Source organism: Cibotium barometz, chromosome 39 (genome assembly GCF_041138505.1).
Source record: "Cibotium barometz isolate CiBa-2024 chromosome 39, ASM4113850v1, whole genome shotgun sequence".
Classification (NCBI taxonomy): Eukaryota; Viridiplantae; Streptophyta; class Polypodiopsida; order Cyatheales; family Cibotiaceae; genus Cibotium; species Cibotium barometz.
The window spans coordinates 35,271,355-35,415,533 of NC_141084.1; the positions used below are offsets into that span (position 1 = coordinate 35,271,355).

At 46.7% G+C, this 144,179-nt stretch overlaps 1 protein-coding gene across 1 annotated transcript; it reads right to left on the bottom strand.

Moving 5' to 3' along the window:
* Positions 1 to 21,235: 21,235 nt before the first annotated feature.
* On the bottom strand, positions 21,236 to 113,849 carry LOC147616027 (histone-lysine N-methyltransferase ATX5-like). The gene is made up of 23 exons (XM_086778669.1): positions 110,443 to 113,849; positions 110,299 to 110,354; positions 82,562 to 82,793; positions 82,289 to 82,417; positions 82,046 to 82,114; positions 81,824 to 81,892; positions 63,919 to 64,007; positions 63,634 to 63,726; positions 63,333 to 63,471; positions 63,143 to 63,248; positions 62,699 to 62,798; positions 62,411 to 62,535; positions 62,147 to 62,292; positions 48,120 to 48,224; positions 28,586 to 28,653; positions 28,266 to 28,482; positions 23,152 to 23,229; positions 22,967 to 23,023; positions 22,714 to 22,803; positions 22,540 to 22,626; positions 22,219 to 22,293; positions 21,937 to 22,040; positions 21,236 to 21,843 (listed from the first exon to the last, which is right to left on the bottom strand). Exons 1-23 carry the CDS (start codon positions 112,963 to 112,965, stop codon positions 21,762 to 21,764), a joined length of 4,839 nt encoding a protein of 1,612 aa, XP_086634795.1. The 5' UTR covers positions 112,966 to 113,849; the 3' UTR covers positions 21,236 to 21,761.
* Positions 113,850 to 144,179: the final 30,330 nt, after the last annotated feature.

The following is a 144,179-nucleotide window of genomic DNA, read 5'->3' on the forward strand; positions in this document are numbered from 1 at the left end:
GGGTTAAGGAGGATGGGCTATCCACATCATACGATGGCCCAATGGAAGTAAAGGAAGTTGATATTACGGGACCAGGAGAGGAAGCCAGACCCGTATACATTGCTAAGGACTTCGACTAAAGAAGATGAGCTCGTTGCCCTCCTTAAGGAATTCAAGGACTGTTTCACCTGGAACTACAAGGAGATGAAGGGGGTACCACCTAAGGTAGTGTAGCATACGATTCCAATCATGGAAGGGTCAAGGCCAACTAGGCAGAAACCATACCAAATGAATCCTAAGTATGCGACAATTGTAAAGGAGGAAATAGACAAGCTCATTGCTACAGATTTCATATATGAGATAGAACATACGGATTGGTTGTCACCACTCGTAATAGTGCCAAAAAAGAATGGAAAAATTAGGGTATGTGTCGATCTTAAAAAGGTCAACGCAGCCACTAGGAAAGACCATTATCCACTACCCTATACGGAACATGTTTTGGAAAGAGTGGCCAGTGAAGAAGCTTACAGCTTCTTGGATGGATTCTCCGGCTACAATCAGGTGTCCATAGCACTAGAAGACCAACATAAGATAGCTTTCAATACAATGTGGGGGACATTTGCATACAAGGTTATGCCCTTCGGTCTCACTAATGCCCCAAAACAACATTCCAATGATTGATGTGCACAGCCTTCAAAGACTACTTATTATAGAAGTGGTTGGAGGTATTCATTAATGATCTGTGTGCACACTCTCAATGGGCGGACCATCTGGCTTGCTTAAGGGAGTGATGTTGATTATATCATATATCCATGAAGGGAGTGATGTTGATTATATCGTATATCCATCTAGCTTGCTTAAGGGAGTGATGTTGATTATATCGTATATCCATGAACCCTTTAAAGTGTCAATTTTGGGTCAAACATGGTGTGATATTGGGACACATTGTCTCAAAGAACGGTATATCCACGAATGATTGGCAAGGTCAAGCTGATATTGCAGCTGCCACCGCCCACTAATTACAAAGGTGTGCAAAGATTTATGGGCCACGTGGGGTATTACCGCTCTGCTTCATAATTTTCTATGCTGAAATCGCCAGGCCATTATACAAGCTACTCATTGTCTTTGAATGGACTGAGGAATGCTAGGAAGCATATGATCTACTAAAGCAGGCATTGGCTAGCGTGCCAATTCTACAACTCCCCAATTGGGACCTCATATTTCATGTGCATATTGATGCATCAAACTTTGCTATTGGATGCGTACTAGCCCAGCCTGGTGAGTTTAAATTGGACTATCCAGTCTGCTTCGCTAGTCATTAGTTAAATGATGCAGAGGTGAACTACACCACCACAGAGAGACAAGGATTTGCCATGGTTTACGCTGCCAAGAAGTATCGACATTAGCCAACAAATTCGTATTCTTTGTGGACCATCAAGCCTTATTGTACTTAGTGAATAAGCCTTACACCACGGGAAGAATCACATGATGGTTGCTATTATTGTTGGAATTGGACTTCACAGTCATGGTGGTAAGAAAAGGAACACAACATGTGTTAGCCGATCATATGTCAAGGATTCCAAATGGAGAACCAGCAAACTGGTGTCGAAGACGATCTCCCTGATGCTTGTTTATTCAAATTGGAATGGTACCCAAATGGAGCAAGGAAATATCGGATTATCTAGCTCATGGTTTTTCGTAGGAAATACCTTTGAACAAAGATAAAATGACGATCTCCCTGATGCTTGTTTGTTCAAATTGGAGGTACCCGAATGGAGCGAGGAAATATCGGATTATCTAGCTCATGGTTTTCCATAGGAAATACCTTTGAACAAAGATAAAATGCGGTGGCTTATCAAGCTTGCTGCACCTTATCAACTTATTGCAGGAGAACTATATAATCTAGGAAAAGATAATGTGCTAAGAAGATGTGTGAGAGAAGATGAGTTTGTCAACTCACGATATTGGATGAAGCTCATTCAGGGATAGCAGGCGGGCATTTTTCTGGAGAGGTCACGGCTGGCAAGGTACTTCAAGCAGGATTATGGTGGCCTACGTTATTCGGAGATGCCATAGAATTTGTCAAAAGGTGCAAAGAATGTCAGCGCTTCGCTATCCCACAACAAAAAGGACAAGATGCCGCTCACCCCTATTATTGTAAGACAACCCTTCGAAAAATGGAGAGTAGATTTTGTTGGACCTATTAGTCCCACGGCACATCTATCACAAGCCCAATATGTGATTGTGGGGCCACAGACTATTTCACAAAATGGGTAGAAGCCAGAGCATCAAAGCAAGCTGATGCATAAACAATAGCAAAATTCTTATACGAGCAAATTATCTCAAGGTTCGGTTGCCCATTAGAATTAGTTAGTGATCGCGGCTCACATTTTATTAATGAGGTAATTGATCATTTACTTGCGGGATTCTTAGTGGTCCATCGAAAATCATCAACTTATTATCCACAGGCTAATGGTAAAGCAGAGAGTACAAACAAAATTTTGTGTAATATCTTGACAAAAACCTTGGAACCAAGTCAAATGGACTTGGAACATAAGTTGACAGCAGCCTTAGGCATATCGAACATCATATAAGGTAGCGATGGGATACACTCCCTTCCAAGCTTATCATGTTGAGGCAATAATGCCTATGGGATACCTAGTTTTGAGCTTAAGGATTGCAGTGCAAGAATGCCTGACAGAGAATGCATTAGTTGAAAGGCTAATTGACTTATAAGCTTGATGAGACCAGGCTAATAGCATCACATGGACTCATGGTTGAGAAACTACGCACAGGAAGCATTGGTTCGACAAAAAATTTGAAACAAAAAGAACTGGAAATGGGTGACCTTGTCCTCATGTATGGTGTAGGAAGCACCAGGAAAAAGAAACTCAAATGGAGAGGCCTAGGATCCTTCCGAGTGTTTGAGATCACACCTCAGGGGATCGGTTAGAATTGAGATGATTGATGGCATACAAATGGAGGGTTACGTCAATGGAAGAAAACTCAAAAAATATTTTAGACCACTGACCCAAGAGATGCTCTTGCAAGAACATCTCTTAAAACAACAAAAACAGCTTGCAAAGGAAAAAATCTAGAAAGCTTAAGAAGAGGCTAAGACAAGGGAGGTCAAAGCTAAACAATTACTCCAGAAGAGACTGTTACATGTTAACATGGCCTCCTTGACTCTCTTGGATAAAGAGGAACTGAACATTGAGCCAACATGACTCAAGGTGGGACTTGAAAAGATGCACGGGAGAAGAGAGCTTGAGCTCTTGCAAGCACACAGACACTCACAAAACCCTAAAAGAGAACACACAAGGTGAGAGGAGGCTGAAAATCTTTTCTTCTTCACACAACACTCAACACACCATATACAAAGATAAGAGTACACACCATATAAAAAGGTACTCATCAACCAAATACATACTAGGGTTCTCTATAGTGTGAACCCAACTAAATGAGCTGGCGCTATAACTATGCCAGTCTCTAGAATGGTTGTCACACAGCCTATCATCCCACTGGCCACATATCACCCATGACCTCACCAACCATGCCAGTGGTGTAAGTGTGGGGCCTATCCCCCAGGCGGGTCATCAGTGTCCACCGCCTCACCAGATGAGCTCGATATCTCAACACTCCCCGTCGAGCTCAACTCCATCTCATGTACACCAAGCGAAGCCCTGAATCTGCGGAGCTTCTCTGTACCCAATGCTTTGGTGAAGATGTCAGCGACCTGATCCTGTGTGCTGACATAAACAAGGTCAACGTCTCCTGCCAAAACCTTCTCTCTGGCAAAATGGTAGTGGACCTCTATATGCTTCGTGCGAGCATGAAAAACTAGGTTCCTGGCCAACTGTATACTGTTAATGTTGTCACAGAAAATGACAACTTGTCTATCCACCACTGATAGACCCAAATCTGCAAGTAGCTTTCTCAACCAAGCTACCTCACATGTTGCCATAGCAGCACCTCTGTACTCGACCTCCGTACTGGATAGAGCAACCGTAAGCTGCTTCTTGCTGCTCCAAGTCACAGCAGCACTCCCCAAAGAAAACATGAAGCCACTAGTAGATCTTCTATCTGAGGTACTACCAGCCCAATCAGCATCTGTGTACCCATGTACACATATCTCTGTCCCAGTTTCATAAAATAGTCCACAATGCAAAGTAGACCTCACATACCTCAGTATGCGTCTCAATGCATCCAAATGCAGCTTCCAAGGAACCTACATAAACTGACTCACCAACCTAACAGCATAGCTCAAATCTGGCCTGGTGATTGCCATGTAGATCAAGCTTCCTACTATGTGCCTATACATAGTAGGATCCTCCAAAATCTCTCCTGAATCTGCACTCAACTTGCCATTTTGATCCAATGGCAGGCAGTGAGATAGGCTTACAGCCTGTCATACCATACTTGGACAACATGTCCAAGCCATACTGTCTCTGTAGTAATCCAATACCATGTGGTGACCTAATCACCTCAATGCCCAAGAAATATCTGAGCTCCCCTAGATCCTTCATCTCAAAATTCTATCTAAGCAAGATCTTTACATCAAAGATCTCTGCATCATGGTCCCCCGTAATGATCAGGTCATCTACATAGATGACAACAAGCACAACCCCTCTATCACTGTGTCTCACATACAGCGAGAAATCTGCATTGGCTACATGAAAGCCAATAGTGACAAGATATTCATAAATCTTGTCAGACCATGCTCTTGGTGCTTGTTTTAAGCCATACAAGGCTTTTTTCAACCTGCAAACATGCTCGGGGTGACTCACATCCCTAGTAGGGTTATAACACCTGTATCTCTTTTTCTCAAGGGAATAACTAATAAACACACATTTTTGAGCTTTTGGATCCAGCTTAGTTCTCAGCTCATTTGGCACATGTACATATGCAATGCATCCAAAGACTTTCAGATGAGACAAATCAGGTTTTCTACTAGTAAACCTCTCCTCTGGAGTTACATCATGTATGGCTATAGTTGGAGTCTTGTTCATGATGTAAACTGCTATAAAAACAGCCTCAGCCCAATAGCTATGCGGCATATTCTTCTCTCCCATCAATGCTCATGCAATTTCAGCAAACAATGTGCCTGTTTTTCCGCTCAGCAACTCCATTTTGCTGCGGAGTGTATCTGCATGTAAACTGTCTCTGAATACCATTCTTCTTCAAAAATTCAGAGAACTCATTGGGGAAGTACTCTCCCCCTCCATCTAATCTTAGACACTTTACATGTTTCCCTGTTTGCTTTTCAACCATAACTCATTGGAGAAGTACTCTCCCCCTCCATATGATCTTAGGCACTTTACATGTTTCCCTGTTTGCTTTTCAACCATAACTCTGAAATTCTGAAAATGAGTGAACACCTCACTCTTCTCCTTCACCCACACTTTCCTTGTGTGATCATCAATAAATGTCACATAATACCTGCAGCGCCTCCCATAGACATGGTCTTCATAGGACCCCATACATCTGAATGCACAACATCTGGTGCATTTTTACTCACATTTCTGTCACGTGGAAATACATGCTTTGTTTGCTTTCCAAATTGGCATTCAGATATTTTCTGCATACCTTTAACTTTAAACTTTGGCAGCCCTGTCATAATTCCTTTAGTCTGCATAGACTTCATTCTCTGCACATTCACATGTCCAATTCTTTTATGCCAAATTTCTGTGTCTACAACAATTCTTGAACCATTTGCAAACATTGCAGTACTCACTTCAGGCATGTTTACATTTAATGTGAACATTCTGCCGCCACTCTATTTCCTTTTGCAACCAACCTGCACTTGTCTTTAAAGTCTTCATTCCACATAACAACCATCAGGGTTAAACCGAACCTGCTAACCCTGCTCAATCATTAGGCCAACTGAAACCAGATTCTCTTTGTTATGTTTGGAACATGAAGTACATCTGCAAGGTACTTCACTTTGCCATTCCTGCATAGACAATGGCACATCTCCAACATGGGCGATTGGATGAGCAGTGTCATCCCCTGTTTCCACAAAACCTGGTCTTTCAAGGTTTTTCATCTCCTTGAACCACTCCCCATGACTTGTCATGTGGTTCGAAGCACTTGAATCAACGTACCATACATCATCTTTATGTGTTGCTTCAACATTTTCAAACATGGCATTAACGACATGCTGCATAACAAACAACCTTTCATTATCCTCATTGTTTCTGCTCGAGGATGCATAGTTGTTTTGCTGCAATTTTCCATTTTGCATGTCAGCCTGCTTCTTATAACAATATGCCTGCACATGTCCATGCTTACCACAATAAAAACATCCACGTGTATCATTATACTACCTTTGCCGATTTTCACGACCTCTTTGACTCCCCCTGCCTCTGAATTGGCCTCTTCCACCTGCGTGTTGCTGTTGTTATGAATTCTGGGACTGTTGTTGTTGTTGCTCTTAGCTATAATTTTGATTACCTGTTCGGCCACCTCCTTGGATGCATCCATGGCCTCCTCTACCTCGTCCTCTTCCTGAACTTGTGTAGAAGGCATGTTGCTCTGAATTGTTTTTGTTTTGTGAAGACTGTTGGTCTTCACCCAAGCTCTTCTCTTCTATAATCAACATAGACACCAAATCTGTGAAATTGGGAATGTTTTCCCGAGTCTGAATAGACGTCTTGAACGCCTTGTATTGTGGCCCGAGACCACGTAGACAGACTTCCACCTTATCATCATCATTTACTGAAACACCAATAGATGCAAGGGATTCCACAATACCCTTGATCTTCAATGCATAGTCATTCATCATAGACATACTCTTTTTCTCCACAGTATGAAGTTCATTCTTCAACTGTATCTTTCGTGCCTTGGTATTCATTTCATAGAGTTTTACCAAGGTGTCCCACGCCTCCTTGGGGGACTTGGCATCCTGTATCACACCCAATCATGGTGTCCTGTATACTGAGATGATAGAGAGCCAATACATAACTTTTCTGGCTCCTTAGTTCCAATCCTTGAAGTCTTTCACATCTGCAGCAGTCGAATTGATCTCCGGTATCTCCGATGCCTCTTCATGATGCTGCTCACCTTCTATGTAGTCCTAGTAACCCTTTCCCATTAAGAAATTTATCAACCTCAACCTCCAAGCATGGAAGTTATTCTTATCAAGCTTCTTAGCAACAATCTAGTTTATGCCATGATTTGACATCTTGCCAGACACACAAATTTACCAGAAACAACACTCTGGTTTTGTCCTGCAAACTGTTGTATTTTCTACAAAACAGTAGTGTACTACACTCAAATGTCACAACCAGTGACCTCAATGTGCATACATACACCCAATGGCAATTGTTGACCTTCTTTCAGCACACACAATGTCTGCACAACCAATCTATCTTCCTACAGTTCTTAAAATAGAGTTATGCATAGAATCGATGGCTTACCCCCGCAGTGCTCAAAATCGCCTGCTTATACCCGCAGTGCTCGAAATCGCCTGCTTTCTGAAAAACGAAGGTCCTAACGCACCCAAAATGCATTTTCGATACCAAAAATTCTGTCTAATAGGACTATTATGTCCGATAGGACATAATAGTTATCCTATAGCTTTACTCCCGCGAAGAAAGCTCCTCAATTAGAGATCATTTGCCGGTGCCTCTCGTAGAGCTCCCGCGACAACAAGGGTGTAGTCGCCAACACAAATAGGGAAGAGTAGTTGAAGCTCTTACCCTCGTACCACTTCCTGTGCTTCTTTTGCTTGCAGCTCAGCCCTTAGCATGAACCAGGCTCGGATACCATGAAAAGATGCAGGGGATCATCACTTGCATGCAGCACAATCTTTAATAACGAAAAAAATGAAAAACCGATATAATAACATGTACCTTCACGCTTCACTGAAGTTTTAGAGGACTACCACACCTGTAGTTTCATAGAACCTCACTTCACGGAACCTGAGTTCACAAAACCTTATTTCACGTAACTGTAGTTTCAGTTAGAACGCTAGCTGGCAATCCAAGACAAAAGTCAACGGCAGCCAGAGCCTACAGATGACCTACGCCTACTCCTTAAGGGTGCTTCCGAGTTGGGTCAATTGCCAGTAACTCCTCGGGCCCCAACTCTCACTCTATTTTTGTTTACACTAACCCTCTCTTTACTTCAATACGATATAAATCTATCTAAAGATCCACAAGATATCTTCTTTTACCCATTACATCCTATTGTGTTAAACCTTCGTAGTTGGTATCGGGTACTCCAAAATTATGAAATTTTGGACAACAGTGTCGAAAAATTAGACCTGTGTTTGTTCCAGATGACATTCTTGAGATGCCGACCAACTATGAGGTGGTAGGACATAGCTATCAATGGATTATAAGTCATGGGTGGCTCGAAGTATATAATACTCACCAACATCTCAAATTATGTGAGTCTACTTTGTATCATCCTTTTGGAATTCTAAAGCTATACTCTAATATCTACAAACACTTAGAATCCATGTTAACCCATGTACAATACAATTTTGATGCCACCCATATTGAATATCCTACTATAAATCCCAAGGAAATCCCTGACTTACAAGAGTTTATAAAATGTCACAAGCCTAGCCATCCACCCCCTAGCACAGGTCATGGTCAGGAAGAAACCTCATCTTCATCTTCAAAGTCTACTTACCATGTCTATTCTAATGTCGCTAGTAAACTTCTTAACCCCTATCCTAATACACCACCTACTAAACAGATCATCTCAGGTTGACTGCATATTCTCTACTTTTGCTGCATATTCACCACTTACCATGTCTATTCAAATGTCGCTAGTAAGCTTCTTAACCCCTATCCTAATACACCACCTACTAACAGATCATCTCAGGTCGACTGCATATTCTCTACTTTCACTCCTCAGTAGATAGACTTTCCCACTAACCCTCTCATCCCCAAGGAGATACTGGCACCTCACCCGTCTCCCCACCAACGGCACCCTCAAGAGGTACGCTATCCGATTCCCCAGGACAATATTGAAGCTTTCACTGATCACACAATTTTGGAATCATTGTCTGGTGCAGAATACGAGGGCTTCATTCATGCTGGCAATCCTCTCTTAAAGCCCAAGTTGATGTTCAAGCTTCTCATACAAGTCACTCCATTTGAGCCAACTTGATGGATTATGCTAGAAGCCTACTCCAAGGTCACACCGACAAAGCAGCACTATGTGCCATGCCCTTTAGATTTGAGTTTTATGGTGAATGGCACCGTGAAGAGCAGTAATTCTGGGGAAAAGACCGGATACATCGAGGATTGGGATAATGGTTCAACTTTGTATCAGCCTGGGAAACCTTGGGATTCTGCAGAGAATTCTTACGATGTCCTGGGGCGATGACAGTTTCGTGGATTGTCTCGATGAGACCGGTAACAAAATTGTACATAAATTTCTTAATGAACACATTAGGGAATCTGGAGAGGGGTGGGGGTTTCCCAAACAGCTCTGTGACTTAGATGCAAATAATTGGAATAAGTGGGTAGATTGTTTCTACATATGCAACTTACCGCTGTAGGTGTGGCTGATTTAGAAGAATCACTTCCCTTGGTTGGAGAGGGCACATTATGGGCAAATGTGGCAAAGCACACGAAATTGGCCAATCCCCAATTATTTGACCTGCTAGAAATTAGGATCGTCACCTTCATGATCAGCTATACTGCTTTTGCAGGAGGTGGAGGAAGGCTCACCCCGTACACACAAGAGGCGGCTTTGCCGCCATTGTCATCACAGATGAGGTGTAGCCCAAATTAGAGGATTTTGGAATATAACCAGACTGGCAAAAAGAGTACTTAACAATTCCAGAGTACAGCCAACTCTATATGTGTGCACCACCAACACAGCGGGTTGAACCATTATACATGCTAATTAAGAGAAGATGGACGCCGCTGGAGTTCCAGAAGACCAAACGGCGTGACTCCAATGTCTGCTATAACTTTTCGATCTTCATGCCAACAAAATTTCCAGACATATGGGAGAAAAGGAAACACATGCTTACATGGATACAAGCATGGTGATGATGAATTTCACACCCAGCAATCGTGGCAAGTGTTAGATTTTTGAAATTGCTCGTGGTCTTGATTGATCAACCTAAAGAGCCCTATGATGGCTATGAAGCTGAGCAACTGAAGCTCGACATGAATCAAGGGCCATCTGACCAGGGCATGATGCTCTATTACCATCGTCTAAGATGTCTTCCGGCTTACATGCATGTCACGTTCGATGACATGGTGAACATAGGATTTTGGCGCTCCCACTCAACGTTCAGACGCACACTCAGGAAGCTTCAATCATGAAGAAATTTCTACTGACATGAGTTTGGTGAATGACAAGGTCTTTAGACCTCGATAAACAGGTTCCGAGAGGACAAAACCTACATTAGGAAGGGGGGATGTTAATCCCATTTTGGATTAACAAAGATGCTCCTCCAATTGAGGACATTAATAAGTGTCATGAAACGGCACTATAAAAGTTGTACATTATGAGATATTGGCCACCCAAGGCCTAGTTAAGTAAGTTTTAGGCACCTAAGCGTGAACAAGGGCCAAATGTATATAAGGCATTTTCTCATAATGAAAAGACACAATCCCCTTTTGTGCTATAGAGAGCTCTTCTTTATATCTTGAGAGAGAGAGCATTCTAGCATTGTGCCTCTTCTATGCTTGTATGATTCATGCTTGTGTAGAGAGAGTGATTGCCTTATGTGATGGTGCGAGCGACTCTACGATGACAGCATGGAGGTGGAGCTTGGAGGTTTGGAGCTTAACAAGTGAGCTTGGAGGCCTCAAGGGACTTAAGTTCGAAGAATTGGTAAGTGCCCTACGATGGTTGTGATCTATTGCTCATCCTGTAGGGATTGCATTGAGTTCCCTCCTGGAGGTGTGGTAGCCCATAACACCCACTTAGTACCAATGGCCTTCTTGCCCCATGAGGTAGATTTGTCAAATACTAGGTGTCATTCTTGAGTATAGAGTTATACTCATCCTGCATAGCATGTATCCTACCAAAATCTACTTTGAGGCCGGATGGTAGAGTCTATATCCCTTACTTTTTGAATTGTATCTTACAAATATACATTTAGCTGCCTTATCATCAAGCTTACTGCATTGTTGCTTAGGCACAAGAGCATAAGCAAGACAACAAAAAACATGCAAATGAGCAATATAAGGCTTTTAACAGTGAGTTATGAAAAACGACGAGTCATGAGTTGTCGTTTGCAACAAGCTATCTTGATTTTTCACTAGTCCCAAATGTTGATCAATTTTACACTCTCTTAGAGACATTGAAGAGAAATGGTTTTAGAAATTTTACAAAATAAGCATAGTTTTAAACTTCTTTTTAAAAATGTACATATTGCTAATTTAAAGGTGAAAAATTTTCACTTTTCATGTCAAATAACAAAATGAAAAAAACAAGGTCAATACAAGATCTAATATTCTTTAAAACTACTAACAATTCACGCATGTCTATGTAATGTATAAAACATTCTTTACTTAAAATTATAAAACTGTACTTTTTCTTCTCCAAAAATTTAACTAACTTCATCCCAATCATTGTACCTCATCTAATCATTAAATTAGAGCATATATTTGATGTTAAGATAAGTAGGTATATGGAGTCCATGGCCATAGAAGAGTCCTATTGAAAGAAACGATTTCTCTGGATTCAAATAGAAAACCAACGATCCAAACAATCAAATTTTAGATGGTAGTGCATGCTACAATTTATCAATTCACTTTATTTTGATCTAACAGTTCGATTTAGAGTTATCATCTTTGCAAAAACACAGTTTTTAGTTTATAATAGTTAGATTTTGAGCCATGAAAATGACATCTGTCGTTTTGAAAAATGGATGAAAATTTGGATTCCAAAATCCTTTTTGTTGACAAAATGGATTCTAGAATCCAAAATTTCAGACACACTGACGTTTCTATTGTGAGAGTGAAAATTTCGTCCAAAAAAAGAGAAATTTGATGCATAATGAATGAAAATTTCACTTTTATTGGACAAAAAATTTAGTCCGTTGACTAAAAAATTTCCGTCGAACAGGAAAAAATTCCATCAATGTGGGAAAAATTTTCGTTTTGTAAAAATTTGGATACTAGAATCCACTTGGATTCTAGAATCCAAATTTCCATCGACGAATTGAAATTTTCATCATCAATGGAAATTTGGATTCCGTTAATGGAATTTTTCTGTCTCGACGGAAATTTTTCACCAATGGAATTTTTTTACAAAATTTTTTCCCGTTGATGGAATTTTTTGACGGACTTAATTTTTTATCTAATAAAAGTGAAATTCTCCTCATTGATCAAACTCACCAAAGTTGAACGTTGCATGCTCAAAAGCCTCAACATCAGCACAGCCACCATTCCACATGAACCAAAATTTATTTATTTTTGGATGAAAATTTTGATGTCATAATAGAAACATAAGTCTCAATGGAAATTTGGATTCCAGAATCCACTTTGTCAACAAAGTGAATTATGAAATCCAAATTTTCATCAATTTTTCAAACGACAACTATTGTCATTTTCTTGGCTCAAAATCTAATTGTTATAAACTGAAAACTATGTTTTTAGTTTTGATCTTAGTTCTAACTCCTTTTGAAAATATCCCTGAGCTCATGAAGTTCCAATTCTTTTACAGGGTTAGAGTATGTACCAAGTTTCTCTTTGTTTGGTTTCTTAACGGCTTGCATCCTTTCCTTTTTGGTCTCCTTCGTTTTTTTTTAAGTGTCTCTAGTTTTCTTAGAACCAACATGTGTGTCCAATGAATCAAAATCCTCATCAATATCATTCCTATAGACTGGTTCGTCAAGTGTTCCAAGTTCGCCTACTCCATTTTCTTAGTTTTACCCCCTTTTATGGATTTCTTCCTTCTATGGCCCCTCTTCTTTCTGGATCATGCTTCTAAAGTAGCTTGGTTTTTTATTTTCTTTTCCATAATAGGTGTGTTTTAAGTCATGAGTCTTGTCGTTGCATTCACAAGTGGGTTAGGTTTTCTCAAAATTGATCTCTGAGTTTGACCACCCACTCCAATCATGTTAAGAGGTGGGATGGTATGACCATTTTGCTGATTTGCAACTACAACTTTCATTGGGCAATCTTTGATCCAATGATCTATGCCACAACAGTTACAGGCTATAGGTGGCAGCTAGAAGATGCAGCTTGGGTACTTGGTTGGTTTCTGATGGGACACTGAGACTCGGTGTGGTCCTTGATAATGATAGCATTGAAGAAGAATTCTCTTGACAATACAGTTGTTAATGTCTCAACCTCTTCCTACCATGCCTAGCTGGTATATTGGTTTAACTTTGCGTTTTGCATCGACTAAATAGTAGTCCGAATAAAAGCTCTGTGTGGAGTCCTCAGTGACATGTGATGCATTATCCAAATTAACCTCGTATTCTAGACACTCAAAAGATTCTTGGAAACCTATTTGGTTCAATGGTGTAATCCTGGGAGGTGGAATGTTGAGGTCCCAAAACTGGTGAAGGTAACATTGGTGGTGCTGTTTGCACAATAGGTTGTTGGTGGTGAATTATTAGGTTGTTGGTGCTGTTTGCTCAGCATTGGGTTGTTGAGGTGTTTTAGTAGGCATTATAGCTTATGGCTATGATGTAACTGGTAAAGCCAATTGCTGAGGTTTGGAAGCATTAGCAAGGGTTTGTAAATGCGTGTAGCACGCGTGTAGCACTGTGAAGCCTCATGACCATAACGTCCGCAAAAAGTACAATTCCTATTATAGCATGCCCTTAAGACTGGACACTCATTGATCGAATGCCCTTGTTGGAAGATTGTGCACCATTGTAGCTCTCTCCTTAGATACATACGTACATTTTTAGGAGCTTTATTTACCTTCATCCCCTCCTAGCGTGCTTTCATGAAGTATGTGAAATTCATCTCCGCTAAAGTGTTACCTTTAATAAGTGCTATGTCTCGTGACGTCGGGAGCAACAGATTTAGAATCCGATGCTTTGGCTCCCTTTATCATCATATTATCTTCTAATTGGATGGCATTTGTTGTGACTTCATCCCATGTAGTAATCCCTCTAATGATTAAGCCATTATATATCGCTTCATGTTTAAGCACATGGATGAATCTATCAAGCAGTTGATTATTCGAATAGCGTTCATGCAAAAGGCAGCGAGAGTTCAGGCTAATGAAATCTTATATCAACTCCTCTTCTCTCTCTACTTTTTATGTGGCTGTGAAGCTGCACCCTATAAGAATCCTTCACGCACAAATTACTTTAAGAATAATCTCCTAAGAGAGGTGAAGTTTATGTGTTCCTCAACCCTAAGAGTTATGTATCAATCCCTAACCTTACCGTCTAATGTTGGACTAAAGGAATTGGTCTTGGTGACCTCATTTCATTCTCCTAGGGCCTCACACACTTGATCAAATGCCTCCAAATGTCTCCTAGGATAACCACCTCCAGTGAATCTCTGAGTTAGCTTGGCTATTTGGGCAGCCTTTCCATAGCTATGTTGACTCCCATCTCTCATAATAAACACTATGCTCTCACCTACTGCTCTTCCTAAAGCTTGTGAAAAGCAACTGGTTCTGTGGTGGGCGAAGCTGGTGCTGCCACGAGAGGTGCAACATGCATAGGTGTAGCACGCGGCATTGCATGAGGGTACATTGGTCTAAATCCAGGTAGAGCTAGCGGATGTGAAAAATAAGGCATGTGTCCTACTGGTGCCCCAATAGGTTCCACAGTCATGTGGGCATTAAGTGCAATCGGTATCACAACAGGAGTTAGTAGCACACTCACTCTATGAAATTTCATGTCATGGGTGCACTAGAATGAGATTTGACAAATGGTGGAGGTGAAGTTGAAGATCCTCTTAGAATGGCCATAGTAGATGTACAAGGAAACAAGGAGGAATATCTGGAAAGTGGGGGTGGCTTCTACCATGGTGGTGGGCCTATGGCTCCGAGGTAATAATGATGTGTCAGTTTACTACTTGATCAGGTAGTGCATTGGCAGTGTCTTGGGTAGGGGCAGCTCTAGGATGTTAGAATGTAAAGCTCATGCTATCGTGCTCTTGAGTCCCTACATGGCCTTGTGACAGAAGATGTGAGTGGGTCCATGGTATAGCTGGGTGATACTACAAATTAGGATCCGTCAGGCTCACAAGGGGTGTAACCATTTTGCTCATTGTGGGCGCTCTTGCTTTGGATGTCCCGACTCGCATCATAGGTCTTTGGATCCACAATGAAATTATGTAATACATTACCCAAACCCATCTTCTTTAAGTCTGTGTGGGAAAGATAAAACATGTCCCTCAGGGGATATGAAATCTTGTACAACGTCCCTCAGGGGATATGAAATCTTGTACAGTACATATTCCTTTAATAGACAAAAAATAAGATAGTCAAGGTGTTGTAATTGCTAACCGAGCAGTAAAAGCTCTACTCCAATGTATAGTTTGGTGCCTCAATGAATTCCCTATTTGTGGAGGACTTCAGACCAATGTACATATTGGAGCACTTCTTCCAGTCAATAATCAATCTTCTTGTGTATGAACAGCCAAGAATCTTGCCGTGCACATATCCAAATAGTATATACCAATGTTGTAGCTGCCATTTGCCAAATGAGCATGTTTGAAACTTTGTACATATTGCTGCTACCATAAGTGCCCAAGGTTGTTCCTATGCAAGAAAAGTATGTAGCAATGTTTCTTTTCATGCCAATACACAATAATGAATATTTAGAACATCCAGCAGGCCACCATGCATTTTGGGTGAACATACCCTCTCATATCTTAAAAGTCTTAGTGATTTTGTACAATGCTTTGACTTCCATAGTACTTCCATTGTTTGTGACATAAAACTAGCAATCTATGTTTTTTGCCATGCCAAAAGCAGCAAGAAAAATTGAATGTATGCCATAACAATGGATTGCACAATTAGAAGTTGCACATGAAGAGGCCAAGTAGATAATATGCCATAAGAATCACACAATTTGAAGTTGCATGTGAAGAGGCCAAGTAGATAATTGCTAGTAGTAATGTAGTTTTGCTCATACTTTTTGAATGACCCATTCAGTGGCATCTCGGTGAGACACATTCCATCTAATGGATATCCTAAGTGTGCCGAACAATGTCAACGGGTCGAAGGATCTATCCCAACCATAAATGATGTGTCAATCTGCTACTTTAAGGGAAATAATTTGGATTTCTTGAAGTTTATGAATAGCCCTTCTGCTCCAGCCAAACCAAAAAGCTCAAGAGCTTGCATAAGTAAACTTAGATCATGCAATGTATTTTTAGGGAATAAGAAAGAGTCATCAGCATAAGCTTGAGCTACCAAAGCACAACCCTATGGCAACTACAACCCATGTAGTTGCTCATTGTGAATGAGTTTATCCATATAAAGTAACAAAGGATGATTTGGAATTGCATATAATGAAGCACTCAAAGGGCACCCCTGCCTGATTGAATTCTCCAATACCCAGGGAGAGGACAAATCTTTGTGTAGTATGTGCATCGTGCTATAATGTCTTGATATAGCTAGTAAATGATATTACACATTTTTTCTCCAAACTCAAGTTTTGTCATTACTATAGTAATGTAATCCCACTGAACTGTGTCAAAAGCCTTTACCACATCTATTTGCAATAATACAACATCTTACTCTATATGTTTGGCCATCTTCTATTCCCACACATGCATTACATATATTGTTTGTGATTTGTCTTCTAAGGATAAAGCCATACTGTATCATTTTGATCCAAGCAATGATCATTTTAGTGATTAATTTATAGCTCACATGTATCAATGTAATAGGCCACCAATCAGAGATCCTTGGACACATTTGTTTTCATTAGTTTGATTAACCCCCTTTTGCGCCAAGAGGATGGCATAATACCTGTAACCATGATTGATTGATTATCCAATATTTCTCGGAACTTAAGAAAGAATTCCATAATTAAACCATGCTAACCTAGGGATTTCCATTGACCCAATGATTAAACTGCAACGTTGAATTCTAATTCCAAAAAATGACCTTCAAGATCTTGCGTTTCTTGTGCATTCATGATTCCTTCCACATGAGAAAGTAGCTCAACATGAGCACAAGAAGTAATATCTATCAACCGAGAAGGTGTTGCAAAAGAATGCTAAAAATGGATGACACATTCTTTCTCCAACTGCATAAGATTTTGTGTCCATTCACCATTGGAAATTGAAGTCTTGAAATGCATTGCTTTTGCCTTATTGTATGCAAACTTTTGAAGACGGCTTTCGAAGAACAACTCTTGTCCAAAAGAGGTTTCTGTCGTGATTGAGCTTGCCATTTTTGTAGCTTTCTTTGATCATTTCTATCTCGTTCATGCCTAGCATAATGCATATGCAATTCTTCTTAAGGGGATAAGACACGAGTATGGCTGAGCTCTTTAAGGGCTTGTAATTGATTTTTTTGCATAGTTATTCTTTGTCTTCCTTCCCCTTAATACTATTTTCCATAGTCAATTATTACTCCTTGCATGCGAATTGCAAAATGATACCAAGCAACTTCTATGTCCTCATACATTTTTGCTTGAAGTACATTGACAATATCATGCACCATATCCTAAAACAAGGGGTGAGTGAGATAGCTATTATTTACCAAGCAAAGCCTCTTTTCTAACAGTTGTACATCATCAATGGGAGCATGTAAATAGAGACTCATCCATAAAGGAGCACGATCCGAGAGTCCCAAAGAATAATCAACCCACATACATCATGTTACTGGATCAATGTGATCAGCATTTAAATTGTACCAACGGTCCAATTTGGCATGGTATTCAATAAAGACATTATGACGAAATGTGAAACCTTGTATGTTTGGACAAGTTTGTTTTGAGATATCCATAGCATTCAAATGACACATTACATTTGTCCATGATACCCTTTCAGTTGCAATCATATGTGAAAGACCACGTAGTGACGAATTATTAAAGTCCCCACAAAAATGCATTTGTCAACTCCATGGATACTGCAAAAGTTTGTGCCAAAGCCGAGCTCTTTGGACTAAAACTAGGGAGCATAAACCGATGCAAATTCATAAACTTGACCATTCAACATACACAACACAATGATCAGAGATAGCCATCTCGATCGTTATAGACCACTGTTGGCTACAATACATGTATGACCAGTACACAAACTCACGAAAAAGTATTCAAACCGGCATAGTATATATCATAGTCATGGAAAAAACCAATTTGCCTAACTAGAGCACGATGGTTATGTTCTTGCAATCATAATATATCCAGTTTCATTCTATACATGTAATCCCAAACCAGTCTGTAGGTTTCTCGGGTTATTCAATCCATGTACATTATATATCATGCATTTTATTGGGGCATTCATTGTCAGAAGAAATGGAGAAATTTCAAGTAAAGGCCATATTAATATCAACCTGCATGCTTTGTAATTTCATCATTCCACCCTTAAGCACATCAGTCCACAACATTCCATTTGTAGGGGTGGATACTTTATTATGAGATGTAGATGTAGATGACTCTGTCCAAGTGCGTGACTATAATGGTCGCAGTTTGACATTGATTCCTTTTCTTAGATTCAGGGTCTGCCATCCCTCCACATCCAACACATTTTTGTCTCTTGTAGCAGTGTTTTTTTGAGGTGCCTGAGAGCATACTTGTTGCTAAGATTATTGCAGAATTTTGCTTCTTGTCTGCACACCTATGTTGGCAATAGAGGCTGAATAAGGTGTCTTAACTAAAGAGAGTTTTGCTTGAATTACTACTTTACTCACCATCGAAGCAAGAGGAACAAAATCAATCGCCCCGCAAGCCACAATGTTAGAGTGGGACATTTCGAAGCTAGATGCCCAAACCTATGGCATGTAATGCATACAGTTGCAAACACACCCCATTTCAAGTCAAAGCAATTTTCCCTCATGTATACATCATCTATCTCCACAAAAATAGACAAAGGGGTATGTTTATTAGTATCCCACTATATACAAAAACGATTACAATTGCCCATCACACATGGGTCGCAAATTACAGTTCCCAACTGTTGAGCCAAGGCAGCTTGGCAAGCTTCATTAAAATTCATGGGAAAGCTAACCACCTCAACCCATACCGGGTATTGATGTTTGATGAGGGCTTGATAATCCTTAGTAGAATTCCACAGAAGCACATGGACCATTTGCTTGCTATAGTACAACGGCAATTTTTCCAATAGTTTGTTGTTTGTATGTTGCCACTTCCCGATGCTTTATGCAACAGCGTGCATGCGCACACATTTTTTTTTTGTAAAACCACACTTTATATTACTTTATTGTATAAAGAGGAGCCCCCAAGATGAGAGCACTTCCCATATAATGTACAACTAAAAGCAATGGAAAAACAAGTCCAGATGCAACTAGTCTAGCTCTTGTAGCTGAAAATAGTCATATAAAGCTTAATGCAATGATTGATGGAAGTAGTAATACTTATCAATCTGAGGAGGCGACTAGAAAACTAATCGATTGCTATCAATCCAGACTGTCCAAAGTTCTGAAATCTTGTCCATGAAAGAAAACCAATGATCTATAAGTTTCTAGAAAAACAAACGCATGGAAATCTGGAAGTTAAAAACACTACTAAGTGATGTAAGAACTCTTTGGTATCTATGCAATTCCATAACAAGTGTGGAATAGTCAGTCTCATTTAAGCACGAGCACCGTACGCACTTAGTAGTAGCAATTTTTCTTTTTGCCAAATACATGCCAATAGAAAGTACTCCTGCTATACTTCTCCATAGAAACAGTCTTTGCTTGAGGGACAGTTTACTATTCCATATCGTTTGCAAATTTTGCTTCCACCATTTTTTTTTGTTTTGCTCAATTGCCACATCCCATTCGCATGCTCTAAAAAGCATAGCCAAGAGATGATAAATCTCTAAATTTTTTATGCTATAATTTGAGCAAAACAGATTGTAGTAGAAGTATGAAGCCCTTCTCTATGTAATGTCCAATCTTGCAATCTATTCTCTTGAGGGTCATGCAATACATCTTGAAAGGGTTGCATTTGATTGTTTGTTTGCTACCATGTAGTCCTATAATGCATACCCAATCCCCATCTTATTTGAGCTTGTGGAAATGACGAGACCCTTCCATCACGAGATACCACATCATGCATAATGTTTATACCTCTAGCAAATAGAAAATAAGCTCTTCTGTCCAAGGTCGTTCCTAAGGCAAGAAAGTATCACACACACACACACACACACACACACACACACACACACACACACACAAATGAAGTGGGTGACAACATTATCTCTGTAGATGGTTTGGTACCATTTCTGATTTTTGGACAGCCCCATGCAGTACCCAGGCAAGAGTCATTAGAAAAGGCATTTGGCAGAAATGCATCCGGAAGACATGGATAACAGCCAGAGACCAGGTTCCCGAAAGGTTCCTAGGTTACATGCATTAGGGGTCTCCATCATCCATGGGCCAGCCGTGGGTGTCATGACATAGGAGATTGAGTTAGGAAAGATGTGCCATCCACACGTCAAAACCTAGAGCTGCAGATATGAACAAACACTAAGTGAGAGAGAAGCACGCCGTCCTTTAATGCCCAACATACTCCTCTTTGTCAAGTCATAGAGTTTGAATTTGTAACAGAATTTCTTGTTCATGTCTTATCCAATCTATGTCTTCTCCTTGGTGCTTTATACCCAGGGCAATCTCCAGACAAGCTAATTAAGATGAACTATTTGAAATCTGGGAACCACGCGAGACATTTAGAACAAAACAAACAGATCAGCCTCCATGCGACGCCGCACCCAAACATACTCTTCCAGGATGGAGGACCAATTTCTCATATCCATGAGTTTGGATTCCCTTTATATCCATCATTGGAGATCTTGAAATGGGTCCGTAAGCTTGTGTGCCTGTTTGGCTGCTGTGCTCTCGTTGTCCATTTCTCTCTTTTTGGCACAAATCAGTTTCCAACCATTTTTCATTTACATAATGCATTCCTTAGGTTATAGCCCTATCCATCTCCCATCATTTGTATCATCATTGGTCAGCCCCCCCAAAGATGGTAATAACCCTTTCTTTCTTTCTCATCCGTGTACTTGTGATGATGTATCCTTAGACTTTAAGGTTGAACAATGCTTGAAGCCAGTCAAATTTTAATCTCACTTGGCAATAGTTATCCTCTCAAATTTTGAGATAGCTTCTCCATCTACAGTGCTGCATAGCCTCACACAATACAGAAGCAAAAACTACATTAAGTACCACATCATTATTGAAGCCTTGTACAAATATATAGAAATTGTACATTTAAACTGCTACATGATGGGAGCACAATTTTAAGCTGAATAAATATCCACAACCAGGTGAGAGTTTCCAGACCTCTCCATCAGATATCCACAGGAATCTGAACTGTATGCTTGTCTGTACACTTCCCGAAAACACTCCCGCCAAAGGCAAGCCATGTATATCTCTTGTGTTGATGTGTAAGAGCCCTGAGTCCTTTTCCTTCATGTCAAGATAACATCAACCAGGCTTCCATTTCAGGGGGTTCAAGGGTGTGGCCCTGCTAAGCCAATGCAGCCAGCAGTGGCCATTTTGTAATCATTGTACCTTGACAAGGATGAGCATGTATACAGGGGTTGTTATGTGACAATTGCAACCAAAAGTTTGTCTGAAAGCTCTGAAAGCTTAGTCCAATACACGCGCCACTGGGACTGGCTAAAGCCACATTGAGAGAGAGAGAGAGAAAGAGAGAGCGAGGATCAAAATTTTTGTCAAGGAGCTTGACAACAGCCTCAGCACATGAACTTCCTGCACGTGGTTGCACCACAAAGGCAGGGAACCTCCCTGTTTTCTGTATCGAAAGAATAATCATACCTGCAAAAAAATGCATAAACAAAAGAGAAAGATCAATCAATTACCCTTTGCTGTTCAAGAGGCCCTCAAGTAAGTGTAGTGGGAAGAGCTCACGTTAATTCCTCTCCAGCCATTAAAGATTTTCGAGCCATAAGCACGATGCATGCCTCTCCAGCTCCGTGTACCGAAATAATGCGAGCATAACAATTGGGAGCACACTGTTTCAAGCATTCCAAATCACAAAATATATAATATATTAGACACATTTTAGCAGAAAAGACCACCTCTATAAGGGCAGGCAGCCCACCCATCCCTGCTGTCAGAAAATCTGACAATGGTGGGCGCCAGTTTGCTGCTCATTCACAAAGTTACATAGGAAGTGTAGAATGAGCATACTGAGTGGTTGATAAGCCGTGCAATGTTTCCCTTTTCAGTCGCATCAATAACGACTTCTTCACTTATTTTGAAGAGCTGCACAGCCATAGAACCCACAGCCAGCATGAGTTTCCCGAGGACTGCAGCATCACTAAAAACTGTTCACAAGCAATCAACTAGCTGCACGCACGCGCACGCGCGCGCCATGCACTCTGCAAGCCTGGGACAAGAAGCTTTCCAATGCAAACTGAATTTCCAAAAAGTTCATAGTGTGCAGGGTAAGCAGGAAGGCAAGAAGTAGCGCATTAGCCTAAAGCTGTGGAAGTGTCATTTCATACGCACATAGCAATCTTTTCCTTGCAACTGATATCTCTTCTCACGCAGGTCTGCAATGCTTCTCCTGACTATCTCCCCTCGGTACTCCAAAACCTGAGAAGCACCATGTGCACTATAAGGGAAAACGAATCTTAAAATGGGTTTCTCTTGCTGAAGGCATCATGTAAGGAGACCACTTACCATCTCTCCTTCTTGAATAGAGCACCTAGTGAACAGACCCCAACCATGTATTGCTGATCTCCCGAAGCAAATCCGTGACTTCTCTGTAACCTGTGTTTAAGATTTTGATTACCTTAACCCCCTCTTAAAATGTTTCATCAAATCTAAACCAAACCGTTACAGTGTAACCATCACACAAGGTATTCTTTAAAGACAGTTAAAATAACAAGGCTTTCTTGCTGATTCACAAGGATGAGAAATCATGCACACATACCCGAAGATACCCTAGCTTTTCTTCAAGAGATGACATCTCCTTGAAATTGAAATCTTCCTGGAGAAGTACTATGTATATAAAAACCAAGGCATAGTTTGCTTTGAAAACAAGACTTCCTTTTGCTGATTGGCAGTTTTTTAAAATGAAAATAAAAATAAAAATAAAAGCATTGGATTCCAACTTACTCTCAAACTGTCAATTACAGCCAGAGAATGCCATGAATAGCCAGCCGCTCGGTGAGCAATGGACTCCTTTGGCAGGTCCTAGTAATTTATGTACCATTGAAAACTTCAGGTTATTTCCCAAACTTCACAAAAAACAAAGTGCAAGCTTAACTCCATGTGAGTCTACCCACAATGCTTAACTTCACAAAAAACACAGCTTAACTCCATGATGAAAGTCTACCCACAATGCTCCAAACTTCACAAAAAAAAAAGTGCAAGCTTAACTCCATGAGAGTCTACCCACAATGCTTCAAACCATCAATTCCATCATATATAGCACACAAAGTGATCTATGGCAACCCCTCTCATGTCATCAGCGCCCAAGAGCGGGTGCAAGTTCATGCATAGAGGCATGTTCAACATATTGGAGAAAACGTCATAGTCAAACCACCATACTGAGTTTTTATCACTTCTCCGGAAGTGAAGCACAGACTCAGTTGTGAGACGAAGGCTAGCGCAACATGGAGAAACACGCTTTTGTTTGGTATAAAACCACTGTTTTATTACTTTATTGTACAAAGCAAAGCACCCTCAACCCTCAATGTGGGATTGTTTCTCATTAATTCACAAAACTTAAAACAATGGGAAAAAAAAATCTAGATGTATCTGATCAAGCTGTTGGAGTTGATATAAGGATTGGCATAGTGACTAACAGAAGTAGTAATACTTGTCAATCGGGGGTGACTGGAAAGCTAGTCCATTGCATGCAATCCAAAAGTGACCAGAGAGCCCAAAATCTTGTCCATTCAAAAAATGGAGCCATTCTTGCTAGCCTCCTCTCACATCTGCCAAAGATCTAGAAGTTCTTGGAGAAATGTGTACCAGGAAATCTGGCAGTCAAATGCACAGATAAACTATGCAAGAAATCCTAGGTGATAAAGAAACACACACACACACACACACACACTGTCACCAGCCTGGACATTTCCCAGTCTGAAAGGGGTCTGGTGGACTCCAGGATGTTTAAATATTTGGAAAGTACAAGCTTTGGGAATGGGGGATTATCCTAGAATACAAAAGGACCACACTCCTAAAATTTAGGAGAGTTGCTATTTTTGGCCCGACTCCCATGGAAATTCTGTTCGCGTCATTACATCTGGAATTGAGCAGATACCAAGAGTTGGCAAAGTGCCTATGACAGAATGTCTACCGGTTGGGATATTTTTAGAGAGAGAGTTTATGGAAGAACCCATCTCTTAGATTGGGACATGTGGCAAGGAGGTGGACCAAAGTGAGACATGTGGCAAGGAGGTGGACCAAAGTGAGACAAGTGGCCTGACATTTGTTAGAAAGTGGATCAAAGTGAGACAAGTGACCTCACACTTGTCACTTCAGCTATTGTGTGGCTCTCCACTTGTCATCGTAGCCTTCTCTTGCCATTTTAGCTCATGGGAGGCCCAAATCTATAAATTGGAGCCCTCTCTCTTCATTAATGGAGGCTCTCTTGCTGCACACTAGCCTCTACCACCGTTACAAGTTGCCCTAATGATGGCTACTCTCGTTCTCTCTCTCTTGAAGGCTGCCCATGAAGAATACCGGCTGTTGGGGACTGTTTTGGAGGCTTCCATCGCGAAGAAATACTGAAGGTGTTTTAATATGCATTGATGGTATCAACAAGTGTGTCAAAGGCCCTAGTCCCCTGGGCACCCGCCGCGAGTTTCATTGGTATCAGAGCATAGGCTTTCTTGGAAGCGGAGGCTTCCTTCTATCAATAAGGAAGAGAAAAGATCTCAAGTGGGGACCACACTTACCATCATTGCTGTTAAGCATGGCCAGCCGCTTCATAGCTTATGAAGCAAGAGCATGAGCAGTAGACAGCTTGTTGATCTAAGGATTTATGAATTCACAGAATTTTATCGTGGAAGTATGGAGTTGGCTTTATGTGCACACGTTTAGCACTCTTTCCATATGGATATTGTGGATTATATTATCAAGCTTACATGCAAGCTATATGGAGATATATCTCAGGATATCTTAAGGATATGGTGATGAGATATTTCTTTTGGCTTCATGACCAACCTGGCAAAGAAAAGCTAAGTATACTTTGAGTTTGCAAAGTTAGTGCTTTTGCTATGAAGTGTTTTTGATGTTCACTAACCCTTGTATAGCTATGCAAGGAGAAAGGCGTTATTATTTGCCTTGAGATGGTTTCAGGGAAACATTGTTTATGGCTCCCTTTATTGGGATGGATTATATCTATGGAGATTTCTTTCTTGGACGAGATTTATATAGATATTGGGCTTCACAAGCAATTTCTATGGACGAATCAGTCCGAGTTTATAGAGGAGAAATCTTTTGGATATCTCATGGATATGATGCTTTTATGGATAAAGTCCACCTCTACTCCAAGGTGTGTGGTTAGCACGGAGTATGTGGTAAGAGGTATGGTATACAGGTCTATGGATTCCTGGACTTCTTTTCTAGGGATTTGAATTCATCCTCAGATTTATGGATTATGTTTATGACTCCCTTTTACTGGGATGGATTATTCCTTTTGGCTCCCTTTATTTGGGATGCATTGGACTTATGGAACTCATGGTTCACATACCTTGTGTAGTGTTCTCTTGTCCTACGTGCTCTCTTGAAGATTGTTTCTACCATGTGTGGGTGGAACAATAGAGAGCAGATGGAAGGGAACATGGGCACTTCAAAGGGTAGTGACAAGCACAACATACCCTGTGTAGTGTTCTCTTATCCTACGTGCTCTCTTGAAGATTGTATCTACCATGTGTGGGTGGAACAATAGAGAGCAGATGGAAGGGAACATGGGCACTTGAGAGGGTAGTGTGAGTTGGTGGCCGAAATGCCTACAAACTATTGGTGGCCGAAATGCCTATAAACTATGTGTAGCAGAAATGCTTATGGAACACCAAGTGATTGTTTTATCTTGTTACTTGAGCCCACCTCTCATCCAAGGTGTGTGGTTAGAGTACCAACACGGAGTGCAAGTGGTAAAGTGGACATGACGGGACTTATGTCTATGCCAACGATCATGTGGACCGATATCTTGTTGGCAGGAGACTTATTTTGTCTCGCCCATTTACTTGGGACATGGATTATGATATCTGGACTTATGGGATTGTTTTGTCTCGCCCATTTACTTGGGACATGGATTATGATATCTGGACTTATGGGACTGTTTTGTCTCACCCATTTACTTGGGACATGGATTATGATATCTCGACTTATGGGACTGATTTGTCTCACCCATTTATCTTGGGACATGGATTATGATATCTCGACTTATGGGACTGATTTGTCTCGCCCATTTACTTGGGACATGATTATGATATCTAGACTTATGGGACTGTTTTTTGTCTCACCCATTTATCTTGGGACATGATTTTGATATTAGTATTATGGAGACTTATTTAGTCTCGCCCATTTCTTTTTTGGGACATGGATTCTTCAGTTATATTGGATTTTTGAGACTGTCTCGTCTCGCCCAATCGATGGGACATGATTATATCTTGAATATATGGCTTGAAGCTGAAAGTTGCGGACAACTTTTAAGAAGTTGGGGAGGATGTCACCAGCCTGGACATTTCCCAGTCTGAAAGGGGTCTGGTGGACTCCAGGATGTTTAAATATTTGGAGAGTACAAGCTTTGGGAATGGGGGATTATCCTAGAATACAAAGGACCACACTCCTAAAATTTAGGAGAGTTGCTATTTTTGGCCCGACTCCCATGGAAATTCTGTTCGCGTCATTACATCTGGAATTGAGCAGATACCAAGAGTTGGCAAAGTGCCTATGACAGAATGTCTACCGGTTGGGATATTTTTAGAGAGAGAGTTTATGGAAGAACCCATCTCTTAGATTGGGACATGTGGCAAGGAGGTGGACCAAAGTGAGACAAGTGGCCTGACATTTGTTAGAAAGTGGATCAAAGTGAGACAAGTGGCCTCACACTTGTCACTTCAGCTATTGTGTGGCTCTATGGGAGACCCAAATCTATAAATTGGAGCCCTCTCTCTTCATTAATGGAGGCTCTCTTGCTGCACACTAGCCTCTACCACCGTTACAAGCTGCCCTAATGATGGCTACTCTCTTTCTCTCTCTCTTGAAGGCTGCCCATGAAGAGTACCGGCTGTTGGGGACTGTTTTGGAGGCTTCCATCGCGAAGAAATACTGAAGGTGTTTTAATATGCATTGATGGTATCAACAAGTGTGTCAAAGGCCCTAGTCCCCTGGGCACCCGCCGCGAGTTTCACACACACACTTTTTTTATTATAGTGAAACCCCTGCTTCATTAATAAAAGTAACATACAATCATAGCTGTCCTAGAATGGGACAGCCAAGACTCAGATCAGAAACAGTGCGGAAAAGCAAGCTCTCCAAGATCATAAGAATCTCTGAGAGACTGGTAAAGTGATCTACGGAAGAAGGAAAAGGGGTCGACATGAACAACATAAAAAAGCAGCTAATTCCAGACATGGTAGATAGTCCATAAAGCCCAGAATATCGTCCAATCCAAGAAGACTACATAAGCTGGCAATGGAGGAAAGAGTCGACCAAAAAGCCAAAACTGTCTCCCAAAAAGTCTGCATGTAGGCCCCTCAACAATCTGTCTAGGAGGGCTCGACAGTGGAAGCAGTACCACAGACGATGGCGCATCGTCTCATATGGGTGAGAGCATCGCCTACATGAGGCTGAAGCAATGTGTCTATGTGCCAAAAGAATCCCCACTAGAAAAACACCCATAATACATCTCCATAGAAACAATTGTTACTTCAATGGCAATTTTCTCATCCATATCCTTCCCCTCCACCAAGGCAAGGATTTAGAGAAACACACGCACGCATGCACCTGCACACACACACACACACACACACCCCAAAAAAAAGAGGGTGGCTGATCGGGCAAAATATCCTAGTGATTTGATGATATAAATGGTAATCAGAAAATGGTCTACACATACATCTGAGTGACCTAAAGTACAGTTAAGACCTCTCAATAGCATACTTTCTGATCAGATCAAGAAGGATATCAAGCAACATGCCCGACATGCTCACAGTGCAAATGCATCTATTGCTTATCTATGTTATGACATGACATAATATAACGTATTCTACCTGTCCAATTAGTTTGCACTCTGCATTGTTCTCACGGCATCTCGAAGCAGATGATGTCAAACATGGCCTGAGAGATAAGGTCTCTGCATTTCGCCTCACAGTACTTGCCTCCAACAAATCAACTACACTATCAGGCTCTTTTTCCTCAAGGTTGTCCCCGTTTTCTGCATCTTTATCTGGACTTGTAAGAGCCAACCTTGCATCTGGATTTGGATCCCTGCATACATATTTTTACACAGCTTTACGTTTAAAAAGAGGGAAAAAAAAACAATTGCAATTTCTGTACTCAGCAAGCTTCCCACAACAAAGCCAAGAGGTACCTGTGTTCAGCACAGTATGAAATTTTCTTGATGGTCTGCATGCCATTCTTGTGCTTAAGAGTCTGAATCTGTTCAAGTTAAGGTATAACAAGTACCCCATTATGAAAAAAACTAATTGCTCCAAGCTTGCCACTTGGCATGCATGCATACATCTCTCTCTCTCTCTCTCTCTCTCTCTCTCTCTCGGATCACATATTGACACTTCGGGCACTTAGTGAAGAGGGCAGGGCACAGAAGAGAAGGATATACTGTTGCTTTGTGGACCTCCGCAAAGCCTTCGATACCGTACCACGTGCCAGGCTTATGCACAGATTGCATGACATTGAGGTACCTGAGGATATGCAGTGGGGGATATATGCTTTGTATGAGTCTGTTGACAGGCAGAGTCCGAGCTCCAGGCGGACTATCCGATATGGTGGCTAGCACGATAGGGGTGAAGCAGGGATGCCCGCTATCACCCACCCTCTTTGGACTGTACATTGATGTGGTCTCCGATTATGTCGACAGATTGGGAGGCCCAGGGGCATGCCTGGCAAGGGTGCTGATACCCATCTTGTCATATGCTGATGATATTGTTCTAATCTCAGACTCTTTGGAGGGATTACAGAGACATCTGGATGCATTACAGGCATTCTGTGCGGATAGAGATCTGACAATGACCCTTGGGAAAACCAAGGTTATGGTGTTTAACACCACACACGTATGGGTGACGAGATCAGAGCCTCAGCTCACTTTCTGAGGGGGCTGGTTGAGTGCGTCAGGTCATATGTCTACTTGGGAGCTCGCGCTCAGAGCAGAACTGCGTGATTAGGATGGATATCGTCAGAGTGGACACAAAGAGGACATGGACTAGTCCCCTTGAGCCCTTAGGCACGAAAATGGCTCATTACAAGAGCCATTTTCTACACCTCACCAGATGATTTTATCACCTGCTCGACGTACATGGATATACACCTATCACATGGGATACGTTGTGCCATTGGACAGATCCGGACCTCATCACACGAGCTGTGGATTGAGACAGGGCGATATGTGCATCAGATCTCGGATGACCGCATTTGTTAGCTATGCTACCAGGAGGCAGAGATAGAGGAGCACTACATTTGCCGATGTACAGTATATTATGAGATCTGAGGGAGATATCACTGCCTCTTTCGAGAGGGTTTTGGGTCGTTACGCAGGGTCATGGAGTTTGAGGATCAGAGATGCCTGGGATTGTTCCTACTTGAGCTCAGGAGATACAGAGAGACTCTCTTGGCAGATAGGAGACCAAGGATCTTGCCAGATTTCTTCGGCACCAACAGCAGCGGTAGTAGCCTAGCCCACACCCCTCCTAATACCTCCATCGGGCCATCAGGGCACTAGCCACGCTCCCAGGGAGTACTCCCACCACTGATAGAGCAGTCGTCTTATGTCGTGCTCGTCGGCCACGCCCACCAGGATCCCGACCACGGCATCCTCACCATCGCCAGATCAGAGCCATTATTGCTCGGCATTGGAGGCGCCTACCTCGCTTCTAGGACCTCTCCATTCTAGACAGCCCCATGGCGGAGATATTTGATCTGAGGAGAGTGCAGCACTTCAACTGATTAGCAGACATGGATCTACTTGATATACATTTTCCAGTATTTTCTACTCAATATCATCTAGGAGTCTTACTAACAGTTCTTATAAAACTGTAAGATAGTCAGTTTTATTGTACTTTTCAGTTTCATTTGGTTGTTCTCTTTGATGAGACATCAACTTCAGATGTACTCTCAGTTTTTGTCTCATAGGCGATTATGTCCTCTTAGAGACGTTAATATTTCATTTCATTTCTCTCTCTCTCTCTCTCTCTCTCTCTCTCTCTCTCTCTCTCTCTCGGAGCTGATGTTGCTCCCATGTTTTTATGTTCTTTTTTTTCCATGACGAGTTTCCATGGACAGTTTTGTATCACCCCAGTGAGATAGCTATATTTATGTTTTCATTCTGTTTTATTTTCCATTCCATGATGAGATATGCCATGGACATTATTGTGCCACTTTGGTCTCATAGGCCCATTGGGTCTTTAGTAGACGCTTAATATATCTTTCTTTCTTTCTTTCTCTCTATGCTACGGATGAGCCCATGTACCGCGAGCTAGCAGCGGATGAGATAGGGATGCAGAGATCTGCCCAGGACACAGGAGAGGTGACAGAATATGGGAGACACTTCCTAGCTTTGGGGAGTGCACATGGGCTAGTTATCTATAATGGCCTATCCCGTTGGCCAGGTTCAGATGCTCTCACATGCTGGAACAAAAAGGGAGGAGCTAGTACAGTGGATTACCTGATGGGCTCACCTACCTTGATACATGATATACAAGATCTCTCCATTTCCCGCAGACCATGCATATTTGACATTTTCTGTGACTTGTGGATATGTTAGGAGGCACACCACCCTCTACTCATACCAAATACCCAAGATATCACTTTACTCGGGAGACCTCTGGGGTATATGGCAGTGCAGTATATGATGGTCTATTCGCTCTTGACCCGAGCAGTCCACTTGATGAGCTCACGAAAGAGTTGGCAGCTGTATTACACGGTTCAGCAGCATATGTTTTCCCGTGTACCCCCCCTCTTTCTACCCCTCCTCACCATACCGCCCCACATAATGGTTGGCACAATGATGAATGCCGCGAGACTCGTGACCGCTTGCAGTGGGAGATCACCCTTGGCATCCACACACACAGACAGGCTAGAACGCTCTTCAAACGCCTTGTGCGGAAGAAGAAGCGGGATTACCTGGCCAAGCTTGAGAGGGAGATATACCAACTGTTTTTAGGGCAGGACAGCAAGAGGGCGTGGAAGATGTTCCATGAGCGACAGCCACCCACACCTATCACATCACCTGAGAGGCATGGCATGAATATGCAAGAACTTTATATGAAGTACCAAGGCAGGCCCCCATCCCTCATCTGTCAGTGACTCACCCGGATCATAGTACTTTTGTCACCATTCGGATGGTTTTGGATGCTATTGACAGACTACGTAATGGAAGAGCCCAGGACCAGGATGGTCTGGTGGCAGAACATTTTTCACATGCCAGAGATGTATTGGCACCACTGCTAGTACACATGTTTAACAGGGCCATTTGCGAAGGTTTCCCAGACAGTTGGTCGGCACATACTATTGTACCTCTATTTAAGAGTGGTGACCCCATGATAACAGGGAACTACAGGACCATCATGATTGGCCATTGCTTGGCCAAGATATTCGGATCTATTTTGGATCAAGAGCTGAGTAGATGGGCTGAGACACATGGACTCAAAGCACCTCGGCAGGCAAGTGTCAGACGAGGTTTCACGACTTTGGATCACATATTTACCCTCAGGGCTCTCATTGAGGAAGAGAATATATTGCTGCTTTGTGGGCTTCCGCAAAGCCTTTGACACGGTGCCACATGCCAGACTCATGAGGAGATTGCATGACATTGGTGTTCTTGAGGAGATGCAGTGGGGCATTTATGCATTATATGAGGCGGTGATAGGTAGAGTACGGACTCCCGGAGGCATGTCGGATACAGTGTGACTAGCACCATTGGGGTGACCCAGGGATGCCCATTGTCACCCACCCTTTTTGGACTTTACATTGATGAGATATCCGACTACATTGACAGGATGGGGGGTAGGGGGCCAATCTGGCAGGGGTTTGGATACCCATACTGCTATATGCCGATGACATTGTACTTATTGCAGACTCCCTTGAGGGTTTGCAATAGCATTTAGATGCTTTGCAGTCGTTTTGTGCAGATAAAGACCTCACAGTGAACCTTGGGAAGACAAGATTATGGTCTTCAATACCGCACAGGCCTGGGTGTCTAGATCCGACCATCAGTTCACTTTTAGAGGTGAATCAGTGGAGTACACCAGATCATATGTGTACCTAGGAGTCACATTCAATGGACCACAGTTCTCTCTATGAGGCAGGCAGCAGAGGCTAGATTGGCACGTGGATATGCAGCCCTAGGGGCACTAGAGAGACAATGTGCCTACATTCAGTTTTCCCCACACCAAACTCTAGTTGTTTGACACATTGGTCACACCTACACTCTTATATGGCTCACCCATATGGGGACCCAGCCTCTACCACACGAGGAGGGAGCCGCTGGTTGACCAGGTCGGACCAGAGAGAGATTTCTATGATGGATGGCAGGTACTAGAGAAACCACTGGTAACTATGATCGCACACATGATTCGGAGCAAACCATTGGTAACTCAAGAGATTGTTAGAGCAGAGACACGAGCCGCACCAGCGGTTACTGAAGCCCTGTTCTAGTCAGTGACATTTTTGCAGAGGATATGGGAGCTCCCCAGACAGAGATACCCACACCTAGCACTTATCTCTTCCAGGCAGTTAGCAACAGACGGCGATACACGATGTTGGTACACCCAGATGTGTACTTGGCTAAGATTACATCTAGATGTAGAAAGGACATGGTCCAGCCCCCCCCTACCACTAGGCACGAAGATGGCCCACTATCGGCACCATTTTCTACATCTCTCCCCAAATGGCTTTGTGACACGGTCTACATACATGGACACCCATCTCTCACATGGCATTCGCAGTGCCATTGGATAGATCCGCACTTCATCACATCAGCTGAGGATAGAGACTGGCAGATACGAGGGGATGAAGCCAGAAGACTGCATTTGTCAACTATGTCACCAGGAAGTGGAGTCAGAGGAGCACTACATATGCCGATGTACTGTGTACTATGAGATACGAGGGAGATACTGGTGTCTCTTTCGAGAGGGTTTTGGACCATTACAACATGTGATGGAGTTTGAGGATCAGAGGTGTTTGGGGATTTTCTTATTGGAGCTCAGACGCCATCGACAGACTCTCCTACGAGCTAGGACAACACACCAGGATCCACCTCGCCAGCGAGCCATGACAGATTAGTAGTATAGCGAGTTGGATGAAGATGAGACGGAAGAAAAGTATGATTATGAGTCAAGGTCATCAGGGGAGAGTGAGTGGTATTCTAAAAGTGAGGACTCAGTTAGTGGCCTCCCTCACTTATAAATAGACCCTCATTCTTTTGTATTCTCATCTGTGAACTAGACCATGCCAGTATTACATTAAAATAAGCATATTTTCTATTATCCCTTAAAAATCCTCTACTTTTGGAGAAAGTGGAGCTTCTCTCTCTCTTCTACAATCCTTGGGGCTTTCTTCTCAACATACTAAACCAATTGATTGGTTGGGGGCTTCCTTCTATGATAAAGAAGCAAGAAAAATTTAGGGCCAGGACCACCCCGGCAGATACGACCAGGACCTCCACTACCCCCTCGGCGAGCTAGACGTCCCATAGACGTCCTTCAGGACGAGTCACCCTTGACAGAGCCATAGCACTTTGTCAAGCGAGACGCCCACGCTTACCACGACCTCGTCCACGGACGCTTCATCACCGGTGGATTAGAGCCATCACCGGTGGATTAGAGCCATCATCACCCGCCACAGGAGATAACTGCCCCACCACTTTCGTTTCTCTATCTTACAGCACCCCATGAGAGAGATACTGAGATGAGCAGATTACACCAGTCTTATGCTAGTTGTAGATATTATACACTTTTGTTGTACCTCACTAGGAGTTTTTTCCTTTCATAGCTGTTTAGGACTGTTTTAGGACTTTTTAGTCCTTTTTGACTTACTTTTGATGAGACACCATCAGCTATGTACTATGTTTTGGTCTCATAGGCCACTTTGGCATTTCGCAGACGTTAATATATCTTTCTTTCTTTCTTTCTTTCTCTGTGCGTGCACAAGCTCATGGCTAGCCCAGCTGCATCGGGGCACTGGCGGCTACAGGGACTCTCTCAGGAGTTCTTGGAGGATTTTTGGACCACGATCTGGGCTAGTCGACAGGCACGCAGGATCTCGACTTTCCAGTGGTGGCTGGTCGCCCACAGGGGCTTTGCAGTTGGCACCTGGCTTGTTTACAGCGGTCTTCCGGCGGCCTGCGTCCGATGCGGCCACCCTAGGGAGACACAGAGACATTGCCTATGGGACTGTCGTTAGGCGCAGTAGATTTGGCTGCGGATGCTGCACATTCTGGCCCCCCTTTCTCCAGAGGGTATGTACACGTGGGGTGCCGCTGCTTGGTCGACTTCGTCAGGGCCTGCTATGGGCTATGAGACAGAGCAGGACAGCCAGGCCATCAGATTCATTAGGGGCCAGCCTCGCCTTGTTCCTTCATCGGACTTCTCGTCCGCCAGCTGGACACAGGAGAGGGATCTACGATGGGAGCTCCTCAGCAGCCTCACCATATGGTTCACCTGGAGGGCCCGGTGCTTCAGGGCCTTTGAGGGGAGACTGGACCCACCAGCAGAGACTGTTTGGGGGATCTGGCAGGAGTTGATCCACACCCTGCGAGGACAGTATGACCGCATCCGGGGCGACTCGGGATGAGGCGATCTTGCGGCGCCAGGCCTTTCACACCACTTGGCGCAGCGGCCCCTTCTATACCCTACACGCGGGGTCCCCCCGTTGGCACTACAGGCCACCTGTTTGGCTTTTCCCCCCTCCTATTGTATGATATAGCCTCTCAGTTGTTTGTACTGATACTTGTATTTTTTCAGCACCTAGGGAGAGTCTCCGAGGCTGCCTTGCTTTGTTCTCTGCTCTGTTTTCTAATGAGCAGAGAGGATCTTTTGTAGCCCTACGGGCGTTTTTATATAACTAATGAAAGGATCTTTTCTCGGGAAAAAAAAGTATGAAAAAGACATACAATAATCACAACTATAAGATGGAAAAGAATAGAATCACCCCAATATGTTAGGTGATTTCAACCACTGAGGAGCATCATGATGCCATGAAAGACCTGTGGGACTAGAGGAAAAGAAAATGCCATGGTCCCACTCTCGCATAAATATAACATGCTTTGCCTGCGCAGAACGAGAGGACCCCTAAATACGAGCCCAGGTAGCCATCAGAGTATGGATGATATCACCCCATATAGTACTAATGCACTGAGACCCAAAAATCTGGACACCCTCAATAGCCTCCATGCATCTAGCTCTCCAGATCTGGCATGCTATAATACTGGCAAAATCTCCCAACTGGTGTCAATCCTTTGTCTGGGGGGTGTATAATCAGAGTGAGGGACATCCTGCAATAAACCATGCTGGGCAATACCTCTACGAATAAAAATAGCAGAGTCTATACCACTGCCCTCATAAAAGAGCTACGGACCGGACTGGGAGAGCCAAGCAATTGCCCCCCAAGTCACATGCATGGCTTGGCCATTCAATTTGCCAATAAGTTGGGCTACATAATCCCAAATCTGCTGTGCAGTGCTGCATCCCCATAAACATGTTGTATAGTCTCAGAATCTGCTGCACACCTAAAACCGATCTCCACTGATTGGTGGGGAGACCACTTGTACCCCACCTGTTCCAGCCCACAACCAATTCCTATGCGGCCTTCCCGGCTGCTGTAAGGCTGTCGTGCTGCTATCTACCCTATGTGGTGTGCCTACATTTAGCCCGCCTCTGCCTAGTATGGTGCTCATGCTGCCTCAAATCTGCGTATGGGCTGAGAATTGTACCCTATGTGGTGTGCCTACATTTAGCCCGCCTCTGCCTAGTATGATGCCTATGCTGCCTCAAATCTGCATATGGGCTGAGAATTGTCTTGTGCGTTCAGATACTCACATCCTTGTGTCAGGTGCCTAGGTCTCGACCTAATAAGCTACATGAACTATCATGTGCACACTCTAGGGTTGGTGGCAACTTACCAACATTAGACACTTTAAATAGGTATTCATTCATTGATCAATCAGTCATCATTGAGTCATTGAGAACTCAAGAGCAGTGCTACCATTGAGTATCTCCCAGCATCATATATACTTCATGTTAGTAATACAAGGTAAATTGATGTCCAACTAAGTGTGCTCACACAAGAACCCAAAAACTATGTCCACACTTGGCTGCTCATTGGTGCTTGGACAATATTACAATGAATTGGCACAATAGTCCTTACAAACACATGAATCCGGCCATAATCGACCTCTTAGGTGGCCAATGGGTAGAAACATGTCCACGTCACACTTGGGAGGCCATTTGTCTCTACTATGTATTGAACATGAAGAAGAAGAAGTCTGTTGTGATGGGTTTAAGTCTTTGATTAGGCGCTAATCGCAATCAATCAATCATAAAGACGATTCCACAAGCACCCATGTTACATGGACAAACGCACAACTTACAATACAAGTCTAGCGACTGGTCCCTAGATTGGGGCTCACAGAGACTGCCGTGGCTCGCTTGCTGAAGCTCCCGCCTCCACCCTGCTCTGCGCACCTTCGCTCCCCCCCCCTCCTCCTCGCGCCTTTTTTCCTTCCGCCCCCCGCTTGCTCTCCTCTACTCGCCACTGCGCCCCCCCTCTCCTTCCTCGCTGCTGCGCCGCCCCCCCCTCCTTCCTCGCCGCTGCGCCTCCCCCCCCTCTTCGCCAGTTCGCCCCCCTCCCCTCTTCGCCTTTTCGCCCTCCCTCCCCGCTGCCACCTGTTCGCCATCCCCCCCCGCTGCCGCCTGTTCGCCATCCCCCCCGCCTCTTCGCCTCCTCACGCCCGCCTCCATTCAGCAGCGCCCCGCCCCCCTCCTTCTCGCGTTGTCGCCGCCCCCCCCCTCTGGGCCTCTCCTCCTTTTTTCGCCGCCCCCCCCCCCCTCCCTCCTCTGTCGTGCTGCTTTTCACCCCTTGGGGGTTTTTGTTTTTTTTTTTCCTCATCGTCATCCGTCCTTCCGCCTCTTGGTGTGCAGCCCGCTTCTTGCAGGTTTTCCGCTTTCGCCTTGCCTTCGCTTGAGCTTCAGACTCTGATGGAGACTCCTCCCGCCTCGCCTCAGAGGGACTCTTCCGCAGCCCCCTCGCCCGCCCCCGAGGTCATCCCCATCAGGCTTTCTCTTTCGCCGGAAGAGGAAGCGAGCCTCACCGCAGAGGTGGAACGCCTTCAGGCTCACTCCACCATCTGCCGTATAGTCGGCACTCGCCCCAGCAGAGGGGAGATCAGGGATCTACTTCAGGCTCGCCTTCTTGCAGATGTGGGCAAGATCCTGGATGTACAGCTCTTGGGCCGGGGACATTATCAGATCGAGTTCGAGGCCGCCCAGAGCGTTGCCAAGGTCCTTGCCATGAGTCCTCTGGATATCAGGGGTGCTCGGGCTTTCTTCAGGCCTTGGCAGCATGGATTTGACCCAGCTGCGGCGGAGCAGGGAGAGCGCCTCTTCCATATTACAGTTTGTTTCCCTGGTCTCCGCCGGGAGTATCTTCCGCTCCTCTCCAGGCTCGGAGCATTGGTGGGCTCGGTTCTTGAGACGGGCCCCTCAGCAGCTTCAGTGGTGGCCAGAGCAGCTGGGCTACCTTCGGTCAGAGTGTTGGTATCTGACATCTCCTCCCTTCCTAAGGTCATTCAGCTACCTAGGATAGGGGGGGGGTGGATAGATCAGAGAGTGGAGTTCTCGGGGCTCCCGAACCAGTGCTTCATTTGCAGGCAGGTCGGTCATTTGGCCAAGGCCTGCCCTCGCAGGAGACCTCGGCCCTCACCACAGCAGCAGGCCACGGATGGCCCGCCCACAGATTCGGCTCGGCAGGCTGCCTCAGGGACACCTGCTCAGGCCACAGAGACCTCGGAGTGGCAGCCTGGACAGGGGCGCCGTCGAGGGAGACAGCCACAGCAGCACGCCCAGGTACCGCTGCAGCAGCAGCCACAGTCTCAGCCTCACTGGGTTCCCGTGAGGAACAGATTTGCTCCCCTTCAGGAGGAGACCCCTGCAGCGACCGAGGACCAGGAGATGCCAGCTCCCCCTCCTTCACCTCCCCCACACCCATCCCCTCCCACCGCCTCGCTTCCACCATCGCCTCCTCCCGCCCCCGCTCCGGTCTCGGCAGCGGCTCCCTCTCCTCCTCCCTCGCCTCCCCCTCCTCCCCCTCCGCCCGCCTCGCCTTCCCGGGAGGTCCTGGCAGCTCCCTGGCGCTCACCTGCAGTCCGGAGGGCGCTGAGCACTGACCTCGCTCGTGCATCACAGAGGAGACCTATGCCGATTAGGGCCTCACGGATTTCATCTATCCGCAGTCGGCTGAGTCGCCTCGGCATTCGACAGCGCTCGGCGGCGTTTGATTATACCTTCACACGGCTTTTTGGAGCAGAGGGCCCCCATGAGCCAGCACCCATCCGAGTGCATGTAGTGATACCTCCGGCCCGCGGGGAGGAGGCACTAGACTCAGCGGTGGCCTTCTCGTTCCCTCTATGTGGACCTTGTGACCGGGAGTGGACTCTAGAGCTCGCTCTCAGCACGTTGAAGACTCAGGCAGTTGAGTTTTCTCATCACATGAGCGATTTGGAGGTTACAGATGTGCTAGGCCGACTTTGGGAGTTGGCTCATTTTGTCTTGGATCCCGGGGGTGTGGATACATCCGGGATTCGGCATTTGGTCGTGCGCATAGTTGCAGATTTGGCACGCGACCCAGGATATGTGAGTATTCACGAGGTTACTATGTCAGAGTAGGAGGCAGTCGCCATGGGTCACAGCCACTGGCGCCTGATCCGGGATTCTTGCAGTACACCGGGTGGGCAGACTCGCAGCCGTTCGGATGGGGACTACTCTCCATCCAAGCCGCTTGCGAAGGCCCGCCGCACGGCTGAGACAGCATCCACCTCAGTAGGACATCCATGAGGATCATCTCATGGAATGTACAGGGCCTTGGCGGAGCACACTTTATACGCTATCGAGGCTGCTTGAGGCAGGAGCTACAGAGATGCCTGGTTGGCGGCAGCATTGACATTCTGATGATGCAGGAGCACCACTTGGGTGAGAGCAGGATCCGGAGATATGGTTCGGTGATGCCTGGTAGATGGGACACTTTCTGGTCTGCAGGGTTTGGTCCTTTGGGTGGACAGGGAGGAGTATGCATGGTTATTGCAGATGCATGGCGGCAGGCCATTGTGGATCGAGGGATCATTGTGCCTGGTAGAGCACAGTATGTCATTCTGAGGATGCATGATGAGCTATTGGGTGTGCTCAACATCTATGCGCCCAATCATGCTAGTGCCAGAGCAGAGTTCTGGACTCAGGTTACAGATGCATTGCCAGAGGCCGCACATTGGTGTGTTGGGGGAGACTTCAACATGCTTGAGGACCCGGCAGATAGGGTGGGAGGCAGTCATGTTACAGTGCACGGCACGGAGCTTGCAGCTTGGGACCGGTTTTGTATGACACTGAGGATCACTGATGCATGGCAGCATGGGGCTTTCTCCCGGTCTCAGGACAGTCTTAGTTTCTCTCGGTCGGATCGCCGGCAGGGAGGGACTAATCTATCTCGGATTGATCGCTTTTATGTGGGCGATTGGTTGGGGGAGCGAGGGGGCTCCGTCGGCATTCTTGCTGGCACCTCATTTTCAGATCATGCGCCAGTTATACTGACTTTGGAGGAGGGGACACGGGAGCCCAGCTTGCAGTTGAGGATCCCAGAGAGGGTACTTGCAGACCCCAGTCTCGCTGAGGACATTGAGAGGATCTGGCATGATAGTCAGTGCTCTGACCAGGATGCAGCGGGCCAGTGTGCCCAGGGACTCATTGATCTTAGCTCTTTTCTACACGCTGCAGCTTTGACACGACTGGGAGAGATTCGCGAGCGGGAGCAACGGCTGAGACGCAGCCTTGCTTCGCTACAGCGCCTTCAGGAGCAGCAGCCTGCATGTGAGTGGGTGGCGTCCCAGCTGAGCCAGGCACGCCAGGAGGTTAGAGAGGCAGAGGAGCAGAGACATGAGTTTTACTATCGTCGTCAGGCCTCTCAGTGGACGCAGCTTGGTGATAGAGTGACTGGGGAGTTTTTTGAGATCACTCGACCCCGTCATGCGCGAGCAGGGGTTCGCCAGCTTGGTAGACCGGATGGATCGATAGCTACTGAGCTCGGGGAGATCAGAGCCATTGCCACTGCTTTTTATCGTGACTTGCTTTCAGCGGAGCCAGCCACCACTGAGGATCGAGATGTATGCAGACAGACTGTGTGGGCCCATGTGCAGAGGAGGGTCACAGACCATATGCGCACAGTTCTAGGTGCGCCTCTGTCAGAGATTGAGCTTGCCGAGGCCTTGAGGAACCTGCCGCGACATAGTTGCCCAGGGGAGGACGGACTGACGCCGGCCTTTTTTATGTGCTATTGGGACCTTTTGGGGCCAGGCCTCCGCAGGGGCTTTCAGCATGTTTTGGACACTGGGGTGATGCCGCAGAGCTTTTCCGAGGGCTTGATCTATCTTATCCCCAAGGGAGAGGGAGTATCAGATGATATTCGGCATTGGAGGCCTATTACGATCCTCAATACTGTCTACAAGGTCTTGGCAAAGGCCTTGAGTTTGAGGATCCAGCCCTTCCTGGGGGAGTTGATTCATGCTACTCAGACAGGATTTGTCAAGGAGCGCAGTATCCTTGACAACATCTTTACTTTCTGGGAGGCGACGGCCCGAGCTAGGTTTCTTGGCGAGGACTTGGTCGTGATGCTTCTCGATTTTGAGAAGGCATACGATAGAGTTGATTGGGGATTCTTAGAGGGCACTATGCTACGCCTGGGCTTTGAGCCAGGATGGATCAGAGGGGTGGCAGCTTTGTATTCCACAGCTCGCAGCCAGGTGCTGATTGCAGGAGGTCGGGGGCCGAGTTTTGAGCTGACCAGATCAGTCCGTCAGGGGTGTCCTCTCGCCCCTTTCCTTTTTCTCTTCTTTGCGGAGGCTATGAGTATGTATTTGACGGCAGAGGAGGTTGGTTTGAGAGGACTTCAGCTCCCAGTCCGGGGGGAGGATTTGCTTGATGCTGAGTTTGCAGACGACACGGGCTTATTTTTGCATGGCCAAGAGGCCAATCTTATTCGGGCAGAGCAGTCGCTCCAGGTTTTTAGTGCAGCTTCGGGAGCATTGATCAATTGGCGCAAGACAGTGGCCTTTTGGATCAGTAGTGCTCCCACTCCGGCATGGAGTCCGGACCCCGGTTTTAGATGGATTCCTCCCGGCACAGCAGTGCGGTATTTGGGATGCCAGATTGGCCTCGATTTGTCACCTGAGCAACAGATTGCCCCGCTTCTTCTGAGCATTCGGAAGAAGCTATTGTATTGGAGTACAGCTCGACTATCCTTGGCTGGGAGGGTGGTGGTGGCAAATCAGGTGCTGTTAGCGACTATGTGGTACATTACGTCTTGCTGGATTTTCTCGAGCTCTTGCATCAGCCAGGTACAGAGGCTGATCAGGAACTTTCTGTGGTCAGGGCGGGACGGTCAGCCAGCTCGGGCAAAGGTTGCATGGGCAGTTATTACACTTCCGCTGGCTCAGGGCGGTTTGGGCATTATAGATCCAGTCGATCAGAGTAGAGCCTTATTGGGGAAGCTTATTGTTCGGGGGTTGCTTCCAGGCGGCGCTGAGCCTTGGAAAGAGCTCCTCTTGCAGCGACTGCAGGCCCGGGCGCCTCCTGCAGGGGGTACTTGGGTACCAGAGATTCGCTGGATATTCATAGAGATGAGGAGGACAGGCCTCAGTAGAGGATGGGAGGACAGATTTGCTTTGAGTATCCTGAGAGCTTGGGAGCTGCTGAGACCGGGGCTCTCTCAGCGGCCTCCGTCTTGTGTTGAGGAGCGGGCCAGGCAGCCGCTCATCTGGAGCCCAGCGGTTCGTACAGAGCAGGGTCATATGCTGGGTTCTCGGCCTCGTCTAGCCTGGGGACCTTTAGCGGCAGGCCCAGCTCGTAGTTTTGGAGACTGGCAGGCTTTCTGCAGTCTACCAGAGGAGACCCAGGTGGAGAGGCTGAGTCACTTCAGAGGGGGGTTGATTATGAGGGATGATATTCAGGAGGCACTTACAGAGGAGTGGTTCACACCTCTCGAGCCAGTGGCCCCACGGTGGATGGGAGCCTTTACACAGTTGGAGATCCTGATTGCTGTCAGAGCTAGCACTGAGGATGGCAGATGCCTCTATTATGAGATTCAGGATGAGGGCCGACTCCAGAGAGTGGAGGTGGAGTCGCCTTTGGTTGCAGAGTGCACCTTTCAGAGGATTCGGGTAGTGGCTGCCGCTTCTCGGAAGTGGCATATTGACCCCGACCCTGCTGACGTGCTCCCGGATTGGCGTATATGGGCATATGCAGCGCGCCCCTTGGCCCGGCTACAGTGGGACCCCGGAGAGTACGAGTGGCATGATCCTTATGCATCCCTTGAGGCCACAGAGATCACATTTTTCCAGTATACTGTTCGGCTGGGACGGCACATTTTGACGGCGAGGAGGACGGTTTCTCCAGCGGCAGCGGGGCATTGGCGATTGCAGGGACTATCACAGGAGTTCCTGGAGGATTTCTGGGCTCGGCTCTGGGCTAGTCGACAGGCCCGCAGGATCTCGGCTTTTCAGTGGCTGGTCGCCCACAGGGGCTCAGCAGTTGGCACTTGGCTTGTTTACAGCGGTCTTCCGGCGGCCTGCGTCCGATGCGGCCACCCTATGGAGACACAGAGACATTGCCTTTGGGACTGCCCTCAGGCACAGCAGATTTGGCTGCGGATGCTGCGTATTCTAGCCCCCCTCTCTCCAGAGGGTATGTTTACGTGGGGTGCCGCTGCTTGGTCGACTTCGTCAGGGCCTGCTATGGGCTATGAGATGGAGCAGGGCAGTCAGGCCATCAGATTTATTAGGGGCCAGCCTCGCCTGGTTCCGGCACCGGATTTCTCGTCCGCCAGCTGGACACAGGAGAGGGATTTACGATGGGAGCTCCTCAGCAGCCTCACCATCTGGTTCACCTGGAGGGCCCGGTGCTTCACGGCCTTTGAGGGGAGATTAGAGCCACCAGCAGAGACTGTTCGGGGGATTTGGCAGGAGTTGATCCACACCCTGCGAGGACAGTACGACCGCATCCGGGGAGACTCGGATGAGGCGATTTTACGGCGCCAGGCCTTTCATACCACTTGGCGCTGCGGCCCGTTCTACACCCTACACACGGGATCCCCCCGTTGGCACTACAGGCCACCTGTTTGGCTCTTCCCCCCCCCATTGTATGATTTAGCCGCTCAGTCCTTTAGACTGATGCTTGTATTTTGCAGCACCTAGGGAGAGTCTCCCGGGCTGCCATGATGTATTCACTGCTCTTCTCTCTGTTAGGAGCAGGAGAGATCTCTTTTGTAGCCCTACGGGCGTTTTTTTTACATAACTAATGAAAGGATCTTTTCTCCAAAAAAAAAAAAAAAAGATTGGGGCTCACAAAATGCCTGGTGCTCATCAAGACTCAAAAGATTACTAGTGAAATGCACTTGACTGTACACACGTCTACTTGGCACCAAAATGTAGGGGTGCCCGTGACATTTAACCCACCCCTAGGGCTTTATGTGAGTGTTTCCCTCTCTCTTGGACCACTAGCACCATTGTTCCAATCCACAAAGCAAGAGACCCTTTGGATCCCATTAATTATCATATTGATCATACTTTGGCCAGTGTTGGATGCTTAGATGAGGTCCATGCATCAAGCCAAAATTAAACCGAATTATTGCACACTTGATTATAACTTACGCTCAGGGCTATTATTGAGGACATGAGAGCACATAGACAGCATGTCCATTATTGTACTGAGGCCTTTAATTCTATCACATGCAGAAGCTCTAGGAGTCTTCTTTTAACCCTAAACACCTTCTTGAAACATGTTGGTGCACAATGCAAGCAGAAGATGGAGAGAAGAGAGAGAGAGAGAGAGAGAGAGAGAGAGAGAGAGAGAGGGGGGGCTGAGTTTTAGTATATTCATATAGTACAAAAAGGATGTACAACTTGGCTAGCCTTTGGCTGCCCTTCAAAAGGCGGAAAACACCTAATCTAAGTCTAGTCTACTGACTCAGCCCACAAGGGAGTGAATGCCTAACCATGATCTTGGCATGGCCTTTTATGGGTTCTTCTTATGCAAGGAACCTCGCCGACCTGCTGTCCGCGCGCAGATAAATCCACCCGACCTGTAATCTATGTCGACCAACAACAGTAGTCAATGTACAGTCCAAAGAGGGTGGGCGATAGCGGGCATCCCTGCTTCACTCCTATCGTGCTGGTGACCCTATCAGATAGTCCGCCTCGAGCTCGGACTCTGCCTGTCCTCACAGACTCATACAAAGCAACTGCATATCCTCGGGTACCTCAATGTCATGCAATCTGTGCATAAGCCTGGCACGTGGTACGGTATCGAAGGCTTTGCAGAAGTCCACAAAGCAGCAGTATATCCTTCTCTTCTAGTATATCCTTCTCTTCTGTGCCCTGCCCTCTTCAATAAGTGCCCGAAGTGTCAGTATGTGATCCAAGGTAGTAAATCCTCTCCTAAAGCCAGCCTGTCCATGTGCTCGATGACCATGCCTCTCTGCCCATCGGCTCAGCTCCGACTCCAATATAGAGCCATATAGTTTGGCGGAGTAATGACCAATCATGATCGTCCTGTAGTTGCCTGGTACCATGGGGTCCCCACTCTTAAAGAGTGGTACAATGATATGCTCTGTCCAGCTTGTCGGGAAACCCTCACAAATGGCACGATTAAACACGTACGATGAGCGGAGCCAAAGTGTCTCGTGCTTATGAGAAGTGCTCTCGAACTAGCCCATCATGATCCTGTGCCTTTCCATTCTGTAACGTGTCTATCGCATCTAGCACCATCTGTATAGTTAAAAAGGTGCTGCTAGCCGATCTAGTCCCAGTGGAGGGGGGGTGGGGGGCTGTCCTGGTGCATCATATAGCTCTCTAGCATAAGTATGCCATGCCTCAGGTGCAGTAATTGGAGTACCAGGCTGTCTCTCCTGAAACATCTTCCATGCCCTCTTGTTGTCCTTCCCCAGAAGAGTTGGTAGATCTTCTCCTCTAGCTTAGCCAGATAGGCTCGTTTCTTCCTCCACACAAGGCGCCGAAAGATCATCCTGGCTTGTCTATGCGTGTGAGACCCAATGGCAATCTCACGCTATAGCTGTGCTCGTGTCTCATGAAACTCATCATCATACCAACTGTTCTGTGGGGCGGTGGGTGGAAGGGATCATAGTGCAGGGAAACGCATATGAGGCGGATGCATGTAGTACACCTACCAATCCTCTCATGATCTCATCCAGAGGGCTATGCGGGTCTAAAGCGAACAAGCCATCAGGTACTGCATCTCGGTAAACCCCAACTGTCTCATGTATAAACTGATATCTCGGGTACCTAGGTAGATGAGTGGCTGGCCCATCTCTCGGGGATCTACCTACTAGTGTGAAACTCAGGTATGCATGATCAGCTGCTATGCCAATGGGCCTACTGGAAATCGTGAAACCCCGAACATCAGGTATCAATGAAGGAGATCCCATCAAGTAGTCCACTGTGCTCGCTCCCCCTTTAGAGTTCCAGTGTGTGAGAGCATCTGATCCTTGCCATCTCGATAAGCCATTGTATATGACCAACCCATGTGCACTCCCGAGTGTGAGAAAATGCCTGCCATAATCTGTAATCTCCCCCTCATCCTATGTTGATCTCTGCAACCCTACATCCTCTACCGTGATCTCCCGGTACATAGCCTCTTGAGTATCATATAGCTCTGTCTACTCTGTGCCTGTACGTGCATTAAAGTCTCCCAATAGTAATATGTCTCCCATGCTGGCAAACCTCATGATATCATCATATAGTGGTATATAGGGCGACTCTCCTGATGGTGCAAACCTGGAGTGGGCTGGGGGAAAGTAGCATACCGCCACATATAGTTCACGGAGCCCCTCTCTGCATATTCGGACCCACATGTACCTCGCATCTGCATCTCTATGTACCACATGTATTTTGTCACGAAGCTCCTCCCTGTAAAGTATTGCCACTCCTCCAAATCCTCTGGTAGGGCGGAAAACTGATTCCCATCTATAACCCCATACGTCAGGAAGCCTCTTGTTTGTGCACTGATGGGTCTCCGTATACATAGCAATATCACTGTGTCTGAAAGTATCCTGCATCTGTTCCAAGGGCTCCGTTGCAATTCCACACCGTGAATCGCAAGGTCTCATAGGCCGCGCACGTCAAGCGGGCCTCCTCTCCGTAATGATGACTCGGCCATCTCTGTATACCGCCCATTTCCCCTCTTTCCTTGCCTCAAGCACACGCGGCATGTGTTCCTTCCGGTGTGCTATCTATGCCGGTGTAAGGTCCTCATCCAAATAAATCTTTTCCCCCTTAAGGGCCATCCTTTTGAGAGGAAGGCCTTCTTCTTCTCCAAGTCACCAAACCTGATGATCAATATCTTTGCCCTGGTTTCATCTCTGCCTACTCGCCATGTTCCGGTAATGGGTACATCAGTGGCTCCAATTTTCGTTGCAAGAGCTTTTGCATCCTCTTGGGGATTTACCTTATCTTCCCACCCAACTACACGTACATGTAAGGCACGTGCCCGTCTCTTGGCCTCCTCTTCCAATGTAGCATTCATCACCTCTACTTTATTGACTAGTGTATCCTTCTGTTTTTTTACTACTTCAATCCATGGGTTGACTTCCTCAATTTGTTTCTTTGTGGCACTGGCAATTTCAGCCCATGAATGCATTTCCTTCTCACCTGCAGCAGCCACTTTTGCCTTACATGATTCCAAAGTGTTTTGCATTTCTGTGATGTCTTTTTCGCGGTCAGCCATACATGTCTTCAAAGTGCCTTTGTACGATGCAACTGTTGTGCCAATCTCTCAAAGCATGTCATCGAAGAGAGAGAGGAGCACTACTTGTTTACATGTCCAGTTTATTAACAGATACAAGGGAGATTTCACTGCTGCTTCAAAGAGGGGTTTGGTCCTCTTTCACAAGTGATGGGCTACAGAGATCAGAGATGTTTAGTATAGAATTGCACCATCATAGAGAGACCTTGACGTGGCTGCACCCAGGGAGGCAGGATCAATAGGATATTACTCAAACCTCCATCAAAAATATCTTCAGCTCACACGCAATTGATACCCAAGTCACGGCAGCACTAGAGAAAGCATGTAGATCATGGACAATGCACCAGATCTTGACATGGGACTTCATTTTTCCCGGTGATACTGCTATTCAGTGGACCCACAAAGTCACCACAGAGAGGGCACAGTCTCTCCAGTGAACCAGACGTCCCCATCCCTAGGGTTTTAGACCCTCTTCTCGTTAGTTCCAGATATACTCTAGCAACATTTCAATGCGCCAACACTACGGGAGGTGGATATTGAGGCTATGTACTCCATTTATGATGAGGATGAAACGTTGATTCCCTCTTTTGATTGACCATACTACCCTTATTTGTACATACTACGCCAGCCTTCTGCACTTAGATTGTTTTTTTCATTTCATGTTTCAACTTTTAGTCTGTTTGTGGAACACACGTCTACTATTTGGACTCATAGACCTTACGCCTTTTGTAGACAGTGATAAAATCTATCCATCTATCTTTCACACTCTTGCTTGCACGCATGCGCGCGCACACACACACTCTCTCTGATGCATGTTAGAAAGTCCACTGTCAAGTCTCACAGATGAAATGATTTGTACAGTTAAGTATGGAAAACTACCTCCATATGGTAGCCTGCTCTTGCTGCACATGTGACATGATAGGTGGTAGTGCATCCCTCACACCTGATGCAAGCTCCATGTGTTTGTTTGCATACCACACAAACCTTCAACAACACAGTTTACAGGAGCAAAAAAACTAATTTTAGAGCCAGACAATAACAATCAGTATTTTCCAGATCCACCACAACTCAGCCTAAGACACAAATATCTCTAAAGAAAGGAGATTAAGAAATCATGACAGCCCTCCATAGGTCTAGCAATTATGATCAATGCAGTATATTATGATTAACACTAGCTTCTTAACCAGTCATTTTCATTCATCTTTATTTTTTCATTTCATTTTGTTAAATAATGATGAAATTAATTACGAGAACACACGACATGGTTATTTTTGCAGGATGATTCCTGCCATCAACAGCAAAGGTAGAGGGAACAGACTGACAGTGACACGGGTGGACTGTGCAACACAACATGGAGCAGAAGGCAGAACAGAAGCCACTGCCAGGCAGAAGAGAATCCAGCTTGTCTCTAAGGAGCTGCAAAATTAGAGGTCTAAGTTTAAGAGCAGTAGCGGGCAAATTTGTAGAACGCAAAGGACCTTGTTGTAGTGGATAGAGTTCATGCCTTGGAGCGCCAAGGGCCGGTTAGAATGGACCCTTAGAGGTGGGTGGTTCACATGGTCACTTAAAGGAAAGGGTCTCTTGGGTCTTACATCAAGAAGGGATAGACTTAAGCTCTTAAGAAGGGGCTTTTTCATAAACCACAAGAAAAGCACGACAGCAAGGTATTCTTTCAGAATTTTCTAGGAAAAGCAGGTCGAGCGGAGACTACCTGGAGGTGCCAATGCCCTCACAAGATCGATCTGCTTTATGGAATACATGAGTGGAAATCTTTTCATCAAACAACCAATCGACTCACAGTACAAAGACCTGCCAAGTCTCCCAACACTTACATTAAGAAAGAAAATTGATCTTTATCACATTCTACTCCCTCTTACCCCTCCTGCCTTCCCCTTCCTAGAAATGCTTAAATAAATTTAGCCAGAAATCTGGTATAAAAGAATTAATCCAAGCACACCTAAGGGGACCAGGATTCACACAAATACTGGGTAACTTGAAGCAACTCATGGCCTCAGAAGGACGACCTCTAGCCATGAGATTGTGGAAGGCAAGGCAAGAGAGTGAATAAAGGCTCCAAAGCTAATCCTATGCTGCTGCAGATTACATACACAGAAATTTGAAAATAAGTTCATGGACAAAGAAAGCCGATTGTGTGTCTCCCTGTCGAAGGAACTAATATTTTCGAGGAGACGGTGGATCCTACTCGGATTTGTGTGGTGTTTCATCACTCCAGGCCATCCACACTCCAGAGTGGTACGATGATTTTCTCCTTCCCCTTGAGTGCACCCCTGGGGACGGATGTTGAGATGTCAAGCTCAACATGAGCTGACACTCACGAGACGCCTGCGTGACCGTTCGACATTTACATCACTGGCGGGTTTGGTAACTGGCACCGACATATCTTTGCCAAAGATTCTACAGCTGGACTACACCGACTAGTGCACACCTACCCACTCCACTTTAGCGTGTTCATATTATGGACCGCTTGTATATACTCTAGTATGTGTGTTAGTTACTTTATCTTTTTTGTAGACCTCTTTTGTTGAAGAAGAAGAAGAACAAGTTCTCAGCCTCTCACCTTGTGTGCTCTCTTCTAGGGTTTGTGTGTGTGTGTGTGTGCTTGCAAGAGCTCAATCTCCCTTCTTCCTTGCATCTTGTTCATGCTAAGAAGCTGAGCGGCAAGCAAGAAAACCATAGGAAGCTGTACGAGGGTAAGAGCTTCACCTACTCTTCTCCCTTTGTGTTGGCTGCTACACCCTTGTTGGAAGCTCTTCGGAGGCACCGGCAAACGAATTCCGATTGAAGAGCTTTCTTCGCAGGAGCGGAGCTGCAGGGCAACTATAATGTTCTTTGGACAGAAAATCTCCGAGCCAAAAACGCATTTCGGACGCGTCTGGACCTCCGTTTTTTAGTTCGCGAGCGTTGTCGTGCCATGGCACATCTATGGTGTGAAACCATGCATGTGAGGCCATTAAATACAAATTCAGATGCATGGGATTAAGTGCCATGACTTGAGTCATTATATGATGCCCATGTACATATGTTCATATTGTAAATGAGGTTCAATAAGACGAGCTGAAGCTGAGCTAGGTCTCGAAGCCTCAGTACATGAGTGTGGTGTGAATCGTGGAGTTTTTATGCTTATGGTGAACCTTGGGGGCTAGCAGAAGTCCCTGTGCCTTTGTACATAGGTTTGGATTTTGCTTGAGTATTTAACAGCTTTTCTTGGCCCCACGAGATGGTAAAATGCTCAGAAATCATGCTTGAGATGATAGTGGCATTTGATTGAGGTTCAAAATGGCATGGATATGGCCATGGTCATGACTACATGGTGACGGTTGGAGACATGTGAAAGAGGATGTCAAGAATCTTTGGTCAATGCGTGGGAATTACCCCTTGTGAGTCTTGGTGTAAATAAGCCCAAAAAAAATGTTGATGCTTATCAACCTTAAGAAATGGAGAAAATGAAGGGGGCGCAGCCTGATCGAATTAGGGGGCGCAGCCTGATCGAATTAGGAAGGCAAAATTATAGCTGCAAAAGCGTCGAATCCCCGATTTGCCCGCGGGATTCTGAAATAACCAGAGTCGGCGCATTGAAATTTGGGGGAGGGGGAGTGCAGAAGGGAACCAGAATATAAAATTTGCAGAGAATATAGTTTTGGGAATAGATATTCTGTTCAAGGCTTGTAGGGATTGGTTTTACTCAGAATTGAAAACTTAATATTATAAGCACATCTTGAAAAATTTGCATGCTGGAAGTTCTGCAAAGATGAAACCACCGAGAACTGCATGTAGAGGAAGATCAGCACCTTCGAGGAGCATGCTGCAGAGGTGAAGAAGGCTTGGTGTAATTATGGTGGCTATCTCATGAAATGGAGCGGCTGTTCGTGCTAAGTAAGGGAGTACAGCTCTTCAAAATGGCTCTTCAGAATACCAAGGGGTGTGATGGTATGCACTGCCAACAAAGAGGAAGAATTTTGCATATGGGGACGTAAGCGCAGGTTTATAGAGGCTCATAGAGGCTGATTTTGTGGGTTATCATTATACAAGGATGTCTATAATGATACTTGGCTGGCCCAAGGTGGAAATTGTTACTGCAAGGATCATAGGAACACAATACCATGTGGAGTTGGGTTTTGGAACCATATGATGGTTGGCCATGAGTCTTGGATGTATATGCCATGAGTTGATTTTCTGGAGTGCAAAAACCTATGAGATGTTTTTCTGGGGTTTGATGTTTTGAGTTTTATGACAGCTTCTGCTGGTGGTGCCCCTTGAAGAGATATATATTCTGTTTCCTTGCTGGGATTTGAAACGACTCTCACAGCCAGAAGTCTCGCACTTGCCCAGCGATACCGCACACGTCACGACAGCTTTGGTGAACCCGACGTGAAACTGCTGGGGTGAGAGTTAGTGGTGAAATTCACAGTGCAAGTTATGGCTGAGAATCCTGAGGGATAGGGGGTTCATTTTGACCCCAGGGTTATGCAAATGTTTCAGATGTTTACTATGTATATGCAACAGCATCAAGCGGCCGAGAGGGGGCAAATTTCCACGACTAAAGCACTGCAGTCAATCGTGAAGAAGGTGGATCAATTTGATGGTAAAGACATTACAAAATACCTGCGCAATTACACAAAGGAAATGGAGCTAAACAGGGTGACTGAGGAGGATATGGTTCGAAGCTTTGAGCTGGTATGTGTTCCCGAAATAAGAGAGCGCATAAGAGGATTACAGGCAGCACATGGTGGCAGAAATTGGGAGGAGTTCAAGCTTGCTTTGAAGGATGATTATTTCATGGAGGATTCCGAGCGGGTGACCAAGCGAACTTTCTTGGAGTGGGTTACAAAACCCAAAATTGGAATTTCTGCCACAGAGTTGTTAAGAGAGTTTGAGAAGCGCTATGCCCAGCTGTCAAGGATAGAGCGCACAACCTTAGACAGGGAAAAAACAGAGCTCTTCTTACAAGCAGCTGGGAAAGATCTCCAAGAAAAACTGAAAATTCTCCTTGAGGATAAGGATACGGAGCAGGGGTTAAAGAATGATTGGAATGATGTCGAGGATGTGGTCACCATGCTAGCAAAGCGGCAACGAAGGAGGGATAAAATGGTGATGAGCTCGGCAACTCCTATAACTCTTACCCTTGAGAATCTACCAAAACCTGCTGCTGCAATCCCAAAGGTAGAAGGGCCGATGGATGAGCTTATTAAGGGCATACGAGACCTAAAGTTGAAGATGTCCAGGATTGAGGAAAAAGGGCTACCATTAGGACAGGCTTCTATGCAAAAGCCTCAGAGCAAGGAAGGGTTTACATTCAAATGTATATGGTGTGATGACCCAGAACATGCGAAAAAAGACTGTGCCAGCTATAAGGAAGCCCTCAGAAACCAACTTGTATTTTTCAAAGATGGAAAAATCCACCTTACAGAGACTGGTCTTCCGTTAAACACAAACTTTGGAAAAGGAGGGATGAAAAAACTGGTTGAAGATATGGCTGCCAGCCATGCCATCTCTATGGTTGAGGCAGCAACCTATGGGTTAAAGGCCAGTCAATCAAAGCAGGAATCTGAGAAGGATGAAGACTATGAGAATGAAGATTTTTGGCCATCAACAATGGAGCTAATTGCGTCAAAGAAGGTGTCTAAGCAGGCTTTGCATGAGGCAGGAGACTGTATACGTCTTGAGACTGGCTGGGAAGAACCTGTGGATTCTCTATCTGTTCATGCCTATATTGTAAAATGCCAGAATAATGAGGCACAGGTTGAGGAAAAGCGTAAGAGGGAAAATGAGGAAGGAGGGCCATCAAAAAGGGTCACCCGTGGTAGTGGAAAGAAGGACCCTGGGCCATCATATGTGCCTCCGCCGCAAAACCAGCCTCCACAGGAAGTATCAATGGAAGAAGCGCCAGCAAAGATGAAGCATGAGAAGGAGAAGGGTAAAGGGAAAAGTCCGCTCTACAAGCTCCAATCCGATATTGAAGCCGCAACGGACCTCAAAAAGATGCTAGAAGAGAGGATTCTAAACAGTAGGGTGGAATTTACACTAGGGGAAGTCTTGGGGATTGCAAAGAAAGAATTCCATGATGAGATAATTGATATTATACGAAGGAAAAGGCAGTCCATAATTGAATCTATTCCATCACAGGGGGAGACAAGTACTTCCAAGACTCATGGAGTACAGGTACAGCAAAAGGAAGAGAGAGAGAGAATGTGGTGGAATGCAGTCACTCTACTGGAGGGGCACGACAAGTGCGCTTTGTGGATGAGGGTGATGAAAAAGAAGTTCTTGCAAAAAGTCATTACTCCAGGAATCATTGGGCAAGGGCCATCACTGAAACCCTTGTCAAGATAGGAGACTTGGAAGAGCCGTATGTCGCTCTAATCGACCATGGGTCTGAAATAAATCTTATGGCTAAAAACCTCTACAACAAATGTAAGTGGCCAATAGATGTAGATCACGGGTGGATGATTAAGGCGGCTAATAACTCATCTGGAGAGCTCTATGCAGCCTGTCCAAATGTAAGGGTAACTATAGGGGATGTGAAAGATGACCATAACTTCTTCATCCAGGAGATGTCATCGTATCCCCTTATCCTTGGGCAACCCTATATTACAACTGTGAGGATGGAGACAAAAGTCTTGGACGATGGCTCGGCGTATGCAAGAATAAGGAGCAAAGATGGCAAGAAAGCTGTTCAGTTCTTGACAGTTTGCATCAACCATAAAAGGAACCGCGAGTCTCTTCGAGAACAGTCACTCCCAAAGATAAACAGAGAATTCATGAACTACAGGGAGATGAGGGATTTTGGCCAGGTGCCATTGTAAAGCGGGATTGCAATGGTACAAGGGGCAATGAGTTCTCGCAGGACTCAATCAATGTAAATAACTTTTCAGCAAATTTTCAGAGATTCTCTAGCTATGGGTCAATAGTCTTTGTAAAAAGCAAGGATTTGAAGCGTGGTATACGTCGATATGTACAAAATGTACAAAAAAGTCTTGAGGAGTGTGGTCTTTTGGAGAAAAATGAGTTTATTTCAGGTGTGCTTGACGAGGTGTCATTTGTGGATACTATGGGTGAGCTTTTTGCCATGGAAAGCGCATGCTTACAGGGTGGGAATGAGATGGTAAAAGTGTCATCTGTGGGGATGTATGATATAATCCGGGAATTTGAGGGAATGGAATGTAAAAACATGTATTGTGAGATGGATGCTCGTGTTGATACAAAGTATAAAACGGTTGCAAAGAAGGTGAAACCAGTTGCCTTGCCCCTGCCACCACCAGAAAGCAAGGAGAAGATAGATGAAGCCTCTATGCAACCGAATCTCAGAGATCCGAAGAAAATTGGGCATAAGTTTACACAGGAAACCCTAAAAGAGCTGAAGATCGGTGACAAGGATTTCCTGTTACCAGTTGAAAAGGAATGCTTTGAGGAGATGCTTGTAAAACATGGGAAGGCCTTTGCTTTTCAGCCGCATGAGATAGGCTGTGTTGATCCAAGCGTAATAGCGCCAATGGTGATCTTCACTGTTCCACATGTGCCCTGGAACCTGCGCGACCGATTCCAGTACCAAAAGCTCTCTTGCCAAAGCTGATGGAATTACTAAAAGAAAAGATCAGGATGGGAATTTTGGAGCCATCATGCGCTCCATACTCCAACAGATGGTTTACCGTGCCAAAGAAAAATGGAGCATTGCGCTTCATTCAAGACATGCAACCTGGAAACAAGGTCACAATCAGGAATATGGGAACAGGTCCGATTGTGGACGAGTTTGCATAAGCATTTGCAGGGAAAGCTATATGGGTGATCTGTATTCGGGATATGATCAGTTCCAGCTGGATATACAAAGCAGGGACATGACCACAATGAAAACTCCTTTGGGTTTGGTAAGGATGTGCACCTTACCACAGGGAGCCACCAACTCAGTGGCGCATATGATGAATGGAATGAATAAAGTCTTACGAGACTTCATACCACAAATAACTATGCCTTTTCTGGATGATGTGCCCATAAAAGGCTGTGATGAAAAAGATAAAGATGGGGATTTGGATTCGAAAGGGTGCCGCAAGTTTGTGGCAAATCATATAAAAGATTGTGATAAAATTCTATCCAGGCTTGAAGAGGTGAATCTTACTTTGTCTAGATTGAAATCAGTGTTTGGGGTTGGTGAAGTACTAATCGTGGGGCATCTTTGTAGTACTAATGGGCGCAGACCTTGTCCAGCCAAGATAGATGCGATACAAAGAATGAAAGAGATATGCATTAATGTTACAGAGGTGAGGAGATTTCTTGATGCATGTGTCTTTTATGTTATATGGATCCCACATTATGCACATGTAGCAGATCCTCTCTACCAACTTTTGAGGAAAAATCAGAGATTTTTATGGAGTGCTGCACATATTAAAGCTATGCGGAAGCTGAAATGTCTGCTCCAATCATCACCTACTCTAAGGAAGGTAGATTATGAGTGTGGCAGGCCTGTGATTGTAACAGTTGATACTACTCCTACTGGGATAGGATGGGCAGTAGGGCAAGATGATGAGGATGATCACAGGTATGTAATCAGGTTTGGAGCAAAGGTACTAAGCATTCGCCAACGAAATTATCCGCAGATCAAGAGGGAGTTATTGGGAGTAGTCACTGCTCTAAAATGTGAAAAAGAATATCTTATTGGAGCATCCGTGCTTGTGGAAACTGACTGCTTGCCACTCCTTGGAATGATTGCAAGCTGCATCACTCCAGATATCGCTATGCTCAGGTGGATTGCCTATATCAAGTCACTAAATCCTGAGTTTGAGCATATAGCAGGAAAGGACAACCCAGTCGCAGATATGCTATCAAGAGCCAGGTATGAAGATGAAGAAGGGATGATTAGTGACATTGATGATGTAGGCACAAAGTTCTATACTACTGCACATGCAAAAGGGGACCATGCTTGCTTATCAAATGCACTTGAGTCTTTTACTGAGGAAATGTATGAAGGAGATTGGTTGCTTATTGGCCAATACTTGAGTACCTTGACAAGGCAGGAAAATTGGTCTGACTTAGAATTCAAGAGGATCCGCAGAAAGGCATATGGGTATTTTCTAAAGAATGGGTACCTGTGGAAGCATCCTAAGCAGAGGAATGCTATGCCACAGAGAGTTATATGTGATAAAGAGACTCAAGGGAAGCTCATGAAAGAATTCCATGAGAGTCTCTGGGCTGGACATCGAAGTGTGTGGGCCACCTTTACCAAAATAAAGAAAAGATATTGGTGGAAAGGAATGTACAAGGATGTATCCCAATATGTGGAAACATGCATGGTATGTCAAATGTACTCGAATGTGCGACATCGTGATGGCCTGCAACCAACCTACCCACCTGCCATGCACTATAAATGGGTAGCGGATGTAGTTACAATGCCCTTGGGAATCTGGCAGATGTGATACGTAGTACTTGCAAGAGAAGACCTGACAAATCAGGTGGAAGGGCGTGCTCTTAGAACAAAGAGCACGGAAACAATATGCAAATTTCTCTTGGAAGATGTGATTTGCCGGTATGGTTGTGTTGGGAAAATAACAGCTGACAGGGGTGAGCTAGATGCTGAAGAAGCAAGGGAATTCTTTTCTAGAATTGGCATCAAATTGGCCCTAACATGTGCTTACAACCCTGAGGGCAATGGTAAAAGCGAGCGAGGACATCCTCCAATCATTAAAGCTTTGGCTAAGGCATGCAGAGGAAGAATGCGGGAGTGGCCAAGGCTGCTACCATATGCTTTATGGGCTGACCGTACAACTCATAGCTCAGTGACAGGATACATGCCTGCAGAATTAATGTATGGTCAGAAGCTGGTAATGCCAGTTGAAGAAGTAGTCCCAACTTGGAATGTATTACCCTGGGTGGAAGAATTGAATAGGGAAGACCTCCTTGCATTGCGAATGAGGCAGTTGGAGAGAAGGCCTGAAGATGTAGAGCTTGCTAACGCTCGTTTGAAAGATGCAAGGTTGAAAAATAAAGAAAGATTTGATAGAAGACACAGACTCCGGCCAAAACCCATTGAAGAAGGTGATTGGGTCCTAATGTATGATAGTAGTCTTGACAACCAGTTCACTGTGCAAAGGAAGTTTGCAAAAAGATGGTTTGGCCCTTACATTGTCAAGCATGTGCATGGAAATGCCACGTATACCCTCTGTGAGCTTGATGGAACAGAGATAAAGAATCTTGTAGCAGGCAAAAGGATCAAGATGTTTAAAAGAAGGCATAACAGTGATCCTTTTGATTCACAGGAGACTTAAGATGAGAGGCTTGATACTGATAGCATGGATATGGTTGAAGAGGAAGAGGATGATCTTCCTGGTAATGTAGAAGATGAAGACAACATCCAGATATATGTGGATCTTAATGATGACTTGGCACATACCGGAGGATGTGCAGGTTTAGAAGGGGTGGATGTCGTGCCATGGCACGTCTATGGTGTGAAACCATGCATGTGAGGCCATTAAATACAAATTCAGATGCATGGGATTAAGTGCCATGACTTGAGTCATTATATGATGCCCATGTACATATGTTCATATTGTAAATGAGGTTCAATAAGACGAGCTGAAGCTGAGCTAGGTCTCGAAGCCTCAGTACATGAGTGTGGTGTGAATCGTGGAGTTTTTATGCTTATGGTGAACCTTGGGGGCTAGTAGAAGTCCCTGTGCCTTTGTACATAGGTTTGGATTTTGCTTGAGTATTTAACAGCTTTTCTTGGCCCCACGAGATGGTAAAATGCTCAGAAATCATGCTTGAGATGATAGTGGCATTTGATTGAGGTTCAAAATGGCATGGATATGGCCATGGTCATGACTACATGGTGACGGAGACATGTGAAAGAGGATGTCAAGAATCTTTGGTCAATGCGTGGGAATTACCCCTTGTGAGTCTTGGTGTAAATAAGCCCAAAAAAAATGTTGATGCTTATCAACCTTAAGAAATGGAGAAAATGAAGGGGGCGCAGCCTGATCGAATTAGGGGGCGTAGCCTGATCGAATTAGGAAGGCAAAATTATAGCTGCAAAAGCGTCGAATCCCCGATTTGCCCGCGGGATTCTGAAATAACCAGAGTCGGCGCATTGAAATTTGGGGGGAGGGGAGTGCAGAAGGGAACCAGAATATAAAATTTGCAGAGAATATAGTTTTGGGAATAGATGTTCTGTTCAAGGCTTGTAGGGATTGGTTTTACTCAGAATTGAAAACCTAATATTATAAGCACATCTTGAAAAATTTGCATGCTGGAAGTTCTGCAGAGATGAAACCACCGAGAACTGCATGTAGAGGAAGATCAGCACCTTCGAGGAGCATGCTGTAGAGGTGAAGAAGGCTTGGTGTAATTATGGTGGCTATCTCATGAAATGGAGCGGCTGTTCGTGCTGAGTAAGGGAGTACAGCTCTTCAAAATGGCTCTTCAGAATACCAAGGGGTGTGATGGTATGCACTGCCAACAAAGAGGAAGAATTTTGCATATGGGGACGTAAGTGCAGGTTTATAGAGGCTCATAGAGGCTGATTTTGTGGGTTATCAGTATACAAGGATGTCTATAATGATACTTGGCTGGCCCAAGGTGGAAATTGTTACTGCAAGGATCATAGGAACACAATACCATGTGGAGTTGGGTTTTGGAACCATATGATGGTTGGCCATGAGTCTTGGATGTATATGCCATGAGTTGATTTTCTGGAGTGCAAAAACCTATGAGATGTTTTTCTGGGGTTTGATGTTTTGAGTTTTATGACAGCTTCTGCTGGTGGTGCCCCTTGAAGAGATATATATTCTGTTTCCTTGCTGGGATTTGAAACGACTCTCACAGCCAGAAGTCTCGCACTTGCCCAGCGATACCGCACACGTCACGACAGCGTTCACGTGCACTGCAAGTAAGTTTTGATTCTTTGCAAAACTTTATCTTTGGTACTGCAGGAAGGGCGATTGGTTGTGCTAACACTGTGTGTACTGCAAAGAGGTCTTACAAGTGCTATTGGGTATATGTATGCAAATTGAGGTCACTGGTTGCGATAGTTTGGGTGTACTATAGTACCGCTAGAGAGAATACAGCAGTTTGTGCAAGACAAACAAGAGTGCTGTTTTTGGTGAGTTTGTGTTGCAGACAAGATGTCGAATAATGGAATTAACCAGATTGTTGCAGAGAAGCTTAACAAGAACAACTTCCATGCTGGAGGTTTAGATTGACAAATTTTCTAATGGGAAAAGACTCTTGGGACCACATTAAAAGTGAACATTGAGGAGGCACCACAGATACCGGAGATTAATCCAACTGCTGTAGATGTAAAAGAATACAAGGATTGGAATCAAAGAGCAAGGAAAGTTATGCATTGGCTTTCTATTAGCATACAAGACACCATGATTGGGCAAATATAGGATGCCAAGTCACCCAAGGAGGCATGGAACACCTTAGTGAAGTTATATGAAACTTACACCAAGGCACGAAAGATTCAGTTGAAGAATGACCTTCATACTGTGGAGAAGAAAAATATGTTTGTGAATGATTATGCCTGTGCTACGTGGTCTCGGGCCACAATACAAGGCATTCAAGACGTCTATTCAAACTCGAAAGAACATTCCTAACTTTACAAATTTAATATCAATGCTAATCATTAAAGAAAAGAGTTTGGGTAAAGACCAGTCTTCACAAAACAAAGGCAATTCGGAGCAACACGCCTTCTACACAAGTGTAGGTAAAGGAAGAGGTAAAGGCCGAGGCCGTGGCCAAGGTGGTAGCCGAACAGGTAATCAAAATTATGGTCAACAACAACAACAGTCCCATGAATCACAACAACAACACACAGGTGAAAAAGGCCAGTTTAGAGGTGAAAGAGGCCAGTTTAGAGGCAGGGGAAGTCAAAGAGGTCATAGTAATTGGCAAAGGCAACATAATAATACACGAGGTTGTTTTTACTGTGTTAAGCTTGGAATGTGCAGGCAGATTACTATAAGAAGCAGAATGACATGCAAAATGAAAAAGTGCAGTAAAATAACTATGCATCCTCTAGCAGAAATAATGAGGATAATGAGAGGTTGTTTGTTGTGCAACATGTAGTTAATGTTGTGTCTGGAAATGATGTAGCAACATGTAAGGATGATGTATAGTATGTTGATTCAGGTGCTTCGAACCACATGACAAGTCATGGTGAGTGGTTCAAGGAAATGAAGAGTCTTGAAAGACTAGATTTTGTTGAAACAGGGGATGACACTGCTCATCGATTGTCCATGTTTGAGATGTGCCATTGTCTATACATGATGGTAAGGTGAAGTACCTTGCAGATATACTTCATGTTCCGAACATTACAAAGAATCTGGTTTAAGTTGGCCACATGATTGAGCGCAACGCTTGCAGGTGCGGTTTAACCCTGATGGTTGTTATGTAGAAGACTCTAAAGATAAGTGCAGGTTGGTTGTAAAAGGGAACAAAGTGAGCAGAATGTTTACACTGAATGTAAATATGTCTGAAGTGAGTACTGCAATGTTTGCAAATGGATCAAGAGTTGTTGCAGATACAGACATTTGGCATAAGAGAATCGGGCATGTAAATGTGCAAAGAATGACGTCTATGCAAACTAAAGAAATCATGACACGGCTGCCTAAGTTTAAAGTTGATGGTATGCAGAAAGTATGTGAAGTATGTCAATTTGTAAAGCAGACAAAGCATGTGTTCCCACATGATACAAATGTAAGCAAGAATGTACTAGATGTGGTGCATTCAGATGTATGGAGTCCTGCGAAAACTACATCTATGGATGGCTGCAGATACTATGTAACATTCATTGATGACCACACGAGAAAAGTGTGGATGTATTTCATGAAGGAGAAGACTGAAGTTTTCACTCATTTTAAGAATTTCAAAGTGATGGCTAAAGAGGAAAGCATGTGAAGTGCCTAAGATCAGATGGAGGGAGTGAATACTTCTCCAATGAGTTCCCTGATTTCTTGCGGAAGAATGGCATTCAAAGACAGTTTACATGTAGATACACTCCGTAGCAAAATGAAGTTGATGAGCATTGATGACAGAAAAGAATATGCTGTATAGCTATTAGGCTGAAGCTGTTTCTACAGTAGTTTATATCATGAACAAGACTCCTACTGTAGTCATACATGATGTGACGCCAGATAGAAAATTTAGTTGCAAGAAACTTGATTTGTCTCACTTGAAATTTTTTTGATATATTGCCTATGTGCATGTGCTAGATGAGTTGCGTACAAAGCTGGATCCAAAGGCAAAAAAATGTGTGTTTATTGGATATTCCCTTGAGCAAAAAGGGATATAGATGCTATAACCCTACTACACGTGAGTCGAGGGTAAGCAGAGATGATATGTTTGATGAAATGAGTAGCTGGTATGCTGTTGAAAAAGATGTCGTTGTTTGGGGTTGATGTAATTAGAAATGTGAGTGCACAAAATGCAAGTCAGCAATCACAGTCATTGAGTGGACCTGGAGAGTCCTCTGATCTTGAGCATTTGGCTTTAAGGTAGGCAGAACCATACAGGTGATTGCAACCTCAGAGCGTGATTATGTCTGATGTTCAATTCACACAGGAACCCCAGAGCCGCTTCCACCTCATCCAGATCCATAGGCAGAAAACATGTGTGATGGCCAAAGGATTCACACGATGTAGTTGCTAAGGCCACAAGGAATCGGTCTCCATGATGCAGGAACACACGAGACTGACCAGACCTCTCATAGCACTGACACTACATGGATCAATGAAGGAAGAGCCAAGGCAATGGTCGTTCACTTGAAGCAATCGGAAGTGATTGAAATTCTAGAACTGTTCAAGAATAGACTACCATGAAGCTGAGTCGGATCGCATTTGTTTGTGAGAAAGATGCATTAAAACAAAACAATCGGAAAATGTAAACCTGTGAAGTCCAACCTGGCGGAATCGAGCAAAATCAATTTCTGTCAGACCATCTGCAGGCTCCATTTTCAACACGCTCTGGAAAGACATTTCTTGGATGAACCAGGCACAGTAGACATGAACCCAAAGACCCTGGATAGTAGAAGGCTTTAATGCACCACCTGATGCATGAGAGCAAGATAGCTGTCTTTTACCTTTGAAATTCTCTTCCAAAAAAACAATGAAAGGTGAAAAAAGTAGTCTTATAGACAAAAGTGAAATAGTGAGCCCTTGTAGCACCTTTGACGGGGCAAAGGCAGCATTCACGTTCAACCTCAGGGTTCTCACAAGCTCGGCATACGAAGGAGCTGCTTATTTCAGAGGCTCGCACCCCATAGCAATCTTCATGAACAGCTATTTGGCACCTGTACAGCATCAGCAAACATAAATTCTCAAGACATGAAGAAACCACGGGAGATCATAACATCTGCACAGCATCAACATACACACATTCTCAAGACATCAAATCTTGGGAATCAATAACAATTTAATGATGTGCAAAACACAGCAGATTTTGCAGACAGATACCTGTCGCAGACAAGAATTTTGTTGTAATCGTAATCCTCCACCCAACGGCAAACTGCACACCTTTCTGGTGTCCACTTCACAAGTACCGGCTCATATGCACCTGAGCACAATATATAGATTCAATCCATCTACATGGTAGGGAAATCCTAGAAGAAAGGTGCACCCAAGCAGACTGCTTCACTTATGGGTCTGTGCAAAACTCTTGTAAAATAATACCGGGTTTTCTTTCCGGACTCCTGCTTAAAACCTATGCAAAACTATTTGTCAGGGAACAGAAGTTCCTCATTATCTACTAGATAAGAAACTAGGTTCATTGTTAACAAGGTTTTGCCTTTTCCTGCCTTTCCTGTGTGGCAGAAAAGGCATGATTTTATTGAAGAAGAAAGTAACTCTATGAAGGATAGAAAGCTCTTCAATGAAAGAGGGGGATTCTTAACACGGTACCACGTAAGCATGCACTCAGATCCCATTTGTGTTGCCGTGATGGAATGCGTATTTCAGATCCCCCGTAAGCAAGACGTCCTGCACCCTTCTTCATCATGTATTGTATCTATCAACACAATCACATGCACAGTTTTCAGTACATTGCAGGGTTTAGCATAAGACTATAATATTCAGAGATTTTTTTGCTTACCCATGACAAGAGAGTCCTCTTGGAGTTTTTCAGCTTAATGCTCTCCTTCCACTTCTTTTTCTTGCTGCCGGTATGTCTTTCCCATTTGGATGGGCCCATCATTTTCCCATCCTTACATTCAACACACTTACATAGAACTCTGCCAATGAGACATGTCATCAGTCAATACCAAACCTATACACAGGCGCTTGTACATGCATAGACCTTGCACCATGCAAAATGCACCAGAAGCAGCATAAGAAACCCAAAAATGCGTCCTAAGTCTTTACATAAAATAGGTGCTTTCTTCTCTTATACTTACTGATGCAGCTTTGGAAGATATTCTGCCTCTTTGCCATAGCAGACCACAGTGATGGAATCCGGAACGATGGGAATTCTTGCTTTAGCCTCCACACTGATACACACAGGTTGAGCGTCAACAACTGTGTGTCTAAAAGCAGCTTAGTCTGCTCTAGTGATTGAAAGCAGCGTGTACAAAGAAACCATAGCAGAAACTACCAATGAAAGCAACAGAACAAGATAATGGAGCCTATAAGTGATTAGACATGAGTCATGTGCACAATCTGCCATAGCTATGAATCCTTACTTGTCAAGTATTTTTGGCTTTACTGGAGCTTCAACGCCATGATGGTTCTTGCAATCAGGACAGTAATATTCTGCTCCATTTCCCAAATCCTGCATAAATTAACAGGCCAAGGCAGGTGATACATAAAATGATGCCACATGCAATGTGCTAGACAGAGAAAATAGGGGTGTGACTAAGAATGATTAATAGTGTTTTTTCCAAGGAAATGAACTTTTTTTTTTCTGGTAAAAAGATCCTTCTATTAGTTATATGAAAACCAGCCAGTAGGCTGAATTACAGAGACAGAACCTCTGAAAGAGTACAAAAAACCCAGGGGAGGATTGGCCCCTCCATGGCTGGCCGCTCTCAGAGGGAAACTACCTCGTACAAAAGAGGGGGGGGGGGGGGGGGGGGGGGGGGGGGGTGGTGAATAGCCAAACTGGTGGCCTGAAGTGCCAAGTGGGGTCTCCTCCACTGTCCGAGAGGAAGGGACCCTGCTGCCAAATGCATAGGAAGGCCTCTCGATGTTTCCACATGCAGTCGGAACCTCCCTATAGCTTCCCCCACTGGCTGCCAGAGGGCATGAAAAATATTTGATCTGTCCATGTCATAGATGGACACCGCTAGGGGTGAGGGTGCCCTCAATGGTCTTGCTGCAGCGTGCCCGCCAAGTGTGGGATGCTGCTATGCTGTTGATGATCTCCCATCTCTGACAAGTGCCAGAGGACCATGCCTCCCCTGGAGAGCCCGGGGTGGGAATAGACTCTATCCTGCAGTGTGAGCCTGAGGGCTTGGACATCAGCTGTCTCCTCATATGGAGGGCGGGCCCTGACTCTGTTACCCAGGCGGCTGCCCCCCAGGTGATGATGCGGGAGGCAGCCCTAGAGGTGGTGAATAGCCGAAGAATCCTCTGCCATACCAGCTGCGCTTCGGGGCAGTCCCAGATGCAATGTCGCTGCGACTCCTGCGGGTGGCTGCATCTCATGCACTATGCTGGACAACCACCAACGGCCAGCCATGTGCCCACTGCTAAACTCCTATGAGCCGCCTGCCAGAGAAACAGAGTGACCTTTCGAGGGCGGAAGCTATCCCAAAGTCGCTTCCAATAGTCTCTGAGGAAGCTAGGTGAGATGTCATGGGATGACCAGTGATCTGCCAAAGCGGGTGTACTGTCAATCCCATGCATCTGTATCTGATGTGGCCTAGCCTCGCCGTAGTGAAAAAAGGGGGTGGTAGGGCTCTTGGGGATTAAAGGGTCTGTCCACCCCACTGAATCCGCATCAAGGGTTGGCTCTCCTAAAGCCAGAGTCTCCAGGACCTGTCTAGGGCTACCTGCGATGGAGGGGGGTCGATGTTCCATTGGTGCTCCTGGAAGCCAATGATCCAGACCCTCTGAAGTGAGCCATCACTGATGTCCTCTGCTTGGGAGAGGATCAAACGCCCATGGCATCCGAATGAGAAGATGAGAGCTAGACCCTCATCTAATCCTAAAACTACCAAAAGGGATGTTGTGGCGCATGAGAGCTCCCAGCCACAAGGGAAGGGGGGGCAGCCAATCTGGGGGGATGGCTGAGTCAATGGTGAGGACTATCTGCTCTATGCCTCGGATCTCAGCAAGCTACCTATCCTAAGCCTCTTGGGGAAGCCACCTGAAGCTAGTCCACTCGCCCAGAGACTAGGCAGGGGCCCAGTCAATGGTGAGGACTATCTGCTCTACTTCTCGGATCTCAGCAAGCCGTCTATCTTAAGCCTCTTGGGGAAGCCACCTGAAGCTACTCCACTCGCCTAGAGACTAGGCAGGGCCCCAGGCTATGTGAGAACCTGTGCCCAAGGGCTGCCCACTGGGCATCCTGAAGAGGCGGTTCCAAATCAACGGATGGCGGAATCGCTCCCTCGTCTGAGGCCAGGGGGGGCTGCTGAAGGGCTTGCTTGATGTGACCCCAAGCTCTGATCAAACTGGCTGCAAATCTGTCCTCAAAAGAGGTGCACACGCCTCAGGATCGGGCCTCCGTGAAAATCCATCGTACATTGGAAGTCCATGGACCACCAAGTGAGGGGGTCAGCTGCGATCCAGTCCATCAGAAAAGCCTTCCAGGGCTCACCTCCTAGTAAAGGCCCTTAACGATCAACTTGCCCAGCAAGGCTCTGCTTTGCACAGCTGAGCCTATGATGCCCAATTCACCACCGGTCTGTGGCTGAGTAATTGCCCTCCAAGCCACCTTGGCCCAAGCCGGCAAGCCGGCCCTCAGTCCCAGCCCCTAGAAAATTTTTGATTAGACGTCGAACCTGACCTAGGCATGGAGAATGCCCAGTAAGATGTAACGTACCACATGGTGACGACGAGGAGCACATGGTTGGCCACAATCATGCGGCCGGCGAGGGGGAGGTAGGTAGTGCTCCAATACAAAAGCTTCTTTTGAATTGGCCAGGTACAGCAATTGATCCGGAACTTCTTATGGGCCGGAAGTGATGGGAGGCCAGCCAAGGCCAAGGTGGCATGGCAAGTGATCATTCAGCCAGGAAGCAGAGGGGGGCTTGGCCTCATCGATCCTGCTATTCAGAGCCATGCCCTGCTGGGCAAGTTGATTGTCAGAGGACTCCTTCCCGGTGGTGAGACCTGGAAGGATTTCTTATTGGCCCGGATTTCAGCCTACACTCCGAGCCTTGGGGGCCCGTGGCCACAGAGTACCCGATGGATCTTCACAGAGATGCGAGCCCGTGGTTTTAGCCTAGCTTTTGAGGAAAGATCTGCAGCCAGTTTACTTTGGGCTTGGAATCATCTCAGGCCAGCCCTCAGACAGATAGTACCAGTTGCCTCAGAGGGGCGGCTTCAGCAACCTTTGGTCTAGAACCCCCTGATCCGTTTACCCAGTGGCCACATGTTAGGGGCCCGCCGACTGCATGTATCTTGGGGAGCCTTAAGCATGGAACCAGCCAAGTCTCTTAGAGATTGGATTGCACACAGGCAGTTACCCCTGGAGGAGTAGAAGAGAGGCCTGACAAGGATCCAGGGTCGAGATAGGCTCAACATCGACATTGACTCAGCTATCCCTCAGGAGTGGCAGATGCCTATTCCAGACCCGAACCCCCCCCCCCCCCCAGTGTGGCTAGGAGTGTTTACCAGACACAATATCCTCGTGGCGGTCCATGGAGCAGATGAGGACAGTGGGCTGCTCATTTTTTCTATTGGTTCCCAGGGCAGATTAGAGAGATCAAGGCCTCCATTGGAGGACTTCAAAGGCTGCACCTTGCAAAGGGTGAGGATGATGCAAAGGGTGAGGGTAATTGGTTTTCGGGCACAGGAATGGCACATAGATCCAGCACCGGCCAAGGTGGCCAAGGAGAGACTATGGCGGCTATGGATTTGGGAGTGCCGACCTCTCACGCGGTTGTAGTGGGACCCGGGAGAGTGGACTTGGCATGATCTTGCGGATTGGGAGGAGACTCTGGATGCCCCCTTCTTTGCATATACAGGGCAGCTAGGCCGCAGGATCTAGATTCCTGAGATAGATGGCACACCGACAGCAGTAGCACATTGGCAGTCACAGGGCCTATCACAGCACATTGGCAGTCACAGGGCCTATCACAGCACTTCCTTTTAAATTTTTGGAAGAGGCTTTGGGACAGCTTTCGGCCGAGAAAGATCACACTCTTTCTTTGGTTGATGGCACACAGGGGTTTGGCGGTCGGTACTTGGCTAGTAGTTGGAGGTCGGTCAGCGGCTTGTCCGCGGTGCGGCCACCATCAGGAGTCTTAGCGACATTGCCTTTGGGATTTCCCGAAGGCTCAGCAGATTTGGCAACGGATTCTCCGCATCTTCGCTATGGAGAGGGCATCGACCCTGAACATCACTTGGCTGGAGCAATCAGGGCTTATGAGGAGGATGGGGGAGGACTAGCCCTTTAGGTCTCTCACCATCATATTGCAGCAGGACCAATCACAACCCTTCCTACAAGTGACTGGCGGCCAGGCTCATGCCAGAGATGGAAGATTTGCAGTAGCATCGTAGCCTGGCACATCTGGTGTGCTAGATGCAGTGAGGCATCCACACTCTGCCGGCTGAGACCATTAGGAGCATATGGCTTGATATCGTTCACACCCTCCGCGCTCAGTGGGAGAAGTTACAGGGAGGTTTTGACCGCATGCGGAAGTGGTGGGAAGCCTTCTTGAGACTTTGGAGGCCTAGCCCTTTCCTCACAGATAGAGGCGGTAACCCCATTTGGGATTACAGACCACTTGTGTGGTTGTTCCCCCCCCCTCCCCTTGTATGAGATAGCCTTCTCCTCAGAGAGGCCAGCCAGAGGAAAAGCATCTCTTCCCCTTATGATCACTTGTTTCCCACCCTTCCAGTTTGTATTTAGCCCTTTGTGCTTGTACTTAGCCCTTTGTGGCTGTTTTTCTTTAACTAATTGAAGGATCTTTTTCCCAGGAAAAAAAAAAAGCTTCCTTTGAATGCTCAAAAGAAGGGGGGCTAGCTCTGCTGCTAGGCTGAAATGTCAATCCCAACCTGGCACCCAAGGTATCTGATCGGGGTGCCCTACGGATCCACTGGAAAGACTCAAGTGGGCGCCAGGGGTGGGTGAAGGACCTACCCAAAAACCCCAAAACTTGTGCAAGTTGATCTAAGCTCCGGAGGCTAAGAAAAAAAGTCTCAATGCCAAGGGCAGATCTTTGGAGATTCCCCTCCTCTCTAGAGAGGTAGACGGCTATGTCATCTGCGAACTCCAAGTCGAGAGGTCCTCCTGGGATTTGATGGGGAGGCAGAGCCCCTAGAGTCACGTTTCCTACGCGGAGAGAAAACTGGTCATAACCTCAGCTACGAAGAGGAAGAGGAAAGGGGCAAGGGGGCATCCCTGTCAGACTGATCTAGAAATCGGAAACCTTTCCCTGTTGGCCTCCTAGATGAGGACTTGGCTATGAGCTGCCGAATAAAGGGAGGAGACACCTCTGATTCATTCTGTTGGAGAGCGCATCCTAAGCATGGTTCCCTCCAAGAAATCCCAATCGACTCTATCATAGGCCTTCTCTTAAAGTCCAGAAGTAGCATTACCATGTTCACCCTATGAGACCGGTGCCATGAATCAGGTCAGGGAGATGAGGCTGTAGGCATCGGCTGATGGCTTTGATGGAGGAATTTGTAAGCATTTCCTAAGAGGGTGATGGGGCGCCATTGACGAATCTCCAAACAGTCACCACCCTCCTCCAGAATCAAGTGAATCAGCCTGTCAGCGAGTCTCTACGGCATGTGTCCTGAGGCCATTATCTCATTGAAGGCAGCCATGAAACCACCTTCCATGACCTCTCAGTGGGGCGCAGAAAAAGAGAGACCAGCAGGCCATCCTCACCTGGACACGTGCCCCGCCGAAGAGCACGAAGTGAATCTTGCAGGCCATGAGAGAGAAGGGAGAGCGCAAGAGGGCCTGGAGGGCAGGGGGCACCACCTCCCGCATATGCTGCCAAACTCTCTCCCTTGCCGCCTCCACCTGCCGGGTGAGGGCATCTGCCTTGTGGTTATGGCCCGAACTTGGGGGAGATCTGCTGAGTCCAATAGGAGGCCCTGGCATGGTACCGATACTCCACCCTCTGCTCGATCAATCGGATCTCTGTGCGGGAGGCCTCCACCTGGCATTCTACCCACGGGCTATCTAGGGTCTCTCTTGAAGCTGCTAGAGGGATGCAAAGCCCCTGCAGAGGCTCCTCTCCTACTCTCTTAACATGGTGAGTCTATCCTATGCTACACTCTGTAAAAGAGTGCTGATCTCCTGCAATCCATAGTCAAGCGATGTGGCCGCCTCTCCCAGCCTAAAAGCAAGGGACTCCCAAATCTCCTTGACTCCTCTCATGATCTTTGGGCCCTAGGCCAAGTAATCAGGGATGCGAACACTCTGCTGACGCTCTATCTCCATCTGTCCTCCAGAAGCAAGACAACTGGCAAGTGGTCTCATGGCGTGGTGCCTACGAGAATACCAATCAAACCACCTCTGTTGCACACCCACTCATCCACATAAAATCTATCAATGTGCGAGAGGTTTGCTCCCTGAATCCTCTAGTCTAATCTGGAAAAATGAAGGCTCCCCAACATACGGCCAAACTTGGGTAAGTGTCATAGATCCTGGCCCCTCATGGAGAGGACCAGCTCCTCCCAGACTGTGTATTCTCTCCCTGTGATAGTATCTGAGCCTCCCCCCATCCTGTCCTCCAACATGTTAAAAGTCTCCACCTGAGCACCAAAAATCTGCCTGGGGAAGGGCCTGTCACATTTGGTTCTAGAACTTAGTCTGCCCCGCCACGCTGTTGGGGGCATAAATGTTGAGGAAACCCACACAGTCTTCTTCAACCCTGACTATAATCCACTGTGCTCTCCCCTGCACAACGGTACCAGAATCAAGCACCCACCGAAGTAACTGCTCACTGACCGAGATGCAAACCCCTCCTTGGTTCCCCTCAGGGCCGAGGGCAGGGGACCAGAGAGTATGGCTACAAGATCTTCCTGCACTTGCGGGTGCGCCCTGTCAGGAGGTGATGTTCCTGTAGGAACAAGAGATCGATTGGGCCTCCTACACAAGCTCTCTGAAGCTCCTTAAGGAGGACCCCTCTTCGGCAATAAAAGCGGGGGGGGGGGGGGGGGGGGGGGGGGGGAGGGGGGGGATCCAGGAGACAATCCACATAACTAAGGATGGGAGGAGTGAGACCTCAAGACACCCTTAGCACGGAGGGTCTTCGGAGTTGGTTTTGAGGGGGAGTAATCACAATCAGAACGGGGCCAGATGCAGGCCAGGTGATCCTAATCCTGCCCTCCATAACGCTCCACTCTGCTCTGGCCCTACAGTATGCCTGCTCTATGCTCCATCCGTTGCAGTAGGGGCCTCAAAGGGACAGCCACGTGGAGGAACACATACAAAATCATCTCTAAGCTCGGGGCATCAATGTCTCCATCCTTATATCTGAGGCAGGATCCTGCTAGCTCAATGCTGGCCACGGCCCAAAAATGGCTGACAATGTCAACAAGATACCTATCTCCCAGGTGCTGAGCAAGGGAGACTGCCTAACAGTGGATAGCAGCAGAGGCCAACTTCATAGTCCCATTCCCTATTTGGAGTGACAAAGGGGGAAAGAGAGGACCACCGCTCCACTACCCCAGCTGTGTGGTGAAAGACCACACAAACTCGGAGGTCTCTGAGAACTCTCCCGCCTCAACCGGCAGGCATCTGAGAAGACCATAGTCCATCATCTCCACGGGATCTGAAAACTAATTAATCCATCGCCTAGCCGGGCTCTCGAGGGGGTTGGGAGCAGCGGAGGAGAGGGAGAGGGGGGGAGGCCTCTGGCTCTGAGAACTCGAAGGACGAGTGAAAATCAGTAGGAAATCTCCTGGACAACGGGAGGAGTCACCACATCATCCATCTCCTCGTCAGGAACTCAATGCTCATAACGGTTTCCGGTGGGACCTGTTGCCTCGGGGGGGGGGGGGGGGGGGGGGGGGGGGGGGGGGGGGGGGGGGGGGGAGGGGGGGGCTGGGGAGGCACCTGCCTCTGGCATTTTGGTTTGGCAGCGCTCCAAAGGAGGCAGGCGGCGGTGCTGCCTAGGGTGACGGATTGGCTGCCAATGGCTAGCGCCCTCCTCGTGCTGAGCCTGGGAGGGAGGTTGGGCGAGGGGCTCGGCTGGTCAGGAACCTCCACCTGCGGACTCAGGTCTTACATCTCCTGCTCTTGCCAAGCGCTTTTGCTGAGAGGGGGGAGGGGTGGGTGGGGAGGCTTGGTGTCGAGGGCAGGACCAAGCAAGGTGGACCATGTGCCTGCAGATGAAGCACTAGTGGGGACGACCATCGTACTCTACCCGCTGAAGAATCGTTATCGCCCTGGAGACGGGGGAATGCGCGGGGGATCCTTCAGGGTGGCAATGCAAACTCTCATGGACGGGATACCCGCTGCCCTCACCACCACTGACGCGGCCATCTGCGGGGGCTCCAAGAACTGCCCTATCGACCGTCCAATCGATCAAATCAGTGGGTGATACTCATTTCAGAGGCCGGGGAGGCAGACCGTCGCGTGGAATCTGGATACATCTGCTGCCATGGGGCCAGATGCAGGGTTGAAGCCATGGTCCCATCTCGTGAAGAACGCCTGAGCGCTACGTATCGCGGCAGGACTCTGTTGCATCACTCTACCAGCCACTGCGGGTGAATCAAACTCCGCCTGAGAGTAGCCAAACCAAGAAAACGAATGCCGGTGGTTTCTCTGGGCTCCCCGATAAGGGCTGCCTGGTGCAGGTCCCGGATATGTATGCGTGTGGGATGGCTCCCCTACAATCTTGCAAACCAAAGAAGAGGCCGCAAGGGAGGAAAATGTCGAAGTTGAAAGCTGGAGGTCTGTCTCTAAAAAAAAGGCAAGGGGCGGCGGTCTTGGTCGGGGATAACGGAGCAGCCGTGGAGTCCTCCTAGAAGGTGAAGACCAGAGGCACCTACTCTTGCCGATGAACGGCCCGGAAGCACCAAAGCTGGGGGGCGACTGCAGAGGATGGAATGCAGCACAAGGGATGGGGAGGGCGAAAACCTGAAAGGAAAGAAGAGGCGGCAGGGGCACGAAGGACAGGACAGGAGGCGGTGCAAAGACTGGGAGCTGCGCAGGGGGGCGAATGGGGCGAACAGATGTGGGGGACTGAGGCTGAGGGGGGCCAGAGGTGAAAAACAAGCAGGAGCTGAGGCGATGGAGGGGAAGCAGAGGGCATGCCTGAGGCAAGCGCAGGCAGGCAGCAGCGCAACGGAAAGAGGGGGGACTCCAGCAAGAGGTCTACTAAGAGTTCTTCCAAGGAAATGAACTTTTATTGAGTATGGCCGAATTATGAAAATTCCAGGATAAAGTCCTGTAAAAGCCTCATACATAGTCATGTGGAAGGAAAGTTCAGAAAGTGGAAATGTCAAGGCTCTGTGACTGTATATGTGAAGAAAAGACCATGGTCCCACTCTGATGAAGGAAGCTCTCCTGGCCACTGCAGCACCAGAGGAGCCCTGAATCCTGCCCCACATGGCCGTGAGGGTGCACATAATACCCTGCCAGAATATTGAGTGTGCTGAGAGGCATAAGTATGAGTCCCATCCAGAGCCTCTGTGCATCTTGAACTCCAAATCTGCCATGCAGTAAGACTGGCAATGATCTACCAAGCGGAGTCTACAAAAGGAGAACGAGGTCTGTGAATATACACCAGTACTGCATCTAGGGTCATAGGTTGAGGGACTCTTCTGTGGATCAGAATGGCCCTGTCCAAATCTGCCCCCTCGTGTGTGCTCAACCCAAGAAACGAAACAAATTAAACATGCACACATGCATCTACTCCATGGAGCTTACCCAAGAGCGGCAGAGCAGGTCTTGGTATTCATGGGTGGTTGTGAGAGACTCTCTATTCGTGCTTGTGTCATAATGCAATTCAACATCCTTGGTGTCTGCTGAACCCAACAAACGAAACAAATTAAACATGCACACATGGAGCTTACCCGAGAGGGGCAGAGCAGGTCTTGGAATTCATGGGCAGGTAGCTGGTTTGACAGGCATGGCCTTCAGATAGACTACGTCCCCCCCCCTTGGAGTACAGCCTTGATTCACCATTTCTTGATCTCTCCCTTCTAGAGATTAACCACCTTATCGCCTCAATCCGTGAGTACCATCCAAGCTTTACAGGGTCCGTGGGATCATACAGGTCAGAAACCACCCCACCCGCGACAGGATCCTTTTGTCCCACGCACCCATGATGGCGTCACTAGTGAGCGAGTCCCTCCTGAGAGCCAAGCGCCCCCACATCCGGGGATCCAAGCCTTCGCCTATTAATTGCAGATCCAGGACATACTCCGCCGCTATGGAGAGGCCACTCCATGGGCAGGGACGCCATCGCAGCTCTACACTCGAATATGGAGGGGGATGGTACTATCATTGGATGAAGAGATCCGGGAAACATTCCCTGAGTACCTCTGGCCATCTTGCTCCAGGATTCTCAGTACCACATGTACATGGGAGCCTCACAAAGAGTACACCTCCGTGAAGAGTACACAGGTCTTCTTTTCATTTCATTTTTCAATACTTTTTGTTTCCATATTCATAGTCTACAGATGGAACTTTTGTAACTCATGTTTGTCTCATAGACCCATTGGGTCTTTTGTAGACCATAACAAAATCTTTCTTTCTCTCTCTCTCGCACAGAACTCTTTAATAGACCTCTCTTTTTTTTTAAAATGGCTGTTTATGGCTGTTTTTGAGTGTTATGGGGCTTGCTTGCTTTGGGCCTTGGCCTTGGGTGGGTGCCTTGGACTCTTTGGCCTACCTTTAAAAAGCTCTCCTCCAACCTTCTCTCCATCACAAGTTTCAAGCTCTCAAGCTCATGCTCTCAAGCTAAGCTCAACCTCTCATTGCTCTCAAGCTCTCCTCTCTTGGGCCTTGGCACTTGCAAGGTGCCCAACTCCCAAGTCTCCAAGCCATGCGGATTGCGATTGGCCAAATACGGGTTTCATCCCACTGCCTCAGAGTGGAGACAGGTAGAGCTGAGCGCATCTTCAGAGCCGGGAAGCTCATACGGACACCCAGAGAGGAGAGGATCTGCCGACTATGCCACAGAGGTTGAGACAGAGGAGCATTATATATGCCGCTGCCCAGTATACTATGAGATCCGCGGGAGGTTTCACTGTCTATTTCGTGAGGGATTCGGTCCAATCTCCAAGATCATTGACTTCCAAGACCAGCGTTGCCTAGGCCTCTTCCTGCTTGAGCTCCGCAGACACAGGGACACCTTCTTGAGAGAGCCTCGGCCCCAGCCACTCCGCCCCCTCCCTCGCCAGCCAACCATCACCAGTTTCTTCCAGACCTAGGAGGTGGAGGACACCAACATAGTGGATCTTGTGGACCCTCCACGAGCTACTCTGGACCTACCTCGCCCGAGAGGAGTTAGCTCGGACCGAGCCTCTGCACTCCATCGTGCCCGATGCCCTCGTCCCCCCCCCGTCGGCCACGATCACCTCATCAGCTCTAGATCCTGGACATGCTCCACCTTCATCGAGCTACCTTTCCACGTGACATAGCTGAGGGAGACCTCTCGGCCATACTCGTTAGCCCCATGCTTGATATTTTGGAGAGTGGTATACCATCTACTCGGAGCTCATGCTGCTCTCATGTTTCGATGTTCTTAGTATTCCATGATGAGTTTCCATGGACAATTTTGTATCACCCAAGTGAGATAGCTATGTTTATGTTTTCTTTCTGTTTTATTTTCCATTCCGTGATGAGATATGCCATGGACATTATTGTATCACTTTGGTCTTATAGGTCCATTGGGTCTTTAGTAGACGCTTAATATATCTTTCTTTCTTTCTTTCTCTCTCTCCATGGCGTGACGTTGCGCAAGCCCGGTCTCTCTCTCTTCGCACCCCCCTCCGCCCTTGCTGTGCTGCACATGTTCGTACCCACCCACCCGCGCTGTTATGCGGTGCCCGTTTGCGCCCGCGTTCCTGTGCGCACCGCCTAAGTACATTGTGTGGTCTACTGTGTGTCGGCGGCAGGCAGGCAGGCTTCAGGAGAGGGCACTCCACACTAGATCATATCTTTACACTACGGGGGATCATTGAGGAGGGGAGAGCTCACGGGCATTGGATATACTGCTGCTGTGTGGATTTCCGCAAAGCTTTTGATACCGTCCCATGGGCCAGGTTGATGAGGAGACTGCAGGATATGGGAGTGCCAGCAGAGATGCTTTGGGGGATCATTACACTCTATGAGTCAGTCCACAGGCAGAGTAGAGGCTCCAAGAGATGACTCAGAGATCATACACAGCACTATCGGGGTGAAGCAGGGCTGCCCCTTGTCTCCTACTCTATTTGGTCTATACATTGACGAGATCTCAGATTACATAGACAGACAGGGAGGACCAGGAGCACATTTGGCAGGAGTCCTCTTGTATGCAGTTAATATTGTTCTTATTTCTGATTCACCACGGGCTGCAGAGACAGTGAGGACTGGGACCTCACTGTGAACCTTGGAAAAACCAAGGTCATGATCTTTAACACCTCCTCACAGTGGATAAGTAGACCTGCAGTACAATTTACATACAGTGGAGAGCCTGTGGAGTATGTTACCTCGTATGTATACCTTGAGATCACTTTTGCTGGACCTCAGTTCTCGATGCGGAAGGCGGCCAAAGCTAGATTGATGAGGGGATATGCAGCCCTTGGCTCGCTAGATAGGCAATGCTCACAGATACAGTTTCAGGAGCCGAGGACGAAGCTTTGGCTATTTGATACTCTAGTTACACCTGCACTACTGTATGGTGCCCCCATCCGGGGCCCTAGCTTATACCACAAGAGGAGACAGAGGAGAGACTCGGCGGCCGAGATAGATACAGAGGAGGTATATGATGGGTGAAAGCCAATGGAGAGGCTCCTAGTGGCGATGATCTCACGCGTGATTAGGAGTAAGCCATCAATGCCACATGAGATTGTGCGGGCAGAGATGAGGGCTGCACCGATAGTGACAGAGGCTCTATTCCAGACAATGACATATTGGCATAGGCTATGGGAGCTTCCACTTGATAGATACCCCCAGCTAGCCCTGGAGTCCTCGAGACAGTTGACACTTGAGGGAGATACAGAGTTCACAGGTAGGCACTTAGTTTGGCATGCACGGTATGCAGATGGAGGCACTCCCCCCGTTCCAGTACAGCATAGAGGCCCCGTCATTTGTTCTCAGCCGCACAGAGCGGAATAGGGTTATCAGGAAGGACATTGTCAGACTGGATACTCATAGGACATGGAGTTCACCTAGTCATCCACTGGGGACGAAGACGGCCTTCTACAGAGATCACCTCCTATGCCTAACAAAGGATGGGTTCATCATCTGCCCATGCTACATGGACACACACCTATCCTTTGGGGTGAGATGTGCGATCGGCCAAATCCGCACATCGCCCCACCAGCTGAGAGTGGAGACTGCCAGATATGGGCCTAGGGCGGCCGCACCAGAGGACAAGATATGCCAACTCTGTCGCACGGAGCCCGAGACAGAGGATCATTACATATGCCGATGCCCTGTATACTATGAGATTTGGGGGAGGTTCCACTGCCTCTTTCGAGCTGGGTTCGGACAACTTTCCAGGATCATGGACTTCCCGGATCAGAGATTCTTGGGACTTTTTCTTCTAGATGTCCGTCGACACAGGGAGTCTTTAGTGATATCCAAATCAGCTATACTTGCTCAAGGACTAGCACAGATAGCTCTCACCGACTTCTTCCATACCCGCACTCCGAGGGCCGATCCACCCATCATACCCGGGCCACAGGCTAGTGCAGGAGCTTGGCCAAGAGGTGACTCGACAGAGCCACTAAGTTATGCAGAGCTCGACACCCCAGACCCCATGGCCCTCGCCCACGGCCACGCCACCACAAGAGGATCCGCGCAATCATCGCCCATCATCGCTGGACCTTCTGGCACCAGCTCAGTTTTACCACCTTGAGCACCATGTCACAGCGGCCCATGAGGGATTTATTAGGGTTATATGAGAGCTCTCTGCTCATGTACCTAGATCAGATTCTATAGTTCTAGACTTTTGTTATCTTTCTTTATTAGGGTTATATGAGAGCTCTCTGCTCATGTGCCTAGATCAGATTCTATAGTTCTAGACTTTTGTTATCTTTCTTTATTAGGGTTATATGAGAGCTCTCTGCACATGTACCTAGATCAGATTCTATAGTTCTAGACTTTTGTTATCTTTCTTTGTTACTATTTTGTACCCAGGATGATGAACCTCATGGATATGATGTAACCTTTTGGTCTCATAGGTCATTTTGGCCTTTTGAGGACGTTAATACAACTCGGCCCTCCATGTATGAGTATGGGGACTACAGGCGGGGGCTTCCCCAAAGGAGGATGCCATGACACTTTGCCAGATGCTAGGAGTTGACGGGATCGCCCCCCCCCTTTGCAAATACATGGAGGCCAGGAAAGGATATGACACGAGAGCGACCCCTCATCATTAGATTCCCTAATGCCACCAGCAGACAGGCCTTCTTAGACAGGCGGGCTGCCCTCAAGGGCACACAGGTGTACATGGGAGATGATCTCACTCCAGCACAGGTGGCACACCAGAGTGAGGCGATGCTGACTGTTCATGACGCCAGCAAAGCAGGCAAGTGGGCTATCTACAGAGATGGTAGAGTCATTATCACTGAGCGCCGTCCCAAATAGGGACGTGGGGTCTATGAGACCAAACACTTGGGGTTGGCAGTATGGAACTGCAATGGCATAGCAATGGCATGCTGTGGTCGAATCCAGGAGGCTTGAGGGAGATTCTCACAGGCAGGGATGTCATTTTTTATACAAAAACTCATCAGAGCCCTGAGAGGGGCGTACCATACATAGCCAGGTATGAGTGGGAGTCAGCTTTTCAAGGCGAGACCCGCACATCATGAGGAGTACGTGGCTCTGGGGGGGTAGCTGTCCTTTTTAGATCCCATCTCCGATAGATTCTCAGCATCATCCGGAAGGACGAGGATGCACAATATCTTTGGGTGCGGCTACAGCTTAGCAGTGACAGAGTCATCCACATTGCTGTGTTATTTTCCACCACGCCAACCATTATATGAGGATATCATGGAGTTCTCACAGTTGGGGGAAGTCCTCCTGCTCGGGGATTTCAACACCAGGACGGGAAGTCAGCAGGTCCCACTACTCAATCTAGACGACCCTATCAAACTACAAGAGCTGGACATCATTGACACAGGGCTGCAATGATCATCACAGGACCGTGAGGAGGTCACAGTGTACGGGAGAGATTTCTTAGAGCTGGAAGCTGCACATGGTCTCATTATCTATAAAGGGATGTCCCGATGGCCCTCCTCCGGCGCCCTCACCTCCTTCCCTCGCTCGGGAGGTACTAGCACAGTGGACTACCTTGTGGGATCTCTAGCTTTGGCACACCTTATCCCCGACTTCTCCATTCCGCCACCCCCTTCTGAAGCTGACCATGCCTACCTCTCTTTCACTCTTACCTACACACCGCCCGTCCCTCCGGCCCCCCCCCCATCATCTCACATTACACTCAGGTCCTCTTTGATCACGAGCTTGACCTTGTTTACTCCAACCACATCTACCGCCAACTCCAGGATGTGGAACCTACTGTCCCCCTATCCACCCTCACATCACAGCTCACCATCATACTCCACACATCTGCCATCGCTTCTTTCATCTGCACGCGAATCCGTACCTCATGCTTAAGACGAGAGCATGTGGCCCGACATTCGTCATCATACCAACAGTTCTGGGGCATGGAACTGCAAGGTGGCTTGGCGGTAGACCGCCACAGGAAGGTGCTACACCGAAAACTGATCTCCACTGATTGGTGGGGAGACCACCATGTAAGAATAACCAAAAGAAATGAGAGATCTGGCTCCTTCTGTATGAGTGCCAAAGTCTATGCCAATATCTGCGCTGTATCACTGGAGAAATATCATAGCTCTCCCAATGAGGCCTGAGAGTAGGGATCGTATGCATCTGTCGAGTGAGGAGAAGCCTAGCATTCCAAACTGTGAAACTGAAAAAAGGAAGGCTTTTCAAAGGATCGAAGGCATCAATCCACTCCCACTCTCCTGGATCCCACTGAAGATATCTGATAGGACTGCCACCATATAGCCACAAACACCAAGAGCCATGAGTCACTATTTGAGGAGAAGGGTCAATGAACCAGTGCTTCCCCGAGCAACCAACAATCCTCACTGGACTAAGCCTAGTATTTGGGATGATCTCCTCCATACTACATCTCCTCAATCTCCCACCAGGCATGATAGAATAAATGAGGCAATCTGTATCCTCCTGGACCGGGAGAGCAATGACCTACAGAGGTATGCCTATCCTCGAAAAAACTCCCAGCCAACTCGGATGATAGTCTCCATGAAAGGTCCCAGAAAGCCACTCATGCGGAATAGCTGCATCAATCTGATCAATACGAATGCGAGAGCCCCTAAGATGCTGAGTGGATGCAACTCTCCGATCCTCCGGAAGACTCTTAAAGGTCTTCCAAGCAAGAACTGTGTATGCGCATCTCTCCCATCCTGACCATTGCATATAACGAGATGCACCAAGTGGCCGACCAACCTCAACCCTAATGAACTCATTCCACATAATAGGTTGTCGGTCAGCCTCGTCCTCCAAAGACCTAGGAAGCCTTTGTCGCAAAAAATATCTCATGCTTCTCCCTGCTCTAACAATGGCTGCAATAAGAGAGGAAGATGGTGCCCTAATATCAGCCTCTGTGAACAAAAAACGTGTGCTGCGCATCCAGTCTCTCCCGACCCTGGGTGTACATCTGGGGTGTACATCTGAAAATCTGAGACGAGAAAAAATCCTTCCAAGGCTCAGTGCGCCTGGTAGGAAACCTCTGACCACAAGTTTGCAAAGCAACGCCCTGCACTGAACATCCGGATTGATACAAGTGTCTGAGGTGCCCGACCAGAGAAAATTGCGGATCAATCTCCGCAATTGGCCAATGCACGCACAAGAGAAGCACCAACAAGAGGCCAACAAGAGGCAATAAACCAAGCTGAGGCAAGCAAAACCTGATTAGCCACCAAAGCTCTGGAGGCTAAATCTAATCTCCTGGAGCTCCAATGGAGGAGCTTCTTCCGAATTCTTGATGTTGCAGTCGGGCAACAGAGATACCAACAGATCTGGAGATGTTGTAGTTAGGAGTAGAGGTGAAGAGGCGGCGCCAACAGACTGGCGGCGCCGAGCAGATGAAAGGCGGTGCAGGGGCCGCGAACTGCATGGTACAGGCGGCGCAGGGGCGGCGAACTACACGGTACAAGCAACGGCAGGGCGGCGAACTGCAGACAGGCGGCACCAGCAAGGCGGATGAAAGGCGGTGCAGGGATGCAGAAGGCGGCAGGGCAGTACGAAACCCTAATGCAGGCAACACACAATACCAATGTTGAAGAAACCCTAACCCTAACACTCTGATAGAGCATGTGGGTGAAACCCTAACCCTAAATGGCTCTAATACCAATGTTGTGGTTGAGGAGAGCTTGCTTGTACACCACCACCACACACACACAACTTGAACCACACACGTGAGAGAGAGCTAGTTGCTGGAAAGTACTCTTATGATAATGATAAGTACAAAAGTACAATGAGTACAAGATATAGCCTAGGGCAAAGTGCCCAACACACATAAGTGTGTTCACATGGGGAAAAAACCTGTGTCCAGCCACAGGGAAAAAGTGCCCGTGAGTAAGCTGTGTTACCTGAACTAGCCGGGAGTGGTCATGACTAACAAGACACCCCCGACCTAGAGCATCAGGACACTCCACCACATAGAGACAGATACATGGCATGCTCCCATCACAGAAACCAGACCCTCTTTCTGCCTTGATATTGGTACTGGGGGATCATAGGATCATTATTTGCTACCTGGATGTATACACACATTGCTGTTTTTTTTCCATTTTCTTTTCAGTTCTCCCATGGCTCAGTATATCCATGTTACCATTGTATTACTTATGGTGTCATAGACCCTTGGGATCTTCCGTAGACTTTCTTTCTTTCTCTGGTGTGAGGAGAGACTGCACTCGACAGCTTCAAATCTGAGAGATTCTACAAAGACACAGGAGCTCCTCTGCACAGGCAATGCACATGGAGAACCTCTATACAGCCAGAGATGCCAAGGGCGCACTTTGATTCCCTCACATTGTATCATTGTATGATTGTACCACTGGTTTTTACAGGGCTGTTTTTTCTTTCAGCTCTAGTTGGTTTTTTTTTTTCATAATTCAGTCACTTTACGGACATATTATGCTCTCATAGACCCTTTGGTCTCTTGTAGATGCTAATAGAACTTTCTTTCTCTCTCTCTCATTCCACTAGAAAAAACCATCTGAAAAAGCAGGTGTTTTTTAATTTGTTACCTTGAGGCGCTTGCTGCTGATTTTATCACATTCAGCATGTATCCAGATTTTGCATTTATCACACTGGACCTGGAACCAACTTTGCAATATCAAGAAACCATCTTAATCCTTCCACACGTGCTCCATGCATGCATGCACGTGACCATTCACACTCACACAGAAGGGTCATCTATTCTTACGAAGTGAATATGATTATATATGCTAGAAAGTGCAATAGCATACCCAATTCCCTTTATCTGTGGGGTGCCAGACTTTTTTGCATACCCCACAGTACTGTCGAGACTTATATAGCTGCTCCAAAAAAACAAAAACAAAAAAACAAAAAAACAAAAAAAAAACGGAAGATTAGATCAGAGAGATGCATACAAGTGAGTTTGACAGTTACATAGATTGAAGAATCAAAAGCAATAGGAGAATGTCTCAAAATTTTAAGAGTTCAACTCAAAATATTGACTAGAAACGAACCTTCAAGCAGTATTTGCAGAGAGGACTCTCTGATTCACCGTTTTTATGTCTTGAGGAGCTTGCTTTCAATGAGATAGGTGCTTCACAACTGCTACAGGTCTTTGTCTTCCCATTGTCAAGATGAGAAACCTGTAAAAGGCCTCATTTAGTGGTCCAAATAGCCAATAAATCTTCCAAACAACCGTGGGTGAACGTACATATGTAGCTATTCCAAACTAGAACATCCTTTTGAGCAATCAACCCCACACTATTAGTAGAATCTCTCACACACACCTCCTTAGAAAAAGATCCTGATGGAAGCTCTTTGGAATCAGAAACATCATTGCTTTCCTCGTGATGGACATCAGCAGAGACCAGAACTTTTTCAAGTGAGTGTATCAAAGGATTAGTGTTCCCTGCAATCTCTTCGAAATCCTCAAAACCATGATCTGCAAGGGTTGCTTCAGCAATTGCCAGCTTAAAATCACTTGGCTGACTCTTGTTAAGAAAAGTCTGCCCTGAAAATCTGGAAATAAAATATAGATCAAAGAAAGAAAAGCAAAAAACACCAATAGAAAAGAAAATTTGCACCTAAGAAAGACTCCTGTGCTATTCTAAAAATTCATGACATAAAAAACGCATAAGCTAGTGAGCATTCTCAAAAAACTAGAAAAACTCTGATGAAAACCAACGAAAGGTCCCATTGACCTTGGTATGGAGGGATTTAGCATAGGTATGACAACGAGCTCGTCGTGCTAAATTAGTCATCCAGGAGACAGTATTTATGCGAGATTTCATGGTTCTGCGTGTTGTAGGTGCAAACATTATCTTAGGGATCCAATGGTCTCACAAGTTTACCCTAGACGTTGACTGGGAGCAGCACATGTTCCGGATTACCCGAAATGTGACCAAGGCTCTCGTGATCATCAAATGTGAGCTAGGAACTTTCCGGTCATTAGCCATATCCAGGCTAAACGAGAGATTCCAAAAGGTGCACAATGTGCAGTGAGCTATGTTCAAACCACCCAGACGGTTACTAGTGCTTCTAAGAAGTACCAAGGCCCTACATGACTGGTTCCAGAATATCTTTCTTCAAGACAACCTTCCTCCTAAGCTCCTCCCATCTAGACCGGAGGACCACAAAATTGAGCTCCTCCCAAGTTTCGAACCCCCGAGCAAGTTTCCATAACGCCTTAGCAACGCCATGGCGATATGGAGACAGAGTTGGACCGTTCACTCCACGAGTTGTTGCAATTTGGTTTCATCACTCTAGTGTGTCTCCATTCGCAACCCCGATCCTTTTTGTCGAAAAGAAGGATGGATCCTCCCAACTTTGCATAGACTATCGTGCTCTCAACAAGCTGACGATCAAAAGCAAGTTCCCAATGCCTCGGATTGACTACATATTAGAGAGGTTGAATGGCGCTAAGGTGTTTTCGAAGATTGACCTAAAATGTGGGTACCATCAGGTACGAATTGTGGACGGGGACATCCCCAAAACCGCATTCCGAATTGAACAAGCCCACTACGAGTTCAGGCCTCAAGGTCATGCCCTTCGGTCTAACAACTGCATGATGATGCGTGTGTTCGGGAACTTGATCCGCAAGTGTGCCTTCATCTTCTTGGATGACACACTGTTTTTTTCAGCTACAGACAAGCAACACGGAGTTTTATCTATAAAGGTTCATTACCTTGGATATATAATCAGTGCCGAAGGCATCCGATTAGATCTTGCAAAGATAGTAGAAATCCTAAATTGGAAGATCCCAGAAACTGCTTGACATTTGGTAGTTTGTAGGCATTTTGCCAAGAATATTTCACCCACATCGACAAGTTTTCTAACGTCTCGACAGCTCTCACTAATCTTCTTAAGGGTATCAAGACTTGGAGGCAACGTTTTCACATAACCCCTCATGGATTACAAGCTTTCAAGGACCTTAAGGTTGCATCATTTGAGGCTCCTTGTTTAGCACTAGCCTCCTGGGATCATCACTGATGCAAGTAAAATCGGTATTGGAGTGGTCTTGCAATAGAATGGGAATCGAGTCGCTTACATGTCCCGTAAGCTTATTCCTACAAAAAAGTACTCGGTCTACAAACGAGAGCTCCTCATGGTGATACACGTCCTAAAGCATTGGAAACATTTCCTCTATGGGTGCGACTTTGAGGTTTGTATAGATCACCAGGCTTTGCTTTCGCTTCAGACGATGCCAAGTGCAAACTGGAGTGACCGTCAACACCGCTAGAGCCAGATTTTCCAGCAGTTTGGTAGAATGATTGAGTACCTTCCAAGCAAGGCCAACCTAGTGGCCAATGCCTTGAGCAAGAGGAAAGGAACCATGTCCCACATCCAATCCACACGGATGGATCTCGTTGGTACAAGACTAGACGAGATAAGGCACAAGTATGCAGATTCCATGGAATTCGGTACTCAATGGGAACAGGCATTGGACACCATAGCACCATGCGACTTCTTGATACACAATGGTTGGCTTTTCTACAAAGGTCACCTCTATGTATTAAAACAATTTCAAGAAACTCTTCTTCACAATGCCCACAATGCCATTACTCGCGGTTATAGGGGCATGAACTTGAAAGAAAGAGCAAACGCAAGTTGTAGGCCCAAACCGCAAACTGTAGAAGGCTCGAAACAGTTGATTATTGCTGAAAATGAGCACGAGGGAAGCCCGTTGGTGCTTACAAGTATAAGAGACTGTCTCTACAACCAATGACCTCCAACAGATATGCAAGAATGAGATGAAAACTAAGGGAAAGGGTGTGCACCCTTATATACCCCTCCTATTAGCTGGTCAGCCAGCTGTAGCAGGCCGTCAGTTGTCCTGTAATATAAAAATGCTATAAAATGCCTAAAAAATGGTAGAAAATTCCCAAATAATATCTGCTAAAAATATGCAAATGCATGGTCTCATAAAATGACCATTACAAGCATGAAAAGGTGTATGTAGACCCTCTGGAGATGATATATATTCCAACACCTCCTCTTCAACGGCAGAGGAGCGGTCCAATACCAACACACTGAAGTAACACCTCCAAAGTAGCTCTCGAAAGTGGTTTGTTGAAGAGATCAACCACATTGTCCTTGGTAGAACAGTAGACCAGCCGAAGAAGTCCAAGCTCAATCCAGTCTCACGAAACTTGACTTTGAAAATCCATTTCGCACCAATCACATGACAATGTAAAGGCCGCGGTACCAAAGACCAAGTGTGATTCCTCTCAATAGAGGACATCTCTACTTCCATGGCTTGCCGCCGGCCACTGCAGTTGTGAAAGAGCCCCCTCTGGGATCTCAGGCTCATCTATCTCTTGGAGGGAACTCATGAGAGTATAATTCACTGTGTGATGAGATGTGGAAGCCCAAGATGAACGGCGAGGTCCAGGGGTGGTTGTAGAGATCTAGTTATGAAGCTGTGCATCAGTGAGAACAGAATCTCTAAAGAGTTGCTAAACCCACCGAGGTAGGCCGGCCTTCCTCTCAACGCGTGAAGAAGAAGAAGATCCAGTTGCAGTAGAGGACTCATCCAATGCTGTTGGGAGAGGTGATGAAGTAAGTATTGGTGGGAGTAATCCCGGAGTCAAAGCAGGACTCGTAGAGGGACTAGGAGCTATAGAAGCTAGTGCAACAGAAACTGGTGGCTGTAAAGTAGCAGCTGGCATCGAAGTTGCAACAGCATGAGGAGGAGGATGTGGAAAAACCTCATCCCCTAACCGCTTTTGTGAGAGAGAGGTTAATGAGATAAACTAAGGTAGCCACAGCTTCACCCCAGAAAGCAGGAGGGAGACCAGCATGATGCAAAAAAGAACGAGCCATCTCTTTTACGGTCCGGTTCTTCTGTCCCACAACTCCATTCTATTGAGGAGTGTAAGGAACAAAGGTCTGTTGGTGAATGCCCTTTAACGCAAGAAAGTTATCAAATGGTATAAACTCACCACCATTATCAGTTCGGAGAAATGAAACTCTATCCCTAGACTAATTTTCCACCATTGCGATCCAAGTCTTGAAACTGGCAAAAGCATCTGACTTGCGAGCCAAAAAACATACCCAAGCTTTGCGAGTGAAATCATCTACAAGAAGAAGAAAATATCGAGCCCCTCCAAGAGACTCAACCTCCATGGGTCCAACAAGATCTGCATGTATAAGCTCTAGTCTTCTGGTTGCTCGATGAGTGTTCTCCTCTGGAAATGCATCTCGATGATGCTTGCCCATCATGCAGGATGAGCAAATATGAGAAAGAGGCCTGACCTAAGGTAGTCCGTTGACAACCTACTAAGAATGGAACTTTTGTAAGGCAGCAATGGGAACATGACCGAACCGTGAATGCCACAGAGAAGTATCTGCCTCAGAAACCAAAGCCATCAAGGGGAAGAAAAGCTTATGAATATGTGAGTCAGTGTGAGGGATCTGGGAAGAAAGTTGGTGATCTTCTAGAGACCCCCATCATGGACTCCATTGGCAACAACCGAGAGAGTCTTCCTGTTGATCACTTCAATGACCTCGTCATCAAAATACACACCTTCTGTGAAACTTTGTACACTGAAAACAGATTTTTGGAAATCCGTGGTATATATAAAACATCATGTAAGGTGGCAAAGGAACCCAAAGAAACATTACCAACACCGGTGACAGGAATCGAAGAGTTGTCGGCGGATGCAAACTGAAGAAGAGAGAGTCTGGTAGTCCTCCAAGATACGGGCTTGATTGGTCATGTGGGCAAAAGCACCACTATCACCAACCCATTCCACCGCTTCAGGTGTGTCACTGACCTCTTCTAAAGAAGTCATCGCTGTGATCGCTAGGAGTGAAGGAGCTGGAGTATCAACGGGAGAAGGAGCACCAGTAGAGAAATCTCTTAAAGCCATGTCCTCTGACAAGAAACCTTCTCTAAAGAAAGAGGGCTGTAAAAAAACAGCAAATAGCCTCCTCTCAAGCTGTGCACAGCAAGAGGAGAGAAAGAAGAAAGAGAGGGAGGGTGGGAAAAGAGAAATAGAGTAGGCAAATCTCTGAGGAACCCTGTCCTCATCACCTAGAAGAGAGCTTCAGCCTCCAACAGCAAAAACGCAGCAGTCCAACAGTACAGATGTAGAAAACGCAGTAAATTGATGAAGCCTCTACCCCAATCAGAAAAACGCAGCAATTCCTTACCTGTAGATCAGCGTTTGGCTTTGATACCATGGAAGAAAGAGCAAACACAGGTTGTAGGCCCAAACCACAAACTGTAGAAGGCTGGGAACAGTTGATTATTGCTGAAAATGAGCACAAGGGAAGCCCGTAGGTGCTTACAAGCATAAGACACTGCCTCTACAGCCAATGACCTCCAGCAGATATGCAAGAATGAAATGAAAACTGAGGGGAAGGGTGCGCACCCTTATATACCCCTCCTATGAGCTGGTCGGCCAGCTGTAGCAGGCCGCCGACAGCTGTCCTGTGTGTGAAAATGGCATTTATCCAGCCCTAAAAAGGGGATTTATCTAGGTTATTCTGGATTTATTAGTTTTTTATTCATGTTTTTGTGTCTTGCTGCTGGCTGACTGTCCTTTCACTGGACCGACCAGCAGCCCACACACTATATATAGCATAGCCTCTTCATTCAGCTTTTCGTACCACTTCATAGATCATATCTTGTACCACACCTGGTGGTTGCTACTGCCGGGGCCTTCACTACTTCGGATTCATCATCCTCGCCTGTCAGCTCCAGCACATCAGCGTTTCATAACAGTTCATGGGACAGCTGTTACGACCCTGTGTTTTTCCCTCTAGACAACAAGCAGGTGGGCACGCGCACAGGATGGACAGTGTGAACAGGCATCAAGTTGGATATGAAAAGGAAACCCATATGTGGTGGCCAGCCCAAGTGTGAAAGGGGACAAAAGGGACTTTTAAATTTATAAGGTTTAATAACCTTTGATGATTAAAATATTATTTTTGGAAGCATGCGTTTTGCTTTTAGCTCTTGGCTTTTTGGAGAAAAGCGATTTGAATCGCATCCTGCTTATAAAAGCGAAGGTGGCGGAGATTCGTGGGGTGTGGGTCATAGTCGTGTGGTGTAAGGCGCGTGGCGCATCACCTTGGAACACGAAACGTTGGCACTCGGCATCGAATCAGCCAGATGATGGTGATCGTGGAGGCAGCCAGGTGGAAGACTTTCTGACAGCATGGAGCAGGCCACATGCAGTAGGCGGCTGCATGTGTGGAAGCAGCCAGGCAAGGCGATGGTCTTAGGGGGTAGCGTGTGGCTGGCAACAGGATGTGGCGCATCACCTTGGGATCGCAAGATTGCAGGAGTACGTGGGCCGGCTGCAGGAGTATGAGGGCTGGCTGCAGGATTCGCATCTAGGCGCATCACCTTAGGATCGCAGGATTGCAGGAGTATGGCTGGCAGCAAGACTCGTATCCAGGCGCTACTTGCAGATATCGTGTGGCTGAGCACGATTCCTCAAGCGGAGAGCTTTATAGGTCTCCTTAGGCTATATTTTGGAGACATCAAGGCCTATTGTTGATGCTCCTATTGTTGTTGTACGACCGTACTGCTATTTTAAACCATGGGGTGCATGCCCTATTGAAGAGATTGGGATACATAGGATCAAGCTAAAATGCACAGGATGATGTTCTTGGAAGAGATGTGTTGTTACCCTTCGACTTGGACTTATGTGTATTCGGGGATGGCTAGACACGTCCTCTATCTTTCTCTCTCTAGGTTTTGGCAACCATGCTTGGATGGTATATCTGTCATGGAAACATGACATTGGTTTTCGAGAGGAAACAGGACTTTGGTATCGAGGAAACAGGCCTATGGTTTATGGGATACAGGTCTTTGGTTTATCGAGTACAAGTCTTTGGTTTCATGTGGAAAGCATGTCTTTGGATTCATGTGAACAGGTTGTAGTCTTCTCGAGGTTACATGCAAGCTGTGACTCTAGGGAAGGACATGACTGCGCCTGCGAGCTCCGCCTCTCCCCCTCCCGCTGCTTCTCGCCGTCGCGCCCCCCTCTCCCCCCCGCCTGTCCCCCGCCTTCTCCTCCGTCCTCTCCCCCGCCTCCTTCCTCGCACCCTTCCTCGCCTTCTCTCCCCCGCCTTCTGCCTCGCACCCTCCCCCGCCATCGCTCCCCCGCCTCCTTCCTCGCATTTTCCCCCGCCTCCTTCCTCGCATCCTCCCCCGCCTTCTTCCCCCCCCCCCCCCCCCCCCGCCTTCTCCTCCTCCGCCTCCTTCCTCGTTTCCTCCCCCGCCAATCCCCCCCCGCCCTCCTTCCTCGCTTCCTTCCCCCGCCATCTCTTCCCCCCTCGCCTTCTCTTCCTTCCCCCGCCATCTCTTCCTCCCCCCGCCATCTCTTCCCCCGCCTTCTCTACCCCCCACGGCTTCTCCTCCGCCTCGCTTCTCTCCCCCGCCATCTCTTCCCCCCCCCCCCCCCCCCCCCCGCCTTCTCCCTCTCCTCCCCTTCTGTCTCGCCCCTCCCCCCTCCGCTATCCCCCACCTCAGCTACCCCCTCCCCCCCCCCCGCCCCACCCCCGCTATCCTCTAACCTTCCGCCCCTCCGTTTCCTCGTAGGGCTATGTCCCTCCCGTTGGTGACCCCGGTTTCTGGCCTTTTCCCTCTGGAGGACTCCATGGAAGCCTCTCCGACTACCCCTGCCGATTCCGGTCCCCGTCTGGAGTTCACAGCTGCAGATCATCAGCTGTTTGTTTCCACAGTATCCGCTCTTGAGGCCTCCTCCTTGGTCTGCAAGATAGTGGGTAGCCGTCCGATGCGGAGAGAGCTTCGCGACCTTCTGCAAGGCAGCCTCGTTGGTGTGCCTGCCAAGATCGTCAGCGTCGATTTTTTTGGGACGTGGCTACTACCAGGTGGATTTCGAGTCCCCCTAGGCAGCTCAGATGGTGCTGGCTCGGAGCCCCATTGCCCTCCGCTCTTCCCGGGCGTTCCTGGCGCTATGGACTCACGGTTTCGACCCCGCTTCTGACCCGCTAGCAGGCGCGACAGGTTTTCCCATCACTATCTGCTTTCCTGGACTCCGTAGGGAGTACTTGCCCCTCTTGTCATCCATTGGCAAGGCGTTCGGGCAGGTGGTGGAGACGCCTCAGACAGCGGCTTCAGTGATAGCTCGGGCAGCAGGACTCCCGGCCATTCGTGTTGTGGTTCCGTCACCATAGTCCCTCCCGAAGACGATCCTCCTCCCCTGTCTTTCTGGAGGACATCTGATACAGCGCGTGGAGTATTCAGGCCTCCCCGGCCAGTGCTACACCTGTCGGGAGATGGGCCATCTCGCACGCGCCTGTCCCCGCAAGGGGGTTCATCCTTCACGCTCTGCCGCCTCTGGACCCCAGCAGGAGACCCGAGGGGTGGACATCCACCTCAGAGACCGGACATCCCTGGCTCGTCTCAGCAGGCGCCATCATCTGACGAGCAGGCCCCGGCGGAGGAGGCCGCGCAGACCCAGGAGGCTGGCGGATGGCAGGAGGTCCGCCGGCGGAAACGCCCGGCCCGCAGGGACCGTCGCAGACGCCAGCAGGCAGCACAGGCTGGCGGACAGGCTAGCGGCCAGGCGACTCCGGCTGGCGTCCAGGCACCTACCCGCACTTATGCTCCAGTCAGGGATAGGCGGCCAGCAGGTCCCACCCCGATGGACGAGGATTCAGACTCAGTGCCCGTTGAGGCCGCCGGTGGAGCCCCCCACGTGGAGACCCCACTCCCGCCTCCCCCCGCGGCCCCCCCCCCTCCATGGAGCAGATTCCTGAGGATCCCGGGCCGCACTCTGCGACCCCCGGCTCCTCTTCCCCTCACCCGGAGAGCACTCCTTCCACCCTCCCCTCTCCCCCCCCAGCCCCCCCCCCTCCCGCCTCCCCCGGCGGCCCCCCCTGACACCTATCCTCTGGCAGATGCCTCTCCATCCTCTCCTTGCTCTCCCCCCTCCTCTCCGCGAGCCCCCATCCCTCCCTCCGCCTCTCCAGGATACTTCGCCAGACCACCCACTGCCCCCGGGCAACGCAGCTGGGTAGGCCAGAGTTCAGTCTAGCAGCTGTTCCACCGCCACTCCGGGCCGGTGGAGATGGCGATCCTAGCTTCGCCTGCCACAGAGTTCTCTCCGGCCTCCCCTGGGGGGCCCCCGCGAGTGATGGGGCTCCTAGTGGATTACGGTTTTTTCAGGTGCCTCCAGCTGGATGCTGGCCCGTTCGAGACACTGGTCGCGCCCTTGCGAGTTTGCGTGGTGTGCCATCCCTCTCGTTCTCCTTCAGTGGTGAGCAGCATGGTGGCTTTCTCCTTTCCTCTCAGTGTTGCCCCAGACACAGCATGGGATTGCAACTCTGTAGAGGAAGTTTTGCGTGATCAGATACTGGAGTTTTCTCACCACTTCAGTGACTTGGGGCTCACGGACCTATTGCAGACCCGATTACACTCAGCCCGCATGAGCTTGTTTGGCATAGGAGATTGGCGGGCGGATCCGGTCCACACCTCAGTTGAGGCGGTGCTACTGATTCTCCTCCATGCCGCCCCGAGGGTGCAGCCTACCTTTCGATACATATATGCAGAGGACTGGTCTCACACCTATGCCCTGGACAGGGCGAAGGCGGAGTGGGGCTGGACACAGAGACAGGTCACCCTTTTTTTGGAGAGACTCCGCACCCGGACAGACAGTGACTATTCTCCCTCCAAGCCGGCGCCCAAGACTCACAGAGTGGAGGGCAGATCATCCGGGCCGGCTGAGAGGGGTGAGCCAGTGGCGGCTGCTTCACTTGCCATAGCTCATCCATGAGGATCCTCTCATGGAACATCCAGGGTCTCGGTGGACATCGCTGCTACATTGGTCGGGGCAGACTTCGCCAGGAGATCCAGAGGGCTCTCGTTGGAGGACCCATAGATATCCTTTTCATCCAGGAACACCACCTTTCTGCCGGGCGTACCCGCACCTGCGGGAAGATCTTGCCAGGCAGGAGTCACACTTTTTGGTCACCGGCATATGGCTCCCAGGGGAACCAGGGTGGAGTATGCATCTCAGTCAGCGAGCAACTTCTATCCGAGGTTGTGGATTCTGGCACTCTGGTCCAGGGTGGTCGAGCGCAATGGATCATCCTTCGGGTTGGGGAAGACCGCATTGGCTTCCTCAACTTCTACGCCCCTAATGGGGCGACCGGGAGAGCCGAGTTCTGGAGCACCATTAGGCAGTCCCTCCCCATGGCACACCATTGGTGCCTAGGGGGGGATTGCAACATGCTGGAGATGCAGAGGACAAGATGGGGGGTAGCCAGGAGACCATTCATGGGCCGGAGCTCGCTGCCTGGGAGGAACTAGTGCTGCAGGTGAGAGGCCAGGATCCGTGGACTCTCTCGGAGTTTGGCAGGTTGTAGGGGAGTTTATCTTTCTCGCGCTCGGATAGACGGGCCACAGGAGTTAACCTTTCCCGCACGGACAGGTTCTACATTGATGAGTGGGCTTGTGATAGAGGTGGCACGGTGGGCATACTTGCAGGCTCCTCGTTTTCAGACCACTTTCCAGTGCTTCTCCGGATCGAGGACCCTACGAGAGGAGAGCGAGGCCAGAGCGTCCGGATTCCAGATTGTCTCATAGAGGAGCCCGAGATTGCGACCAGAGTTGAGCAGGTCTGGCAGGAGCTGCAGTTCAGGAGAGGATCGGCAGCCAGCGCGATCTTGCCAGGGGCTTGCAGGAGATCAGTAGGATGCTCAGACAGGCTGCCCTGGACCGTCTGGAGGCCTTCAGAGAGCAGGAGAGGAGCCTGCGGAGGAGTCTAGCGTCCCTTCAGAGACTCCAGGAGAGGGATCCTACGAGCCCGTGGATCTCAGAGCAGATGGAGTCAGCTCGCACAGAGATCAAATCCATCGAGGAGAGGAGGGTGGAGTTCCGATTCCATGCTCGGGCTTCTTTTTGGACACAGGCTGGAGACAGAGTGACTCGAGATTTCTTTGAGGCGACAGGGCCCCGCTTCAGACGAGAGGGTCTCAGGCGTCTTCGGCAGGCTGATGGCCAGGTTGTGGTGGATCCCCCCAGGGTTCGGGCGATAGCCACAGATTTCTACAGGGATCTGCTCTCTGCTGAGCCAGCAGATGACAGGGTGAGAGAGGCTCGGGAGGCAGTCTGGAGCTTCACGAGACCGGTTGTGCCGGCCCATTTACAGCACTCCCTTCTCTCCCCCTTCTCGGATACGGAACTGGAGGAGGCTCTTCAGGCACTTCCTCGGGGCAAATGCCCAGGGGAGGACGGTCTCTCAGTGGCTTTCTTCCAGAGGTACTGGGGTCTCTTACATAGGGGTTTCAGATTGGCATTCCAGGAGATTATGGAGTCGGGAGACATGCCGGACAGCATGGCAGAGGGGTTGATTCACTTGATCCCCAAAGAGGGAGGAGACAGACTGGAGATTAGACAGTGGAGACCGATCACCTTGCTAGGCACGGCCTACAAGGTCCTAGCCAAGGCAATCAGCAGGCGGCTTCAGCCTCACCTTCCGGACATCATCCACTCCACGTAGACAGGCTTCATCCAGGATAGGAGCATCCTGGATAACATCTTCTCTTTCTGGGAGGCTACGGCTTTGGCTAGATTTCGGCAGGAGGATCTCGCAGTGCTCCTTCTCGACTTCGAGAAGGCTTATGATCGGGTGGACTGGGCCTTCTTGGAAGGCACTATGGAGAGGATGGGCTTCCCCCCTCATCAGTGGATCCGTGGGGTCTCTGCACTCTACACATCGGCTCATAGCCAGGTGTGCTGATACAGGGCGTGCGCGGAGAGAGGTTCCAGCTCTCGCGCTCGGTGCGGCAGGGGTGCCCCTTGGCGCCCTTTCTTTTTCTTTTTGTGGCGGAGGCCATGAGCACTTTTTTGACGGCACAGGATACAGGTTTGCGGGGCCTCCAGCTCCCCATCCGCACCTCGGAGGAGCTCCTAGACTCGGAGTTTGCGGATGACACTGCTGTCTATCTTCAGGGAGGAGAGGAGAACCTCCGCCGCTTCGCCTCAGCCATGGACAAGTTTTGCAGAGCTTCAGGTGCTTTGATCAACTGGCACAAGTCGTGTGGGTTGTGGGTCAGTTCTATGCCCCCCCCGACTTGGAGGCCAGTTGATGGTTTTCAGTGGCTGCCCCCCGGCACTACAGTGCGCTATTTGGGATGCTATGTGGGCATTGACATATCTCCGGAGCAGCAGATAGCCCCCCTTCTTCTGAGCATTCGGAAGAAGCTTCTGTATTGGAGTACCGCTCGTTTATCTCTGGCTGGCCGAGTGGTTGTGGCCAACCAGGTTCTGCTTGCTACCATGTGGTACATCACTTCTTGCTGGGCCTTCTCTCGGGCATGCATTGGCCAGGTGCAGAGGCTCATCAGGAACTTTCTTTGGTCCGGTGGGGACAAGCGGCCCGCCAGGGCCAAGGTGGCATGGGCTGTGATCACTCAGCCGAGGGAGAGAGGCGGCCTGGGCATTATTGATCCTATTTGCCAAAGCCGAGCTCTGCTTGGCAAGTTGGTGGTTCGTGGCCTCCTACCAGGCGCTGAGCCGTGGAAGGAGTTTCTTGTAGCTAGCCTTCTGAGGGCCTGGGCGCATCTGAGGCCGTCACTCTTCCAGACTCCCCCGGGCACCGATGAGGAGCGCCTGAGGCAGCCATTGATCTGGAACCCCTTGATCCGACTTCCCAGTGGTCATATGGTTGGATCGCGGTCTCACGTGTCGTGGGGCCCGTTGAGCTCCGGCCCAGCCCAGTCCCTAGACGATTGGATATGTTTTCAGCAGCTGCCTCTAGAGGCTCAGGAGAGGAGACTCAACGGGATGAGGGGCAGAGAGTTGACGAGGCAGGACATTGAGGCGGCCATCCCCCGGGAGTGGCGGACCCCCGTACAGGACCCTCCACCTCCACAGTGGATGGGCGTCTTTACTCGGCATGAGATCCTTCTAGCGTTCTGCGGCACAGCAGAGAGAGTCGCCCCACTCACTTTCGAAGTGGGAGAGGGTGGCCAGCTTCAGAGGACACGACTAGATTTGGATGAGCTCCAGGGTTGTATTTTTCAGAGGGTGCGGGTGGTCAGCTTTCATCAGAGACAGTGGCATGTAGACCCCTCACCGGCCTCGATAGGGGAGGACTGTTCTTGGAGATTATGGGCTTGGGACAGCAGGCCTCTTATTCGCCTTTAGTGGGATCCAGGTGAGTGGTTTTGGCGAGATCCCTACTCGGCCCCTACCAACCCAGGCATCCCCTTTTTTCAGTACACAGCGAGGCTTGGGCGGCGGATTCAGAGGCACAGGATAGCGGGCACCCCGGCGGCGGCCGAGCGGCGACAGGGGCTCTCCCCTGCCTTTCTTAGGGACTTCTGGCAGCGCCTTTGGGCCAGCTTCCGGCCCCGGAAGGTGACGCTTTTTCTCTGGCTTACAGCGCATAGAGGACTGGCTGTGGGGGCCTGGCTAGCTTTTGGCAGACACCCAGCATCCTGCCCTCGGTGCGGCCATGCACAGGAGTCGCAGCGGCATTGCTTATGGGATTGCCCACAGGCACAGCAGGTCTGGCAGCGCGCTCTCAGGTGATATGGCCTTGTATATTATCATGTACATGCTGATTTTTCTTTTCCTTCATTTAAGGGCACTTTGCCTTTAAGTGGGAGGTTGTTGGGGTAAAGGCACTATGCCCACCCTTATAGTGTGTACAAGCCCATAAGTTATAGTACATAGTACACTTAGTACTCCCTTATAGTGTGTACAAGCCCATAAGTTATAGTACATAGTACACTTAAAGTACTAAGTGTACTATGTACTATAACTTATGGGCTTGTACACACTATAAGGGTGGGCATAGTGCCTTTACCCCAACAACCTCCCACTTAAAGGCAAAGTGCCCTTAAATGAAGGAAAAGAAAAATCAGCATGTACAGCTTCTTGCCAGGGTTGGCCATGTATCTAGAAACCACTCCCACTGCAAATGCAATGTCCGGCCTAGTAGCAACCATGGCATACATGAGACTGCCACAAGCTGAAGCATACGAAAGTCTTCTTCCCCCCATCCATATTGAACCTCTGCAAGACTTTGCCAATGTATTCCTTCTGAGACAAATACAACACATGCTGATTTCTGTCCCGAAGTATCCGCATACCCAAGATGTGATTTGCATCACCCAAATCCTTCATATCAAAGGTTTGATGCAGCCTCTGCTTCAAGGCATCCATCTCCTTACGAGATTTCCCGGCAATCAACATATCATCAACATACAAGATGAGGATCATTAGACTGCCATCCAAAGCTTTCTTGGTGTACAAGCAGTGATCTATGTCACTTCTCCTGAATTTCTGAGATTTCATGAATGTATCAAATTTATGATACCATTCTCTTGGTGCCTGTTTGAGCCCATAAAGACTCTTTTTCAGCTTGCATACAAGCTTCTCCTTTCCACTCACTGCATAACCCTCTGGCTGCTGCATATATATCTCCTCATGGAGATCACCGTGAAGAAAAGCAGTCTTCACATCCATCTGAATCAAGTCCAGATCATCATGCGCAACCAAAGCCAACACAGCTCTAAGTGTGGTCATTTTGACCACTGGAGAGAAGATCTCCTCAAAGTCCACACCATATTCCTGCTTGAAGCCCTTAGCCACTAACCTGGCTTTGTATCTTGGCTTTGCATCTGGTGCAACTTTGAGCCTGTAAACCCACTTGCATGGCAAAACTTTCTTGCCTGCAAGCAAATGCACCAACTTCCAAGTTCCATTTTTATGCAGAGAATCCATCTCTGACTTCATGGCACGCTCCCATAGAGCCTTGTCTGCCCTCTGTAAAGCCTCTTTATAACATGAGGGCTCCCCACAGTCAGTGAGCATCAAGTAGTCAACCCCTGGAACAAACCTGTCAGGGGCTCTGGAGGGTCTTGTGGACCTCCGTACCCAATGACCATCATTTGCAGGTTGCTGTCCAGCCTGCATATCACCCATTGGTGGCTCCTGTTCCATGCCATAAGGCTGAAAAATCATGCCCGGTATCTCCTCCAACTGTGGTATATCCATAGGGATATCTTCTGCCATCTCTGGCTGTCCATTTGGACCATTTTCAGCACCATTTAAGGGCTGGTTTTCCTGCTGTAATGGCTGATTTACAGCCCTTTGTTGTTGTCCATGATGTCCATCATCATCAAAGATGACTCTGCCAGGCTCCTGTTGCCTTGCAGGCTCCTTATACATGCATGTTTCATCAAAAATGACATCATTGCTGCGTATGATCTTTCTATTCATGGGATCCCAAAGTCTATACCCCATTTCACCTCTGTCACCATATCCTAGGAATATGCATTTGTGAGACTTAGGATCAAGTTTGGTGCGCATTTCCCTGCGTATGTGCACGTACGCAACGCAACCAAACACTCTCAAGTGCTTGTATGACGGAGGCTTCCCTGTCCATACTTCTTCTGGCACTTTTCCACCAAGCCTCGTGTTAGGTGACCTGTTTATAAGGTGAACGGCTGTCATAACAGCTTCAGCCCAAAAACCATGAGGTAACGCAGCATGTGACAACATAGAACGGACCTTCTCCTGTATGGTCCTGTTCATCCTCTCTGCTGTCCCGTTTTGTGGAGGATCATGAGGAGTAGAGAGCTCCCTCTTGATGCCTTTAGCATCACAAAAGTCCTGAAACTGTTTGGACATATACTCTCCACCATTGTCGGAACGCAAAGCTTTCAGTGTTTTGCCAGTTTGATTCTCAACAAGAGCAACAAACTTCTGAAACACTGAGAATGTATCACTCTTCAAACGAAGAGGATAGACCCACACCTTGCGTGTGGCATCATCAATAAAAGACACAAAGTATTTTGCCCCTCCCAAAGAAAGCTGAGGCATCTCACATACATCTGTATGCACAAGCTCTAATTGAGCATCTTTCTGTCCAAGAGCTTTCTTGTGGGGGCACTGTAGTTGCCTACCATATATACAATGCTCACAAAACTGAAAACTTGAAAAACTTTAGAGAAGGCAAGTAACCCAAACGAGACAATTGCTCCATTCCCTTGACACTCATGTGTCCCAACCGGCTATGCCACATAGAGATTTCCGGCAGCTCGGTTGCATTTACATTAGCATGGTGACAAACACCCGCATGCATGAAATAAAGAGTGTCCACCTTAGAGCCTCTGGCAACAACCAGTGAGCCCTTACTAATTTTCCACTTTCCAATACCAAATGTGGTAACATAATCAGCATCATCAAGCTGTCCAGTAGAAAGCAGATTCTTCTTGATCTCAGGCACATGCCTGACATCATGGAGCATAAGCTGTGAGCCATCTGAAAATACAAGCCTCACATCACCTCTGCCAAGAATCTTGCATGCATGGTTATCACCCAAATAAACCACTCCTTCATTGCCAGCAGTATACCTGACAAACAAGTCTCTGCAACCTGTGACATGAAAGGAGGCACCTGAATCAATGATCCATGAGTGCATACCATGACCACCTGTAAGAAGTGAATGGGCATCAAGTGAAGACGTAAAGAGGACCTCATCCTCACTGCCACCTGCATGTGACACATTGATTTCTTCAATCTTGACTCCACTTTTGCCCTTTGGCTTTACATCTTTGGCTTCATCTTTCTCTTTGTCTTTGCCTTTTCCCTTTTCCTTTTGATCATTTTTCCATTTGTAGCATTGCTTTTTAATGTGTCCCTTCTTGCCACAATAATGGAATTCCAAATCCTTTTTGGAGCGAGACTTACTCCTTCCCCTTTCTTGGCTTTTTCCCCTTTGTTGGGATCTCCCACGTGCATTCATTGCATTGGACTTTCCAACAGAGTTGTTTTTCCTGTTCATCTCTTCTTGAAGAAGAGCACCCTCAACATCTGCATATGACAGCATAGCATGCGAATTGCTAGTGGCTGTCCTGAATGTGTCCCAACTCTCTGGCAAAGTGCATAACAGAAAAGTGGCTGAACTCATCGTCCATTGCCAACTTTTGATTAATGACCTGGCTGACAATACCATTAAACTCATTTAGATGGGCTGTCATAGATGCCCCTTCCTTCATCTGAAGACCTATGAGTTTCTTCAACCAATACACTTTGCTTGAGGCACTTTGTTGGGCATACAAGTCCTGCAATCTCTGCCACATTCCCCAAGCTGTCTTCTCTTCACGAATGCTGAAAAGTAAAGAGTCTGACACAGACAACATGATAGTAGATCTTGCCAGCTCATCCATATCTTCCCACTCTTCAGCAGTAAGAGAAGCGGGCATTACACCCCTTTCTTTGATAGGCTTGTGCTGCTTTTTCTGGAGCAACACATTGTAGCACTGGGTTTGCCAAATATCATAATTATGCGAGCCTTCAAGCTTCTTGATATGAAGCAATGAAGAGCTCTCACCTGTGGTTGCCATAGCAAAATGCAACCTGTCAATGCCTGACTCCCTGCAAAATGTGCAAACACTGCACCAAAAGCACACAAAGTGCTCACAGTTTTTCTCCCAAGCTTTATCTCCCACTGCGGAAGCACAAATGCAACTTTTCTCCCACTTTATGTGATGAAATCACCAAAATCTGGTTGCTGCAGATTTTGGACAGCACCTTAAATGTGCTCTGTTGCCCTTCCAAAGTACTGTACAGCAGTACCAAGTGCTCACCAATGATGTACCAAACCTGTACCGGCAAGTACAGCAGCTGAAATTGAACCTTTTGGTCACTCAAAACAGTGTACAGCCATGCCAAAACTTGCACAAAGCTGTGCCAAATCTGTACCAGCAGGTACAGTAGCAATAAATGCTCTTCTGGCTGTCCAAATGAGTGAAAATCAGACTTTTACAGTCCCGTACACTGCATACAACAGTCCTGAACAGAAATTGGGCAAAAGCCCCTTGACTGCAAGCTAATTTTTGAGGATTCAAGGCATAAATGTCTTGCCTGCTGCTTTGCCAAGCTCAACAAGCATACAAACTTGAAAAGCCCCTTGATTTGAGATCAATTTCTGATCATACGTGGTACATTGACGCACATGAAGGCATCCACCAAAGTGTTCACGATGCTTCCCCCTGGCCACATATACATCAAATACATGAAAGCCCCTTGATTTGAGATCAATTTCTGATCATACATGGTACATTGACGCACATGAAGGCATCCAGAGTGTTCACGATGCTTCCTCCTGGCCACATATACATCAAATACATGAAAGCCCCTTGATTTACAGGCACATTGAGTGCTTATAAGGCATCAGCACATTATCCACAGCATCAAATGCGATCGCCTGCATGCAAATCAACCAAATCGGCACAAAAGCCCCTTGATTTGCACTGCAATTTGCTGCAATTTTGCCCAAATGTGCGATTTTTCACATCATACAGCATGTATGAGTGCTTAATTGCACAATTACATCAAAAGCCCCAAATTTCGACATTCAATTTCCTGCAAATTGATCCTGATTGTGACCAATTTCCTGCAAATTGATCCTGATTGTGACCAATGTCACCCAATTTTGCCAATTTTGCTCAAAATTGAGCAATTCGACACCTTGTAATTTTCTGTTTTTTTTTCTGATTTGCAGGCGGGTTTTTGTTGTTGCAGGAAAAGAGGGGTTGATGATTGCTGCTTCTGTTCTGTGCAGGTGAGGGGGGCGAAACTTGCTGATGTTGAATGCTTTGATGTTCACTTTAATGCTGCTGAGACCTGCCTGCTTCTCTGCGTATGCTGAAAAAACAGCTACTGTGTGCTGAAAATGACTCTGCAGGGCTGCTCGTGGCTGCTGGGCAGCTGGGGCAGCCCACACTGCTGGCTGGGCAGCAGCTGAGCAGCCCACAATGGCTGGGCTGCCTATGCCCAGCTGCTGGGCAGCAGCTGAGCCAGCCCACGCCTACTGGCTGGGCAGAAAAAAAAAAGGCGACCAGAAAGGATACAGGCAGCTCCAAGAGGGATTCAGCAGGCGACCAGCATGACAGGGCTGAATACGACCAGAACAGAAGGACAGAAATCAGCAGGAGCCATCAAGGAGAAGAGGGAGGGACCAAAGCTCTGATACCAGTTGTGTGGGAGAATTAGGGTTAGGTCATGTGGGAGACATACACAGAGAAGAACAAGAGAGAGAGAGAGTTGTGGGGATAAGTCAACTCATAAGGCATGAGTGTGTGACTCCCCTATCACACATGTATATTGCACTAGTACACATAGTGCACTTAGTACATTAAAAGTACTAAGTGTACTATGTACTATAACTTATGGGCTTGTACACACTATAAGGGTGGGCATAGTGCCTTTACCCCAACATCAGGATGGTTTTTGTAGGCTCGCCCGGTGAGATGATGGTGACATGGGGTGCGGTGGCTTGGGCCACGGACAGCAGCCCGGCCCTTGGATATGAGGACGTCCCTGGCAGTGCGACCATCCAGGTCTCTGACAGGGCGATGGCGGTGGTTCCGACGCCAGACTTCTCTTCGGCAGTCTCCCAGGAGGGGGACGGGCACAGATGGGAGATGATCAGCAGCATGACGGCTTGGCACATATGGAGAGCCCGATGCAAGGAGGCCATTGACCGCCAGGCGACTCCACCGGCGGAGGTCATACAGGCCCTCTGGGTGGACATCATTCACACCTTGAGAGGACACTGGGGGGGAAACTCAGGGCGACTCGGATCGCATGAGAGGTCGCCGCAAGGCTTTCCTCCGCACTTGGCAGCCTGGCCCTTTCCTCATCGCGAGGGGCGAGGATGTCACTTGGCACTACAGGCCTCCAGTTTGGCTCCTCACCTCCCGCATGTACTACTAGGTAGCCCCCCCCCAGAGAGCGGCCAGCCACGGGGGTGGAGCTCAGGTGTTCACTGTGTGTTTTTATCCCTCCTTGTGAGGTGAGCTTTGTAGCCTTATGGCGCTTTCTCATTAACTAATAGAAGGATCGTTTTTCCCAAAAAAATAAAAAAAATAAAAAAAAATAGGGAAGGACATATGGTTTGGTATAGCCCTACTGCTGTTTTGGAAAGGGTTTGAGAGATCCATGGTAGCAATGAAGAAGACCTTTTCAAGCAGGGAGGTGTTGTACAAGTGTGCCTTCTCTATGGAATGCTTTGCTATAATAACGAGAGTTCTTATTTGGAAGTCTTGGGTGAAAGCTTCGAGGAATCCTATTGGTAGAGGATTCTACGAGTTGTACTTTGTACTCAAATTTTGATCAAGTAAAGAAATACCGCAAGGGGCGCCACTGCGTTTTGGGGCCAATCGGTGTCCTTGTACTATTTGCAGGAGCACTCTAGCTCCCCCTGTTTGTTTCCTTTTCCAGGTCCCCATGGGTGATGAAGAAGTGTTTTGTGTGCGAGTGTTTGTTTCACCGCCCGTCAGATTTCTGAAGGCCGGTTTCAACAGCAGCCCTCTTTGCTACAGTACAGCATACTATCATTTTACATCAGCTCATGGGACAGTAGCCCTCTCTACTACACTTCAGTACATCAGTGTTTTTATCTTCAGTTCATGGGATAGCAGCCCTCTCTGCTACACAGTACAGCACCTCAGCGTTTTTATCATCACTACATATCTTGGGATAGCAGCCCACTCTCTGCTACAATGTATCATCGTTTTTCTTCTACAGTTTATCTTGGGATAGCAGCCCACACTCTGCCCACCACCTCCACCACTCGAGACGACAGCCCTCTCTGCTCCTCATTACCCCTCAGGTATTGCAACACCCTCGTCACCAGAGCCTGCACCACTCGGGACAGCAGCCCTCTCTGCTCTTCATCACCATTCAGGTACCGCAATACCCTTGACACCAAAGTCTGCATCATCTTCGACATCATCATCACTTCACCTTCCGCTGCCCCACTACCACCTCGGAGTGCCTCCACATCCATTCACGTGAGCCTTCAACACTGACCACCTCTCCGAGTGCCTTTGCCTCACATAAACGCGAGCCTTCATCACCGACCGTGCTTCGGCTTCAACATCCCCTTTGCTTCTGCACTGGTCTACTACTCAGAGTCATCTCACATCAGAGGGCTCTTGTACATATGTTTACTCACCATTATATATAGACTCACTCACCTATTTCATGCTGTGTTGTTTTGCTCTAATCTCTCGTACATCTGGTCCTTTCGTCCTTTTGCCCTCACATCTTGTAGCATAAAAATGCTATAAAATGCCTAAAAAATGGTAGAAAAATCCCAAATAATATCTGCTAAAAATATGCAAATGCAGGGTCTCATAAAATGACCAATACAAGCATGAAAAGGTGTATGTAGAACCTCTGGAGATGATATATATTCCAACAGAACTCGACTTAGAGAAGTTAGAGCGGCAGTTTCATTAGCCCAGAATGAGGCGAGACGTGTTTGCACATGTAACACGCGGAAGCTCTAGGGGTCTTCTTTCAGCCCTAAACACCACTGGAAACAAGCTGATGATGGCAGACATGAAGAGAGAGTAGAGAGAGAGAGATGGCTGGAAATTCAGTATATTTCATATAGTCCAAAAAGGTACTTTTCTACAGCCCTAGGCTTCCTGATACAAAAGGTGAACATCACCCAAAATCTTGTCCTAATGCTGGACCCTAAGGACCCATTCCCTAGAGGAATGAATGAATCCAATGAACAGCACACGCGGGCTTTTATAGCCCTCTTGGAACACATGCCTAGTTTACTTTACACAGCACAGCACTCATTCCCAGGTTTTTTCTACTTTACTAGCTTGCCTACTTTACTTCCTGGTTTACTTTATATAGAGTGCTCATTCCTAGGTTTCTTTCTAGTTTAATTCCTAGTTTACTTTACATAGAGCGCTCGTTCCCAGGTTTTGTCCTAGTTTACCATGGGCTGCCCTAGTTTACCTTGACTTGTAGCCTTCACATTGGACACGTAGTTTAATTTGGGACACCATACACAAGAAAAACATTAAAGGGCCTCTCCCTAAAAATCCCATCTCATTCCAAAATTCTGCACGTTTCAAAGTTTGATTATGCCTTCTATATCCACCTAAAAGTTTGTTGGAGTGCTGGCCGACCAGCAGTCGGGTCAGAAATCCCTATAAACTGTAACGCTTGCAACCGCCTTGCTCTCCAGTTCAGTCGACCACTCCTGTAAGCAGCCGACAACTTCTTGCTTAATTCTGGTACAGCCAACAGGCCTTCCTCTTCATGCCCTCCAGCCTTGCTCCAAGTCCACACTGGCCTGCACCTTGTGCTCCAAATCCTAGCTCTAATATGTTTTTCTTGGCTGCCCCTTCTGGATTAGCTCTGGAAATGTTCATGGCAATGCTTGCACATGACATCCCCCTCTGCTAAACTTGATGATGGGATTCCAACCTGCTCTTGGATGACTGTCATCATCCCATTCTTTTCCCAAAGCCCCTCTGTCATCCATCCATCCATCCCTGGCAACCCTTTTCTCCGAAAACCTGGCCTGGTCTCAAAAACCACTCTGTCTCATAATAAGATCTATGCATCTGTTCTATCTAGTCCCCAATCCATTCTTGCCCTGACTCTGAACACTGTCTTGGTCTTCATTCCTGAGAAATGAGTCTGGCACTCTCACATCACCCCTTGGAGGATAATCCTCCCTTGGGACCGTTGCCCGAGAACCTATCTGGCTCACAGGACTGCCATCCCCTCTGGCTTTGTGGAACACCACCAACAAACCTCCTAGGAGCTCTTCCCAATTCTGTGTTCCTTGCCTTGGGCTTCGTATCTGTGTACTTTCCTGTACCTTGGACCTGTACACCATCATATGGGAATGATTCAGTGTTTAGCTTTGTTAAGCCTGATGCTCTGATACCAATGTAACACGCCGAAGCTCTGGGGGTCTTCTTTCAGCCCTAATGTCACGTGCACCAGTGCCTGGTGACAGTATGGCATCATGTAGCAACATATAGGCAGTCATTTAGCAGGCATATGGCACCGCGGGGAGCATCAGAGGACCATCCCAAGTGCCTCAGCAGCACCATCATCATGTAGTCAGTCATGAGCATGAAAGACAATCAGGAAGCAGCACGTAGACAGCATGTAGCAGTAGCATGGTGTCATAATCAGCATGTAATCAGCATGACATCAGCATGTATTCAGTGACCAGCATGTGCACAGCATAGCAAGGCGTGGAAGAGCCCATCAGCATGCAGTCGGGCTGTGGGACAGCAACCCGACCAGCTAATAAAGAATAAAACGCAGCATATCTCCTATATTCAGCAGTCATGGGATAATAACAGATCCGACCAGCAGCTCAGAGGCCGACCAGCATATGAAAATGCTATATATTCAGTGCTTGGTTACTCATTTATTCCATCTCATCAATTGGGGAGTTCACTCATCATTGGGGAGTCCTCAGCATCAAGGAGATCAGCAGCATTCAGCATCCAGCATTCAAGTCATTCAAGCATCAAGCATTCATCATCAAGTCATCCACATCAAGTTCAGCCATCCATCATTTAGCCCATCATCCTCGTCATCAGACATTACTCCTAGATCTCCGCAGATCTTTGTTGTAATCATTTCATTCATCATTAATATAGTCTGCATTGCATTTGCATTATCTCTCTCTCTCCCGTGTGATATTCTGTATTTGCTCAGTTAATAAGTAATTAAGTCTATAGCTTGGTTACCACGGTCACCCGCATGTGAGTAGGAGCAGTCAGAAGCCTGCCGCATGTCACACCTAAACAGCACTGGAAACAAGCTGATGCAAAACACAGACATGAAGAGAGAGTAGAAATGAAATGAAATGAAATGATATATTAACGTCTCTATATGTAGAGAGAGAGAGAGATGGCTGGAAATTCAGTATATTTCATATAGTACAAAAAGGTAGTTTTCTACAGCCCTAGGCTGCCTCATACAAAAGGTGAACATCACCCAAAATCTAGTCTTAATGCTGGACCCTAAGGACCCATTCCCTAGAGGAATGAATGAATCCAATGAACACCACACGTGGCCTTTTATAGCCCTCTTGGAACATTGGAGTGCTGCCGACCAGCAGTCGGCCAGCCGACTGGTCACAAATCCCTATAAACTGTAACGCTTGCAACCGCCTTGCTCTCCAGTTCAGTCGACCACTCTTGTAAGCAGCCGCCGACAGCTTCTTGCTTAATTCTGGTACAGCCGACAAGCCTTCCTCTTCATGCCCTCCAACCTTGCTCCAAGTCCACACTAGCATGCACCTTGTGCTCCAAATCCTAGCTCTAATCTGTTTTTCTTGGCTGCCCCTTCTGGATTAGCTCTGGAAATGTTCATGGCAATGCTTGCACATGACAGCACATGTGCAGCACTGACTGATTTGTCAAAAGTTGAAAACTCTCCCCACATGAAGAAAATAGGGTCGTTACAACCATTGTTAATTCCCGAAGGACCTTTCCAGGATATATCTATGAATTTTGTGATGAATCTGCTTCCCAATCCCGGTAAGCGTAATACACAATGTTTAACAATTGTTCATCATTTTAGCAAGTTTGTTATGCTTATTCTTGCAAGGCTAACGTTACTACCGAGGATGTTGCAGGATTGTTCATCACGCATTTGTACCCCATAGGTGGCATACCTAGGACCATTGTATCAAATCGTGTTGCCAAGTTTACCAATCGTTTTTGGAGGGCATTATTTGAAAACTTTGGGACTAAGTTGAATTTTTCCAGTGCATTTCACCCACAAACGAATGGCCAGACAGAGATTTACAATCAATTGGCGTTCAACGTGCTCAAGTGTTATGCCCACGTCTAGCAAGGTAAGTGGGAACAGTTTTTCCCTTTAGTTCAAGCTGTTTTGATTGACTCGTTTTCGTCAGCCATTGAAAGACTCCATATGAGGCTGCTTTTGGAAGACCGTTCCAGTCTTTTTTGACCAGGACAACATCCTCTGTGCTTGAAGCTAACAGATTGACGAAGTCTTACCAAGAGATTTTGGAGTCTATGAAAGACAGGTTGGGTAAAGCGCAGGAGCCCTATACTCAACACGTCAACAAGGACAGAAGAGATGTGATCTTCTCAGGAGGAGATTGGGTATATCTCAGGATCATGAAGAAAAGGTTGAAACAGGTGGGCAAGCGATGCTCAAAGTTATCGTTTCGGAGCTTCGGACCCTTTCCCACTCTAAAGAAGATCAATGAGGTTTCTATGAAGCTGAAGCTACCTCCCAGTTGGACCATGTCAATTGGTTGAAGCCTTATATAGGACCTCCTCTCTACATTATCCACAAAGAACACGAACCAAACATAGTGGACGAAGCTGAAGTTATGGTTCCGGAATAGATCCTCTTACATCATTTCAAGTACGGCTCTGGCGGAAGAGAAAGACAGTTCCTCATGAAGTTGCAGGACCGAGGGACACATGAAGGGCTGTGGCTTGACAAGAATTTGTTCAAAGATTATCTGGCATTATTGACAAACTACTTGGTTCCGTCAAGTTAAGCAGAAGGGGATGTCGCATGCATCCCATGGTCATGAGCTACTTCGACCCTATCGAAGAAGACCATTACCCTATCACACTCGGATTCCCACGTCTTCCTCATGCTTATTGGCCATTGTTGGAGGCCATTGGGGCAGCCTTTGGGCTGGTCCTACATGTGCCCACCATCCCAAGTTTTCCCACTTCGCTGCTGCCAAGGCAGTCACTCAGCTGATGTTGTTCCCAGGGTTATGGTGTTGACTCATGACAAGGAGCCCTTTGAGGATTTTAAGCTCCTTCCAGGACCTGATGGTCCCTTGAAGCAACCTGACCAGTGCCGGGTCTGACACCAGATGGGCCACTTTGCATAGGATTACCCTAGGGCTAGGGGTCGTAGGAGGCAACGCAAAACTTGTGGAAGATCATCCCAATGATTGGGACATGTACTTGGCAGAGCAGTATGTGCATTTAGAGTGTCTAAAAAGAATGCTACTGGTTATACCCCATATCATTTGGTGTATGGAGACGACTGTGTGTTGCCAATGAATGTGATGCTACCATAAATTTATATTCTTTACTATAACTTTTTGTTGCAACATAATATGACCCAAGAAGAGAAAGAGAAAAAGAGGTTGACCAGTTTATATTCTTTACTATTGGAAAGAGAGGAAGCTATTCAGTGGTATGAAATGATTAGTCAAAAGAGGATTGAAGCTTTTAATGATAAGCTGGGAAGCAAAGACTTGAAGAAGGGAATGTTGGTGCTGAGGTACAATAATGCTCTAGATACTACATTTCCCTCCCCAAGCGACACAGCCTATTGCTCCGCCTCAGCCATCCTTCGCCAGGAGTGGTGGGTCATCTCTCACAGTGGAATGCTGGGGCACAGGATGAGGCCCTTCCCAAAGACAATGTACACAGTGATGATGTATTGGGTCAGAGTGATGAGTTTGCAGAGTCATCCTCACAGAGTGATGCATCGGGGCAGAATGACTATGTTGAGTCCTCCTTGCTTGGGATGGAGAATGTGACACACTACGAGTATTTAGGGCATGTCTCTCAAGCAAGCAGCAGCTTGGCATTAGCCTGGCAATGTGCAGGCCTGTGGACAGCGTGCACTAGAATTGGACATGCCCAGGTGCCACGCGGCAGTTGGCAGTTGGGCAGTGGACACGTGTGAGCCGTCCTCTGATTTGGCCGACATCACATGTACTGCCAACCACTAGTTGCTATATATACACAGTGCACACGTGGGAAAATTAGCAGGTAATTTCTGCATGTAGGTATGCCCAATAATGTGACTTATGCTTATTTAATTTGTAAAACTTACAGTAGAGAATTAGATTAAGGTATGAGTGAGTTGTGGGCATTGGATAAGTGTGATCCACCTACGCTTATCTTATCCACATGTATATGGTAGTGTGTGAACCCCACAGTTCCAGGCACTACCAGCAACTACAATGGAGATTTGAAATATGGGCATAGTGAGAAAAGCATAGATAAGGGTTATGGGCAGCCATTGGGCAGCCCATTTGCATGCCCATGGGTCGGGTAGATGGCCCAAGGGGCCGGTCACCCTTATGTGAACCCACAGATGGGGTTTTGAGCACCCTTGCACCCCACGACCTAGTCGTATAGGGCTGACCAGCCCTGGCAGCACCATTTAAGAGGCATTCCGGTGCCCATGGCCCCCCCCATCTCAGAGTTCACCCAAGCGCACCCCTTTAGTCATGTCCAAGACAGTTCAATGAAGGCAAACACAAGCATCTGAAAAGGTCAACGCAAATAAGACTAAAGGCGGCTAGATCAGCAGTCTTCCAGCAGCCCATGTGCGTTAGAAACCGCGTGTTCCTACAGAGGACATCACAAGTAGCAGTCAAGTCCAGTCAAGGGCAGCATCAACCCCGATTGTACTCATTGCAGATTGCAGCAATAGAGTAAATACACCATCCATGTTGGAGGGCCTTAGTGGATATTGGGACCCATATCCATACTGTGTACTTTGCAATTCTCTCTCTCTCTCTTATCTCTTGCATCTCAATGCACAAGTGATTCTAATCTGCAAACTAGCCAGAAGGCCCCTGAAGACATGTTACAACTCTCCAAACAGCATGGATAGTTCCCACACCAGGGTCTTCCAATGCCTTCAAAGCCCTTTTAAATATCTTCACATGGCTATCCAAGAGCCCAATGACTAAGTTTCATAGCTGATTTATGTGTCCAAACAGCTGAGCTCCATGGTTAATTCATGTGCCCAATGGTTGCCCAATGGCTTATTCATGTGCTCAATGGTTGATTTTCATGCGTAATGGTTACCCAAGGGCTGAATTACAAGCCCAATAGTTGATTTCCATGCCCAATGGTTGCCCAATGGCTGATTCATGTGCCAAATGGCTGATTTCCATGCCCAATGGCTGAGTTCCAAGTCCAATGGTCTCCCACTGACTGATTCATGTGTGATCACCTTTACCACTTGAGCTATCACCTCATTGACAAGTTGAGTGTATACTGCTATCATCAGCCTGCTTAAAAAATCATGTTGACATCATCATGAAAAATTGCATGCCACATGTCATTACCATGTGTCACCATAACTGTGGCAAGAGTATAAACATTACTTCCAGCCTGATATTTTGCATATTTTGCTCACACAAATTTATCCCTACAGCAAGGGCAAGGTAGCAGAAAAAGTTTTCACACAAGGCCCAACTTGCAAAATGCTCACCTGTCAAGGTAGTCAAGAAAAGGAAAAATCATGCCTTGGCGTACCCATGCATAGTCCTGTTGCATGCACACACACAAGACCAACTATGAGTTAACTATGCACATAGGAGTTTCAAAGGAAGGTTGAGAGTTGCAGAATTGATACCCGATATCTCCCTTTTGCTGCTGAAGGTCCATAGAACATCACACACAGACGTCCAGGAACGCAAGCTTTCCGAACTGACTCAGGTGCTTCTCTCACAGGATCCACAACTTTTGCAGGCCATGCAGGGTCTTTCCTTTTGCCTGACTTGGCCCATACTATATCTCCAACATAGAAATCTTCCAGACAATGCAAGATGACTGCTGTTGCCTCATTTTTAACACTTCCAGGAATCAAACCCAATTCATCATTTGACTCAGAAATGCCAGGGGACATGTTAATTGCTGTAGTGTGCCCAGCTGAAGTCCTAAGACCAGAAGAAGAGAAACCTGCAGACATTGACATCCCTGTATGGATTTGAGTAAACAAATATGATGCCTCGCTTGACTCTCCATGAGTACACATTCTCTCATTGTGAACCTTAGTTGCCAAATCAAGTGGCTGCTCAACTTCTTTGCATAATGCCCTGCCTGGCTTTTTGGCCTTGCCTAAAACATAAGGCTTTTTAAAACCTGGCTGACCTTCCCAAGAGCGTTTTCTACCTGATACCATCGTCTCCTCAAGCTCAACTGTTGAACCGAGTGGCTCACATAATGCTGCTTGGCCTTCTTTTGTGGCCTTTCCTATTGGAGGAAAGCTCTTAGAAACTGTCTGATCTTCCAAAGAACGCTTCCTACCTTTCTTCCATGGTTCTAATACTGAGTCTCGAAACCTTGAAGGCAGGGCCTGAGCTCTTCCACGTTTTGTCCAGACAATCGGCCCTGCTACATCAGTTTCTAAAGGCTGTGGGAACCCCGCTGCACAGGAACTAATTTCCTCGTCTTTATCAATCTGTTCACCCATGGATGCCCCTGGAGAGAATCTCTTCGCTGGTAACATCTCTTCCCCACCCGCCTTCTCATCGATTACATGCTCCTTCACACTCTTTCTCAAGTTTCCAACATTCTTTTGCGAAATGCAAGCCTTTCCTAGAGATTTTCTCTTATTTGAGGAGATTCCTGAAGCTTCAGTCTGCCCTTGCCATTCCATGGCTGAGTCCATGGGCTGGGGTTCCATGCCCGAAGCCGCTTGCACAAGAAGGTCAAGAGATGAGATTTCTTTCATTTTCTGCATTGCTTTGAGCTTTCTGACCTCATCTTCTTTTCGCAAACTAATGGCTTCAGCTTTGCTAGCTGAGATTGCTTTAATTTTCTGGAATGCTTTGAGTTCTCTGATCTCATCTGATTTTTGCAAGCTCACAGGTGCTTCTGCTTTGCTAGCTGGAACTCCTTTCATTTTCTGAGCTGTTTTGGGCTCTCTGAAGACCTCACCTGCTTCCTGGAAACTCGTAGCTTCTGATTTGCTAGCTGAGGTTCCTTTGATGTGCTCTTTCAACCTCCAACATTTCTGCAGGATGAGATATTCACAGTTCTGAGAAGCCTGTCTACTACCATTGAGCGAATCCCTATAATGCATTTGAGATCTTTGCAGATCGGGGGAGAGTTGATTTACATGTAGGCCTTCTCTCCTATCCTCTTTTTCCTCATTCATACCTACAAATGCCAACGCAGCTTCTCCAGTGAATTGAGGATACTTTACCTCCACCGCACCTCGCAAATGGCCATGGAAGCTGGTTGCAGCCCCCCTATCTGAGGTGTCTTGCCCAGAAAATGGTAAGCTTACTAACTTGATAGCATGTTCTCGAGCTAACTTGATAGCATTTTCTTGAGCTATCCTCAGGCCGGAGGGCCCAGCCCCTCTCATTTCCTGTTCATATTGTGAACTTGCTTTCACAGGAACAATCTGTCCAACGACAGGTTCCAGCATAGTCTTCACTGCTAAACGTGCAGAACTATCCCAATTACTTCCACTATAAGCAGCAGTAGCAACTGTTCCTATACGTGAAGGGTGGCATGTTTGAATCCTGACTGTGGTCATAAGAGGAGCTTCTGTGAGCCGTGGCTTCTTAGCTATGGGCAGGTCTACTGTACGGGCACATAGAAATGGTGGCCCTGACTCCAATTTCTCTACCAAAATCGTCCCCAGCACTAACTTGGGGTCTATGGCTTTCAACATAATTGAGCTGATGTTTTGGTTCTGTCTTGGCATGAAGCCCACAGCCCTGATTGGCCTTTCTGAAAAGTGAGTTTCCACGCATTTTCGTCTAGCTTCAGAAGCCATGGTGCTGGACTCGATGAACCCCACATCATTTTTGTCATCTAGGTGCCGTTTCTGCATGTCCTCAATTACAATGCGGGAGCTAATGGTTCTCATGTTCTTGCTTTCAAGCAAGCTGGGGTAAGGACCTGGAGCAGAAGATGGAGCTTTCCGTGTCTCATAACATGGACCGAAGCAATCCTCTCTTCTGTCCTCCTCTTTGACAGAACGCGAGCTCAAGGTCTTCACTTTCTTGGCTTTGAGTCCCTCTGGGCTCTTCCATCTTCCTGATGGTGCTTCACTGCTGATCATCATCAAGCAATTGCCTCCGTTTGACAATGGTGTGTACCCTGCAACTCGGATATGGCTCTCAAAGGATGACTGCTTCATCGCATTCACGAAATTGAGCACTTTTCTGAAGCTAGATGCCTCTGTTGCAGCTGCGACATAGTGATGCAGATCGAGTTGGCGATGGTAATGGCGATGGCGATAGAAAGAGTAATCGAATGCAATTCACAGAAATGTGTGCCATTAGCGGGAAGATCGCCAATTTCTCACCTGCTCCATTGCCCGCAGCACCAATATCTATCCGTCGCCATAACCATACGTTCCGAAACCCTAAATTCCAGAATTCTTCGCAGTTCTACAATGTCGAAAACCCTTTCGTATGCTGCGGCGATGCCGAAGAAGAAGATGGTGATGGTAATGATGAGAGCGGCGATGGTGATGATGGCTATGGAGATAACCGAGCTGCCGAATCAATTTAATTGTGCGCTTCGCCTGCACTCCTCTGTGCAGAGGCAAGCTTCGCATCTAAAATTACAATTTACCATGCCTATGGAGCTAGAGGTGAAATTGCAGAGCCTCGCAAGTCATTGCGGGTTGGCATTACACCTCTAAGTAAGAAAATCTCGCCATCGCCGAGCTCTGCACAGACCCTCCCCTTTTGACGGGCATAAACAAAGGAAGGGAAAAGAAGAAAGCGCAGAAACTGGCTCAATAGAAATCTCGGGAGGAGGCGATCGCCATGACTGAGCACACAATTTGACGCGCAAGAAGGTGAGAGAAGAAGGAGAAGGGAAATGGAACGCAAAAAGGGCTATTTTTCTTCTTTTCTTTTCGGCTATGGCGAGCTCGGTGGCGTAGACATCATATATCGCTGTTTCGAACACGAAGGGCGGGGTTACCCCCCTTAATCAATCCCTAACCTACTTCGCTAATCTCTCCTTAGGTTTATTTTCATCATGCTTCATCCACTAATCTCATTACTAATCTTGCTTGTACACTAGGCTCCTATTCAATCTTAGTACTTATTGTACAAAGATCTACACAATAAGTGGATTGTTTATAAGGAGACTGTGTACAATTACTAAGACTTCTACTATCTTGGTTTATGTGTGCCAATATATATAGGGGGGACAAACCATGGGGGAGAAGTTTCAAGCGTTATATCGATCAATTTGGGTCTCCAAGGAGAGGTGAGGAGGTCGAGGAACAAACCATGAGGAAGGAGCTCCAAGCAAGAGTTTCAAGCATTGCATCGATCGAACATATCAATTCGCTCCTCTCTGTCTTTGACCAAGTAATTGTAAAGCATTGCCATGGTATTTGCAGTACATCCCTAACCTCCACAAAGCATGTTTTTTTGACACTACTATGCACATATTTTGGTCTTCATATTCACAAGAAGGATCTATAATGTCCCAACCCGCAAGTTGAAAGGGTTTTGATACCATGATAGGCTATAAATTAACCCACTTATGTCAAAGTTGGAATTTATTAGATCAGTAACATTGACATTGTTTGGATCTCTTAGACACTGTTCTTCTCAAGCTTAGCAATTTGTTTTCATGAAAAAAACCCTAACACATAAAGGATGTGCATGACAAAGTCAATATAATGTTTCACTAATTGTTTTGAGACACACAGTTTACTTCACCACTTTTGATCGCAAAATAAAGTAAACCACCCTATGATGAACAACATGTGGTTTACTTTGTTGGATGGTATCTTTGAGTCTCTTTCTTTCTTTTGGCTTAGCTATAAATTTGAAAGTACACTACTCACGCACACTAGATGACATCACTCGCATAGGGGGAGACTTAAACCCATCACCTCGGGACTCTCAAACTCCTTCATTACTACTGCACTAACACGCGATTGACAAGTCTTCTAATCTCATCATCTACTTGTTTGTAACTCTACAAATCTTTTTAATCCATTTTTATCATTTATGTCATGGACATTTGATATCCTTGACAAGACAATAAATACTTAAATAGCATTTATGTAAAGATAAATCCAACATAAGGCATCCTAAAGGATGTTCTCTTTTCATTAAAGTTTCAAATGGTTGATGGATTAGTTTCAATAGCCATGTGAGACCTGCGAGAAATGAAATGATTAGGATGCCATATTTTTTCTTCATCTTGTTATAATAAGACCGTTGCACTATCGTTTATTTAGATGACAATCTCGTGCATATGAAAATAACTATTTTAGACTTTACGTGAAGTACTTAGAAGGCTTATTTAAATAAAGCTCTAGCTCAAAAAGTGTGAGTGGGTCATACAAAACTTTTATTTGTTAATTTTTCATAGGCAGGGACATATTTTGACTTATTAGAAAAAAAAATTCCACAATCAATAAGCCTCAAACACTTACAAAGGATTTTAACACTTACAAAGCTTTATCAATGTGCTAGGTTTTGCTACAAGGCTCATGCCACATTTTATTCTAGAAAACTCTTGCAAAAGGACACAAAACTTATGTGGGATAGTAAGTTTGAATATCCTTTTATACACTTAAATAAATCATTCAAGATAACCTTTTAATTAAGAAATTTAATCCTTGAAATATTATGTCCTTTGAAATGTTCTTGGAGCATCTAACAAATAAAGCAGGGTCACTACAAATTCATAAAAGACCCTGGAAGTATAAAAATTTATAAAGGCCCTTAAAATTTTATTTTTAACCAATATATATTGATCATTGATTGGAACTTTACCAACACCCTAAAGCTAAGTCTAATCATGTGAATTAAACAAATTATCTTCATCAATCATTTGATCATGGTGGTTGCCCTTTTACATTATTAAGTATATTCACACCACAATATTATGTGTGGTAGAAAAAATCAAAACTTTGTGTAGAGGCCTAGCATTACATGAAATTTGACATTTTTACCAAGCTATAATTATTTTACCCTTAGGTAATGAAATGAATTGTTAGTTCTCTTAATTATTTTTAATTAATATATTGATATTTTTTAGCAAGATCAATAATGCAGCATGGAATGCAACTAGTTATGCTCATTAAATATGATCACCTTGTATTAACTATTGTGTGGGTTTAATTGTTTACTATTTGAAGCACATCACATCCATTTATAAAGGGGCATTCAACTCTTCTGATTGTCTTCTCCCAAGTGTTATTGAGTGTTGCAAGGGAAGTATTATATAGTTCCACAATTCCACCTTAAACTCAAAAAACTGAACTAAAATACATCTCCAAACTGGTGACTTACAAGCTAGAGAAACACTATGAAAGTCATATCAAATGAAGCTACACCTTTTTATGTGTTTGTCTTAGTGGGTTGTGGATTAACATCTTTAGTGGTATTTATAGGGTTAGGATTCTTGTTGGATTCATTTAAGGACCTAGAATTTTGTATAGTAAGCTTCTAAACTCTTTGGATTTGTGGTCACCCTCATTTTGGGTTTCTTGGAAGGAGGCATTTTCAACATGTACCTTTCCTCTCTCTCCCTCTCTTATTGAGGTTTGTATATACAATAATCTAGAACTTGTATTGAAGACAAGCTCTCAAAAAAAGACGTGATCTCATGTTCTAAGGATTTATAGCAAGATCCTTTATAAGAAAGCTAAAGGGCTTAACAAGATGGAGATTAAGAACCTTTAGTTGCAACCCAAAAAAAAAAGCATACTCCCCATGGATTAGCCGGTGTTAAATTCTCTTTTTTTCATCAATAATCTCCTCTTCTTAGCATGATGACGATGCTGCAAGTATTGTATCCATCTGAAGATGAACTATGAACTCCTTTCACTCATCCTTTACTACTCCTTTCACTCATCCTTTACTTCTCCATCTGAAGATGAACTATGAACTCCTTTCACTCATCCTTTACTTCTGTGCGGTTTTGCCGCACAGGTCGTAGCTGGGGACTTGCCGAACACCGTATGCGAGCCACGAAAGACTGCAAGCATACAACCAGGAAGGCAAGCTCAAACAGAATGCAAAAGGTATGTCACTCACCGCTTAACCGCCGCCTTGAAGGATTCCCGCGTCGCAGCCGTGAAGGAGGAGCCGCCGTCGTCGCTCTATTGCCTCGCCGCCGCCGCCGTGCCGCTACACAGTGCTCGATCGCTCTCTCACTCTCTCTCTCTCTCTCTCACACACACACGCAGGAGAAGGAAACCAAGGAGATAAGGCAAGAGCACTCTTGTATTCACAACACATGAGAATGAGGATTTTAGGGTTACATTTGACTCTTATAGGTGACTTGGTCGTTCACACTTGGGTGCCCATACATGGTCGGCCGACCCTAACCCTTATCCTACTGATATTCAAGGTGCGCCTCTCATCGGCGATCACCCAATTCCTTCATCCTTAACATATGGTGCCGACAAGCCCGGCCCATGACTCAGAATATTTAAATTAATGACATAAAACATAGTACGTCTCAATGTCCGTCATAGGTTAACATGCCCCCCTTCCTGATGTAGATTCCGTCCTCGGGAAGCTATGGTATGGTAAGCTCGATAGGGTTGTTGTGGTAGACCGTCTGCAAAATAGGGAAGTAGAGTGAAAGTATGCTGGAATTCAAAAGATATAAAGTGTAAAAATTCAAGCATGTTAGACCACAATGGATATTGCTATGAGAACTTAGTTTAAGGGGTCACATGGATGAGCTAATATAGCAAATTAACAGGAGTTTAAAATTATTGAAAGTAAATCAAGAGTTAGCAAGGTGTCAAAGGTTAATCAAGGTTTATAATTGGCCTAAGTCAAGGAAAATAACCAAGCTTAATAAATAAACAGATGACCACACTATGTCTACTCTAAGAACAAGTTAATACCACGAGTCTAGGGACATAAGAAACATTAGAGTTACAAGAGCCTTTTGCCTTTTTTTTTTTAATGCACGTGACAATTTTTACACACAATGGCGACCTTCCTAAGGCAAAACTAACATCGATCCTGGTACCATGTTTAACACAAGGCATTATCCCGGAATCTATTAGTTCACCTTAGGCAAGGCTACCCCCTACCAACCAAGGCATCGATCTGGAGTAGAATACTCCTCGCCTACCAAGCATCAATAAGGCGATAGGCCAACATTAAAGCACATCATAGACTTGTATTGCCATTTATTGTAGGTTTTTTTTTTTAATCTTCGCTCCTGAACTATAATTTGTCTTGCATCCTTTCGACAAAGGGTAATAGCTATGTCCTAGAGGTCAACACACACATGGCCAGGTGTCAAACATTAAGATGGTTTGACCCTAGACCTAAGACAATCGTATTCCAAGGTTAACTAAAGACGTCATGCTGCCTAGGAATATTTCCAATAAAGTTAAGCTCATTAATGATTTACACTAGCATGCAAGCAACTTCAAAAACTAAGTAGTACATTGACAATTTCCATGTGGTCATACATTATAGTTTATGCAATTAATTGAACAGTAAAAACGAAAGAGAGTGGGTATGGAAGAATTACACCTGTATTTTGGAGATCTCCTTGATTCGATGAGAGAAATGCCCGCAATTTGATTTGATATTTATGTATGAGAGTTGCGGCTATTTCAGGACTTGCAAGCGAACCCACCTCAAACTTTTCAACCTGTACAATCAACTAACAAGCACTATACCTCGAGAGGCACATCAGTGTGAAAAATTAAAGACTCGTTTAAGGAATCCAAACTAGAAAAAACTTGAAAACACTAACCTACCTTACCAGTCACCACACTACTACTGAGGATACGGTAAGAGGATGTTGTAGAGTCCTGGCTGTAGCCCTAACACAGATATAGCATCAGTAGGTTTATGACAGGTCAATCTAGTTCTTGATTGTATATGGATATTTCTCCTCTTTTTGTGCTCTTGCTCTTTTTAGTATTTTTTGTTTTTCTTTTCTTTGTTTTTTTTTAAAAAAATGTATGAAGCTATATATATACATCCCCTTGAATTTGGCAATTACATGGTCATGGGAGAAGGTTATAAGGAGGAAGCATTAGAATGTCGAGCGTGAGTACATGCTCCCCCTTTCCTTGGGTAGATCATATTATTTGCAATGATGTTGCAGCCTCTTGGAACCAATTTGTCCAGCGGGTCATAGGTTGTGATGTGGGCAGATAGCTTTTTATGACCCTTGTGGCCACATCCAATTGTTACAGAGATGGTAGTGTACGCTCCCATTGACGAATGGAGGAAATGGTTTCCGACGATACTATTATAAGGGGAGACGTAGACTCATCGGTTTTTTGTCGGGTGTTGACAAGACTAGGTGTAGAGCATGTAGAAACTTCTATATGAGTGTGTGCCTGGCATGAGGAGCTAAAAGCTTCATGTGGCTCCCCCCTTCTTGAGCTAGGTGGTAATGATCGATATTGTTTGGAAATCCAAACTAACTCTGGAAGAAGTGGTGCGGAGCACTCTGTTACCTTTCCCTTACCACGGTCTTGAATTGTCATTGGGGTGGCAACAATTGGTTTGCAAGGTTTTACAGGTGATGTAGAGGGATTCAGCTTATGTTTAGGGACCCAAATCTGGTCATTCCCCTCGTAGTACCCTTGGGCTACTAATAATTTTTTAGGGATCCATCGCGATGTTACATTGCCCTTTCTCGGGTGGGTAGCTGCTTTCCTTTTACGAGGCTTCTTGGTGGCTGAACGAGATTGAGCAGGGGAAGTAGCTATTAATGAAGCTTTTGGGACCCATTTGTATGTGTTTTTTGGCATAGTAAGTGGAGCTTTAGAGACCACCCTGCATGTTTCCACTCTTGGTGTTGAAGCGTTAGAGGGGTGGCAAACAATCAAAGATGGTTTTGCCACTGGGACTTTGTGATTTTTCATTATCTAGCATTTGAGTGGATGACTTAGGTGCGGGATTTTGAGCGGTCAGACCTAGTGTTGGTTCTTGCGTTGTGACTCGTCTAGTTGCCCAATCGATATTGCACTTGGTGGCCATCATCCATTTGCGCCCTAAGTTTACAGTCCCTTCCATGGTACCCGCAGGCATAACCAAAAAACTTTGAATTACGGTCCCCTTGTCATAGGCAACCGGAGTGTGCAGAATTCCTGAGACAGGGGTTTTCTTCTTGTTGATACCTTGAACTTGGATAGCACTCTTGGATAAAGGTGGTTTTACAAGTTGACACCACACGCCATATGATAGCAAATTGTGTTGAGCTCCTGTATCCAATAATGCATTATACAACACCTCCCCGTAAGGACTCTGTAACTCAATTGGGTATCTTAGAGGTGGGTCAGATTCCAGTGAATCCTCCTCTGCCTCCTCGAAAAATACTTGCGTAATTCCCAAGTTGGCTTCTCGTTGGCGCCTAGCACGCTGTTGACATTCTTTGGCTTCAACCCTCGCTTGTATCTTCTTAAGCTCAGCTTGTTCCTTAGCTGCCTTCTTTTGATGGATTGCATGTAACTCCTCTTGGCTCAGGGGATCATAGTACCTTTTGAATTTACTCCCATTAAGGAATCCAATGGTTTCAACTCCATCGAGAGTCTCCACTCTGATGGTACCTTGCGGGGTAATTTCACATACTCTATACGGTCCCTTACCAGCATATTTGAGCTTCTTCTTTTCGTTTCGCACTCCATACATCAGGACTTTATCCCCAACCTTGATGTCCTTGTCCTTTAGGTGGCAATCAAACTATTTTTTCCTTCTATCCTTCTCCACAAGGGCATTGTACACAGCCAATTGTCTTTCTTCTTTTAGTCGCTCAAGGATATACAGTCGCTCTACTAAGGGATTACCATCCCAACCCTCTTGAGTAGCAACACGAAGACTAGGAATGACAAATTCCCACGGCATGACTGCTTCTTGGCCATATACCATTTTGAATAGTGTGCAATTAATAGCCACTTTGTACGCAGTACGATAGGCCCATAAAGCTGTTGTAAGCTTTAGGTCCCAATCCGTGCGATGAGCTTCAACTGTCTTTGTCAAAACAGAGATTAAGGTCTTGTTGGTACTCTCGGCTTGGCCATTCGCTTGCGGATAGTAAGGAGTAGATTTATGATGGGATATCATGAAATTTGTTGTGAGCTCCTTAATCACGTCATTTATAAAATGCGTACCATTGTCGCTCACAAGTTCAAAAGGACAACCGAAGCGTGTGATTATATTTTCAAAGAGGAACTTGGCTGTTGTCCTTGCATCTGCCTTACGTGTCACCTTTGCTTCAGCCCATTTGGTCATATAGTCAGTGGCCACAATAATATAGCGAGATTGTGTGTTTCGGGCCGTTGGGCTAATTGGACCTAAAAAGTCTAAACCCCACTTTTCAAATGGTTGGTTTACTTTGACCGGATGTAGGGGCATCTGATCTTTCCTCTGGGGTTTCTTGTATCGTTGGCATTCATCGCAACCCTTCACAAAGAGTGATGCATCTTGGAACATAGTGGGCCACCAATACCCTGATTGTAAGATCTTTCGCGCAGTTAAGTCTCCTGAGAAGTGACCACCGGCTATGCCCATATGTGCCTCTTGCAAAATGTATAGATACTCATCCTCTCAGGCACAACGCCTAAGAACGTCATCCTTTCCTCTTTTATAAATAGTCCCGGCTATCAGGCAATAGGGTTCGCATTCTTTGATCAGCTTCGAGCTAGATCTTTACGAAGCTCCTTGGGTGGAAAGCCATTAACCAAAAAGTTAACAATCTTCTCACTCCATTCAGGCATTGTCTCCACCATGAACAGGGAAGTGTCATGTAAGTCATCATCAACCCCCGTAGGAGCCTCACCATTAGGTATGCGAGACAAATGATCAGCCATAACATGTTTTTTGCCAGGTCTCACAACAATAGTGAAATCAAACTCAAGAAGAATCAATAGCCATTGTGTGATTCTTCCTGTGGAGAATGGTTTGTTTACCAGATACAACAATGCTTGATGATCCACATAGAAAACAAACTTGGTGGGAAGGAGGTAATAACAAAATTTCGTTACTGCATATATCATTGCCAACCCTTCTCGCTCCGTAGTGGTGTAGTTCATCTCAGCATCGTTCTGGCAAAGCTAATGGGGTAGTCTAGCTTGTGTTCTCCAGGTTGAGTTAACACACACCCAATAGCAAAGTTTGATGCATCAATATGCACATGGAAGAGTAAATCCCAGTTAGGCATTCTCAAGATTGGAGCACTCGCCAAAGCCTTCTTTAATAGCTCATAGGCACGATCACATTCTTTGGTCCAAATAAACTCGATGAGAAGCTTATACAATGGTCGAGCTATCTCGGTGAAGAATAGAATAAACCTTCGATAATAACCAACGTGGCCCATAAAGCGTTGGACTCCCTTATAGTTGGTGGGTGGGGGCAATTCCAGAATGACCTTGATTTTACTCTCGTCAGTGGAAATCCCATTTTTGGACACTATATGCCCTAAGATAACTCCGTGTTTAACCTAGAATTGGCTGAAAGGATTCGATGAGATGCGATATAATCTACACCTTTCAAATATTTTTCGTAAACACATCAAGTGCTCATCCCAAGAGGAATGGACATAAAGATCATCTAAGAAAGCTTCACAGAAGTCCCTTAGATATTCCTTAAAGGCCGTGTTTATCAATCGTTGGAATGTTGCAGGTGCATTGGTCAAGCCAAAGGCCATGACGCGAAAGGCAAACACTCCAAACTCTGTGATAAATGCTGTTTTAGCTTGGTCCTCGACTGTAATTGTGATCTGATTGTAACCCGAGTACCCATCTAAAAAGCTATATGTCTCCTTGCCTGCCACTCTTTCAAGCACATGTTCAGAATATAGCAAGGGGTAATGATCTCTTCTGGTGGCTGCATTAACCTTTTTGAGATCAACGCACACTCTGAGTTTCCCATTCTTCTTTGGTACAATGACTATCGGAGAAACCCATTCTGAGTGCTCAATAGGGTATATGAATCCACATTTTACAAGCTTTTCAATTTCCTCTTGTACAATCTTTGCGTACTTAGGATTCATTGGGTAGGGACGTTTGCTGGACTATTTTAGCAGTGCTAATCATTGGAATCGTGTGTTGCACCACAGAGGGTGGAACACAATTTATATCATGATATGTCCAGGCAAATATGTCCTTGAATTCCTTAAGAAGCTTCGTAAAGTGCAGCTTCTTCCGCCTTGGTGAGGTCTTGAGCAATAAAAACTGGTTTAGACTCCTCACCCGGATCTGCTAAGTCTATCTCCTTGACTACCGCCGGGCCATCGTAGACATGGCTACTCCCATTGGTAGGCGTTCGTTGGGCTTTTGTGTAGACCACTTTACGTTCCCCTGTGGTAAATGATTTGAAATGCTCGGGTGCGGGGTGTAAGTCTACTGGTTCTTATTTTGCCAAGCTTTTTTCTTTCAATTCCGCTTCCTTTCGCTGAGCCAACTCTTGGTTTTGCCGCCTTCTTGCAGTACGACTTAGTTTCGGCTTCTCTTTGATTTCTAATTGGGCGACGTCATGAGGTTGCGGAATACACCACATGACACTTTGGAGGTATTGTCCCCAATTATCCACTAACTTCCGATGAGCATCACCGATGAGCATCAATGGCTCCTACATAACTAAGCCATTATGCAGTGGATCTTTCCTTGTTTATTGCAGTGCGTACATTAGCTCGATAGCGTTGGCGCTTATGTCTCGTTTTCTTCTTACCAAGTTTTTGATTTTTGTTTCTATCAGATTCAATCTCACTTGGTCGATTTTCACTTGTGTCCCCCTCACTTTCGGATGAACTGCAGGAGGTCACCATCCTAGGCCTTGAGCACATTGCTTCCACATTTGGGTGAATATTTGATTCATCCCCCCCATCAGGCTCAGAGTCAGTTTGTTCTTGAGATTCATACTCAGAGTTGCATTGGTCAGAGTCTTCGCTGCTTTCAGTGTCAGTGGAGTTTGCCACTTTCTTGTCATCAGGAGTCAAGTGCATAACACCTATCATGTTTATTGGCACTAACGGTGGCATATCTTGCCCCTCAGGTGTTACCCAACTTGTGCCTCTATTTTCCCATGTGTCTATGGTTGCTGCTAGGTGTACCCAATCCACGTTATCCGACTCAGTCATACTCGGTAGGACATCCATATAAGGAGAATCTTTCCCATCATCCGTCTCTTTTTTACATGTATAGCAATACCTTAATGGGGCAGAGTGAATAGTGGTATCCGATCGATTATCAATGATAACCTTGCTTCCTAAAGGATGTACACGACCATTCTCAAGATCAACTCGAATGACAGAGTCCTGGAATTGTAGATAGACATGGTTTTTCGACCAGTTATGCACCATTTGTGCTTCCCTCATGAAAGGATGTCCTAAGATCATTTGATATGACATAGGATGCTTGGAGAAATCCATTACAATGAAGGTATGTTTTACCTTGTATCCCAGAACCTTGATCTTAAGGTCCCTTAACATTCCAATAGGTTTAGCAATAGTTCTGTTTGCCATCTTAACCGCTATGTTTGTGACTTCAAGGTGAGGTCTCCCCATAGATTCCCAACAGTTTTTAGTCACAATGCTCACTCCAGCACCACCATCAAGGATTCCCTTTAGAGTTAATCCCTTGGTAGTAATGGGGAGAGTTGCATTAAATTCGTCACCTTCAAAGTACTGTCCCAACTTGTTAACAGGTATTTCAATGACCGAATCTTCATCTAGGTTGGGTTGTAGATCCCAATGTTCTCCTTCATCTTGAAGCGTGTCGAGTCTATCCATATTTGCAAATTGTGGTAGCCCCGCCTTTAGTTCTCCATTGAGAAATGCCCGAAGAGCTAAGAATAGCTCAGGATATCCATATAATTTGGATTTCTTATGGTTCTGATCTCAGAGGACATGAAATCCATTAGCTTGGACACATTCAACGGTACTTTTTGAGATAGCGCCCCTTGAGGGACTGGTGAAGATGGAATCACTTCCTCTTCAATGGGATCAGGCATTCCCTCACTAAACATTCTTTCCAACAAAAAGGGTGTTTGCCCACTTCCTGATGTCCTATCCTCACTTTCTTCTCGAATGATAGCTAACGGTTTATGGTTCCTGTGAGGCTGAACTTGTGTAGGAAACACTGTGTCTGGAATTTTCATTTTTCTCGGGTTTGGCTCCAGTTCTCTTTGTGTTTCTTCCACCAAACCCCTTAAGTGTTGCACTTGTTCAATCTCCTCAACCGGGTTTGGGTAAGTTCCAATCTTTTTCTTAAGGGTTTTTGGCCCACGTGGCTTGTCTTGGGGAGTCTCAGTCAGTTTGGGTGGTCGAGAGGACATTAACTGACTTGGTTGTGGGGCCAAGGAAGGTTCCTTCTGTTTTCCCTTATTTATGTACTCGCTTGATTCTCCTTCGTTGAGCTCCCGAGTGGGTTCCTCCCTTAAGGTCGTGGCTTTGGTTCCCATGGTTTCTATTGAATCGGAATCATCTTCAGGATCATTCATATACACGGGGTCGTCTCCTGTCCCTATGTTAGTCTTTGAACTAGGCTTGGAGCTCGTGGCATTAAGCGATCTCTTCCGTCTCGTTTTCTTTTTCTTTGCTCGAGCAATTGATGCAGTATCCCTCTCCTCGAGAATGTAGTTTTGATTTTGAAGCATTGATCGTGTAACTACATTCACGGGTACAACGGGTGTGGTTTCTGTGCCTGGTTGGTGACCTCAACCAAATTCAATGGCATAATCTTGGGTGTATTAGGATTATGTGGACATTGAGCAATCAAATGATCTATGCCACAACGATTACATGTAAGTACCGGCATTCCCGATGTGCTCCCTTGATTTGGTTGCATCTGAGTAGTGATCTTCTGTAGCCTATTAGGGCACTCCGCTACACGATGCGGTCCACCACACTCGTAGCATTGAAGAGGTGGTCTCCTCGCCAAGGTATTAAGGTTTTGCCCTCTTGTGGCGAGAGCAGCCGCTTGATATACAGACTTGACTTGCCCGAAATGATCCTCCATGTAGTACTGGGGAGTCATTTCAAACGTATCAATCCTGTATGGAGCAGTGGGGTCTATCTCCTCTTCATAATCCCCACACGCACTATGTGACTCACAACCCATCTAGTTTATTGGGGTAATCCTTGGATGTGGAGGTTGTGGTCCTAGCACTGGCGGTGGTAACGGCACAGACTGGACTACATTCGGATTCCTTGGAACTATATGCTGCGACGGTTGCTCGACAGGTTGTGCAGGCATCAGCGCGGGTACTTGAGGTGTGTTTGACCAGGCTATAGGCAATCTTTAGATTGATGGCCATACTTACCATATGCATTGCAATTCCCATTGAATTTGACTCTGAATGTGGGACATTCACTCGTGCTATATGGTCCTAAGCATACCGAACACCATTGTTGCTCTCTCCTTGGGTACATATGGCTATTCTGAGGAGCTCGATTACCCCTAAAGTATTCTTGGAGAGCCTTAGTAAGGTCGGTCTCACAGACATTTCAGATATCTTGGGCTCCTTGGCAATAGGTTTTATCGTCATTGGCTCGTGCCCAGATACTTGCGAACTAACGGATTTTGTCTCCGAAGACACCTTTTTACCTGCAATCATCAAGTTGTCTTCTAACTGGATTACATTGGCAGTGACTGCTTCCCACGTTGTAAGACCTCTAATGACTAGGCCATTGTATATGTCCTCGTGGCGCAATCCTCGAATGAATCTATCGAGCAGTTGGTTATTATTGAAGCACTCATCGCGGGAGTGCAGCGTGCTTCAATCGACTTATAAAGTCTCTCACTGACTCCCCTTCCTCTCATTCAGCTTTTGGGAGTTGAGATGCTACTCCCCAAAGCACACCCTCACGTATGTATTCTTTCAAGAACAATCTCTTGAGAGTGGGGTAGTGAGTGCGCTCTTCAACCCTTAAGGTTCGATACCAATCTCCGGCCTTCCCACTCAAGGTTAAGCCTAAGGCTTTGCACTTATGCAGCTCATTGTGCTCTTCCAAGGAATCACACACATGTTCAAAGACTTCAATGTGCTTCCTAACATCCTCGTTACCACTAAAGTTTTGAGTGAGCTTAGCCACTTGTACTGCCTTGCTTCTAGGTTCTCTCTCAGGCATGCCCCGCATGTTTTCTGCAATGGATCGTCCGATCGTCTGAGCAAACACTGCGAGATCACCTAGGTGAGCAGGCATAGCTGGTGGAGGCACTTCTGGGATAGCCTGGCTGATAGGAGTTGGTGTTGGTCTGAGTATGTTGGCAAATGACATAGGATATGATATGTGACTAGGCCTAGCTCCTCTTGGATAAGGGTTGTGATAAGGCGGTCGTGGAGCATATGCCATTGGCATACTAAGAGGCGTAGGAGCTACATGAGCATGAGTAGCGATAGGTACATATGGTTGATAGGCACTGGCACGCACTGTTGTATGTACTGTTCCACTAGGTAGCGGCGTCGTACTAACTACAGTGGTAACAGGTGCACTTTTCGTTATGCTCATCATTGGGATAGGCATTGTGAATTCCTTAATGGAAAGTTGAGCCAAGGTTGGAAAGCTAAAGTTACTGCTCGTGGGCTCAACCTGCATTGAGACTCCAGGCGAAACAACATATGAAGGGTCTATGGGACTCACCGAGGGAGTCTCCAATTGTGATAGGGTTGGTTGTTTGGTCTTGCCTGTATCCAAAAATCTCATAGGGCCAGTGGAACCTAAGTTCACTCCCCTATTTTGCCTCTCAACTTGGATAATTCTATGAATAACCTCACATATCATTTGTTTTGCTCCTCTAGATTAGTGGCACTAGATGTAGATCGTAGGACTTCTAACCAACCTACATGGTATGTGTAGCTCGTGTATAGGTCAGTTAGAGTCTCTGTGTGTAGATCATATTTCCAATTTTCATTGAGAAATATCCCATCCAGACTTGGTGTGCCAAACGGTTCTCTTGAAGTGGACACAATGTCATTTCTTATGGATTGGCTTCTAGGGACCTCTACTTTAGGAAGAGCATCGGAATGTGGTAGCTCAGTAGGGCCCTCATTAAACGAAGTGGGTAGAATATCCACATGGACACTCTTTGGGAGGGTAGGGTCTACATGAGATGTGAATGGCGAATCCACTACCCCTCCTTCTTCATTTACTTCGCTTGTCGCATGTTCAGAGCGTGTAGCTCTACTAAAGGTCTCTATTAGACGACTAAACATGCTAGATCCGGGTTGTGGGGCCCAAACTGGCATGTTTTGGCTTGTCTCCTCAGGGTTCTTGGTAGGGTGCCCTTCCATGGCTTCTGAGTCAGAGGACGAGTCACTATCCACTATTCGTGGATCTTGGGTTGCACTCCCTTGGGTTCCAGCCGAAGGCCAAGATGCTGTGGAGGGATGGTGTGAGCCTGCGTAAACTGAAACGCTTTCTAGTGGCTCAGGCTCTAGCACCCGACCAGAACGTAGATGCATGTGACGTGGGTACCCTACGTGCGTTGGTAACTACCCTTGAAGCCCACACAAGCGGTTTCTTGGGTATTTCGCATCCCGTTTTTAATTGTTTTTAGATTATTTTTAACTCGTTTTTTACCCCCTTACTTATGATCGAACCTGGACTAGGGCGTGTGAAAGCTCGAAACGAGCGTATCGTTCAAAGGATCCTAGTGTGCTTTACAGCACCATATTCACCTATCCAGAGCTCATGTGGTCCTCAAAACAGTCTGTTTTCTTGTGGGGAAGGGGCAAAAGCCTATTTGCTTGTGGAGGAAAGGGTGAGGGCTTTATCCCACATGCTCACTTTACTCCTTGGGGAGTGGGCTACATATAGGGCACAACTTCCCATAAGCTCTCACTTGAAAGAAAGCTATGGAGGCTCACTCTCCTATATATATATATATCAAAAGACCGAGGCCGGGGTCGGGGTCGGGGTCGGGGTCAATTGGGGGTTTTTCTTTTTCAAAATTTTTTTCTCCAAATAAAAAATCTTTCCTCTTCACACGTTTGGTTTTTTTCTTTTAAAAAAAAAATATTTTTTCGTTTTTTTATTTATTTTTTTAAAAATTAATTTTTTTCTTTTTTTTTGTTTGGGATAAGTTTTCTAGGGTTTCGGGTTCAGGCTTTGCCGCGGCGCAGTTCGCACACAGCGCAGGTCTGGTGATTCAGAAATCCCCCCTCACACGTAGAAAACTAGATAACAGAACACGCCCACACGCGGAGCGGAAAAATAACAGAAATGCAGAAGACAAATTGCAGAAACAGATTGCAAAACACGGAAACACCTCAACAACAAACACATAGTCGCTTTCCTACAGTGTAAATTAAACTTCACGCAGCAGCCCGAGCTGCAAACTGGAGCTTGATGCAGGGCAACTCCCCGGCAGCGACGCCAAAAATGTGCACTTTTGCCGCACAGGTCGTAGCTGGGGACTTGCCGAACACCGTATGCGAGCCACGAATGGCTGCAAGCATACAACCCCAGGAAGGCTAGCTCAAACAGAATGCAAAAGGTGTGTCACTCACCGCTTAACCGCTGCCTTGAAGGATTCCCGCGTCGCGCAGCCGTGAAGGAGGAGCCCCCGTCGCCGCTCTACCGCCTCGCTGCCACCGCCGTGCCGCTACACAGTGCTCGATCGCTCTCTCACTCTCTCTCTCTCTCTCACACACACACGTAGGAGAAGGAAACCAAGGAGATAAGGCAAGAGCACTCTTGTATTCACAACACATGAGAATGAGGATTTTAGGGTTACATTTGACTCTTATAGGTGACTTGGCCGTTCACACTTGGGCGCCCGTACATGGCCGACCGACCCTAACCCTTATCCTACTGATATTCAAGGTGCGCCTCTCATCGGCGACGATCACCCAATCCCTTCATCCTTAACATATGGTGCCGACAAGCCCGGCCCATGACTCAGAATATTTAAATTAATGACGTAAAACATAGTACTTCTCAATGTCCGTATCATAGGTTAACAACTTCTCCTTAGATTTGAGAATAAACTTATAATCCTACTATAAATTTTGGTTTGATAATAAGAGTTCCCATGTCTTTCTTTGACAAACAAGGTTTACCAACCCATCTCTGGCACTAATGCTTTTCCTAATTATGTGCCCTCTCAAGGATTTATGCCTCAGCTAGGTATTCCACCTATGTCGAGTGCCCAAACTTATATATCCATCTTATCATCAAGTTGGATGGCATTAATTGCTCATTAGTTATGACGTCCTCCCAGGTGGTGATACCTCTAATGGCCAAACCATTATGGAGATCTTCATGTTTAAGCCCGTGGATAAATTAGTCAAGCAGTTAATTGTTAGAGAAGCACTCATGTAGAGCATTACGAGAGTTCAAATGCTTGAGACGACTAATAAAATCTCTCACTAAGTCATCTTCTTCTCTCTCAACTTTGTGCAGCCACACTCCACAAAGCTCCCTCACGTACAAACTGCTTTAAGAATAACCGTAAGATCGGTAAAGTTTAGATATTCTTCAACTCTTTGGGTCTGATACTACCCAATCACCAACGTTGCCATCTAGTGTAAGGCTAAAGGCGTTGGTCTTCCTGAGCTCATTCCTCTCACCTAAGGCCTCGCAAACTTGATCAAAGACCTCGAGATGTCTTCTAGGGTCTCCCTCTCCATTGCACTTACACATGAGCTTCGTGATTTGTGCAACCTTTCCAAAGTTAATCAGCCCATTATCTCTCATGTAACTGGTCCTATACTTTCAGCCACCACTGCTCTCCCAAATGCTTGTGCAAAGGCTGCTAGATCAATTGGGAGGGTTAATGCTACTACTAGAAGTATTAGTACACTAGGGGTAACATATGGTACAAAGGATGTTGCCTGCTCTAGGCATAATGGTATAAATCCCAGAGGAGTAACACGAGTCTGATAGGTGGGGGTCGTACAGGAATTCCCATAGGTACCGATGACATATGAGCCAAGGGTGCCACTGGTCTAGTTATTTGTGAGGATGTCCCCCCTTGCTCTAGGTTACATTGGAAAAGAAGAGGAATATGTAAGGAATCAAGGATGTTGGGTGAAGGTTCCTCTTTCTGTGGCCCTAGCAGATGATATGGATGTGTTAACTAGGCTTGGAGCCATTGTCGTCATTGTAGGGACTGCTAAACCATGGTTGCCATAGTTGTGACCAAGGGCATGAAATTAATAGGCAATGTTGTGTGGTTGCCGTTATGAGTCTAGAATTGTGCTAACACCATCGGCATGAGTGGGTACCTCTCGGTCTCAGAACGTGAAGCCTGTGCTAGTAGATTCTTAGAGTCATGTGTAACCTTTAGGAACAATAGCAATAGTTGTTGGGTACCTCTCTCTACGATCTCAGAATGTGAAGCCTGTGCTAGTAGATTCTTAGAGTCATATGTAACCTTTAGGAACAATAGCAACAATCATTGGGGCTTGGTCCATGTGTAGCCACGTATCACCACATATGTGGGATCAGTATGGCTTATTGATGGAGTCTCCATCTTACTCAAGGTAGGGCCTTGTAGATGGAGGCAAGACGAGAGGATCCTTCACAATGGTTCTCTCTCACAAAATGAAAGGGAAGAAGAAGCTAGTCAAAGAGGGAAGCCTACAATTAAACCTACTCAAGCATGCATACATCAATTCAAGCAAGCATGAATTCAAAAGCATACAAGTAAGCAATAAGAGGAAAGAAAGAGAGCTCACAAGTAAACTATTGCAAGGGAATGATTGTGTATTGCTTATTGTAAAAAATGACTTATTTACAAGTGACTAGTTTTCACACTAGGCCAACCAAACTTAAAAATAATTCAGCCTCTATAACTAGTCTTAAGAAACTATGTACACTAAGTTTGTAGACTTTCCCAATTTCACGTAAAGTGCATGTAAGGTTGCCTTCTATGTTCCAACGATGTCTTATAAAATATAAGTACATATTCATGCGGGTAAGATGGCAAAGTGCCTTATAGTAGATTAGATGAGTGAAACCATGTTAACATATGGAGTGGTTTAACATACCCCCCTTCCTAATGGTGATCGTGTCCTCATGTCACCCAAGTGGATCACCCAAGTCAATGGTGAAGATGTTGCCAAGAAATAGATAGTGTGGATGGTCTAGGATATGATATACGGAGTTGGCAACAACTGAGGGTGGGAAGTTTGAGATTGATCTGCAGCTAAATGTAGAGCTAAGTGATGGGAAACTTTGGGTAGCCCTGATGTGGTAGGCAACTTGTCGAGGCATCATGGGAAGTGAGGCAATGTAGAGGTACTTCATGCTCGTTGGTTATGGAAGTGGTATGGATCCATCAAGGTGAGGTGATTGTTGGAGAAGCGGTCCGCACTCTATGATAAGTGGTGGAATAAGTGTCAGGACCACCATGGAATGATGGTGACCCCCACCGGTAGTGCTTCAACTTCTTCCCAGGCTCCTAACCACCAACCAAACCCAACACCCTTCTTGAACCCTCAATCAGCAACCCAATCCCAAGCTTATATTAACCCTGCCCCCGCTGGTCCCTTCTACTTAGCTACCCCACATACCCTTTCCTCCCCCATGGCTACTTTTGTACAAACCCCTCCACCGCCCCAGACCACTTCATCTCAACAGGGAGCTCAAGTAGCCATGGTAGCATACACCAATACCCCTCATCCCAGAGCAACCCTAAGATACAACCCCCCTGCTTATGCAAATTCCATATCAAGCAAGCACTCTCCCAACCTATTAGCAGTACCTTCCACCAGTGCCTATCCCACAAACACCTCATGTCTATCAAAACCCACCTCCGGTGGTCTATGCGGCAGCCCCTCCAGTACCTCCGACCGTTACAGCATGTATGGGGCTCGGCCTAACCAAAGGTACCCCAATCGCCATCCTCCCAACAACCCCACCCGACCTCTTATATGCTACCGTTGTGGGGGGAGCGGCCAGATGCAAGCTCAATGCACTGTACTAAAGGGCTCACCCCCATGCCTCCATTGCCTCGAGAGCCGAGACCACTACACCCGGGATTGTCCTAGAACCCCATTGGTTAACATGGTGGAAGCTGTGGTGCTATCTCCCAAGGTTGACACTCCAATAGTAGCAGTGGTTGAAAAGATGCAGGGGGGAAGAGAGCTTGAGCTCTTGCAAGCACACACACACACACTCACAAAACCCTAATAGAGAACACACAAGGTGAGAGGCTGAAAATCTTCTTCTTCTCTGCTCAACACTCAACACACCATATACAAGAATAAGAGTACACACAATATGAAAGGTACTCAACCAATACATACACGGGTTCTCTATAGTGTGAACCCGACTAAATGAGCTGGCGCTATAACTATGCCAGTCTCTAGAATGGCTGTCACACAGCCTGTCATCCCACTGGCCGCATATCTCCCAAGATCTCACCAACCATGCCAGTGGTGTAAGTGCGGGGCCTATCCCCCAGGCGGGTCATCAGTGTCCACCGCCTCACTAGAGCTCGATATCTCAACACTCCCCCTCGAGCTCAACTCCATCTCATGTACACCAAGCGAAGCCCTGAATCTGCGGAGCTTCTCTGTACCCAATGCTTTGGTGAAGATGTCAGCTACCTGATCCTCTGTGCTGACATAAACAAGGTCAAGGTGTCCTGCCAAGACCTTCTCTCTGACGAAGTGGTAGTGGACCTCTATGTGCTTCGTACGAGCATGAAAGACTGGGTTCCTGGCCAACTGTATACTACTAATGTTGTCACAGAAAATGACAACTTGTCTATCCACTGATAGACCCAAATCTGCAAGTAGCTTTCTCAACCAAGCTACCTCACATGCTGCCATAGCAGCTCCTCTGTACTCGGCCTCTGTACTCGATAGAGCAACTGTAGGTTGCTTCTTGCTGCTCCAAGTCACAGCAGCACTCCCCAAAGAAAACATGAATCCACTGGTAGATCTTCTATCTGAGATACTACCAGCCCAATCAGCATCTGTGTACCCATGTACACATATCTCTGTCCCAGTCTCATAGAATAGTCCACAATGCAAAGTAGACCTCACATACCTCAGTATGCGTCTCACTGCATCCAAATGCGGTTTCCGTGGAACCTGCATAAACTGACTCACCAACCCAACAGCATAGCTCAAATCTGGTCTGGTGATCGTCATGTAGATCAAACTTCCCACTATGCGTCTATACATAGTAGGATCCTCCAAGATCTCTCCTGAATCTGCACTCAACTTGCCATTCTGATCCAATGGCACAGAAATAGGCTTACAGCCTGTCATACCATACTTGGACAACATGTCCAAGCCATACTGTCTCTGCAGTAATCCAATACCATGTGGTGACCTAATCACCTCAATGCCCAAGAAATATCTGAGCTCCCCCAGATCCTTCATCTCAAACTTCTGTCTAAGTAAGATCTTTACATCAAAGATCTCTGCATCATGGTCCCCCGTAATGATCAAGTCATCTACATAGATGACAACAAGCACAACTCCTCTATCACCATGTCTCACATACAATGAGAAATCTGCATTGGCTACATGAAAGCCAATAGTGACAAGATATTCAGAAATCTTGTCAGACCATGCTCTTGGTGCTTGCTTTAAGCCATACAAGGCTTTCTTCAACCTGCAAACATGCTCGGGGTGACCCACATCCTCATAACCAGGTGGCTGCAACATATACACCTCTTCTTGCAAATCCCCATGCAAGAATGCATTCTTTACATCCATCTGATGTAAAGACCATTGCTTTGACGCAGCCACTGCTATCACAACTCTCACCGTTGCCATCTTGGCAACTGGGCTGAAAGTTTCCTCATAATCAATCCCATATGTCTGCGCATATCCTTTGGCTACCAATCTAGCCTTGTACCTGTTTATGCTTCCATCACTGTTATGTTTAACTTTGTACACCCACTTGCATCCAATGGCTTTCTTGCCTTCAGGCAATTGCACTAAATCCCAAGTTTCATTTCCATATAGTGCATCCATCTCCTCATCCATAGCTTTCTCCCAACACACATTTCCAACAGCCTCATCAATGCATGTGGGCTCAACAACCTGCACAACCTTTGCCATATATGCATAGTGATGTGCCACATAACCATCATATGTAAATCGCTGCACAGGGTTCTTCACTCTCCCTGATCTTCGCAGCTTTTCATTCATGGCTTCCATAGCCTTCTTTACACCAGGTGTTCTCATAGCTGGGATCCCAAGCTCCTCATCAAGGCTCATATCTGAGCCACTAGACTCTCCATCAACATGAGAATGCCCTGCAGAAATGTCAGGCATACCAAGGGGCTCAACCACTTTCTCTTTTCCTTTACGTGATGTAGTAATCACATTTGCAGGGCTGGTATTATGACGCAGCCTGCCACTCCATGGTCTATCAACAGACCCACTAGATGAGGACTCTCCTGGTCCACTCAAAGACTGTGATTGCTGACCTGCATTCTGTGCAACCACACTTCCACTCAAATCATCCCCAACAGCTTCTTTTTCAGCAGCATACCAGCTGCTCATCTCATCAAAGACAACATCCCTGCTTACCCTCAACTCACGTGTAGCAGGGTTATAACACCTGTATCCCTTTTGCTCCAGGGAATATCCAATAAACACACATTTTTCAGCTTTCGGATCCAGCTTAGTTCTCAGCTCATCTGGCACATGCACATATGCAATGCATCCAAAAACTTTCAGATGAGATAAATCTGGTTTTCTGCCAGTAAACCTCTCCTCTGGAGTTACATCATGTATGGCTGCAGTTGGAGTCCTGTTCATGATGTATACTGCTGTAGACACAGCCTCAGCCCAATAGCAATGCGGCATATTTTTCTCTTCCATCAATGCCCGCGCAATCTCAGCAATGTGCCTGTTTTTTCGCTCAGCAACTCCATTTTGCTGCGGAGTGTATCTGCATGTATACTGTCTCCGAATTCCATTCTTCTTCAAAAATTCAGAGAACTCATTGGAGAAGTATTCTCCCCCTCCATCTGACCTTAGGCACTTGACATATTTTCCTGTTTGCTTTTCAACCAAAACTCTGAAATTCTGAAAGTGAGTGAAAACCTCACTCTTCTCCTTCATGAAATATACCCACACTTTCCTTGTGTGGTCATCAATGAAAGTGACATAGTACCTGCAGCCTCCCATAGACACGGTCTTCGTAGGACCCCATACATCTGAATGCACAACATCTAGTGCATTTCTGCTCACATATCTGTTACGTGGAAACACATGCTTTGTTTGCTTCCCAAATTGGCATGCTTCACATATTTTCTGCATACCTTCCACTTTAAATTTTGGCAGCCCTGTCACATTTGCAAACATCGCAGCACTCATTTCAGGCATGTCTACATTCAACGTAAACATTCTGCCCACTCTGTTGCCTTTTGCAACCAACCTGCACTTGTCTTTAAAGTCTTCGACATAACACCCATCAGGGTTAAACCTAACCTGCAAACCCTGCTCAATCATCTGGCCAACTGAAACCAGATTCTTTGTTATGTTCGGTACATGAAGTACATCTGCAAGGTACTTCACTTTGCCATCCTGCATAGATAATGGCACATCTCCAACGTGGGCGATTGGATGAGCAGTGTCATCCCCTGTTTCCACAAAACCTGGTCTTTCCGGGTTTTTCATCTCCTTGAACCACTCCCCATGACTCGTCATGTGGTTCGAAGCGCCTGAATCCACATACCATACATTATCTTTTTGTGCTGCATCAACATTTTCAGACATGGCATTTACAACATGCTGCATAACAAACAACCTTTCATTATCCTCATTATTTCTGCTTGAGGATGCATAGTTGTTTTGCTGCACTTTCCCATTTTGCATGTCAGCCTGCTTCTTGTAACATTCTGCCTGCACATGTCCAGGCTTACCACAATAATAGCATTCACGTGCATCATTATATTGTCTTTGCCAATTTCCACGGCCTCTTTGACTCCCCCTGCCTCTGAATCTGCCTCTTCCACCTGCGTGTTGTAGTTGTTGTTGATTCTGGGACTGTTGTTGTTGTTGCTGCTGCTGCTGGCCATAATTCTGATTACCTGTTCGGCCACCTCCTTGACCGCGTCCACGGCCTCCTCTACCTCGTCCTCTTCCTGAACTCGTGTAGAAGGCCTGTTGCTCTGAACTATTTTTGCTTTGTGAAGTCTGTTGGTCTTCACCCAAGCTCTTCTCTTCGATAATCAGCATAGACACCAAATCTGTAAAGTTGGGAATGTTTTCCCGAGTCTGAATAGATGTCTTGAACGCCTTGTATTGTGGCCCGAGACCACGTAGACAGACTTCCACCTTGTCATCATCATCTACTGACACACCAATAGATGCAAGGGATTCCACAATACCCTTTATCTTCAATGCATAGTCATTCACAGACATGCTCTTTTTCTCCACAGTATGAAGCTCATTCTTCAACTGTATCTTGCGTGCCTTGGTATTTGTTTCATAAAGCTTTACCAAGGTGTCCCACGCCTCCTTAGGGGACTTGGCATCCTGAATGTGCCCAATCATGGTGTCCTGTATGCTAATGGAAAGCCAATACATTACTTTCCTGGCTCCTTGGTTCCAATCTTTAAACTCTTTCACATCTGCAGCAGTCGGATTTATATCCGGTATCTCCGGTGCCTCTTCATGCTCACCTTCTATGTAGTCCCAATAGCCTTTTCCCATCAGGAAATTCGTCAACCTGAACCTCCAAGCATGGAAGTTATTCTTATCCAGCTTCTCAGCCACAATCTGAGTTATCCCATCATTTGACATCTTGCCAAACACACAACTTTACCAGAAACTGCACTCTGGTTTTTTTTTTGCACAAATGCTGTATTTTCTGCACAGCGGTACTACAGTACTCTCAAATGTCACAACCAGTGACTTCAATGCACATACATACACCCAATGGCAACTGTAGACCTCTTTGCAGCACCCACAGTGTCTGCACAGTCAATCTGTCTTCCTGCAGTTCTAAAAACAGAGTTCTGCAGAGAATCGATGACTTACCCGCAGTGCTCGAAATCGCCTGCTTTCTGAAAAACGGAGGTCCAGACACGCCCGAAACGCGTTTTCGGCCCGAAAAATTCAGTCCGTAGGACTATATAGTTGCCCTATAGCTTCACTCCCGCGAAGAAAGCTCCTCAATCGGAGATCGTTTGCCGGTGCCTCCCGTAGAGCTCCCGACAAGGGTGTAGTCACCAACACAATAGGGAAGAGTGATTGAAGCTCTTACCCTCGTACCGCTTCCTATGGTTCTCTTGCTTGCAGCTCAGCCCTTAGCACGAACCAGGCTCTGATACCATGAAAAGATGCAGGGGGGAAGAGAGCTTGAGCTCTTGCAAGCACACACACACACTCACAAAACCCTAATAGAGAACACACAAGGTGAGAGGCTGAAAATCTTCTTCTTCTCTGCTCAACACTCAACACACCATATACAAGAATAAGAGTACACACAATATGAAAGGTACTCAACTAATACATACACGGGTTCTCTATAGTGTGAACCCGACTAAATGAGCTGGCGCTATAACTATGCCAGTCTCTAGAATGACTGTCACACAGCCTGTCATCCCACTGGCCGCATATCTCCCAAGATCTCACCAACCATGCCAGTGGTGTAAGTGCGGGGCCTATCCCCCAGGCGGGTCATCAGTGTCCACCGCCTCACTAGAGCTCGATATCTCAACAGTGGTGCCATCTCCCACTGCTAGCACTCCAACAGTGGTGGCCGTCACCCGGTCCCAAGGAGCCCCAAAGACACCAACTCCTCTCCCTGATGGTGCAATCTACCCATCCATTGTGGACGAAGCTTATAAGGAGGCCGTGGAGGAATTCATTCAAACACCACCCATGGAGAAGGAAGTGGTGCTTACCTTGGTCATTCCCCCAACCACCACACCTTCAAAGGCGGATGAGGAGTCTACCCAACCCAAGGTTAGTAATTTAAGTTGGGAGGAAAAGTTGGCAGGAGTAAAGGTGGAAATTACCCTTCCTCAGTTATGTGGTTTGAGCTAGGAAATAGGAGAGCAACTGCTAGGCTTGGTCCAGCATTGGATGGATCCGAAGGTAACTAGGGGTGAAGCCACATCTAGTAGTAGTGGGCGATGGCCCAGGAGGCAGCAAGCAAGGGTATGCCTCACTGTCCCCCAGGAGTGGCCGATCACTTGAAGCCCAAGGGTGACAGTCTCCGTGGGAGGAGCTCAAATTACAGGAGCCATTGTGGATGGTGGTTCTGGTGTTAACATCATGCCCAAGGCTACTAGGAAAGTCTTGGGTCTCCGAATTATGAAGCCAGCTCCCTTCACCATCCGAGTGGCACAGACCAGAGAGAAGTGATGCATGTGGGACTAGTCAGGCAAGTTCCGATCAGTTTTTGAAGGATTAGTATGTGAAATGACTTTTGTGGTGTTAGACCTCCCACCAGCTCAAGGGGCATACAGCTTACTCATTGGAAGGCCTTGGTTGAGGGCAGCTCAAGTGATCCATGATTGGGGTTGGGGACAACTTGCATATCCCTAACCTAGAGGGGACAGTGACCTTGCCCTTAGAAAAAGGCCCCGATGAGAGTGCTCAGGGTACTGCCCTACATGACATGATTCCCATTCGGGAGGAAGGACCCAATGACGATGAAGAACAGGAGGAATGGCAAGGCTTACTAGTGGATGAGACCTGGGATCCATTCGGTTCAGAGGGAGAGGTGGCAGAACCTCTATGGAATTAGTTAAATTCCTATGAGGGGTTCCAGTGCAACATGGTGGACATAGTTGAGTTGGATACCGACCCTATTCAAGAGCTGTCCTAAGAAGATCTCTCAAAAGAAGCAAGAGTACGGGATTGGACAGAATCTTTGCTCACTCTGGCCTCCTCCTTTGCAGCAACAATGTCTCAACAGGAAGAGATAGAGGTTATAGGTCTAAGGGAACCTGAGTTTTCTCGACAACCTCGCAGCAAGGTCTCTCAAGATGAGTCATCAGAGGCACCTATAACCCCTCCTAGACGCACCCGCAAAGAGAGGCGGGCAGAGCACCTCAAGGCTCAGGAAGAAGCCTTCGAGTAGAAGAGATACCCGCTAGTTGGACGAAGGAATGCATTGGTGATTTCCCTCTAGACAACACCCCAACCTATGACCCCATAGCTCTCCATCAAGCAGCACTCGACACCGCTCCTCTTCCACCAACCACTTACCCCCACGAGGAGGTGAGAGAGCTGAACCTGGGCACAACAAAGGAGCCACGCCCCATCTTGGTGGCAGCTTGGGTCTGCATATGCCTACAAGATGATGCCCTTTGGTCTTTGCAATGCCCTAGCCTCATTCCAGAGGACCGCCACCAAGATTTTCCAGGATTATTTGAATGATTTTTTACGCATCTTTTTGAATGACTTCTCTAACTTCAGTGGGAAAAAAGGCATGCTTAGAGTGGTGGTTCTAGAGGAACACCTACCTCAACTCACTTTGGTGTTCTTGAAGTCCAAGGTATCCGGTCTCTGCCTTAACCCCTTCAAGTGCCACTTCCTTGTGGGTCATGGTGCCCTTCTGGGTCACATCATCTCGGCCGATGGTCTGGTATCCGGTCTCTGCTTAACCCCTTCAAGTGCCACTTCCTTGTGGGTCATGGTGCCCTTCTAGGTCACATCATCTCGACCGATGGTCTTTCCCCTGATCCAGACAAGATCATCGTTATTCTCAAGTTAGGCCCCCCGTCCAATCCTAAAGGTGTGCAGGAGTTGCTCGGGCATACAGGTTACCAGTGTTGGTTTGTCTGCATGTATGCAGATATTTGTTTTCCACTCAACCGTTTGCTCCACTTGGATGTTTCCTTCCATTGGGGCCTAGAGAGCCTTCACTTTTCTCAAGTACATGCTGGTGCATGCTCCCATCCTCATCACTCCGAATTGGGAGTTGATATTACATGTGCACACGAATGCCAATGCAATAGCAATAGGAGCAGTACTAGCACATCCAACCAGATGTGGATTTAAAGATGGGTAGGCCTATTCACTATGCAAGAAGGCAACTCAATCGGGTCGAGAGAAACTACTCCACCACAGAGCGGGAGGATTTGGCCATACTCGTTTCAAAAATTTAGGCATTACTTATTAGGGCATCACTTTGCTGACCATCAAGCACTGAAGTATTTGTTGAATAAAGCCCAGGTCGCCCGGCAGGATCTGGAGATGGCTCCTTCTCTTTCAAGAATTTTACTTTGAGATTATGGTCCCGCCCACCAGGGAAGGACCATGTCATGGCTGATCATCTGTCTAGAATCTCAAGTGGGGAGCCAACCTCCGATGAGAATATTTGTGATGATCTCCCGGACAACATGTTGTTTGCTGTGGGTAGGCCTTATCTGCTCATTGCCGGATAGTTGTACAAGAGGGGCATGGATGAAGTGTTGAGGAGATGTGTCAACCCTCATGAGGTTCCCCTCATCATGGAAGATGCGCATTCCAGACTACTAGGTGGTGGTCACTCGTCTGGCCTTGTCACCACCCGAAAGATCATGCAGTCTGGTCTATGGTGGCCCTCCTTGTTCTCTGACTGGGCAGAAAGTGGGTGCAACAATGTGACATATGCCAAAGGTCTAGACCCAAACCAGATAGTAGGCACTACTTGCCTCTCCATGTTACACCACCCTGGGAGCCTTTCGAGAAGTGGGGCATTGATTTTGTGGGGCCCATCACCCCAAAGTCTCACCCCATGGGCTGTGAGTACATTTTGGTGGCCACTGACTATGCGACCAAATGGGCCTAGGCCAGAGCCACTCGGCTCTTACAGTGGCCAAGTTCCTGTATGAGAGCATCTTCACCAGGTTTGGGTGTCCCATAGAAATTATCAGTGATAGGGGGAAACATTTTGTGAATGAAGTCATAGATACCCTGCTGCTACTGGCACGTTACCAAATCTTCCATCGGAGGTCCTGTGCATACTACCCCAGAGCTAACGGGCAAGTAGAAAGCACCAACAAGGTCTTGTGCAAATCCTTAATATTACAGGTAGCCAAGGAGCACTCTCACCATTAGGACCAAGCCCTTTTGGGGGTATTGTGGGCCTATCGCATATCCTACAAAGGCAACCACCTTACACACTCCTTTCCAACTTGCTTTTGGGCTTGAGGCAGTGTTACCCTTTGAATTTAATGTAGGCTCATCCAGAGTGGGGTAGCATAGGGTGGCTACCTATCACCCCGCATACTCCGCTCGGCAGGAGCAGCTCGAAATCTTGGAAGAGACCCGTCAACTCGCTCAGATGGCCATAGAGGTGGAACAACTTTGACGTAAAGCGTGGCATGATCGACACTTGAGACTTCCTCAATTCTCCAAAGGTGACTTGGCTTTGGTTTACAACTCTAAATATCTAAAAAAGGCTAGGAAGTTGGTGTATGCTTGGCAGGGTTCTTTTCGAGTGGTGGAGATCTTGCCCTTGGGTGCGGTACAACTAGAAACTCTCCAGGGTGCCGCCCTTCCATTGGTGAACGGATCTAGGGTCAAGAAGTATTGGCTTCCTCGAGGGTGACAAACGAGCTAGTGGGCATAAGAAGGCAAGGGATTGTACATATTTTTTATACATTTTTTGTATCATTTTTTTTCTCCTTATTTTTTAGAGGGTTAGAGGGTGGCTTCACCATCCCTTCCTCATCGAGACCCCCTCTCCTCTCACTTCTCCCCTTGGCCTTCTTCACCACCCCCAAAAAAAAAACCCACCCTATCACCCCCCTCTCTCGTTCTCTCACCCCCCACCCCTCACTCTCTCTCTCCATGGAGGATATTGAGGAGATCCGCCAGCGTCCGATGCGGCACATATTATGAGATGGAGGCACCTCCATAGTGTACCCCTCCGTCCCACATGATATTGTCCCCTCACTATATTCCACTCACCTCCATAGCGTACCCCCCCCTCACTATATTCACACCCTATAAGGGTTTCTGTTTACCTTCCATTTCCAGTTTCATTTTCTAGGTGCCTGTAGTATCATCTTTATTTTTCATTTTCTGGGTTTTTTTTATCCGTAACTTTTGGTCTCATAGGTCATTATGGCCTTTTGAAGACGTTAATATAACATTTCATTTCATTTCATTTCTCCCAAAAAAAACCCCACAAAAAAAACCCCCCACCCCGTCACTCCCTCTCTCTCATTCTCTCACCCCCCTCGCTCACCCTCTCTCTCGCTTTCTTTCTCACCCCACCCCGTCACCCCCTCTCGCTCATTCTCTCACCCCCCTCGCTCACCCTCTCTCTCGCTTTCTTTCTCACCCCACCACCCCCTCTCCCTCGTGCACCCCCTGTGCCCCACGCCACCCCCCTCTCTCTTTCTCTCTAGCGTTCTCTCTCTCTTCTCCTTTGCCCCCTCTGCACCATCCAGAAAAAAAAACTACCCGCCGACACACCACCAATCCCCTCTCCTCCCCCCACTGACCCCCCCTTTCCTCACCCCACCGACCTTCACCACCTTCCCCCCCTTTTTTGGTCGCTCACCCGTGCTCCCCCTCTCGTCGACCCTTTGAAAAAAAAAATAACAATCTCCCCATCGCACCCACCGACCATCCCAATCTCTCTTTCTCTCCCTCTCGCTCACCCCACCGACACTCCCTCCCCACCGACCAACCTCATCTCCCTCTCCCTTCGCACCCACCGACCATCCCCCCCTCTCTCTTTCTCTCCCTCTCGCTCACCCCACCGCGCTCACCCCACCGACACTCCCTCAACCCACCGACCATCCCCTCTCTCGGTCTCCCCTCTCGCTCACCCCACTGACCACCATCCCTCTCCTCTCCCCCTTCCCTCTAGCGACCCCACCACCCTCTCTTCCTCACCGCCGTCACCCGACCCACCAACCTCATCTCCCTCTCCCTTCACTCCCCACCGACCAACCTCACTCCCCACCTTCTCGTCTTGTTCTCTCCCTCACTCTCACCCCATCGACCACCATCCCTGTCCTCTCCTCTCCTCCTTCTCTCTGGCGACCCCACCACCCTTCTCTTCCTCTCACCATCACCCTACCATCCAGCACCCCCCCTTTGTTCGCTCACCCGACCCACCCTCTCGCTTGACCCCCCTCGTCTTCCCCTTCCTCTACTGCATACTCACCAACCGACCCTCTTCTCCTCTCCCCCTTCCTTCTGCCAACCCCACTCTCCTCTCTTCCTCCCCACTTTCCTCATCGCCCCCCCAACCCCCTCAACCTTGTGCGCAACGATCACCCATCACCCCCCCACTTTCTTCACCGGCACCCCCACCTCCTCTTCCTCACGAACCCCCTCTCACCGACCATTTTCTCCCTTTGACTTACCCATTGTGTGCCCAAGCCTTCCCCCTCTCTCACCTCATGACCAGCAGCCCCCCTCGCCTGTTCTTGGGTGTGCAACAACCCCCCCTTCACTTTCCCCTTCTTTCACCTCACGACCGCCAGCCCCTTGTCGCATACGCTTGTGCGCCCCTCTCCCACCTCACCACCAGCCCCCTTACTTGCCCATTGTGCGCCCA

Bases quoted from the DNA above. Each gene is read 5' to 3' on its own strand.
- LOC147616027 (XM_086778669.1), bottom strand. From the start codon at position 112,965: ATGAAGCAGTCATCCTTTGAGAGCCATATCCGAGTTGCAGGGTACACA. The intron at 28,483-28,585 runs GTACCTCTTGGC...ATATGTATGCAG, and splicing joins TCATACTGTGCTGAACACAG to GGATCCAAATCCAGATGCAA. The intron at 23,230-28,265 runs GTAGAATACGTT...ATAAATTACTAG, and splicing joins AGTGCAAACTAATTGGACAG to GACCTGCCAAAGGAGTCCAT.